The 144,179-nt window shown below is 34.2% G+C and overlaps 3 protein-coding genes across 4 annotated transcripts; all 3 read right to left on the bottom strand.

The window, feature by feature from the left end:
- Positions 1 to 547: 547 nt before the first annotated feature.
- Ufc1 (Ubiquitin-fold modifier conjugating enzyme 1) lies at positions 548 to 14,605 on the bottom strand. 2 transcript variants are annotated; one of them, XM_088235311.1, is made up of 5 exons: positions 14,437 to 14,605; positions 9,793 to 9,924; positions 4,405 to 4,572; positions 1,124 to 1,228; positions 548 to 622 (listed from the first exon to the last, which is right to left on the bottom strand). In XM_088235311.1, exons 1-4 carry the CDS (start codon positions 14,557 to 14,559, stop codon positions 1,142 to 1,144), a joined length of 510 nt encoding a protein of 169 aa, XP_088091437.1. In that variant the 5' UTR covers positions 14,560 to 14,605; the 3' UTR covers positions 548 to 622; positions 1,124 to 1,141. The 2 variants fall into 2 exon arrangements, with proteins under 2 accessions (XP_088091437.1, XP_088091438.1); XM_088235312.1 differs by lacking the exons at positions 548 to 622; positions 1,124 to 1,228; positions 4,405 to 4,572 and adding an exon at positions 6,728 to 6,812 and having other exon boundaries at positions 14,437 to 14,601.
- Positions 14,606 to 22,016: 7,411 nt separating this feature from the next.
- On the bottom strand, positions 22,017 to 30,748 carry LOC148275708 (uncharacterized). Its single transcript, XM_088235310.1, has 3 exons — positions 30,434 to 30,748; positions 27,058 to 27,185; positions 22,017 to 26,030 (listed from the first exon to the last, which is right to left on the bottom strand). Exon 3 carries the CDS (start codon positions 25,432 to 25,434, stop codon positions 23,284 to 23,286), a length of 2,151 nt encoding a protein of 716 aa, XP_088091436.1. The 5' UTR covers positions 25,435 to 26,030; positions 27,058 to 27,185; positions 30,434 to 30,748; the 3' UTR covers positions 22,017 to 23,283.
- An 11,306-nt stretch (positions 30,749 to 42,054) lies between these two features.
- LOC148275707 (fatty acyl-CoA reductase wat-like) lies at positions 42,055 to 138,935 on the bottom strand. Its single transcript, XM_088235309.1, has 14 exons — positions 138,624 to 138,935; positions 88,047 to 88,331; positions 85,704 to 85,834; positions 81,732 to 81,854; positions 80,246 to 80,371; positions 79,003 to 79,151; positions 76,176 to 76,285; positions 57,472 to 57,549; positions 52,824 to 52,947; positions 50,932 to 51,054; positions 47,910 to 48,029; positions 47,596 to 47,725; positions 46,728 to 46,852; positions 42,055 to 43,045 (listed from the first exon to the last, which is right to left on the bottom strand). The coding sequence occupies exons 2-14, from the start codon at positions 88,321 to 88,323 to the stop codon at positions 42,946 to 42,948; spliced, it is 1,716 nt and encodes a 571-aa protein (XP_088091435.1). The 5' UTR covers positions 88,324 to 88,331; positions 138,624 to 138,935; the 3' UTR covers positions 42,055 to 42,945.
- Between the last annotated feature and the right edge of the window lie 5,244 nt (positions 138,936 to 144,179).

Below are 144,179 nucleotides of genomic sequence, written 5' to 3'. Positions count from 1 at the left end.
TGAAAATGGGTAAAAAAATATTGTCAATTTTCACTTCAATTTTTCTGGAAGTATATGTACACTATAGTGTTGCAAATCATTTTTAAAAAATGTGATTCCTATTTTTTCCATACATCAGTTTTACACTTTTTTCTTGCTCCCTCGAAAAACGTAAAAAGGGGGTTTTACTGCATGTGTAAAAGCCCTCTGGGCGTCAATAAATAAATAAGTAATGTGTATTAGTGATTTAGCTGTCTTTGTTTATTATAGTTTTCATGTACTATATACTACATGTTGTACCTTTAAATGTTCTATTGTGCACTTTTTTGAGATGTTTTTTAAAATACTCCCAAACACAATGATAAATAAATAAATTAACTGCCTCAACGGTTCGGATACTAAAGATTTATAATTAGTAACAATGAAGAGTATACGGCAACAGCGGGCATACAGATTCAGAACTCATTTAGGAGAAAAAAAGGCATACATATCTCAAAAATTAAATGAGCCGTTTTTTCCTTTCAAATAAAAAAAAATTAATTGTCATTTGAAAAGTTAAAAAAAATACTTTTCAAATGATAAAAAATCGTCTTTTCCATCACTTGTTTCAATTTATGCTTTCAAACTAAACAGCTAATACATTATTTAAATTTATTTCAACAGAGAGGGAAAAAGTTTTCGAGAAGAAACTTGGAAGTCTAGGCATTTACAGGGCTTATGACCTGTCGTTGGCTGGTTTAAGTGGCCACTTTACACACTGTGTAACATTCACCATTCTGCCCATGTTTGAACATCCACATTTCCTCAACTCTTCCATCTGTTGACTGTTGTGAAGTGAAAGAGCTGAAACCTTTATCACGTGGGTGAGATTCATCCGGCTGAACCAAATCACCTACTAGGCAACGCCTGGAAACAATTTTCCAATTTTTATACTTCTTCTTTTACCAGGTAGTGATTCCGTAAAGTGGCCACTTAAACCAGCCAACGACAGGTCATAAGCCCTGTAAATGCCTAGACTTCCAAATTTCTTCTCGAAAACTTTTTCCCTCTCTGTTGAAATAAATTTAAATATGAACAACTCCCTAGGGAGGAAATCCAGCCAGTCTGCAAGCATTTGGACATAATCAAACACAGCTAATACATTGTTCGATATATAATATATTTATTTGCTAGCATCAGATTTCTCTTGATAGCTGATGACTCCTTTCTCCAGCATACTGGGAACTTCTACAGCCAGCCATGGTCCCAACTAAAAAAAAAATAATTACAATTTAAGTCGATTCTTAACGAAAATATGAAATTTATTATTCATAGATGGGTTTTTATCATGTTTTATTGAAAAATGACATTTTTACATTTAAGTTTGCAAGTGAAAATTCTTGATGGAAGTTCATTGTAATTTATTATATAAATAAAACACGAGTGATACTTTAATCCACAAATTTGGAATATCCTATATTTTTTATTTATTTTTTTATTTAAATTTTATTGATAAACCCTTACGGGTTACATACATTTAACAAAATGTTTTCACTTTTGAAATTTACATTCTACTGTTAATGATAATATTTTTAACATCTTTTGTAAAGGTTGTCTGAGTCTTTTGTTTAGTTTTGTCTGGTAGTTTATTGTATAATTTCAGTCCATGGTTTATAAGTCTCGATTGTCCTTTTCTCGTTTTAAAAGATTGTATATGATATTTCTCTGAAATTCTCGTATTGTGTTCATGTTTACTACAGTTTTTTTCAAGTTTTAATTCTTCGTCTACAATTACATCAGTGGCTAATTTATGAATAAATATTTAAGATTCTAGTTTAAAAAGTTCAGTTACGTTTAATTGTTTAGTTTGTTCAAAAAGTTCTTTAGTTGCTGTTAGATAGGGAAGGTCATATACTAACTTTAATATTTTATTTTGCTGTCTTTGTAGTCTGTTTATGTCATTTTGATATCCTGTTCCCCATAGTAGTTGCATATAACATATTTTAGTTTTAACATATGCTTCATACATTAAAATTTTTTCCTTTATTGGAACAAAGTTTTTGATTTTAAAAAATAGACTCGATAAAGTTGCCACTTTGCTAATTAAATTGTTGATATGAATTGTCCATGTCAATTGTCTGTCTATAGTTAGTCCTAAGTATTTAACATGTTCAATTTCAGTTGATTGATAATGATCCTTAAGATAAAAATAACTTTATTGAATTTACTTACATGTAACTTTGAATTATCTATCCTTACCTCTGTTCTGTATAAATACATTTAACTTTTCAATAAAGATACCAGTCTCGAAGATGTCGCGAAAGCGATGAAACCGGTCACTGGATATTCCAAATTTGTGGATTAAAGTATCACTCGTGTTTTATTTATATAATAAATTTTACAAAACTTGGTTTGGGGAAACTTTACACTATATTGATTGTAACAAATACCATAACAATATCATCTAAATGATGGACCTAAGTCCTTTTCACAAAATGGTGTTTAAAACAAAATAAGATAACATGTTACAACAGAGATGAAGAACATTTAAGAGAAGGTAATATAGAAGTCTAGGCATCTACAGGGCTTATGACCTTATGAACATTTAAGAATAATAATATAGATGTTCTAATATAGGCAGGAATATAGATGTTCAAATATAGGCAGAATGGTGAATGTTACACAGTGTGTAGAGTGGCCACTTAAACCAGCCATTGACGGGTCATAAGCCCTGTAGATGCCTAGACTTCCATATTATTATTCTTAAATGTTCTTCATCTCTGTTGTAATATGTTAACATAAACAGCTCCCCGGGGAGTTGAATCCAGTCCTTGTCTGCAAAAATTTGGACAGACTCAAAATATTGTTGATAAATTACCTGGTCCACGAAGAAGTATAGAAATTGAAAAAATAATATTTTCAGGCGTTGCCTAGTATGTAGGCGAAATAATTCGATTAGATGAATCTCACCCGCATGAATAAAGGTTTCAGCTCTTTAACTTCACAAACATCAACAGATGAAAGAATTGAAGGAATATAGATGTTCAAATATAGGCAGAATGGTGAATGTTGCACAGTGTGTAAAGTGGCCACTTAAACCAGCCATTGACAGGTCATAAGCCCTGTAGATGCCTAGACTTCCATATTTTTATTCTTAAATGTTCTTCATCTCTGTTGTAATATCTTAATTTATACTTATTCATATATGCATCTACTACCTGCATCTAATAAATTATTGTTGGTTGTGAATTTTACAAAGAAATTTAAATGTTCATGGAAGCAGAGAGAGAGAGAGGAAAGTAGAGTTGGAGCTATACAATGTCTTCTCCCTTTTATGTACATTTTATTTAATATTCATATTTTTACTTTTTTAGAATTCAATTATTTTTCCCCTCTCCTCCTGCATTCATAATAAATTAGTGTGAAATCTGAAATTGGTCTTACTTTTTTATTGTTCTTTTGTACCTTGTGTTATATGAAGACTGTATGATTTCCTTAATAAATAAATAAATTATATTTTTCGCGATCTGGCAATATTACGCGGCGACTTTACGCATGCGCGCGGCGAAAGTGGGGGGATATTTGGCCACAGTTTGATGTTTTCAAATATGATTCTATGCTCCTTCTGGACTGTTCTTAATTCTAACTTACTAACTAACTAACCATCACGCCATTTCCCCGGAGGGGTAGGCAGAGAGGATAGAACGCCACACCACTCTGTCCTGGCACACTTCCTTTGCTTCCTTCACATTCATACATCTTCTCATGCACGCACGTCGATTATTCCGACTTTTCACATGACCACTTTCAAGAATTTGTTGTACTCGATCATGCCATGTCTTTCTCGGCCTTCCTCGACTTCTACAACCAGACACATTCGCATCATAAATCTTTTTAGCCGTTCTTTCATCATTCATTCGCTCCACATGACCGGACCATCGCAAAAGACCTTTCTTAATTTTGTCGATAATGCTTAACTCAGCCTTGCATTCTGCTCTAATTTCGACATTAGGGCACCTATCATACATTGTTTTTCCGCACATTCGCCTGAGGGATCTCATTTTAACAGCATTCAGTCTACTTTCGTCCCTTTTTTTCCAACTCCATGCTTCGCTTCCATACATTAGGGTTGGTACCAGAACTCCATTATGAACTGCTAATTTAGCCTCTTGCGATAGACACTTATTTGCTACGACAGACTTTAAGGCACCATTAACTCTGTTACCGGCACTAACCCTCCTTTCAATATCCTCGTCCATATTTCCATCTCTAGTAAACATACTACCCAGATATACAAATTCTTCGACCTGTTTCAAACTATCTCCATTTACTACAATCTTCTTCTTAATTCTATGGCTTCAAATATAAAATTTGTATAAGTTTACATTAGTTCAGGATTCAAGATTCTATTTCCCATACGAAACTATGTTCTCGGCTTGTACTTACTCCCAAAGCCATCGCGTGTGCTATTCCGAATTTAGGGACATTTCTAGCCCATAATGGTTTAAAGTGATCGGTTAAGCAGATTTTTCCCCCGCGGTACATCTTGGCTGTTTTTCCATCCAGACTGGGGAGAGCGATTTCAGGAGCAGTAGTGGGGTACGTGACCGGTATCTAGAAATAAAAAAACACTTTGTTACAGTGCGGATATATTCCTTGGTACCTACGCTCTACACTGCGCACACAGATGCGTTTCTACTATCATCTGAACAACTGTGGGTGGCTTCAGCCAGACGACAGAATTTGATCCAGGATACGGCTCTACCTAATGTAGGGAGTACCGCTTTACCCACCGTTAAACTACTGGGAGTTTTACTCAATTCTGATCTATCTCTTGACGCTCAAATTAATAGAACGATAAGTTCATGCTTCTACCAGCTGAGACAAATTAAATGCATCCGCAAAAATTTGCCGGTTGATGCCGCCCGTCAATTAATAAATGCGTTTGTAGTGTCTAGAGTCGATTATTGTAATGGTATCTATGCAGGTCTACCAATGAACAAAATGACTCGCCTACAATCTGTATTGAATGCCGCAGCGAGACTTATTTTCGGAATCTCTAAGTTCAGTCATATCACTCCACTACTTCGGGAACTACACTGGCTACGTTTTCCACAGAGGGTCGAATACAAACTCTGTTGGCTTATGTATAAGTCACTGCACAACTCGGCTCCGGAATATCTAAGGGAACTATGCATTCCAGATGAACTAGCTGACAGGCGTCTCACGCTTAGATCAGCTACGTCTACGGCGAGAGGAAAAGTTATTATACCGCACTAAATTTGGTGAACGCGCATTTGCGGTCGCAGGCCCTATGGCATGGAATGCTCTCCCAGCAGAGGTGCGAGGCTGTGAAAGTGAAGTGATGTTTCGGAAAAAACTTAAAACCCAATTGTTCTCTAGATCATTTGAATAAATCCGTAGCACGTGACAACAAAATAAATTATTTTAATAAAATTACAAATTTAAAAGCTTCAATTAAATTAACTTAACAATAGAATCACCATGTAAAGCGCCCTTGAGGTATTTTATTACGAAAATGGCGCTATATAAGTTATCCATAATAATAATAATAATAATAATCTCCCAGGGAACAGCCAAATGTGAACCAAGTGTTTTTACAGTTATTTACTAGGAAAAAGACAATAGATCCCGTTTACTGCACACCAAAATAAAACAGGGACAAGTTTGAGTTTGAGTATCGTCTATTGTCTTGTTAACCTTAATAATAAGTTAAGGAATGCTATCTTTGTTTACTTTTTTATATTTAACTTTTTGTGCTGTTACATGTTCGCTTAATTGCCATACTTACTAGTTCTTTGCTCAATGTATTATTATTGCGTTTTATACAATTATTTTTTATTATTAACTTTTTAAAATCATTCTTATTGTTGAAATTCCATTTGTCGATGCGTTTTGAAGCTGCAAGACTTTTTGTGATGTTAGCTATCATATTATTTTTATCATATTATGTAAATGTTATCAACTATCAAATATCTAAATTTAGTAAATGGGGTCTAGAATTTCAACCGTCCATGCGCTCAGTAGCTGCGAGACTTGTTGTTATCTAAATTCTAATTTTATAAATTTGCTTTTTATTTCGTTTTTAAAATATCACTTAAACTCTAAACTTCATTGTCAAATAAAAAATTTAAAAATAAAAATGTAAATAGGGGCTAGATTTCTTATTGTCCATGCGCTCTGTAGCTGCAAGACGTTCTGTTATCTAGCTCATATATATCATAATTGTAATATATCATAATTGTAGACGAGGAACTAGAATCCCAACCGTCCATGCGCTCTGTAGCTGCAAGACGTGCTGGGATATTTATTTATTGTACAGCGCCCTTGAGGTGATTTTCACAAAAATGGCGCTTTATAAATTATCCATACATTATTATTATTATTAGTCCTGGGACAAAACAATATTGTTGACAATACAATATTGTTTTGTCTCAGGACTCAACCATTGTCCACGTGTAAATAGCAATTTGTAGGACAACAAAATTGTTGCGAGACATCGCCATCGAGACAGACAGGCAGGCTATCTCCGGGGAACAATGATTACTTCCACGACTGAACACATACGGACAGGACCTTGTGACAATAATGATTTTATTGACGTGAATGTGTTACTCTCAATTTAACTGGCTCTGACCGTCACAATATATTGATAGTCACATCACAGATGCAATCGCTGGTTTCCAGATTGAGAAAGTTGCGTCATGTATTCTGTTCACTTAGGAACATCTTGGACATTGGCACTCACAGAACTGTGTTTTGCTCTTTTCCAGTCAGTGGCAACCTCTGGTATAGTGGGCTGGGGAGGTTGCGCTGCGTCTATCACGAACCCCCTAATGAACATACAAAAAATAATACTTAGAGTGATGCTGCGTTGCCCCCCCCCTTTCCCACCTGAGACATTGTTCCAATTCATGAAGGTACTGCACATTAGAGAACTTTTAAAAAAAGAGTCATTGACACATTATTGGTCATGCAGCTACAAGAGTAGATTCCAGCAGAATGCTCGTACGAGGTTTTCCTGTAATCTGAATTATTACGACGTTTGCTCAGAGGAATTTATCTTTTGTGGCCCCAAGAGTGTTCAATGTCCTGGATGAACAAATTAAGTTTTTCAAAATGAAAGCCATTTTCAGAAAGAGTGTCAAAGTCTGGTCAAGAGGAGGGAGATAGATAGCTATTTTGCAGTTCCTCAGTAAGTGGGCACTTGTAACCATAGAGATTGTGGCACGAATACAAGTCTAATGCGCACTTTAGACGGGAAGAAAACGGTACAGTTTCTTGTGCAGTTTGCAAACTGTACGGTATAAAGCGAAAACTGTATGAAATAATGAATGGCCGGCGCGACGTTTGGCTGACCTAAAAGTTTAGGCAGATATTGATATAATAATAATAATATTTGGCTGATTTATAAAGCGCCATTTTTGTAAAAAATCACCTCAAGGGCTTTACAATTGTATACCTAAACTTACATTCTAACTAAACTAAAGTGATATATTATATTTCCAGATTTACAATTGAGGGTATGACAGTTTGCGCCGCCACTGGACTTTTACTCAGAGAAATTTCTCTTTTGTGGTCCTAAGAATGTTTAATGTCCTGGATGAACTTTTCAGGAAAAGTATACAAATTTGGATTTTGTCTAAGGGAAGAGACCATTGCAGGAGACTGCTGCGAGATATTGCATAGATTTATATACTGTTAAGCGTGTTGCCCAGATGCTTATTGAAATATATGTATGTAGATGTAATAATATTTAATTTTTATTTTTGCTATTATTCAATAATGTACATGCTTCCAATTTCCATTATGTGGTATCCCAACTCAACACAAGGCCCTTGGCCTTATAGAGTTAGGGATGAGTTATTATTGTATGTTTTTGTAATATGTATGTATTTGTATGAATAAATAAATAAATAATATATTTAAGAAAACTTGATCTATGTAAATAGAAATATTGTTGATTTTAGATGAAACAGAGATTTCCACAGGTTCAACATGAGAAATAAAGATATGCTAGTTGTGCCCACTACTAGACTGCAAAAAATTAATATTTTTTGTGCCTCAAACTGCATACGATTCTACAACAAGGTACCTCTCGATATTCAGGCTTTGCCAACAAAAAAGTTTAAAGATTTACAGGCTATTTGGAAGAGTCGGAGAATATTTGCAGGACAAGACAAGACAAGACAGCTTGGCATTAATTTTCCATCTCTGTTGCAAAAAATTTAGATCAAAATAACTCCCTAGGGAGGAAATCCAGCCTGTCTACAAACATTTGTACACACTCAAAACATTGTTGTTATTACTTACAGCTTGTCCACCACATACCGCACACCGCATCGGAGGACACAAGGACCTTGGTCGTGCCCATGAAAAAATTGCTCGTTGCCGAACGAGAAAAGCTGCCCGAAGGGGCTCTCTGTAATCTGGTAGCAAGAAGGTCATCCAGGAGTCCGTAATATGCACTTGGATTGAGAAAAGAGGGGAGTGAATTCTTCACTGACTGGGATTAAATCGATTGGACATGATCAATTCGCCAAAATTATTACAAAACTTTTTAAAAGCCTCAAAATTCTTTATGGAAGCCACCAGATCTGTATATCCGACAGGACCTATAACAGGGCCACGGATAGAAGTGAGAAGCTCCATTTGGTAATCATAGAGAGGCGCAAAGGGACAAGACCACAGGATGTGCTCGGAAGATTGATTAGGATATCCGCAGCAGCACGAAGGGGAATCGACAATATTAAAAACAAATAATTCGTCATGTTATTAAAAAATAATGCTTCACAAAAATCGCACTTTTCCCTCTTTCCAATTGTTTCAAGAAGCTAAACTTTTAGACCTAAGACAAACATATTGTTTTCAATGTTTAAAATATTTATTTAAGAACCAAAATTTATTTACAAACAATTTAAATAGATCAAGTCGAAGAAGGAATGGTGTGTTAGAAATACCACATTGTAAAACGAGGCTCGCACAGAGACATGCATATTTTATTGGCCCAAATTTTTTTAATTCTTTTTTTACTGATAATATTTAATTGATTCCAAACTTTCAAAATTTTCCTACTATTAAAAAACACGCACTATCCTGGATTCAAACTAAAGATATGAACTCTCTTTTTCTATGATTTATTTTGTTGCCCTTTAATAATAAGGAATATTTTTGTGTTTTTTTTAAAAATATTTTTTATTTCCTTTTTTAACTAACTAACTAACTAACTAACCATCACGCCATTTCCCCAGAGGGGTAGGCAGAGAGGATAGAACGCCACACCACTCTGTCCTGGCACACTTCCTTGATACATCTTCTCATGCACTCACGTCGATTATTCCGACTTTTCACATGACCACTTTCAAGAATTTGTTGTACTCGATCATGCCATGTCTTTCTCGGCCTTCCTCGACTTCTACAACCAGACACATTCGCATCATAAATCTTTTTAGCCGTTCTTTCATCATTCATTCGCTCCACATGACCGAACCATCGCAAAAGACCTTTCTTAATTTTGTCGATAATGCTATAATTAATTACTATAAAAAAAAATGACAAATAATCTTTTACAGAATATTTTACATTTTCTTTCTCATGTTACACAAATATTATAACTGTCCATTATTTATTATAGGAGCAATAATTCATTAACATTTTCTTGTATACCCACGAACAGGCCATGCCTTTGTGGGGTTTTTTTGTTTACTATTTTTACTATTAATATGTATTTCATTGCTATGTAATTATGCTTTATTTTTTGAATACTCTGTTTTATCACTTACATTTATTGTAAAAAAAATAAAAAATACTTACATCAAATTCTACATCAAACTCATATTTGAGAAGGTCTTGAATGTACCAGCATTTTCCAAACCACTTGGTACCGGTTTTGTCAGACTCCAATCTGAACCAGTCGTTGTCGGCTTCTTTATTATTTTCGACATACTGAAATAATAACACCATAATTTTGTAACATTTTATGATAAATTCATTTGTTAACATTTTGTGTTGACTTTATGCATTCTAAATAAACTTATCAATGAAACTTCTTGGATTAGTTTAACTTTTTATTATTTTGACCAACGAGCGCTTTCGCTGTATTCATCTATAGGTAAGTAAACTTCCCTGTCAAAAATCAAGTATTGTGCTAACTTTATCTGTTCAAATGTGTATTTCCTACTCTGTTGTATTTCGCCAAGTGTCCTATTCCCACCTTTAAATAATAAAAGCTTAATCCCAATTTCGGTCCAAAAACTCCCAAAAATTAACTGTTTAGCAAACTAGTTGTAAATATTTATGTTTCTGTCCCCTATTAAAATACTTATTTAACCTGTCTCCAAAATATGTTAAGAATGGTATAAAAACTGTAAATGTTGTAAACAATTCACCAGTCTTGAAGATGCCTACTTAGGCAAAAGCGCTTGTTGGTCAAAATAATAAAATTAAACCAACAAGTTTTATTGATAAGTTTATTTATAATTTTATCATAATCATTAACTTTGGGGTTTTATCAAGAAATATCAACAAAAAACATCAATTTATGCATTCTGTCGATATTTATTTATTTATTTATTCACACTTTTTATCAAAATACAATTCCATATTCACTTTGCCCAGCTAACAAGGGTACATACCCCGTCCCAAGCTAGGCAATTACATTTTTATATATTATAATACTTAACAAATTAATATAGAGCACAGACAAACAAAATATAAACTTATTCGGATACACATTTTGATTCATATACATACAGACATACACATATATACACACATGTATATATAAATATACACATATATACACATATATACACATGTACATACACACACACGTAAAGACACCCATGCGCATACACATACATACATTCATAAAAACATAGACAATATAGTTTTGATATTTCAAATATTTGAAAATATAGGTGCAAAATGTTGATTTCAAATTTTATCCTATGTCCAGTGGTTAGGCCACATTTATTTGTTGTATTTATTTGCTGCATACTAGCCCTGGTTAAGATGTTGCGTTTCTTACTGTGGGTAGGTACCACATTTTGTCTCCGGCCCAACACGTTCAATATTCAAAATTACTCAAATGCATTTAACAAAAGAACAATTGTTAATATAACCGAACTGTCAGAATTCATGTGCTTAGATAATTTTCACTTCTCACCGCGATCGCGAACCAGTTACTTTATCCACTGTGTCGTGAAATAATTATAGTCAAGAACCATCTCAAGAGCCCTCCTTCATGACCCCGGGATCTGATCTGATCCTGACTGCCGCGAGACAAGTTACAAACAATAAGGTACCAGAACCCCAGTGCAAGGTGGGAATTGCATTCATTGTAGTCAGGGTTCGGTGGCAAAGCATAAAGATAACACATTCCGCGAATCAGACAATTACGAGCGTTTATTTGCCAACGGGCAAGTGGCGCGATCACCTAGAATAAAGATTACTCTTTTAAAGTAAAAAAAATAAAGTGCGTTGAAAGAATAAAAAAGCTTTAAATGCGATTATCCAGGAATTTGTTTTAATGACTTAATGCATTTTGTCATTAAAGCCTTGATATTAATTAATAAAAATTTTAATAAAATAAATGTTCAATTTTTTATACAGCTGAACATAGTTAGGCAGAAAGCAGGCAGCCATAGAAAAGTGAAACGGAGATAATACCACTTTTGTGAAAAGAGTGAAAAATCGAATCTACACAACAGTTGGATTGTTTTTTGCTTTGAGACGTGATAAATAATGCATACATTTGTGTTTATAATTCCTTTTGATACAAAAAAGAATTGAATTATTAAGCATTTATTTGTTTAAATTTATTGCAACAGAGAGGGAAAACATTATTGAGAAGGGAATATGGAAGTTTAGGCATTTATTTACAGGACTTACGACCTGTCATTGGTTGGTTTAAGTGGCCACTTTACACACTGTGTAACATTCACCGTCTGGCCCATGTTTAAACATCCACATTTCCTCAACCTTTTTTATGTGGGTGAGATTCATCCGGCTGAACCAAATCACCTACTAGGCAACGCCTGAAAACAATTTTCAAATCTTTATAATTCTTCTTTTAGCGGGTAGTTAATTCAACAATGTTTGAGTATGTCCAAATGCTTGCAGACAGGCTGGATTTTCTCCCTAGGGAGCATTAGGACATACTCAAACATTGTTGAATTAACTACCTGGTAAAAGAAGAATTATAAAGATTTGAAAATTGTTTTCAGGCTTTGCCTAGTAGGTGATTTGGTTCAGCGGAATGAATCTCACCTAAATAATAAAGGTTTCAGCTCCTTCATTTCACTAAAGTTGCAGACTGGCTGGATTTTCTCCCTAGGGAGCATTCGGACATACTCAAACATTGTTCAATTTATTTATTTATTTGACAATTGTAGTCTGCATTACTTTAAGGGATTTTTAACCCATCACGTAATGCAGACTGCAAATATAAGTTAGAAGATAGTGAACAGAAAGCAGATAGCTGCTAAACTGCCGATATGCACAGAAAAATAGATCCATATTATCCGCAGACGCCTTGTTCAGCAAGCGAATTGCCCTATTAATGGGGAAATTCTGACTAGCATTAGTGTGCGCACTTCTGGGTGTGTAAAACAGTGCATGTGATCTCGCTCTAGTATAATTATTATGAACATGCAAACTGATCTTTTTCGGTATATTTGGATTATATATACTTCCAGAAATCAGTTTGTAGAAATTATTCCAAAGAAAAATTTGACGACGAGATTCGAGGGTGTTGTAATCCAGCGTCCATGCTAGAAATAATGATAGATACAAGAATGATTTGAATACATCGGACTTTGTCCAATAATCCCCCCACTATGCCCCACTTTCGCCGCGCGCATTCGTGATGTCACCGCGTAGTGTTGCACGATGGGAAAAATATAATCATAACACAAATGTAAGGTAAAAAAAAGGAATCTGTAAATTTTCTAAAATTTTATTGTGCACGCGGAAATAATGATTGACACAACAGAGTAGATAAGTAAAGCGTCATTTAATAAGAGTAATTGAATTGATGAACTTTAAAATTACAATATAAAAAAAAAATATTTGACTTAAAACCTATTTGAATATGCCTCAGTGGTCTGGTCTCCATTCTATGTCAATCGCATAAATCACATTGAATCAGTCCAACATCGCTTGCTTCGAAAAATAGCGTGGATGCTTGGACTAGAGAGAGATAATTATTCTTATGCTGAAATAGAGTCAATGTTAAATATTTCTAGTCTACAAAAACGTAGAACTAATACTGACTACATATATATGTTCGGCATACTAAATGGTATAATCGATGTTCCATCATTACTGGGACAAGTAAAATTCAATATTCCGACTCGTAGATTGAGAAACAGTGAAGTACTGTTCATCGATCAGCATAGAACAAACTATGGCCTAAATTCTCCAATGACCCGCCTTTGTCGTATTGTTAACTCAAGACAGGATCTGGACTTTTTTGGTTTAAGTTTACAACGATTTAAACGAGCACTAAATAAATAGTCCAGATCTTGTCTCGATGTCCCTTATGTTTGTCAATGCTTCTTTCTTTTTTCTTTAAATGTTTTAAACTACTCTTTTATTGTAATATTTAAACCTTATAAATTGTATACATGGACTATGTCCGTTAATAAATAAATAAATAAATAAAACGGATATTTTTAAATCATGTCAAATAATATTTGATGTTTTAAAGATAATGTCGGTCAAATGTCCACCATAGAGTTGTTTAATCCGAGGTCCAATTTTCATTAGTTCTCTCATTAGATGAACAAAGTAGGGTAAAAAAATTCACTACCCTGGCAACACTAACGAAATGTCCATTTTGATTTCTTCGACAATCTGACAGATGGAAAAATAATTCAATTTTTAAGTAATGTATTTGCTACTTACACATTCATTTGCTAATCACACATGAAATGTGATCCCATTCTGTTTCTTTAAGATCCTAGCAGTATTTCTACACTTGAAAATAACACAACACGGCATGGTTGAATTCAAATCAGGAGTTGCGTACTGAGCGACGTCTACAAAGAAACTAATGGGTCAAAACGTAAACCTACTCATTTATGAGTAGTTTAGTCGCCTTCTGTTTGATGTGCGTATGCGGTTTCTGGACTATTCATAACTTTATGGTTCCTACATTTGTTTCATGGTGTTCAAAAAATTATATTTGATATTTCAATCACGGTACACCTTAGATATTTATCTCACTATCCGTACAGTATCTACAGTTCAATCATCAGTACTATTGTTTCTGTTAGAATGACGCGAAGTAAGGTTTCTAATATCAGACTCTTAAGCACAAACTAATTTTTAAAATAGATATTTACCGATATCGCCATACTTAAAACATAAATTACGGGTGCCTGAAAATTGTATGTCGGACATAATCAAAATAATGTTGGGAGTTTCAAAACGTTTATTTACACATGTTCTTACCTTGATAAGCGCTTGATATTCTTCCTTTAGTCTGTTGACCCACAGATCCTTGTCTCGGGGACCCGCCTTTGTTTTTAACAGCGGAATCCCGCTCAAAGATTTCCTGGTAGATTCATCAACCATATTGCGAATTGCACACACGATTTTCACAATATCAAATTGAATTTTGACATTTGAGCCTGACGTGTACTGCTAGTGTTGCCATTATTAAAAAAAATGTGGCAGCCAAAAAATATATTTAAAAGACCTACTGACTAATACTTTTGGGGTAAGATGTATTTTTTCAGTATCCGGGCGGCGAATTTGTAAAAGCCCAACGCGTTATTCATTTAGGTGGTTTGAAATCACTCGAAAATACGTTTCGTCTGTTTCGGAATCACTAGGGCGCTCGTTATTAATTCATCATCATCATAATTCCCTTTTCACACCTAATGGCGCATAGGGCACTGCATTGGTGCACCAATCGCTGCGTATCTTGATAATTTTTGCTACACGAATGCAAGATGATCAGTCTTACGCTTCAGGTGCCAGTAAAGGGACTATGAAATAATTTAGTGGGAAAACACATTTTTAAATAAATATTTCGTATCCCATGTCGGGAATCGAACCCGAGACCCCTTGGATGGTAGGCAAACGCGCTGACCATCACATCGCGAGGCCGACTATTATTAGTACTGTTCAATTTCGTAACGCACAAAATCGCTACTGAGTCGCGCCTGCTAACGTCACTCAAGATAAACATTTTGGCTTTTTGTAATATCTCGGCTACATGATAATATACTAAACAAGAAAGATAGATTATAAACTAATTACTTAACGCCCGTATTATGGCAATACATTTTGGCTTAACAACACTCAATCAATTTCTTTAGTCGAGTTACATCATACGAACTTACTTTTATTGTTGTTACTACCCAAAAAACCGACAATGACACAAGTGCAAAATCTTCTGTAATGACAGAATACTGCATCTTAAAATACAACATTTTGCCAGGAAAACCCCACAAATATGCTTTTTTGGCATTATAGCGCTGCTATTGCCATGCGGAACATGGTATAGTACGCGCGCATATAAAATGTTTGAGTTACAGCATATTAAAGATGAACATTAATATATTACAACAGAGATGAAGAACATTTAAGAGAAGGTAAAATAGAAATCTAGGCATCTACAGGGCTTATGACTTGTCAATGGCTGGTTTAAGTGGCCACTTTACACACTGTGTGACATTCACCATTCTGCCCATATTTGAACATCTATATTCCTTCAATTGTTTCATTTGTTGATGTTTGTGAAGTTAAAGAGCTGAAACCTTTATTTATGCGGGTGAGATTCATCTAATTTAATTATTTCACCTACATACTAGGCAACGCATGAAAAATTTATTTTTTCAATTTCTGCAAGGAATATGACGCACCTTTTTACGCTGCTTCACATTTACTGAACACAAATTACTGTAGTTCCAGAACCTAAGTTTAATGGAACACAAGACAGGTGCTTAGCGCTGCATCTAATGTAGACATTATTTTTTATTCAATAAATTATCGGGTAGATTCTTCTTCTCTGTCGTTCCTCAGTTCTGAGGGTTGTGATCATTGGTACTCTCTCCAGCCATTCCATTGACGAAGCATCTCCACTCTTCACGGCTCTGCGCCCTGTCACCCGTGAGGTTGATTTCACCTGGTCGATTCATCGAGCTGCAGCTCTGCCTCTGCTTCTTCGTCCTGGCACACTGCCCGTGATTATTATTTTCTCCAGATTTTCTGGGACACGTCGAGCTATGTGACCGAAGAACTGCAGCATACGTTGGCGTCATATGGCCGACAGGCGAACTTTTATGTTGAGTTCTTCCAGTATAGAGACATTTGTTCTTCTGGCTGTCCATGGTATTCTCAGCATTCGACGCCAACACCACATCTCGAAGGCATCTATTACCTCCCGCTCACGTGCTTTAATTGTCCACGTTTCTGCGCCATACAAGAATATTGGGAACACAAGCATACGCACTATGAACATTTTAGTTTTTTTCGAGATGCCCCGATCTTGCCAAATTTTTGTCGGTCGAGTGACATTTTTTGCTATTAGGATGCGTCTTTTAATTTCTGAAGTGCATGCACCGCCCGCAGAGATGGATGAGCTTAAATAAACAAAATCTTGCATTTTTTCAAGGTCTCGGAGTCTAGTTGATGGTTGTGGCATATTGACTCAGTCAACAATCATAAGCTTTGTTTTAGTTGTTTATTTCCAACCCAAATTTGCGACTTTCTGCGCTACCCGAGCCAGTATATCTGCCATTTCCAGCTCATCTTCAGCAAGTAACGTGGTATCATCTTCGAGTACTACAAGTGGACCGGACCATCTTCTAGGAATTAAACAAACAACATGTGTTTGCACTTGTGCAACAGTGACTAGTGACTACCCAAAATTTTACGAAATTTACGAAAGCTACCCTTCGGATATTTTTATGTGTTTTGTTATCCATAGTGTTGAAGTGCTTTATCTGTTTAGTTTTTTATTGTTTACTTTTTAACACGAACACTTTATAAATTTACTATTATGCTCAATGTTTGTTTTTGTAAATTTATTGATAATTTTAAGTGGCCAGAATGTCACTCGTCCATGCATTTTGTAGCTGCATTTGACGATTAGTAATCTAGCTTCAATATATAAATGTTATCAAATATCCAAATTTAGTAAACGAGGTCTAGAATTCCAACCGTCCATGCGCTCAGTAGCTGCAAGGCTTGTAATCTAACTTCTATTTTTATCAATTGTTTTTTAATATTTTTTTAAATATCACAAAATCTCTAAACTTTGTCAAATAAAAAATTTAAATAGGGGCTAGATTTCTTACTATCTATGCGCTCTGTAGCTGCAAGTCGTGCTGTAATCTAGCTCCTGTATATCATAATTGGAGACGAGGAACAAGAATCCCAACCATCCTTGCGCTCTGTAGCTGCAAGACGTGGTGGGATATTTATTTATTGTACAGCGCCCTTGAGGTGATTTTCACAAAAACGGCACTATATAAATTATCCAAATATAAAAATACATAAAATATTAATAAAAACACAATTTTGTTCTTAGACACATATATTTGATTTCAAAATACAAATTGCACATGACTAAACGTAATAAGGTCACCTAAAACATTAATAAACTAAATATCAACAAATGTATCTATAATATTTAACCTAATATATATATTTATGTATATCGAAGTAAGAAAATTTCATTATGTCAATATTGTGTAAAAATTATTTTCAGATGATTGTTAGCTTTTTTCTTATAGGATCCACTCATCTCATGACTATCTCACTTTTTAAATATTTCACTAGCATACACTTTTGATGGTGTTTTGGCAAGTCCCTAATCCAAAAAACATTATTTTTAGAAATTTGTAAGTCTGGAGGCCGAGGAAAAATCAGATTGGTCTTTGGAGATTATATGTATACAACGTAATTCATTAATGTCTATTTAACAAATTACATCAGTAACATTTTCCATCTGATACATGAAAAAATATCTAGAAGGTTTTTAATGAGACAAGGAGGCTAAAATATGAGTGGAATCTATTAGAAAATGTGTCCACGTACGTGTTAATTACAATTAAACTATAAATTAACATATTACAACAGAGATGAAGAACATTTAAGAGCAGGTAATACAGAAGTCTAGGCGTCTACAGGGCTTATGACCTGTCAATAGCTGGTTTAAGTGGCCACGTTACACACTGTGCAACATTTGCCATTCTGCCCATATCTATATTCCTTCAATTCTTTCATCTGTTGACGTTTGTGAAGTTAAAGAGCTTAAACCAGCCATTGACAGGTCATAAGCCCTGTAGATGCCTAGACTTCTGTATTACCTTCTCTTAAATGTTCTTCATCTCTGTTGTAATATGTTAATATAAACAGCTCCCCAGGGAGTTGAATCCAGTTCTTGTCTAGAAAAATTTGGACAAACTCAAAATTATGTTGAACTATAAATGCTTTTATATAATTTATTTAATACATACAGAATGAAAAATATTATTTGTACGCAGAGAAATTCATTGACGTAGGAAAAATTAAAACATTTTTCTTTTAATATTCCAATTTTCAAATCTTTATATTGACGGTAAAAAGGCTGAGTGACTAAGGCGCTATTATGGCCAAAATTTAAACCAAATATGTATTTTTAGAAGTACTGTCATTAATCAGTTTTCATTACTTTACGGCAATTCCCTAACATTTATATAAAAAAACACCATTTGCATGGAGAAAACTTCATGTCGTAAAATTTACGACAAGCGCCCGCTCAAGGAAAACTAATCAGCGCGCCAGCTGAAAGGTTAACGTTATCAATTATACCTGTCTCAGATTTGCACTATCGCCTGATTTCAATTTCATCATTCGTAGCCCTGTCAAACATTGATTTCCCACACATTCGTCTAAGAGATCACATTTCAATCGCATTCACTCTGCTTTTATCCTTCCTCTGCCAGGTACACGTTTCACTTCCATACACGAGTGTTGGGACTAAAACACCATTGTGCACAGCCATAGCTTCGATTGCTATATTTTTATTAGCGATTACTGTGCTTATAGTCCTTAAAATATAGCTTGATAGAATGACATTTGTCAGCAAAAGTGACAACATAACTTTGTAGTAACGTCTTAGGAGTTATTTATATCGACACACGAAAAATCATTCGTATCTGGTGTGTTAATTTATTTTTTTAATACAATGCTTGACACATACATCAGCATAAATGTATAAAATCAGCTTTAAAACTAAAATAAACCTAATTATTAACGACGTTCTTACAAGGTTACATCATTTTGCAAAAACGTTAGAAATGGGACAAATTGATCGAATAAAAAAATAATTCATTTGATATTGTTCGTGAAAAAAGTATAAATGTCTTATTTTGGTGAATAAATTGTCTTAAACACACTATAATAGGCTTGTTTTTGCATTTTTATATCAATTTTCGGAAACAGAGCTTCATGTTACCATGAAAAAACTGATAAAATCGATTTGATCGGTACACGATCAGTGATCATTAATTTCCATCACTATTGACATTAGTTTGGCAGCTGTCATTTTAATCGGGCTAAATTTTAAGGACTATAGTGCGCTGTTCATTTTTCTACCAGCATTCATTCTCCTTTCAACATCATTTTCTACTCTTCCATGCCTTGAAAACATGCTTCCCAGATACACAAATTCTTCTAATTGTAAAATATACACACATATTTATATCAAATGATAGGTAACAATTGTATATACAATTATATATTATAATTATTATGTTAACCGACAGCTAGAATCATATTTGTACTTGTGTAGATTAAGATTAAGCTATACACCGATCATTCAATTCATTAGTAAGACATCTCCAAATAAGGAGTTTAGAGATAATGAGAAATTAACTATTCAAATGGTCACCTAAATCTAATATTTTTGATTTATGAACGAGTTCATTATATTTTTTTCAATTGATATCACTGATCGACAATATTAAACTTTTTGAATGTTACAAGAACTAAACAAGACGATTCTTATAGAAATTTTCCCGCTGAATCCGAACCTGCTTTCCAAATTACCGTATGTAAGGTTTTAGACTAAAACGCATTAGAAATGTCAGAAAAAATATTTTTAAATTTGTAATTTTGAATTCCTACAAGAACGGTCATTCCATTGGCCACGCCCCTAATATTATTAAAATTATAGGTTTTTTATTGTATAAATAAAACACGAGTGATACTTGAATCCACAAATTTGGAATATCCAGTGACCGGTTTCATCGCTTTCGCGACATCTTCGAGACTGGTATCTTTATTAAAGAGTTAAATGTATTTGTACAGAACAGAGGTAAGGATAGATAATTCAAAGTTATATGTAAGTAAATTAAATAAAGTTATTTTTATCTTAAGGATCATTATCAACAAATTTTCTTTGGGTTAACTAATGAGTTGATATAATTACATAAAACTTTGAATTATCTATCCATACCTGTGTTTTGTATAAATACATTTAACTCTTTAATAAAGATACCAGTCTCGAAGATGTCGCGAAAGCGATGAAACCGGTCACTGGATATTCCAAATTTGTGGATTAAAGTATCACTCGTGTTTTATTTATATAATAAATTACAATGAACTTCCATCAAGAATTTTCACTTACAAACTTAAATATTATGGGTATAACAAAATCACAATATGGTGGCAAGCAGCGCCAGCGCCATCTAGCATACATACGTGTACTTGTTTATAATGAATAAGTGGTACTGTAACAAAACTCAAACAAGCGTTTTATTAAATATGTCACCATTCATTTTTATTTGTTCCTGACCATTCAAATTTGTTTCGAAAGTTGTCACGAATCTTGACGTCACAACTATGGGCCGAATGCAACACCAGATGAGAGTAGTGATGTAGGGAATACCACTAAAGAACACCCAAGGAGTTTGTCTACCTCGGGAGCAAAATAACGTGGGACGGTCGGTCTAAGGGCGAGGTCGACAGCCGCATACATCAAGCTAGACTTGCATTTAATAAAAGGTCAAAAATAATTGAATCAAATAATATAGACCTAAAACTAAGAATACTCCTAATCAAGACCTATGTATGGAGTATCTTGATGTATGGCTGCGAGACATGGTGCCTATCCAAAAGAAATAAACAGAGACTAGAGGCTTTTGAGATGTGGTCCTATAGAAGACTACTAGGAATTTCCTGGAGAGACCACATTACAAATGAGGAGGTTCTCCAAAGAATCGAAGGTGGAAGGCACCTGCTCAAGACCTTGTCCGAAAGGCGAGCGAGATGGATCGGCCATGTAATACGTCAAGAAGGCCTCCTGCGTGTCATAATGGAGGGGATGACCGAGGGGACAAATTCTAGGGGACGCCCACGCCGAGAGTACCTGGAGGACCTATTAGGGGACGTGCGCTGCTCATCATATGTTGACTTTAAAAGAGCCGCACAAGACAGGGAGGAATGGAGGAGAAGAATAAAAGTAATTGCTGCCAGCCAATCCCAGGATTCAGACCAGAGAAGAAAGAAGATTAAAAAATATATATTTTTCAAATTTATATACGAAAACATTTCTCCTCAACATCCATATTGATTTTGAAAATACAATAAATTATTATAAATCCATTTCATATATTTTTATCGGTATTTGTAGTATGTGATATTTCCCTATTTAGAAAATAACGCATTACTCAAAAGTGCGCGTAAAACCCCACAATTAATCATTATCGAGAAACCTCGAGTTAGCTCTCCTTGGTTCCACACAAAAAAATGTCTAAGAGATTAATCTCAAACATTGGTAGACTACGAATCGGCCACTATTGCACTAATAGCCACCTTTTCAAAATTAATATTGTAGGAAGTCCATGGTGTGAATGTGGTTTGGACCATGAGACTCCAGACCATATATTCTTTGGCTGTCCAATAAGGGACAAACATAATATGTACTCCTCCTTGAAAAAATATCCTTCCCCTATTAACATAGCATCACTCCTCTCCATCCTTGATCCTGAAATTATCCACCATATAGGAAGTTTCCTCTCAAAAAATATCATTAATTTTTTTTTTTTTTTTTTTTAAATGTTATTTTTATTCCTTTAAATAAATTTTACTCTTGGCAGAAATCATCCTTCTTAGGATGGATTGCCTTAATATAAAAAAAAAAAAAAAAAACGAGTTATCCGGTTATTCCCCAAAATCAAATATTTATCCAGACTAGTACACTATCAGGTGAATGATGCATAGTTAAAGGAGCATTGTTTTAAAGCGGCTACGAAAATGGGAAATTTGAAGAATTAAACGCAAGGAGCAAGATGCGCTGATTTGGGGCAAATTCTGGGGCATTTGAATTCGGCAGGCAAAATTGCATAAGAATCAGCGAGTCAGTGTTGTAACAAAATCTTTGCTGTTCAGTGAAATCAATTAACATTCTTAATGGCTACATGATTTAATTCATAAGCGATTTTTTAAGGGAGCTAGGAATTCTAGGCATATACAGTGCTTATGATCTGTTGTTGGATGTTTTAAGAAACACCACCTAGACTAGGCGTATTGGTTTACGTGATCATAGTAAAAAAAATAAAGATTAAATCGATTAAAGTATCTTTTGACAATATTTACAAATATTAAAATCAGATCTTTTACTGGCATTTCATTTTATCGTACTTAAAAAAGTCGTATGTTTAAAACAAGAATAGTGGATGAAAATTCGTAGGGTAGTGATTGGCGTGATCGAATTTGTCTACCACGCGTCAGCTGTCGGGTTTGATTCCTAGCATGTTTGACAGCAAATTTCGACACCTGAAGCGTAAGACGCGTAAAACTAATCGAGTTACACGGCGTTCGGTGGACTTGTGCCGTGCCCTGAGTACCGCCAGGAGAGGATCGGGGTATGGTGATTGTGGAAACATATAATTTCATATTATCCATCAAAAAAAAATAATCCAGCAATCTTACAAGGACAATAATGTACATAAATCCTAAAGAAAAACAACTAGTGTATATTATACAAGTTTAACGAGTAGTATACTGTATTTTTTGGACCACAAGACGCACTTTTACCTCGGGGTACGTCTTATGGTTCGATGCGTCTTATCGTCTAAAACGTTGTTTTTTCTAAAAATTAATAGATTAATTTTGGAGTGTCTCATCGTTTGTAAAATATGGTACTTAAATACGGTGCTTTTAAATTCTAAAATCTATTCAATTGCATTTTAAAAACCTTTATATTAAGAAGCTTATTTAGCTTGTTAAAATATTTAAAAATATACTATTTGTTTTACTCACGTAAAATTGCTAAGTTATTTGATTATTTGGTAGCAGTTCCTAGCATTGAGATTCTACAAACGGTGCTTCGAAAGTGTCGTAAGTCGCCGCGTCGTAATCGTCCATCGGCTCTTGCTTGACCGACGCGCTGTGCGTTTTGATGTGCCGTCGCATGTTCCGACGCGTGCGACACGAGTAGTGACAGATGTCGCATTTCAGCGGCTCTGTGTCGTGGTGCGCGACATGCTGCCTCAATATCGAATGCAAGCCGCAGCGGAAATTGCAATATTTACACTTGAGCGCCGTCGACGCGTGTCCCTGCTTGTGCAGGTTCAATTTCTGCGAAAGCCGGCATTTGAAAGGGCACAAATCGCACGCGTACGGTTTCTCTCCGGTGTGAATGTAGCGATGGTTCTTCAAATCCTTCTTGTGCCGCGTTGAAAAGTCGCACACGTCGCAGGCGAACGGTTTCTCGGCAAGATGCGTTCTCTTGTGGATTCGCAGCGTGTCCGGCGATCGCCCGGAGTAAGAACACATGTCGCAAGTGAACGGACGCTCGCCGGTGTGGATCAAAATGTGCCGCTTTAATTTGACAAGTAAATTGGACGCGTAATCGCATTCGCTGCATTTAAACTTAAACGTTCCTTCGTGCTTTCGCAAGTGGTCTTTCAATTTGCTCGGGAGCATGGTCGAGAAAGAGCACTGTTCGCAAGCGTATTTTTTATCTTTGATGTGGATATAGCTGTGTCTGCGTAGATTGCCGCTCGATTTCGCTTTGTAGTCGCAGATGTCACACGCGAATGGGCGCTCGTCCATATGCTGGAGCTTGTGGTTCTTGAGTCCGGACGCTGTTTTCGTCGCATGACCGCACTGGTCGCACGAGAAACGCTTGTCCGACACATGCGTGAAGGTGTGTTCGATTATTTCGGCCGCGCTTTCAGCTACAAACTCGCAATCTTCGCAGCTGAAAGGTCTCCCTTCGTCGTGCTGTTTCCTGTGTTCGTCCAGGTGCACTTGCGTGCGACACGGACAGCCGCATTCGGCGCACGCGAGTTTCTTCTCCATGCTGTGGTGGGTGAGATAGTGCGTCTTCAGCGAGTGTGACCTGCGACACTTGTACTCGCATATCTCGCACGCGTACGGATGTTCTCCCGTGTGCGTCATCGTATGCAGTCTCAAGTTGGCCTGTATCTTGCACGAGTAATCGCAGTAAGAGCAGACGTACGGCTTCACCTCTTTGTGCTTCATGTGGTGTTTGTCGAGTTTGGCCGAATCTTCAGATTTAAAATCGCAGTAGATACATTTGTAGATCATCTCTGCGTCGTGGGCATCCATGTGTGCTTTGAATTCCGCATTGTCCAGGGTCAAGAACTTGCACTTTTTGCACCGAAGTGTAGTCGAATCTTCATGCGTGATATTGTGTTTTCTTAGTAATTTCATTCTGCGGCAAGAATAATCGCACAGTTGGCATTTGAATGGTTTAATTTCTAAATGTATAATGGAGTGTTGTTTGAGCTGGTTGGAGTCTCGACAGCGATAAGGGCATTGTGGACAAGAAAACGGCTTTTCACCTGTATGCAGTAACATGTGATTTTTAAGCCGCGTTTGCCTGCTGCAGACGTAAGAACACACCGTACACGCAAAGGGCTTTTCGCCGGTATGAACAATCATGTGTTTTTTAAGTACCACCATCTCCCTGCAGGCGAAGGCGCAAATTTCGCACACAAAAGGCCTCTCTCCCGAGTGTTTTCTCTTGTGGATTTTGAGGCTCGCCATAGTGCGACACGTGTAGTCGCATTCGTTACACGCGATCGGCTTTTCCCCGGTGTGGATAAGCTCGTGCTTCTTGAGGTATTTCGCCTCCCTGCACGAGAAATCGCATCCTTCGAAATTGCACGAAAATGGCTTGTCACCCGTGTGTATGAGGCGATGCTGTCTCAGAGACGAAGCGCATCTGCTGGAGAAGTTGCAGACTTCGCAAGCGTGCGTCTTCCCCTCCATGTGGCCCTGCTTGTGTTTTTTCAACGAGCGCTCGGAGCTCAGGACGCACGTGCAAACTTCGCACACGAACGGCTTGCATTCCGCCTCGCTGTGCGTCAGCTTATGCGAGGTCAAGTAGCGTTGCGCCTTCGTCTTGAAGTCGCACTCGTCGCATTCGAAGGTTTTATCCGTCACGTGGATGATCTGATGCCGTTTGAGGAAGGACAGCATTTTGAATTTAAGATGGCACTGGTCGCATTCGTGTGGCTTCGAGTTCTTGTCTTTTTTGGGGCGTTTCGGTTTCTTCGCTGGGTAAGTGGCGTCTGATTCGTCGTCGGACTTGACGACTCTTTTTTTAGTTTTCGCGGCTTGCTGTTTAGATCGACTTCGATAGGAACGACGGGGAATCCCTGATAGCTCGCCCCGTCGTCTGTTTCTTTTTTTACAATACTCAGATCGATCGCGTCACCGGCGGAATCTTTTTCGTCTTTGACAAGAGAGAGATCAGCTTGAGTGTCAGATTTCTGACTGAGGTCGACGGCTTCTGAATCACTTTCTTCGGAAGAATCATCATCAGATTCGTCTTCAACTTCTTGTTTAATCGGCCTTTCGCAATTTTCATCTCGAGGCTTATTGTCTTCTCTAAACACTTCTGCAGAAGGGTATTTGTAGGGGTCTTCCACTTCTTGATCTTCCATCTCTTGAATATCTTTAGGTTCTTCTTTGATGACGGGCGGGGCAAACTGTTTTTCCTTTTCGCATGTTTCTTCTTCTTCGTCATCATAGAATTTTGGTTCCTTTTTTATGAATTCAACTGGCATTAAGTCCTGAAAACAGAAATACAGTTGAAATTTGGGGAAATTAAACATTCCTTTTGTTACACAAGCCGGTGGTGGCAGTGCTCTACTGAAATTATGTATTTACGGACGTATTGAGTCCATTTATCAATGATAAATACATGTCTTCAATAAAAAATACAACTAAAGAAAATTAAAGCTGGGACAAAAATTTTATAATAATTAATACCTCAAGACAAGATCTGGTCTATCTTAGTGATTGTTTAGATCTAAAACGACTTGCACCAAAAAAGTCCAGATCTTGTTTCAAGTTTACAATGCGACATCGGGACTGATCGAGGAACAGAACATTTTTATTTCGCAACTGGCAGATCAGAACATTGAATGCCACTTGTTCCAGTAACGATGGTACATCAATTAAGAATCGGGTTGTGGTCCCGTGGCTAGTGTCTCGGACTCGCGGATCAAAGGTCCGTGGTTCGAATCCCACTTTACCCCAACTTGATTCCCATTTTCTGATAGCGAGTTATTTACAACTCGTTGAAAATGGCCGTCAAAATGAAATATTTAGGTAAATCATAAGAACACAAATATTTCTTTTTATAAAAAAAAATAAGCCATTTAGTAAATTAATAATAATAATGATTGGATGATTTACATAGCGCCATTTTTGTGAAAAATCACCTCAAGGGCGCTTAACATGCGATCTACGGTTGAAATGCAACCTCTTAGACGAATGTGTGGGAAATCAATGCATGTATGACAGGGTTACGAATGATGAAATCAGGCGAGAGTGTAAATCTGAGTCAAGTATAATTGATAAGATTAAGAAAGTGTCTCTGAGATGGTTTGGTCACGTAGAACGAATGGACGACGGAAGAATGGTAAAACAAGTAGAGCTGATCACAATGTGTAGTCTCAATGGGTTCAAAAATGGACTGGATTTGTTTGGGAAAAGTCAAAGTGCGCCAACAGCTAACTTTTGTTTAAATAGATTTAAGCATATCTGCTTTAAGCTGCTTGCTTAAAATTATAATAATTTAATAATGACGCATACCTCATTTGAGTTTTGTGACGCTTTATCCTCATCTTCGTTTTCGTCATTCCCTGGATCCAAAATGTCTCCCATATTCAGGGTTGGAACCCAATCAACGTCATTAGCATCACTAAGATCACTTGGTTTGCCTAAATAATAAAATAACAGAATAACAGTAAAAATGTAGCAACTGTAAATTACAAAATACAATAAAATAATATCAAAATTACGAGATATTTGAAAATTTAAACAGACAAAATATGTCGTTGAATCTTTTTCTAAGTTTTTTTTTGGCTTTTTCACTTCTCAACTGGGGTGTTCTAGCCTAATCTCTTAATCTTAATGACTCCCGAGGGGGTGAAATTCAGTCTTTTGTCTACACAAACATTTGGAGGACATACTCAAATATTTTAATAAAACCAACTGGTCCAAGAAGAAGTTTAATAATTGGAAAATTGTTTTCAGGCGTTGCCTATATTAATAATAATAATTAATATGGATAACTTATATAGCGCCATTTTCGTAATATAATACCTCAAGGGCGCTTTACAAAGTGATTTTATAAAGATATAAATTTAATTTTAACTTTTTAATTTAAGAAAAATAATGTACTTTTTCATATTACTTTTCCACCACATGCTAAGAATTTATTCAAATGATTTAGAGAACAAGTGGGTTTTAAGTTTCTTCCGAAATATCACTTCACTCTCACAGTTTCGGATTTCTGCGGGGAGAGCATTCCATGCCGTAGGGCCGGCGACCGCAAATGCACGTTCGCCGAATTTAGTGCCTAGTATGTGAAATAATTCGATCAGATGAGTTTCTTCATAACGATAAAGGTTTCAGCTCTTTAACTTCACTAAAATCAACAAATGGAAGAATCAAAGAAATATGGATGTCCAAACATAGGCAAATTGGTGAATGTTCCACGGTGTGTAAAGTGGCCACTTAAATCAGCCAATGGCAGGTCATAAGCCCTGTGAATGCGGAATGGACCGCCTCTTTTGCCAACGTGTCCACCTTTTCGTTACCGGGAATACCACAATAGCTGGGGATTATTATTATTATTTTGTATAACTTATATAGCGCCATTTTCATAATATAATACCCCAAGGGCGCTTTACATAGTGACTAGATAAATAAATTTAATTGAAGCTTTTAACTTTGTAATTTAATTGAAACAAATAAATTTTTTTATCACATGCTATGGATTTATTCAAATGATTTAGAGAACAAGTGGGTTTTAAGTTTTTTCCGAAACATCACTTCACTTTCACAGCCTCGCACCTCTGCTGGGAGAGGATAAGAATGTCATTGAATTGAATCAATTAACAGAATATTAAAAAAAAAAAATTACAATATACTTACGAGGTAAAACAGAGTATTGAAAAAAAATAAAGGATAATTACATAGCAATGACATACATATTAACAGTAAAAATAGTAAACAAAAAATCCCACAAGGCACGGCCTGTTCGTGGGTATACAAGAAATGTTTATGAATTTTTGCTCCCATAATAAATAGACAGTTATAGTCTTTTTGTGTAATATAAGAAAGAGAAAAGAAAATATTCTGTAAAATATTATAAGGTACTTTTTTATTTGATAGTAATTGAAAAGGATATAAAAGAAACATTAAAATTTTCCTTATTATTTTAAAGGGCAACAAAATATATCATAGAAAAAAGAACATTTAAGAGAAGGTAATATGGAAGTCTAGGCATCTACAGGGCTTATGACCTGTCAATGGCTGGTTTAAGTGGCCACTTTACACACTATATAACATTCACCATTCTCCCTATATTTGAACATCTATATTCCTTCAATTCTATCATCTGTTGATGTTTGTGAAACCTTTATTTATGCGGGTGAGATTCATCTAATTAAATTATTTCACCTACATACTAGGCAACGCCTGAAAATATTATTTTTTCAATTTCTATACTTCTTCATGGACCAGGTAATTTATCAACAATATTTTGAGTTTGTCCAAATTTTTGTAGACAAGGACTGGATTCAACTCCCTGGGGAGCTGTTTATATTAACATATAACAAATAATTCAAGTAGATGAATCTCACCCGCATAGATAAAGGTTTCAGCTCTTTAACTTCACAAACATCAACATATGATAGAATTGAAGGAATATAGATGTTCAAATATAGGCAGAATGGTGAATGTTACACAGTGTGTAAAGTGGCCACTTAAACCAGCCATTGACAGGTCATAAGCCCTGTAGATGCCTAGACTTCCATATATTACCTTCTCTTAAATGTTCTTCATCTCTGTTGTAATATGTTAATATAAACAGCTCCCCAGGGAGTTGAATCCAGTCCTTGTCTACAAAAATTTGGACAAACTCAAAATATTGTTGATAGAAAAAAGAGTTTAATATCTTTGGTTTGAATCCAGGATAGTGCGTGTTTTTTAAAAGAAGGAAATTTTTGAAAGTTTGGGATCAATGAAATATTATCAGTAAAAAAAGAATTAAAAATTTTTGGGACTATAAAATATTTTTTTTAAATTTAATTTTTTATTTATTTATTTTTCCATACACATATTATTTACATAGAAATATAATTACAAAAATATATTTTAGAAAAATATATCTTAAAATTAAGCTATAACATGAATTGGAAAAAATGCCCACAAAGACTACAGCGTCTGAGCGTGGGCCATTCCTTTTTTTAAGTATTAAAAAGTTTATAGTACATATATATTGTATGACATGACCATGAAAAGAAAAATAAAAGAAAAACCAAATTAACTTGTGCTGAAATTACAAAAATATGATTTATTTGCAGTGTGCATTTATTTTAATTTTTTAAAGAATATGTCTATCTGTTTCTTCCATGCTAATCCAAGACCTCAAACCTACTTTAAAATGTACCAGTGATTTAATGTTCTGTAGTTCCTTAGTTAGAAGATTGAAGGAACCTGGACCAACATGTAAGGAGTGCCTCTGTGCGAACTTAGTTCTGCATCCTGGAACTCTCCGTGCATGTCTCTGTGCTAGCCTCGTTTTACAATGCGGTATTTCTAACACACGATTCCTTCTTTGACTTGATCTATTTGAATTACTTGTAAATACATTTTGGTTGTTAAATATAAATTTTAAACATTGAAAACAATATATTTGTCTTATATCTAAAAGTTTAGCTTCTTCGGACAGTTGGAAAGAGGGAATAGTCCGATTTTTGTGAGGCATATTATGAGCCCCCCCCGAGAGTCTTTTATTCCTCAACCCAAGAGCATTGAAGAGTCGAGAGAGAATAGTAGATTTGTGTATAAACATTTTCTTCAATGTCAATTGCAAGAAAATATATCAGGTTTAGCGCACTTTACACGCCAGAAAAATGCGACACCGGTCATAAATCCGATTAATTTATGTAATACGCACCGTTCACGAAGTGTTTCGAGCAAATTATTTCATTGCTGATGTCCTCCTGTGATATGTTTTTGAGATTGAGTACGGAGATCCATTTATTTCTTCGCCGTAACGCGATCGGCAGATCGCTGTCACAGTCGTTCAACGCGGTGGGAAACGGGAAAAACGAATATCGGTTGTGCACCCGTTCACTGTCGCAACCCAACACGACACAATAATTCGACATTGTGTGCGATTTTTAGGGGCTTATTATCAAAATCGCGGCGAACACAAAAACATAGCCATGACAGCTCGCCCAGAATCGGTACCTGAATTTTGACAGGTATCAAAGAGTTTGGATTGGTCGTTTTTTATGCCATGGCGACCGCAGCTAAAAACTGTCCAAAAGAAATTAGTTGTCAAAAATACGCACGCTAAAATAACTCTTATAACAACAAAATAGTATGAAAAATAAAAATTAATTGCATACAGTTTTCTAAGACACAATTTTTTAATTTACATTTTTTTAAATTTTCGGTAAGTATTAATAAAAAAAATTCATTAACGGTTAGTCACTTTTATTGTCTCTTGTATTTTATATTGAATTTTTATTGTAAAGTATATATTTAGTAAACATAGGTAATTTGTTCTATCTAGCGGCTACATATCTGATGAAATTTCGATTCATTGGAATAGTTTTATAACGTCAATATTTATTGTGGAAAAAATTTAATTACCAATTCATAGATGTCATGCATTAACTAAATTAAATAACTTTTTTTTCTCTTTGGTGATATTTTTTCGTGGAATCATAAGTACCTATTCCAAGTGTTGTAAAACTGTGTACAATAAATGTCGATATCAGTACATTATGTAAGGCTCAGAGAAGTATTATCGACAAAATCAAGAATGGATTTTTGCTTTGGTTTGAACATGCAGCGCAAACGGGCATTGAAAGAACGACTAAAAAGATTTGCAATGCGAATGTTGGATGCAGAAATCGAAGAAGACCGCGGAAGGCATGGCATTACGAATGCACCGTGGCACCGTGGTATGGCTTTCTATTCTCTCTGCCTACCCTTTTTAATAACGTTTTAAAAATATTTGATTTGCATTATTTTTACCTTGCTTAACAAGGTTTACATTGACTTAAAACGGATGGAAACCACTTAAGTGGTTTATACAAATTTATAAACAAATAAGCGTAAAATGTTATACCACAAAGTGGAAAATGTTTTTGATAACAATAAAGTTATTTATTTGTTTTAATAAACAAGGTTAATACCTTTCCCCCATTAAGCATCCAAAAACTACACATGATCTGAAAGGGGGACCAAACGACCCCAGCGCCTTCTTGTATATGGCATCAGGAGAATAAAACGTTGGAAGTGTTTATTTATTTATTTAGTATTTCACAGTTTTAAAATGTACAGAGATTATTTGTTTCAGGTCCCGACTAGCTAGGAAATTCCTGTGTTTAGGAAGGACCTTATTTTTTTCATGTGTTTTTTTATATTTTTGATTTCATTAAATGATGCTTACTAAATTCAAAGAATAATAATAACATTAGAAAAAATCAATATAAATATAAATTAGAAAACATGCAAGTAATAATAATAAAAATTGAATCATAAAAATAAATTAGAAAATATGTCATTAATAGTAAATAAATGAGACACAATTATTATAAATTATAAAACATACCGATAATAATAAAAATTGAACCACAAATACACATTATAAAATATAAAATTAGTAATTAAGAAATTAAACAAAAATATAAATTGGAAAACATACCGATAATAAAAAAATTGAAGCTTAAATACAAATTTGAAAATATATCGTTGGTAATTAAAAATTGAAGAACAAAAATAAATCACAGAATATACCATTTATATTTTTTTTTTTAAATTAGATACGGTTAAAATACTAGTATTAAAAAGAAAAAAAAAACATATGTAAATGAATAAACATAGAAAGTGAAACAATAAGAGATTTTTTTCAATTAAATTAAAATTAAAATTATGACCGTGAAATAATTTATTCATGTTTTCGCGTACACATTTTTTTCTAATTCGTGTATTTTATTCATTTTTGCCGAATGCTGATGTACATAATGTAAAATTGACCCTGGCATTATTTACGCCTTTTTTTGTTTTAAAATAAAAAAAACAAAAAAAAAACTTTTTCAAAATTTAAAAACAAAAACAGAAAAATGCTTTTTTCGATTAATTTCACAATTACAAAAAATATATGGCAAATAGCTTCAATAATGCTTGAGTTTTCGAATTAAAATCGGTCTTTGGGGAATTCGAATCCCCCCCTTTGGTCCGGCTAGGTTAAAAAAACAGTGTTATCTTAAATTTACATCAACAAAAACTTAATTGAATTGACGTGTTTATAACATTGTTATACAATAAATAGACATGCCATATTTAGTAAAATATTTGAAAAAGGAGTGACACGAAAACGTACCTACCCATTGTTAGGCTTACCATAATCATGGAGTTTCAAACCGGGACAGAAGTGAGAGATTGAACAGAATAGGAAAAAAAATGCAGATTTCTTTTCTAAAATTATTTTATTAAGTACACTAAAAAAAACAGGTTACAAAAACTGTTATACAGAAAATGTAATGATTTATTGTAAGTACCATTTTTTTTCTCTGGATCGTAGCTTTTTCAGAAGTTTGCCAACTCCACTAACCAACCAGCTGAGGATGAGGCGTGACGTGCGCTGGAACCTGGCTGGTGAAGCTGGCGGTCGTGAGACGCTGTGTGTATGGAGCTGGCGGTCAATATGAACGCTGGCACAGCTCGCTTGATGAAATAAAAAAGCACTTCAAACAAACAAACCATCACGCCGCTTCCCCGTAGGGATAAGCAGAGATGATAGAACGCCATATCACTCTATCTTTGCATACATATCTCGCTTCCTCTACATTCATACATGCATCTTCTCATGCACGCACACCGATTGTTCCTATATATTTATCTTCAAGTATTTGATGGACTTGATCGTGCCATGTCTTTCTCGGTCTTCCTCGTTTTCTGTATCCATCAACATTCGCCTCGTAAATCCTTTTACCCGTTCTTTCGCTGTCCGTTCGCTCTACATGTCCAAACCAACGCAAAACCCCTTTCTTGATTCTGTCGATAATGCATGTTTCAGCCTGACACAGTTCACGGATCTCGACATTTGTGCACCTATCATACATCATTTTACCACACATTCGCCTGAAGGATCGCATTTCGACAGCATTTAACCTACTTTCATTATTAGTGTTCCTATTCCACACTTCGCTTCCATACATTAGAGTTGGCACTAGAACTCACACACAGTCTTTAAAGACCTTAAGGTCGGCACTAGGACTCCATTGTGAACTGCTAATTTTGCCTCTTGCGACAAATATTTATTTGCCAAGTGCTCCGTTCACTCTGTTTCCGGCACTCACCCTCCTTTCAATATCATTCTCAGTCATTCCATTCCTAGTAAACATACTTCTCAGATACACAAATTCCTCTACATCTTTCTGTACCATTCACAGTGTTCTCACATTTAGTCATACTTTCATATCTTTCAAAAACCATCCCATTCATCGGCAAATCGCTTTCCTTGCATACATAATTTTTTTTTATATACGAAGAATTGCTGATCGTCTTTGCTGCTAGTAAGAAACATTGCATCATCAGCATATGTACAACAGGTAATTGATAGTTAAATCAATCTTTCTCTTTAAGCCTTTTCGTTCTTTCATACAGTTATCGATATATACTTTGAAAAGCAATGGTGACATAACACATCCCTATTTGACTCCTTTAGAAATGTCAAACCATGATGTGTATCATCCATTTTCCCTAAAGCTAGGGCCTGTATCTTATCTTAACGGTGACCGTATCTTAACGGCCGTAGTGAACGGCGATGCGATGGACAGCCGTCGTAAAGCTAGGGTTTCCTAGGACAGCGGTGCCCGTATTTTAACGGCCGTAGTGAACGGTGATGCGGTGGATAACCGTCGTAACGGTGACTAGAGTGTGGTTTAATAGGAAAACGGTGTTATCAACACCATTTAACACCGTTTCACTAGGAAACCACTCTCTAGTCAACGTTACGACGGCTGTCTACCGCATTACCGTTCACTACGGCCGTTAAAATACGGGCACCGCTGTCCTAGGAAACCCTAGCTTAACGGTGACTAGGGAGTGGTTTACTTGGAAAACGGTGTTGATAACATCGTTAAAAAATAAAACCACTCTCTAGTCACCGTTACGACGGCTGTCCACTGCATCACTGTTCATTACGGCCGTTAAGATACGGGCACCGCTGTCCTAGGAAACCCTAGCTTTAACGGCCGTAGTGAACGGTGATGCGGTGGACAGCCGTCGTAACGGTGCCTAGAAAATGGTTTCCTAGGAAAACGGTGTTGATAAAGCCGTTAAAAAATAAAACTACCCTCTAGTCACCGTTACGACGGCTGTCCACCGCATTACCGTTCACTACGGCCGTTAAGATACGGGCACCGCTGTCCTAGGAAACCCTAGCTTAACACATGCTGTGCTGTCCTTATACAGATAAGCAATAGCTCGTGTCATATTTGCGATTAACTTCATATTCCGATAACACCAGTTATAGTGTCTATCTATATATTATTACTGTAGAGATGATTTATTGCGTCTGTCCTGTACAGGCTTTTTTGCTCGCTTTTTTAAAAGTATATGTACAAGTAAAAGTATATGTAAAGTTTCGTAAGTGAGTTGATTTGAGATCGCAATGGTTCAAATATTAGATACAATTTTGGTTTAACGTTTCACAGGTCGGCCGCTAGATGGCAATATTGGTGTCATTATGAAAAAATTATATACCAACAGACAGGAAAAAAAAAATTGCTTTCTAAGAAAACTTTTCCTGTTCGAAAAATAATAAATTATCCATGTAGTTGTAAGGGCATTGGTAATAAAAAAACAATATTTATTCATAGTTCCATTATATTTTTATTTAAGCTTATAATTATTTATTTTATATACAATATAACTTTATTAAGTAATGTATGATACACTTCTAATAGAAAAATAGAAAAATAAATTATTTTATTGTACACCTATTTTTATTTTATTTATTTATTCATACAAAGACACATTTCAGTAAAAAAAACGTATCCCTAACTCCATCAGGCCAAGAGCCTTGTGTTGAGCTAGGATACAACAAATTGTAAAATGAAAGCATACATATTATTCAAGAATATCAAAATAAAAATTACAAAAATCACATAAACATTGATTTTGATCAGTATCTGGACAATACGATTGATGGTATGTACATAAATCTATGCAACGTCTTGCAGCAGTCTCCTGCAATGCTCTCTTCCCTTTGACAAAATTCAAACTTGTACATTAGAGTGGGCCAATGATGTATGAAGTTTTTTTATTTTTTTAGACACCAAAGTGAAAGGGGTCTAAAAAGTTGCATTTTGAATCACATAGAGCGTAAAAATTATTTAACAAAATATTTCATACTTCTTTTGGCCCTCAACCGAGGTTTGAAGTTTATCAGTGTCTGAACATTTTGTAATTTATCTATATAGATAAAATTATTTTTTGTTATTAAAGATATAACTTAATCTCATTACAAATTCGAACACGTTTTACAACTACCGAAATGCAAAAAGTTTACACTCAGTGGAACTGATTCCGTTGAGCGCCATTGACGAAAACAATGGCTCATTAAATCAACGCTACCCATTTATTACAAAACAAAGTGCTACTAGCGCCCTTAGATGTTTGTTTAATAAGGTTTAATGCACATTTTAAAATTTAATAGGACTCATTTTCTTACTTAAATACGAAAGATACATTTCTCTGAGTGAAAGTCGTACGTGTTTTAGGTATTAAATGATTTGTTAACGCCCAAAGAGCTTTTCCATATAGCACCTTTAAGACGAAAACGACTTAAATGAGTTAAGATCATTAAACGACTTCAATGAACATCATCCATCTTTCTGCATTAACTCCTAAAAGACTGTGGTAAATAATCCAACACTAAACACTAGTAAAATACGGAATATTCTAAAGTTCAGACATTTGAAAAAATTTGGAAAACATGGAGACTATTGTTTAACAACTCCTTTTCCATAATTTATGGGAATAAACATATAATTTAACCCTGTTGTAGCAAAATAAATTGAAAATCACAAATACACCGCTCATGTTACGCGCGTGCGTCCCCCATCATTGTCATTAACCGACTGAAGACTAAATCTGTTTTAGATGACACCCACCGCAGAACAGCGTCTCAGTCTTCCTAGTTATGACTTCTATCTTCGTGCTTTGTCTTGTATAAGGTATCTGTGTTGCTGAATTAGCGGACATTCATGCTTCGCGTGGCAAGGTTAAATATTTTTTTTATTTACATATAGCATAGTGATACAAATTTTACTTTCCAAATCGGGTGTGAAAACGTCCATTTGAAGATTACAAAAAATACGAGTTCATCACTTTAAAAAATAAGAGAGATATATCAAATCTTGTGTCCCATGTCGACTAGTGTGACATCACAGCCACACAGGAGTTTAAAAAAACGCAACATTCGGGTGGGAATAGGACAGAACCATTACATCGGTCTCTTTATTACTCAGAGGATTTAGATGCCGTGTCAGTACGGAAGCGAGGCAATTATAGTCCTTAAAATGTAACATGATTAGAATGACAGTTGTCAGAAAAAGTGACGACATAACTTTATAGTAACATCAAAGGAGTTATTTATATTGACACACGAAAAATCATTTGTATCTGGCGTGTTAATTTATTTTTGTAATACAATGCTTGAAACATAAATCAACATTAATATTTAAAATCAGCTTTAAAACTAAAAGAAAACTAAAATGAACCTAATTATTAACGACGTTCTTACAAGGTTACATCATTTTGCAAAAACGTTAAAGATGGGACAAATAGATCCATGTAAATTGATCGAATAAAAAAATCATTCATTTAATGTTGTTCATGAAAAAAGTATAAATGTCTCATTTTTTGGTGAATAATTGTGTTAAACGCACTATAATAGGCTTGTTTTTGCGTTTTTTATATCAATTTTCGGAAACAGAGTTTCATGATTGCATGAAATAACTGTTAAAATCGATTTGATCGGTGATCAGTAATTTCCCTTCGCCAATGAAATTAGTTTGACAGCTGTCATTCTAATCAAGCTATATTTTAAGGACTATAGTGTTGTGTTTACATTGCTGTGTGAAGGACGCAACGTAGACAAACATATAGTGCCGACAGCCTGTTGAGTCGATTTTATTCCGATAGAAATGGCATGTTTACTTTATTTAAAAAAATATCAAAACGACCATTTTAACTTACCTAATCTTAGTGACTTATTTAAGTTAATGTCATTTTATTTTTTGAATTATCGATAATCTTAGTGACTTTTTTACGTTTATGTTGTTTCGTGAATAAATAAAAATATGTATTTGGTGACTTGATCTGACCTATAAAAATTGTGTTTTTATCTTATTTATCAAAGTGCTTATGTTTGTTTTTTTTTTCAATCTAATAATGACTCATTAAATAAATATCTAGTTTAAACTTTAAAAAAAATATTTTTATTACGCTTTTTTTTCATAGATTCATAGCGGAAAGCCTTTGATATAATTTTTATCTCAAAATTTGGTGCTTACTAATGAAAAAATACGAAGGTGTCATAATATACATTCTTCTAACAATATTTTGAGTTTGTCCAAATTTTTGTAGACAAGGACTGAATTCAACTCCCTGGGGAGCTGTTTATATTAACATATTACAACAGAGATAAAGAACATTTAAGAGAAGGTAATTTAGAAGTCTAGGCATCTACAAGGCTTATGACCTGTCAATGGGTGGTTTAAGTGGCCACTTTACACACTGTGTAACATTCACCATTCTGCCTATATTTGAACATCTATATTCCTTCAATTCTTTCATCTGTTGATGTTTGTGAAGTTAAAGAGCTGAAACCTTTATTTATGCGGGTGAGATTAATCTTATTGAATTATTTCGCCTTTCTTCGCAACGCCTGAAAATGTTATTTCCTAGTATGTAGGTGAAATAATTCAATTAGATGAATCTCACCCGCATAAATAAAGGTTTCAGCTCTTCAACTTCACAAACATCAACAGATGAAAGAATTGAAGGAATATAGGTGTTCAAATATAGGCAGAATGGTGAATGTTACACAGTGTGTAAAGTGGCCACTTAAACTAGCCATTGACAGGTCATAAGCCCTGTAGATGCCTAGACTTCTAAATTACCTTCTCTTAAATGTTCTTCATCTCTGTTGTAATATGTTAATACATTCTTCTTTTGCTATTTCACAAAAAGTTGTTTTTTTTTAGTTGAGTCGTTTTCGTCCAAAAGGTGCGATATACAGAGGTTGAAAAGAATTTTTTGTTATAAAAACACAAATTTAAATGAAAAAAAACATATTTAAATAAAAATAAATAAAAATACTAGAAACACAATTATTATTCATAAAAATGTTAGAATAATTGGATCTTGAAGTGTGATAAAGTTGTAGCAAATACATTTATTTTTTGGTCATTGTATTTGTTCCCTAGAGAGTGAATTCTCGGGAACAGAGAATTAATGCGCAAATTTGACTCAGATATTTTTATTTTATTTTTATTTTATTAGGGAAATCAACAGTTCTACATACATATTTTTAGTAAACAAACAGGTATAGTGTATAAACTCAGAACTAATAACAGATTTCCACATAGTATACAAAGTTAGTAAAGAATATATATATTACATATCAAATAAATACAAACAATTTATACATATAAAAATGTTATTTTCAAGTACTCAATAATCAAAGATTTTTAAAATATTAATTTTAAGAACATTAAGTTACTGTAAATTGGGCGGGATAAGGACAAAAATGCTTGAAGAGAGGATAAGGAGGGGGGGGGGAGATGTACATATTTATTATTATAATGTCTACTAAGTTACATAATACATTTTTAGTGTAAATTTTAAATCTGACAGAGTGATGTTTGTATAATCTATATTTTTAAATTTTGTATTGTACATTGAAAAAGTCCTACGAAAAAAAGCATTTTTAACATACGATGTTTTACTTGTTGGTACATGAAACAGGTGGTACCGTCTACAAATCCTGGCTGGCACATGTATTGTTATTAAACCAAGCAGCCCATATATTGATATATCTAAAATAAATATGATATGATGCCTATAAGGCACATTAAAATGGATACATTTGACCAAATCAGCAACATCTAAAAGATTATTTAAAACTTTATACAAAAAAAACAGATCAGGTATTATTCTTTTATTACTAATTTTAAGTACAGAGAAGATTACAGTTTAAATTTTCTCGCAGTAAATGCAATTAAAAATTTATGAACTGTACAATTTTATGCTGATTTTTTTCAATTTTATAACAATAGGTAGCATAGAGAGGTGACCAAATTGAAGAATTGTATTCATACTGACTCCTATCAAATTAACAGTACAAATTTTTGATTGATAATATTCATAAACTTTTCCATTTCTTTAAGTCGATACGTCACATCTTATCCCTAATTAAAGTCAAACATCTATATTATATTTTATTTAACTCAATTATAACTTATGGCATAATAGGATGGGGAGGCATTAATAAATCAATATTAAAACCTCTCGAATCTGGTCAAAAATCGATTGTTAAAATTATTTTTAAAAAGCCCTTCAGATACCCCAGCGTCAACTTGTTTGAAGAATTCGAGATTTTAGATCTAAGGCAATTATATATCTCTAGAATAATAATGCATGTGAGAGCAAATTATTCTACAAAATCCAAAAAGGAACGCTCCCACACTACCAGGAGTCAAACTAGAGGATGGGTCATGGGGTTTATCGCAAACTCTGAATTCGGGCGAGGAAATTTCAGGTTTTTGGGCCCTAAAATATTCAATATGTTACCCAAACATTGCAAAACCATTTATCCGGAATTAACTAAATAAATTTGTAAAAATCAGAAAATTTACTCAAAAACATTCTAAAATAAATGGTATAATTTAATATTGTTTATCTGTATAATAAATTAACTAGTAGGTATTCATTAGTCATGTACTTTATGTATAAAAATGTCTGCCTTAAAGCAGGTTGTAACTAGTTAGGCAGACTAGACATAATCCAGAGAAATCTATTACCCAAGTGTGTATGTAGTGGATATAATATAGAAAGTATATTTTTTGGTTAATAAACCATGATTATTATTATTATTTCAAATCTTTTGCTGGCCTTAGTACAAATTTGAATTTTGTGGAAGGGACGCTTGTCCGAGACATTAAGGGTTGTCTCCATTTTCAAATTTAATACTTTGTATCCTGGAGCCGTGTAAACACGTGTAAACACGTGTTTTCACGTGGTTTACCAGCTGCCTAAAAAGTGCATTTTATTGACATCTATGGTCTTTAAAATATAGCTTGATTAAAATGACAGCTGTCAAACTAAATTCATTAGTGATGGGAAATTACTGATCACTGATCAAATCAACTTTATTAGTTATTTCATGATATCATGAAACTCTGTTTCCGAAAATTGATATAAAAAACGCAAAAACAAGCCTATTATAGTGCGTTTAACACAATGATTCACCAAAAAATAAGACATTTATATTTTTTTCATGAACAGCATCAAAAGAACTATTTTTTTATTCGATCAATTTACATTGATCAATTTGTCCCATCTCTAACGTTTTTTCAAAATGATGTAACCTTGCAAGAGCGTCGTTAATAATTAGGTTTATTTCAGTTTTAAAGCTGATTTTATATATTAATATTGATTAATGTGTCAAGCATTGTATTAAAAAAATAAATTAAAACGCCAGATACGAATGATTTTTCGTGTGTATACATAACTCCTTTGACGTTACTACAAAGTTATGTCGTCACTTTTTCGAACAAATGTCATTCTAATCAAGCTATATTTTAAGGACTATAGTGACTTTTATTAGTACCTTTTCGCTGCTGGTAAACCACGTGAAAACACGGGACCGAGACACAACGCGTGATTGTTATAATCACGTGTTTACACGGCTCCGGGATACAAAGCACAAAAAAAGGAGTGAGGCCCTGTATATGTGCGAACTTTGCAATGTGGCTCTTCATAAAGGCCAATGTTGGCAAAACTATCATTCAAAAATGACTCATTTTTTTTTTTTTAAATAAATATGTGAAGTTTGAATTAATTTTACCCAGTGTTTTCATAATTATGACGCTTTTAAGAAACCCTTCACAAAGCATGAAATTTCACAAAAATGGGCCGGGCACAGGGTAAATTCTATGTGTATTCGGCCGGTGCTCAAAGTGTGAATTAGGATTTTTACAATGTTTACCATAAGGAATGTTCTCCTAAAGTTTCACAGTCTGGGCCAGAACCACTGCGTATATCAGAGAAAACCTCAGAGTAATAATGCGCCAAGCTATAGAGGAGCCCAAACGTAGGAAACCATTCTTTGACTATTAAGTTAGCTACAGTTCGCAGCAAAACAATGGGCCGTAATCGCCGTGGGAGAATTGCCAAATGAATATTAATTTGCATTGTACATACTTTTGAATATGTACCCGTGCATTTATTATTGCAGGGTTTTTCCAATTTATTTTTTAAAAATTCTTTTATAAAACTGAAAATCTATGTGTGTTTATTTTTTTATTTATTTATTAATTTTATTCACAATATACTTATGTTACATTTATTGAGACACAAATCCCAACTCCATGGAATCAAAGTCCTGTGTTGAGTTTGTTTGTTTGTCCGTCACATTTTCAAAATGGCGAGTCGTAGCGGCCTGAAATTTGGACACGTCATTTTAGATGCGATTTCAAGGTTAACGTTGATTTTTTTGAAGAAAACTTGAGTCATCCTCTACTCGATAAAAACTCTAACTTTATATGTATGCCTAGTGCGGTTTCGACATATTGCCCGTAATCAACTGTCATTATCATCAGTAAACATACTTTAATTCTCAAATTTATCTACCAAATTGAGAAAAAATAGTATCTGAAGTAAATATGTTGATCTAAGGAAAGTTTTTAAGCAACGTAATACACGTGTCGGGACAATAAATGCCAAAAATCAATGTAAATCATTGGAAAATATTCGAAATCAATTACCTGTGAAAACTGTCTCTTTTAACACCTTTGACGCGCTTACTGCTGCAACCAAACATACTGCAATTCACCATAGTCGATTTTTATTTATTATAACGTAAATATACAAGTTATTTACAAAAAAAAGCCAAGCACAGCGACAAAAGCATCCGATCGAACCGTTATGTGTATGTTGTCAAAAAAAAAACAAAGTGGCCACCAATTTATTGCTAAGCAAAAAACCAACATCGCTTGCGTTCTATGAAACATAGTGATAGGGCTTCTCTATAAGTTCACGCATTATTACTCTGAAGAGTAAACAAATGTTTGATTAATTAAAATATACATAAATAAAGTATTGACTATTTAACACATAAGTTAATAAATACGTTTGAGAGATTATGGGGTACTATGATTAAGTTGGCTTGAAGAATAGCCTATAAAGCATTGTCCACATCGCATATGAGAGGGAGAGCATTCCTGTTCCTTTGAGAAGTATGTGGATCATGTACAACCTATAAAAAATGTTAAAATTATTCAGAATAGGAGAATACATAAAGGACAATATTGGTATCTGGTGTACATATTTGCTTTACAAGTATGAATTAGTAAATAATAAGTATAGAACCACATGATCCTCGACACAAAGACAACTTCAACAAATGAGGGTACCTGCGAGTGTTAGATGTAAACTTGGAAATCTCCATTGAAGGAGTTACTGAGATATTTGCGAAAATCTTTGAAGAAAGATTTGTGAGATTTCTGGTTATGCTTCACCAATTCAATGGAGAATGCTTAGTTAGCGGTGTCAAGTTGTGTAATTGAAATCTGTTTTTGCAAGATTTAGAGACGGTATTGAATTACGCTATTATGAGGTTTCTAAGTTTGCTTCTAATACCCTCAAATATAAACTGAATTCAACAACAATGTTTGATTATGTCCAAATGCTTGCAGACTGGCTGGATTTCTTCCCTAGGGAGTTGTTCGTATTTAAATTCATTTCAACAGAGAGGGAAAAAAATTTGAGAAGGGAAGGTTCACATAATCAAACATTGTTGAAAGTAAAAGAAGGTAAAAGAAGAAGTATAAAAATTGAAAAATTGTTTTCAGGCGTTGCCTAGTAGGTGATTTGGTTCAGCCGGATGAATCTCACCCACGTGATAAAGGTTTCAGCTCTTTAACTTCACAAAAGTCAACAGATGGAAGAGTTGAGGAAATGTGGATGTTCAAACATGGGCAGAATGGTGAATGTTACACAGTGTGTAAAGTGGCCACTTAAACCAGCCAATGACAGGTCATAAGCCCTGTAAATGCCTAGACTTCCATATTCCCTTCTCAAAAATTTTTCCCTCTCTGTTGAAATGAATTTGAATTCAACAATATTTTTAGTATGTCCAAATGTTTGCGGACAGGCTAGATTTCCTAGGGAGTAATTTAGATCTAAATTTGTTGCAACAGAGAGGAAATCCAGCCTGTCTGCAAACATTTGGGCACACGAAAAACATTTTTGAATGAATTAAATGGTTAAAGAAGACGTATAAAAATCGATAAATTGTTTTCAGCCATTGCCTAGTAGGTGAGTCGGTTCAGCCGGATGAATCTCACCCACAAGAAAAAGGTTTCTGCTCTGTTACAAAAGTCAACAGATGGAAGAAAGGAAATGTGGATGTTTAAACATAGGCAGAATGGTGAATGTTACACAGTGTGTAAAGTGGCCACTTAAACCAGCCAACGACAGGTCATAAGCACTGTAAATGCCTAGATTTTCATATTTCCTACTCAAAAATGTGCACCCTCTTTGTTGCATTGAATTCAGATCTAAATCATTCCATAAGGAGGAAATCCAGCCTGTCTGCAAACATTTTTACAATTTAATTTTTTTTTTTTAATTATTTTTTTTTGTTTTCTTACAATAAACATAATATTAAAACAGAAAATTACAAAAATAAATCATAATTACATATCAACGAAATACATATTAATAGAAAAATAGTAAACAAAAAATCCCACAAAGGTATGGCCTGTTCGTGGGTATACAAGAAAATGCTAATGAATTTTGGCTCCTATAATAAATAATGGACAGTTATAATATTTTTGTAAAACATAAGAAAGAAAAAATAAAATATTCCGTAAAAGATAATATGGTATTTTGACATATGGTATTTGGACACACGAAAAACATTACTTAATGGTTAAACAAGAAATATGAAGATTTAAAAACTGTTTTCAGGCGTTGCCTAGTAGTTGATTTGGTTCAGCCGGATGAATCTCATCCACGCGATAAGGGTCTCAGCTCTTTTACTTCACAAAAATCGAGGACGACTGAGAAAAGCATGGCATGACCAAATCCCACAAATACTTCGAAGTGGAAATATGGTATGTCTCGGAATAATCGGCGCGTGTGAATGAAAAGGCTATAAATGCAGAGAAAGCGAGGTCTGTATACAAAGACAGAGTGATACATAGCCTAAATAGTTAAACATATATTTGCCTTCTCTGAAGGGGAAACGGCGTGATGGTTTGTTTTTTGTTTGACAGTCAAAGATAATTCTGTAAATAGCTTTTTATTGAAATCGGGGCCCCGGTAATGCCCAACACATAGAATTAAGAATAGTCCAGAAGGAGCATAGAACCATATTTGAATACATCGGACTATGTCTAATAATTCCCCCACTCTGGAACGATCGCTATTTGAGTGAGACAACCGGAAGTGTAACTAAAATGTTTTTCCCTACAATTTTTCATGCCTATGATTTCAGAAAAATGCAAGATGCTGGCTACGAGCTCACCCAGATGCTTACGGGTCATGGTGGCTTCATGAGCTACCTGCATCGCTTCAAGCTCTCAGAGATCGACAGCTGCTCATGCAACGATGAAACTCCTCAAGATGTCCCTCACCTGTTGATGCATTGCCCCTTTTTCAGCTTTCAAAGACAATAGCTGGAGGCGCGATGCAGAGGCCTGGGTGAAGATCTATGCGACATCCCATCGGTGATAGGTAATAAAGAACTCACACGAGAGGTAGTATCATACATGATAAATATAGCGCAGGAAATTGGTAAAATAAGCCAAAGTAGTGAACAAAATGCCGAACACTCCTCTAGTGGAACGGAAGGCCTGTTGACTGCTGCCAACAGGCCGGCTTCTCCTGAAGAGTTTTAAGTGGTTTCCTCTCCACGTGAGCAAATGCTGAGAAGTTCCTGATTAGCCCACATTAATATATTCCTCCTGATCCCAATAGTTTAGATAAATTTTAAGATATTTAATTGCAGAAAAATCCACTTTTTTAAATATAAACCTTGTATATCATAAGCAAGGTAAATAATAAAGCAACTCCCATATAAAAAAAATATCAAAAAATAAATAATTCCCCCACTTGGACACACTTTCGCCGCGCGCATATGTTAAGTCGCCGGGCAATGTTGCTTGATGGGAAAAAAATCATAACACAAATGTATGGTAAAATAGAAGTAATCTGTTAATTTCTCTAAAATGTTATTGTGCACGCGGAAACATTGATTGACACAACAGAGTAGATAAGTAAAGGGTCCTTTAATAAGAGTAATAGAATAATTGAACTTTGAACTTAAAATATATTAATTTTATTTGACATAAAACGGATATTTTTAAATCATGTTAAATAATATTTGATGTTTTAAAGATAATGTCGTTCAAATGTATCCCACGGCGTTGTTTAATCCAAAATCTAACTTTCTTTAGTTCTTTTATTAGATGGGCAAAGTAGGGTAAAACAAATTTCTACCCTGGCAACACTAACAAAATTTCCATTTTGTTTCTTCGACAATCTGACAGATGGAAAAATAATTCAATTTTTAAGTAATGCATTTGTTATATACACATTCATTTGCAAATTACAGATGAAATGTGATTGCATCCTGTTTCTTTAAGATCCTAGCAGTATTTCTACACTTTAAAAGGACACAACAAAACATAGTTGAATTCAAATCAGGAGCTGCGTACTGAGAAACGTCTACAAAGAAACTAATGGGGCAAAACGTAAACCTACTAATTTATGAGTAGTTGAGTCGCCTTCTGTTTGATGTGCGTATGCGGTTTCTGGACTATTCTGAATTCCATGGCCCAATATTATCTCATAGGACTCACACGTGTCCAATAATTGTTGATAATATTATAAATGATAAAGATACCCAGATATGTAAATAATTTATTCCTTACCGTCTCCACTTTTGTACAGCCTGTTCCTGTGTGGCTTGCTCTTTGAAGAGATATGTCCGCATTCCTTTAATGTAATGTGTAAAATAATGCACCCAATCCACGTCTCGCATACTGAACGGGAATATCTACAAATCAAACAATTAAAGCCATTATTTTCCAAAATTAATACACCGATTTAATCAAGTTTGAATCCGTCTCAATCCCGGAACAATTTTTTTTCGTCAGCAGTGTGGTTTCAGACTGAAATCATTTAACCAAACATACTTGTCCATATCGTATGGGTATAATCAATTTAAGAGATTAATGAGACTTGATAGAGACATACAAGATCCTAAATAGTTATTGTGGCTGCCCCCTGTCAGTGATTTATCAACTTAACCCAAGCACCCATTTGTGTTCCCTACACTGGAAGCTCTATCCTCCCCGATTCCACCTCAGCTCAGAAACAAACTACCTCTTCAGTAGAATCGTTTCAGGCTGGAAAACTTGCTTTACATGGTTGTACATTCGACCTAAAGTCCTTAAAATATATCTTAATTAGAATGTGTCATGGAAAATTACTGATCACTGATCAAATCGATTTTATCAGTTATTTCATGCAATCATGAAACTCTGTTTCCGAAAATTGATATAAAAAACGCAAAAACAAGCCTATTATAGTGTGTTTAACACAATTATTCACCAAAAAATGAGACATTTATACTTTTTTCATGAACAACATCAAATGAATTATTTTTTTATTCAATCAATTTGTCCCATCTCTAACGTTTTTGCAAAATGATGGAACCTTGTAAGAACGTCGTTAATAATTAGGTTCATTTTAGTTTTAAAGCTGATTTTATATATTTTATTTAGAAGAAAGATTTACCACTTTATCCCGATTGTCAAGCTTAGTCCAAAGGTTCTGTGTGTTGCCATTTGAGAAATTCCAGTCGTGGGTACAGAAATAGGATATTACTTCAGAAAACTTCTGAATCTTTTGGTACATCTTTGTCAATCTGGAAACATTTTGATTTTATTTTTAACAGGAAAATCACCAGAAGGTATATTACGAAATATGTATGAAAAGCAATACATATTGAATGCTAACATAAATTATTATTACGTCATTTTATAATATGTACGCCTATAATTTTAGTTTGTTATGTGCGTGTTATTTTAAATAAATGAATTGATTGATACCTTGGTCGTTTTCCAACACACATGGCCAATCCATCAATGATATAGGCGGGAATCATTTGAAACACAACTGCATACATTTTGTTCACAAATGCATATTTGTTGAGCGTCAAACAATAATACCTGAAAATATAAATTAGTTTTTAAATTCATCAAACAGTACCTGTCGTTTAATCACAAATAAATATTGACGTGCTTAAAAACATGCGAAGAATTTAAACGATTACAATGAACAATAATGAACATGCTTAAGTTATCGCAGTCATAAGTCAACGCGTGTGTAATCTCTAAGTCAACGCTCGTGTCGGTTTGTTTTTTGTTTTTCTCGTAAAAAAATACAGTTCACTGGCGAAAAATCGGCGTTTACTATAAAAAATATTATAATATATTGCGTTTGCAAAATAGTAAGGCGTATCTTATACAAAAAAAGTGTAAAATTAAATTACAATTAGTATGGCGACTGCTTTTCTTGACATTTGGCTTGCCGACCGCCGACTAAATGCAATAAATAGCGTGATAAATAATATATAAACAAATAAAAATGTCTGTTTTGGAATATTTTCCATATTTACACCAGTGAAATTCAAATATGTGATTGCGCAGCAGGATTATACGTCGCGAAACGTAAATATTTCTACATTTAATATTAGGTGTTCACGGATGTTCCATTGTGGTCGCAAATACGATAAACAACCAAGGTGAGAAATTGTAATCATGTCGCTTATTAGCACGTCGATAGTTATTTGTGATTATAGCCCAGATTAACTCTTAAAAGACTGGCAAATAATTCCTTTGCGACCGGTGATGTAACATTGTGTTACCACAAACAAAACACGGAATATTCTAAAGTTCAGACATTCGAAAAAAAAACACGGAGACATAATATAAAATAATTATTTGTCCATGATTTACAAAAATAAACGCACAATCTACTCCTGTTTTAGCAAAATAAATAAAAAAAATCATAAATACGCCGGTCATCTTATATGCGTGCATCCATCATCACTGACAATACCCGACTGAATCTTTTCCAGACAAACACCGGCTACAGAACAGCGTCTCTGTCTTCCTTGTTACAAACAAACGAACCATCACGCCGTTTCCCCGTTAGGGTAGGCAGAGAGGATAGAACGCCACATAACTCTATCTTTGCATACAGATCTCGCTTCCTCTGCATTCATGCATCTATGTTTCTACATCCATCAACATTCGCATGGTAAATATTTTTAGCCGTTCTTTGGCTGTCCATTCGCTCTACTTGTCCAAACCGACGCAGAGCTCCTTTCTTGATTTTGTCGATAATGCTTATGCCTTACTTAATGCACGGATCTCAATATTTGTGCATCTATCGTACATGGTTTTATCACACAGAGATCGCATTTCGACAGCATTCAGCCTGCTTTCATCCCTGTTTTTCCAAGTCCACACTTCGCTCCCATACATCAGGGTCGAGACCAGGACTCCATTGTGAACTGCTAATTTTGTTATGAGTTCTGAATAATGAACACTGAACTTTCTCATTGGCTTAGTCCCTAAATATATCTCTTCTTCTTCTTGTGGTCCCATCAGGTCTTCCACACATCTTTTCCACACATCTCATTATGATCCAGACTTTTATGTTGGGCAGCCAGGATGGTTTTCTTCTGTCAGGTTAACATTGTCCCTCAATATTGCCCATTAGTATAAGTTGGAGGACTTTATACTTGCCTCCATGCAGGATGTGACCCGAATAGGAGATTTTAAGGACAATCAATTTCTAGTCACAAAGTTGTTTTACCAGCAGGACATTACAGAATTTAAAATATACACGTTCGCCCATATGTTTCGCCTCACGGATTATGCTATCTGGTACAATCCCCTTTAACAGACTCACCTGAATAACATAAATTTTACCCAGATGAGACTAAAAGGTGAGACCCCAGACACGCACTCTGTAAGATACAATCGATTCAATGAGCGAGGTATATATGAACGTAGTTATGCAGAAAGCAGCCAATCCACAATTTCAATGAGATATTGGTGTCATCGGGTGCAGTAAGATCAATTATATGTTTTGCTAAAAACTGCCAGACCGCTTTCATACAAAAAACTGTATTAATCACATTCGGAAAAAGGTGTCGATCACAAAAACGATATTTCTCAATTTGCAGAAAACACCCACAAAACTAGAAAAATCTTATGGTACTTAAAAAACCTTTTAAACTGGTCAAATACACAATAAGATTCTTGTTTGTAATATTTAAAAAACACTTATATATTCATTGTTAATCGTTTGTTATAGTCAAAAACATTCCAACTATTGTGTAGATTTTATAATTCACTCTTTTCACAAAATGGCTATTATCTCAGTTTCACTATATGGCTGGCTGCTTTCTGTATAACTACGTTCATATGTATCTAAACGTTTTGCAAGGTAGTATGCTTTTGAGTTCAGAAATTACTTTAAGCCGCTAGTACCTCAATCTGTCTCAGATTCCATTAATCGCACCGCAGCTAAATTAAGAATCAATAATTTATCCCAAATATTTATGATTATTTACAACATCTATAATAGCACAATTACATTTATCTGATTCTATATTGATTTGAATTTAAATGAAGGTGAACATTTGTATGAGCTTGTATTTCAAATGCACATTTAGTAATATACAGTAATTTTAACAATGGTCTGTTGTAATTAGCTCTCCTCAGGACCTCTACATTGAAGACCAAATCTATCCACGGAATGCAAAGCATTCTTCTGTGGAGCCACATCTTAAATGCCTCCAACAGGTTCATAGTGTGTTTTCAAAGTCCAGGTTTCTGAGCCACACAACAGAACAGATCTAACAACACGTCACCATTTTCTGCCTAAGTTTTAAATTCAATTTACCATTGTAGAATATTGTTCTCTTGAATGTGCTCTCGGCTATTTTGATCCTGCATTTCACCTCCGCATCTGAGTCTACAGACTTTGAAATAATACTGTCGAGGTTCAATATAAAAATGAAATGCAATAAATAAATGAATTAAGAAATGATTTTACCAGACAGCCGTAGACAGCGGGTATTGAAATCCATATTTCATATTTAGATGACAAAATGATGCCCAGGTCAAAGGATTCTCCACATTTGATACATAGTTGTATATCATCATATTTTCCTCTTTCCTGAAAAAAAAAACACAGACAAATTACAAACTAAAATTAGGATTACATCTTCCGTTATATTGATGGTTTTTCTTGACATTTCTTGATAAAACCCCACAGTTAATAATTTAGATAAAATTATTAATAAAACTTCTTAACGAGCGCTTTCGTCTAGCGCATCTTCATGTCTGGTTTTACAACATTTTGAACTTTTAAAATATTTGTTACAAGGTTTATATATTAGATAAAGATTAGTACAGAGGTAGATAGAAAAAGTACGGAAGTTAATTAAACTGTCTTGGCATGAACCGATTGTTCTTTGCAAATCTGCTGAGTTAGACTATGGTGTTCCCCAAGGAAGTACATTGGGACCGCTTCTGTTCTTAGTATATATTGACGGACTTTGTAGGAGAAGGAGGATCTCTTGGACAAATAATATCTTTCGCTGATGATACAGTATGAATATATAGTGCTCCAAATTGGACAGAAGTTCATGACAAAGCTAACAAAGATATGGATGAGGGTAAACAATTGGTTCAACGACAATTTGCTTACTGTCAATGCTGGCAAAACAAAGTTTATCTGTTTCAGCCCATCTTCGGCGGGACAACCAAACTCCGGAGAAGAATGAAAAATTGCATCATTGGATAAATAATATAAGATGTAAGAATGTACAATATTGGGAAACGCCACTAGTGTAAAATATTTGGGTTTAAAAATAGATAAATTCATGAAATGAAACCTACAAACTGAAGATATTTCTAATTAAATAAAACGTTTAATTCATTTTTTCATACTTATAAAAATTATACTAAGGATGAAAGAACTAAAGCAATTGTCAACAATACTTTGAGTTTGTCCAAATTTTTGTAGACAAGTGTATTTTATAAACATATTCCAACAGAGACGAAGAACATTTAAGAGAAGGGAATATGGAAGTCTAGTCATCTACAGGGCTTATGACCTGTCAATGACTGGTTTAAGTGGCCACTTTACACACTGTGTAACATTCACCATTCTACCCATATTCAACCATCTTTATACCTTCAATTCTTTCATCTGTTGATGTTTGTGAAGTTGAAGAGCTGAAACCTTGATTTATGCGGGCGAGATTCATCTAATTGAATTATTACACCTACATACTAGGCAACGCCTGAAAATGTTATTTCTTCAATTTCTATACTTCTTCATGGACCAGGTGGATTTATCAACAATATTTTGAGTTTGTCCAAAGTTTTGTAGACAAGGACTGGATTCAACTCCCTGGGGAGCAAATATGGGCAGAATGGTGAATGTTACACAGTGTGTAAAGTGGCCAATTAAACCAGCCATTGACAGGTCATAAGCCCTGTAAATGCCTAGACTTCCATATTCCCTTATTTAAGGTATTCTCCATCCCTGTTGTAATTTGGTTATTAAACATAATAGTAAATTTGTAAAATGTTTATGCCAAAAAGTGATTATGATATATAGGAGCTAGATGATTATGATATATGCAGCTACAGAGCGCATGGACAGTAAGAAATCTAGCTCCTAATAACATTTAAAAAAAAATAATAATTATGATTTGACAGTGAAACAGTTTAAAGTTTAACTGATATTTAAAAAAACAGGTTGATATGCGATTTCTTAGACGAATGTGTGGGAAATCAATGTATGACAGGATTACGAAAAACAGAAGTTAGATTACAACAACTCTTTCAATTAATCTATTGTATAAATAATTCAATGAAAATTACTGTAATAAATATGTAAAAAAATCTCATAAAATAAGTCAAATTAAAAATTACCTTTTGTCAGCCATGTTTGCGATGTCCCATGCCGAGGCAATGAGGGCGTTGACGCAGTAGTCCGCAGGGACTACATTTGCTTCCAGCTTATCATCGCAGTGAAGCGTTCGTAAGAGACCAGTGGCTAAAACAAAAGAAAAAAATGATATTTTGAGGTTATCAAAAAAATTGTTTACAAGGACTGGATTTAACCCCCTGGGGAATTATTAAGATCAACATATTACAACAGAGATGCGGATCATTTTAGAGAAGAGAAGAGAGTTCGAAAATTAAGACATTTAAAGTAGAGATGCCACGAATACTCGGCTACTATTCGGTATTCGGCATATTCGACTCTTTATTGCTCACTAGTTCGACCCCATCTAGAATACGCTTCTCCTATTCGGTCTCCATTCTACAGGACTCATATTGACCATATCGAGTCTGTCCAACACCGTTTTCTAAGAAAAGTGGCATGGTTGCTCGGATTACAAAGGGGTCATTATTCCCATTTTGAAATAGAGCAATCTCTTAATCTGTCTGCATTGGAGAGACGTAGAACTGTGATGGACCTTATATGCATTTTCAAAATACTTAACGCTATAAGTGATGTCCCATCTCTGTTGCGATCAATTTATTTTCCTGTTCCCAACCGTGTCACCAGAACTCGAAATCTGCTATTTGTAAAATCTTCTAAGAGCTTTGGTTTTTATGCCCTAATGTCCAGAATGTGTAGATTAGTCAATTCATCACACGACTTGGAATTTTTTGGGATAGATCTTCCGGCTTTTCGTAGATCTCTTCGCGACTAAACAGTGTGGGATGAAGTTGGATTGGCATGGTTTAGCTCAAAGTTTTAGGTCTTTCGTTTTTTTGAATACATTGTATACAATTATTGTTTTGCCCTTGTTTGTCTTTGCTAAATAGTTTTATGTTATTTTTGTTCAGTTTCTTGCATTTATGTTTCTTCATGTAACTGTTGTAATAGGCTTAGGCCGTATATATAATAAATAAATAAATATTCGGCACCTTTTTTAACATTCGATATTCGGACGAATACTGCGTACTTTTCGACCGAATAGACAAGTTTGACCATCTACATTTTCTCAATCGTTCCATCTATTGACCTTTGTGAAATCAAATAACTTAAACTTTTATTAATGTGGGTGAGATTCATCTGGCTGAATTTTTTTACCTACTAGGCAAATGCCTGAAAACACTGAACATGGGCAGAATGGTGAATGTTACACAGTGTGCAAATTGGCCACTTAAACCAGCCAATGACAGGTCATAAGCATTGTAAACGCCTAGACTTCCATATTCAATCCTCAAAAATATTTTCCTTTCCTGTTGCAACACATTTCATCATCATCATTCCCTTTCCGCACCTAATGGCGCATAGGGAACTGCATTGGCACACCAATCGTAGTGTTTCTTGATCATTTTTGTAACTTGAAGGTAAGGTGATCAGTCTTACGCTTCCGGTTCCAGTCCAAGGACTATGAAATATTCTAGTGTAAAAACACCCCTTTAAATCAATATTTCATGTAAACCATGTCGAGACCTCTTGCATGGTAGGCAAACGCACTGAGCAATCGCTTAAATTTTTTAATTCAAGTCAAAAGTGATAATATTTTTAATCTAATTGCTTTAAACATGAAAACACCATTAGCTCATGCTCGCAGCACGGGCGAAAGAATCACCTCTGAAAACAGTCGGGGAGCTACTAACTTAACTGGCATCTGGGAAAGAACCAGAAACATTTCTGTTCACGCGTGTGACGCGTGAAATTGTCTCTCTCGCTCCCGAATATACCTGTATTATCGAGAGTAAGACGTAAAGAGTGTGTGAGACAAATATATATTAGGTTATTCTTTTACTACGTACTCCGGGAAATTCGGCACATAGGTAAACTTTCTATTGTATTGGTGATTTATCTACAGTTTTTGGTAAAATGCTTTTTCTGTTCCCGATAAGCATTGATTTTTTAATAAAATATATTTTAACCGATACTCAGATGTATAACGGAGGAATGTCGAAAATCTTATATTTATGGAAATAAGTTATTACATGAAATATTTATTTATTTGACATTTTATATAATTATACAACATATATATACAAATAAGGGCGGGCATATTGCCTTAAGGCAATTTCTTCCTACCTACCCAAACCGTTCAGTTTGAGAAAATTATAAATACATGGACATAATGAATCTTACAATTTTATACAAAAATTAAAAGCAAAGATTAACAAAAATAAAAATATATATAAAAAAATTAACACTATACTATGAAGAGAGGAGAGGGGATGGAAAGGAAAGAAGAAGGATAAAGGAACAACTTAAATATTTAGATAGTGACATTTCAATCTTGACTTAAATGTAAATAAATAAGGGTCTCTAACATTAGTGGGTAGATTATTCCACAATCGAGCGGCTACTACTGTGAAAGAGGAGGTGAGAAAATTAGAGCGATGACAGGGTATAAAAAGGGTTCTCTCGTTACTAGAACGAAGAGATAGTGCGTGTTGTGAAAGAGGTTGGATGAGCTCTCTCAGATAAACAGGCGAAGTGAATGTTTCTTCTATGCCTGCTACTGAGCCAGTGTAGTTGCGTGCAATACTTGGTTATGTGGTCAAAAAATACACCGGGAAGGGAGATTTAAACGGCAATATTGAATAGGAAAATATCATATACTACGAATACCGATAGAAATATATGAAATAGATTTAGAATAATTAATTGTATTTTCAATATCAATATGGATATTGTGGAGAAATATTTTTATATATTCAAATTAACGAAAAAAAAAATTTTTAATACGTCAATAGAAAAACGCGAGAAATTTGGTCTTGATGGTTGAGACGTCTCGATTCGTGATAATGTTCTTAACAAACTTGAATGGTCAGAAACAAATATTTGGTATTTGAAAGGGAAAGTGAGGTTCATCATCATCATCGTTCCCTTTCCGCACCTAATGGTGCAAAGGGCACTGCATTGGTACATCAATCGCAGCGTATCTTGATCATTTCGGTTACATGAAGGTAGGATGATCAGTCTTACGCTTCAGGTACCAGTCCAGGGACTATGAAATATTCTAGAGTGAAAACACCCCTTTAAATAAATATTTCACATCAACCATGCCGGGAATCGAACTCGAGACCTCTTGCATGGCAGGCTAACGCGCTGACCATTACACCACGAGGCCGACAAAAGTGAGTGAGAATTAAAATTTGATTAATACATTTTTTTTGCAACACTTTATTTATTGGTATCTATAATGTATGATGTATGCCTAGAGAGAGAATTAGTGATGAACGAAAGTAAGTCAAAAGTGATGGTTTTTGAAAGAGGAAGTGAGGTTACTGACTGCAAAATAAATGTAAACAACGAATGTATTAAACAAGTAGAAAGTTTGTGTATTTGGGAAGCGTATTTTCAAGAGATGCAGGAGTAGTAAATGTTGAAAGGAGAGTAAATGTGGGCAACAAAATAAACAGCGCACTTAGCACAGTAATTTCTAATAAAAATATGTCAATCGAAGCTAAACTGGCAGTGCACAACAGAGTTTTAGTTCCAACACTTATGTATGGAAGTGAAACACGAAACTGGCAGATGAAGGATGAAAGCCGAGTGAACGCGGTGGAAATGCGAATGTGTGGGAAATCAATGTATGACAGGGTTACGAATGATGAAATCAGGCGAGACTGTAAATCTGAGTCAGGTGTAATTGATAAGATTGAGAAAGGGTCTCTGAGATGGTTCGGTTATGTAAGAAAGAATAGTAAAATAAGTATATATGGCGAAGATGAACAGCAACGTGAGACGAGGACGACCAAGGAAGACGTGGCATGATCAGATAAACCAAAATCTTAAGTCTGGTCATGTCAAAAGCAGACAGAACCGAAGGGCATGTATGACAAAATGTTTTGAATAATGTTTTTGATGAAATTTTTACTGGACACGGAGCCATGAGAAGTTACGTATATAGGTTTAAATGAAGGAATGATGACTATTGTCCATGCGATGATATTTCTTCACGAGTATCGAACGTCTGTTATTTCAGTGCCCATTTTTCAGTTTACAACGCCATAATCTTGAAGCAGAATGCAGGAAAGATGGAATATCCTTAACAGATATCCACACTGTAGTTAAAAGAAGTTATCACGCGCCATTGTTCTTGAACTTTGCAACAATGGCGATTGGACTCATAAAGGCAATAAACCAAAATCAGTGAACGAACATCCCATTTCTAAGACAAATAAAAACGATTTTTCCGAGTACCTTGGCCTTGTACATGACATGTAAGGCTACGTAATACCGGGGTCAAAATATGTATATAAAAAAATGACTAGATGTATAAATGTGGAAGAAGCTAGGAATGTATGCCAGGATAGACGTGTGTGGCGGTCCATTCTCTCTGCTTACTCCTACGGGGGATGGTAGTAAAAAAAAAATAAACATGAATCATGACGTATTAGGGGCGTGGCCAATAAAAGGACCGTTTTTGGGGAATTCTAAATTACAAATTGAAAAATATTTTTTTGCTACTCTAAGGAATGTAGTTATATTGTTGGTGACAACAATATACCTACATTTCTTACAACTACTAACAAGCAAAATTTTGCGTGCAAAGGAGAACGATGATGATATTTTGAATATTCTTACCGGCGCCAGCGATAACTCCAGTAGGTCCATAAAGGTTGTCAATCCATCCTATAACTGGCTCTTTGAATGTTGAAGTTACTGAAATAAAAAAAGACAACAAATTAATTAAGTAGATAAATATTTTCATTTCATTTTATTTTGCATTACAATATTACAATGTCTTTGTGGCAACACTATAGACGTCACACGTGACGTCGCGCGCCAGGTCCGAGCGACGGACACCGAGAGAAGCGTTTTGGCTGTGTTCGGTGACACACATTCTTTAGACAAAAACTTGATTTAATTTTAATCGTTACGATTTCATTCTTTTTCTTGACTGCTTTATATTACGTTTTACAAATTAGATTCCTTGAGTTATTAGTATGTTATAGTATTTTCATTCTCTATTATATTAAGTTTAGTTAAGTTTATATATTGTATCTTTTGTATTAATAAAAGATAATAAAATTGTAAGTACAATATTTTACTCTATCTGTGCATTAGACATACCATGTTAGTCTGAAGATCTATCCAAAACGAGCGTGAAGTAAAAATCGTTCTCACGAGACGATTTTTACGGAACGATATCAACGCGGATAAATATTTAGCAATTTATATGGAACCTACTAGGCAGTCGACTCAACTCCGCGTTTAGTAGGTAACAAACAATACCATATATATATTTAGATTGTGATTGGACTCAAAATAAAATTTGGACACCTAGTCAAACCTTAAGTAATAAACAAAATATATATATATATATATATATTGCTAATTGCTTTATATATCTATGCTATTTACATAAATTATTAAATAATAAAGTACACTCTTTTAACCTACTCTCCAAAATAAATCTTAATGTTCTCTTTCGCGTGACAAGAAATAAGTATTTGTTCCATCTTCCAAACTGTAGCGCTAACTATGCGCAACACTCTTTCCTCTATCGTTCCTGCTCTAACTATAATGCTTTTTTTCATCCATAGATATATTTTACAAGCCCCTTAATTTATTTAAAAATAAATTAAGACTCCTTATTTCTAGCTGCGATACGATCTCACTTACTATTTAATGATGCTCACACTTACACACACATGAACACTTACTCCACTACAAATACACATAAACACACATCTACACTTACTCTCATACAAATACACAAAAACACACCCTTTTATTGTAACGCAATTTAATAATACGTATGATTCTTATTTAGAAACTTTGCTGGTCTGTCTTTAAACTGTATTTTTTTTAAATGTTACTATATCACTGTCGACTATTTGTTTCTTTTAAATAAATAAATATATAAAATATTTCAAAAACAAAACATTGTTAAAAAATCCAGACGCTTTCCGATGACACTCTATCTACCTATTTGGATGTTTGTTTTTAACAAAAGTCATCGCCATCGAGAGTGCGGCTAGGATAGGGATGCCATCCGTCCCAATGTATCGGGACTGCCACCGTTATTGAGTCCTCTGTCCTGACGTCCCGATGAAATCTATAATGCCCGATTTAAACTCCAAATGTTTGCAGACTGGCTGGATTTTCTCGCTGGGGAGTTATTTATATCTAAATTTGTTGCAACAGAGACGGACATTTCTGAGACGGGATATGAAAGTCTAGGCATTTACAGGGCTTATGGCCAGTCATTAGCTGGTTTACACAATGTGTAACATTTATATTGAATTCAAAAATGTTTTCCCTCTCTGTAGCTACAAATTTAGATATAAATAACTCCCGAGGTAGGAAATCCAGCTAGTCTACAAACATTTAGACATACTCAAAACATTGTTGACTAACCAGTAAAAGAAGAAGTATAAAAATTGTGAAAACTGTTTTCAGGCGTTGCCTAGTAGGTGAATTAATTCATCCGGATGAATCTCACTCGCAAGGTAAAGGCTTCAGATCTCTTACTTCACAAAAGTCAACAAATGGAATAATTCAGGAAATGTGGATGTTGAAACATAGGCGGAATGGTGAATTTCTCACAATGTGTAAATTGGCCACTTAAACCAGCACAGGTCAAAAGCCGTGTAAATGCCTATACTTCCATATTCCCTTCTCAAAAATGTTTTCCCACTCTGTTGCAAAAAAAAAAATGTTTATCGCAGGAGTCAAAGCTATCAGTCCACAATAAAGTTCTAGTGCCAACTCTAATGTGTGGGAGCGAAGTATGGAATTGGAAAAATAATGATGAAAGTAGGTTGAATGCTGTCGAAATGCGATCCCTTAGGCGAATTCGTGGTAAAACGAAATATGATAGGTGCACAGATGTCGAGATCCGTGAACTGTGTAAAGCTGAGACATGCATTATCCACGGAAACAAGAAAGGGGTGCTGCGTCGGTTTGGACATGTAGAGCGAGTGGACAGTGAAAAGATGGCTAGAAGGATCTTCGATGCGAATGTTGATGGATGCAGAAAACGTGGAAGACTGGCTGCGATGCGCTCCCACTTACTATTTACTTGCTATTTAATGATGCTCACGCTAACACACACCTGAACACTTACTCCCACACAAACACACCTCTACACTGACTCACATACAAATACACATAAACACACCCTTTTGTTGTACTACAATTTAATATGTATGATTTTTATTTAGAAACTTCGCTGGTCTGTCTTTAAACCGTATCTTTTTTATGTTATTATATCATTGTCGACTATTTGTTTCTGTAAAAAAAAAAATAAGACATGGCACGACCAAGTCCATCAAATACTTGAAGATGGGCATGTCAAGAGTAGGAAAATTCAGCGTGCGGGCATGAGAAGATGTATGAATGTAGAGGAAACGAGATATGTGTGCAAAGAAGCAAAAAAATTCAAATCTGATTTCCTTCCATGCTTTTTACTTTTATTTGCTTTTTATATATATTGATAATTTTTATGTTTTTTTTTCATTATTTATGTATTTTTGTTTCATTTAATTTAGTACGTACTATTATTTGGCATATGATTTATTGCTCCTATTTCTTACTATAGTATTAAGTGAGTTTCTAGAAAACATATCTCAATTATAATATCAATTATGCTTTTATATATATATTCTTTTTCTGATTTAAATGATACTCTTATTTTGTTTTTTTAAAATACTTCTATATTTTACTATTATTTTGTTGATTTTAATGATACCATTATTTTGTATATTTGATTATGTGTGAATCTTAATTTGTATAATTTATATTTTAAAACTTATTTCTGATTATCTTTTTTGCATTGTATTCTTTGGAATTTTATTATTTATTACATTTACCTTATTTTTCTAGATTGTTATTCTATGTCATAATAGTTTGATCTATTTAATTTTACTATGTATTTTTATTGTTATTTATTGTGGCTTGACACGGGCATACCCTAAAAAGCCTTAATAAGTTCATAAATATTTAATTTTGTTATTTTGAATGAATAAATAAATAAAAATAAAAAAAGATAAAGTTAAATGGCGTTTTTTCTCTCTGCCTACCCCCTCTGGAAAACGGAGTGGTTTGTTTGAAACTAATTTAGATCTAAATCTCCCTACGGAGGAAATCCAGCTAGTCTGCCAACATTTCGACATACTCAAAACATTGTTAACCTTTCCCTTACTGTCCTTAAAACACCCTCGAGTTACAGTGCTGTTTAGTCACTACACATTAATAAAATAAGAGATTTTAAAAGGGAAAAATGAAATATTTATAGAGAATGGCTTAAATTAACCATAATTTAATTCAAAGATGATAATATTTCAAATCTAACTGCTGAAAACAAGAAAAAACCATTGGGTATCGCTAACGACTCGGGCGAAACGTGCACCCGCGCCGACTTCCCGAGAGCTACTGAGTAGCTGTATAGTACTGGACTACGTGACTGACTGAGAGTATACTTTTGATGATATTTGTAATTTATCCATGATTTTCGATAAAATGCTTTTTTGTGCCTTATAAGTACTTATTATTTAAAAACTAATTATTTCAGTCGATACGTAAATGTGTAATGGAGGAATACTGAAAATCTAAACCCAATATTTTTTATATTTACAAAGATATTATAGTTTTAAGACGCAATGTGTACTATAGTTCTTCAAATGTAACATGATTAGAATGACAGTTGTCAGAAAAAGTGACGACATAACTTTGTAGTAACGTCAAAGGAGTTATTACTCACGAAAAATCATTTGTATCTGGCGTGTTAATTTATTTATTTAATACAATGCTTGAAACATAAATCAACCTTAATATTTAAAAACAGCTTTAAAACTAAAAGAAAACGAAAATAAACCTAATTATTAACGACGTTCTTACAAGGTTACATCATTTTGCAAAAACGTTAGAGATGGACAAATTGATCGAATAAAAAAATAATTCATTTGATGTTGTTCATGAAAAAAGTATAAATGTTTATTTTTGGTGAATAATTGTGTTTAACACACTATAATAGGCTTGTTTTTGGGTTTTTAATATCAATTTTCGGCAACAGAGTTTCACGATTGCATGAAATAACTGATAAAATCGATTGGATTAGTGATCAGTAATTTCTCATCAATAATGAGAAATTAGTTTGACAGCTGTCATTCCAATCAAGCTATATTTTAAGGACTTTAGTAACACATCGCCGGGGAGGGGGGGTTAAATAAATTAACATTGATAATACTAAAAAATATGACGCGATTGCTGACGTGACCGCTAACGGACATTTTGAAACCTCTTTGAAATGTAATAACCTTGCACGATGCAACTTCAGAATGTGTTGTATAAGCCTCTTCAGAAATACTTTATACAATAATAGAACAAATATTTATGACTCCCATAGAAATACTACAATATCAAGTGTCCATTCAAAACTTGTTACCGCCAGGGTAGCTTTTATTTATAATAAATACCATTGAATTATGAATAATCTTAAAAGACGAAAACATTCAGAGAATTGTCTGCTTAATTCCAAAGACATGTTCCCGGCAGGTTTATGAGGAAATTCAGTAGTTGTTTAACTTTATTTTTTTGTTAACTCTTGTCTGGCTGTGATGTCACACTAGTCTACATACGATACAAGACTTACTACTACTTTAGGATTTTCGTCTTCTCCAAGCGGATATATCTAATATATCTGAACGGGGAAGGCGAAACAAACTTAGGTTAAATGTTTCCAAGTGTTCGGTGACGTCCTTCACTAGGGCCCAAAAAACTCTTTTTTTTCGCTACAAAATGAATGAACAGAATCTGATACGAACATCGAATGTTAAGGATCTGTAGCTCTATCACAAATAACTATCGACGTGCTTAAAAACATGCTAAGCATTTGAGCTATCACAATGAACAATAATGAACGTGCCTAAGTTATCGCAGTCATAAGTCGACGCGTGTGTAATCTCTAAGTCAACGCTCGTGTCGGTTTGTTTTTTTTTCCCTCGTAAATAAATACAGTTCATTGGCAAAAAATCGGCGTTTGCAAAATAGTAAGGAGTATCTAATACAAAAAAGTAAAAATTAAATTACAATGAGGAAGTTCAAGGTTTTAAAAAAAAAAAATATTTGTTAATAGACTGTTAAACTAAGTCAAAATTTAAAAAAATAATAATTATATATCGTATTATCGGCGCTACGATTTTTCAAACTTTTGTATTTCTGAAATAACTCCGCATGTAACGTCAGAGGTTCATTTCCGCTTATTCTCATTCAGTTCTTCCCATTGGTCCAGAAGCGACAAGCAGACCGGAAATCTTCCATAGCTCTCAGATCATAGGTTGATTCACATGAACCAGTGACGTCATTCAAAGTAGTGCGTTTTTATCAAAATATTTTTTATTATTTTTTCCGTAAATTTTCAAGAAACTTTGCCGTAGAATTTAATGCTCTAATTTTTACCCCGCGTAAGAAAACATTTTTTGTATCCAATTTCCCGTAGGGCTGAAGTTCCTCATTACAATGGCGACTGCTTGTCTTGACATTTGTCGTGCCAACCGCCGGCTAAATACAATAAATAGCATGATAAATAATAAACAAATAAATAAAAACAGTAGTTTTAAAATATTTTCCATATTTACACCGGTGAAATTCAAATATGTGATTGAGCAGCAGGATTATACGTCGCGAAACGTAAATATTTTGACATTTTGTATTAGGTGTTCACGTATGTTTCATTGTGATTGCGAATACGATAAACCACCATGGTGAAAAATTGTAATCACGTCGCTTATTAGCACGTCGATGGTTATTTGTGATAGAGCTTACTGGGCGTTAGATTTGTGAGCACCCTGACATTTCATGAACACATAGAGACAATCAGTGGTAATGCATTGAAGATGTTAGGATTCGTTCTGCGTACTGCCAGGGTTTTCGAAAATACTCGCGTACAGAGAACTCTTTACAACTCCTTGGTGCGAAGTAGACTCGAGAGTGGCTCGATGATTTGGGGGCCACATGAACTGAAGTACTCTCTTATGATAGAGAAAATCCAAAAAGAGATATCTCTACACGAGAGAGTGCGGGTATTATCCTCGGCTCTGCCCGACCGAGTTTCTCCAGGGTATGCTCGGCTACAACAGATTAGAGGCTAGTAGGAATGTGTATGGTCGATAATTCTAAGATTACGAGGAACATTGATTGAAATGTTCTTGATAATTACCTAGGACAGCGTCAGCATACATTGTTTCATATTCCGATATACAGGAGCACCCTGCCGATGATAATGCCTGTTGGAAGGGCTACATCTATGCTGAACAACATCGCTCTGTAGCTCAATCATAAACTACTATCGACGTGCTTAAAAACATGCTAAGCATTTGAACGATCACAATGAACAATAATGAACTTGCTTAAGTTATCGCAGTCATAAGTCGACGCGTGTGTAATCTCTAAGTCAACGCTCGTGTCGGTTTGTTTTTTGTTTCCCTCGTAAATAAATACAGTTCACTAGCGAAAAATCGGCGTTTACTATAAAAAAATACAATATATTGGATTTGCAAAATATTAAGGAGTATCTTATACTAAAAAGTAATAATTAAATTACAATTACTAAGGCGACTGCTTTTAATGACATTTTTTTAATAACGTCCAATACCTAATTATAATTACCTATACGTAAACTCGTCAGTTTGGAGACTTGGAATAATTGCGTCAGTGAATCCACTATCATCGTTCTTCTTTCCGCACCCAGTGATGCATAGGGCACTGCATTTGTAAACCAATTGGAATGGAATTATTGACGTAATCTTTCCATAATCTAAAGTTTATATTTGAAGCACTAACTTTGTGGTTTTTCATTTTAATAAAATAAATAAAACAACTTTGTTTTTAACCGCTAATTTTTATTTTTCACCGACCGGTTTCAAAGCAAACAAGCTTCTTCATCAAGGTTTACGTAACTAATGAATTACATAGGAACATTGTTAAAAAATCACAAAGACAAAGTCCATAAATATAATAAATCTGGAATATATCAATTAAGTTGTAATTATTGCGATTCAATCTACATTGGAAAAACTAAGAGAAACTTCAATATTCACGTAAAAGAACACTTAAGATGCTTAAGTAATAATATTTTTTCTGAATTCGCAAATCATATGATAGAAAAAAATCATAACTTCAATAAAGACACTGGATTAAAAGTGCTTCATGTTGAAAATAAAATATTAAAATTAGACAACTTGGAAATCTTAGAAATTAAAAAAGCGATTCATAATAAGAAAACAATAATTAATTAAGCAATTGTTGCTATTGGAGACTCACAAATAGACGCGCAGCAAAAACTGCAATCGGATTTTAATCAAGTTTTAAGATGGTCACATGATTATAGCCTAACAATAACTATAAAAAAACGAAAGCGTTACACATTACGTCCCCATATAATAGACCAAAAGAAGATTTGTTAATATATGCACACACTCACGAATGCTTGCATATCAATCTGCAAGACTGCAAATGCACAAAAATAGATCACGTATCAAAATATAAGTATTTAGGTATTATTATAGATTCCACTTTTAATTGGGAAGAACAGATAAAAACAGTTTGCAATAAGCTAAGAGTTTGCCTACTTAACATGTACCATTTAAAACCATACATACCATACCCAGTGCTGAGACTAGTTTACTTGGGGCTAGTTGACCCAATTATTCAATATGGATTAAGAATATGGGGACTAAGTTTTAAATCTTATACGGATAGTCTTGAACTTACAGGTATAAATTTTAAAAATTATCTTACCTGTAAAAATAAAGAATGAGGCAAAAGACAACAATAAAATATTATTTGATTTTGTTAACGTTTTGCCAATTAACAAACAGTGTCAATATAAGATAGTGACAAATCACTTCCTCGATTGCAATTTTAAATCCAAAATAAACCACCAGATCATGACCCGACAAGTATCGGCACAGCAGCTGATGATACCACGACAGAAAAACTACTATGGTGACAGAACAATGGGTAGTGTAGTACCAAAACTGTACAATTTAATACCAGCTGAAAATCGTGAAGAAAAAAACCTAATTTCATTTTTAAAAAAAGTCAAAAAATTATTAAACAGCAAGTGAAACTTAAGTGTATAAACATATTTTATTATTTAATTATTATTAAACTATGTACTTACTTATAAATTAAAAAAAAAAAAATGTAATGTAACCCGCAGACAAGCTTCGGCTTTGCGGGAACAAAAATACAATTTTGTATGTTACTTATTTGTTAAAATGAATAAAACTTAATAAAAAAATAAAAAAATAACCAAATAAACAATATTTCTTTTAGTCCTCTCCTGTCTTACTTCGAAAATAATGATATCAAATTATCACCCGTGTAAGGAAAAAACAACTTGATTTATTGTGTCCACGTGTAGTATTTAGTGAACACGATAAAAATAAAAAAGGAATCAATTTATTAGTTACGTAAACCTTGACAAAGAAGCTTGTTTGCTTTGAAACCGGTCGGTGAAAAATAAAAATTAGTGGTTAAAAACAAAGTTGTTTTATTTATGAAAAAAGAAATATTTGCGTTCTTATGATTTACACAAATATTTAATTTTAACGGGCCATTTTCAACGAGTTGTAAATAACTCACTATTAGAAAATGGGAGAAAAAGTTGAGGTAGAGTAGGATTCGAACCAGAGACCTTCGGTCTGTGAGTCCGAGACACTAGCCACAGGACCACAACCCAATTCATTTGATATTAGGTGTTCTCGGATGTTGCATTGTGATCGCGAAAACGATAAACAACCATGGGGAGAAATTGTTATCACGTCAATAGTTATTTGTGACTTAGCTACAGGAGACCCAATTTTTGTGGAGAATTACAGCACAGATTTTTGTGTTCAAAATCACTATTAGAAATAGGAAGTTCGAGAGGACCGCATATTTGACGACACAAACAAATTGTTTTGAGTGATCGTTGACAGATCAAACATCAATTTTGCATAATTCGAAGAAAATTATGTGTCAAAATTGACAAGTCGAGTGTGCACTGTTGTATTTGCACTAAAATATTATATTTCTCAGGGTAAAGATCGCCATATTTACTCTTGCGCAGATCAAATTTGACACGTGAAGTATCTACAAACAAGTAATACACACATAATATCATCACCGCTCAAGAAAAAGTCACGAATCCTAAAAACAATAAATTATTTTGAAACTATTAACTGTTTATATTTTTAACAATGTTTGAGTATGTCCAAATGCTTGCAGACTGGCTGAACTTCCTCCCTAGGGAGTTAATTTTTTTTACAATGCTTAAAACATAAATCTACATAATATATAAAATCAGATTTAAAACAAAAAGAAACCTTAAATAAACCTAATTATTAGCGACGTTCTTACAAGGTTACATCATTTTGCAAAAACGTTAGAGATGGGACAAATTGATCGAATAAAAAAATAATTAATTTGATGTTGTTCATGAAAAAAGTATAAATGTCTCATTTTTAGGTAAATAATTGTGTTAAACACACTATAATAGGCTTGTTTTTGCGTTATTATATCAATTTTCGGAAACAGAGTTTATAATTGCATGAAATAACTGATAAAATCGATTTATCAGTCATCAATAATTTTCCATCACTAATGAAATTAGTTTGACAGCTGTCATTCTAATCAAGCTTTATTTTAAGGACTATAGTATACGAGATTTAGATATTATACTTCACACTAAACTCTTTTCTATTATTCATGAATATGAAATATTATTATTATTATATTATCATAATATTATCATTATATTTAATAACGTGTTATCAATAAATCCTTAAAACTCCTTGGATTTATTAAAAGAAGCACAACTGACTTCAAAACTATCAATACCCTCAAAACTCTATTCTGTTCCCTAGTTCACCCGCACCTAGAGTATTCCTCTGTTATCTGGTCTCCATATCATGATGTTCACATCAAGAATATTGAATCAGTTCAACATCGATTTCTAAGAAAGATAGGCTGGAGGATAGGCTTATCCGGAGACCGTAAGAATGACTAGACAGGTGCCACCGTTTTGTAGCAACAATTCACGGACAGTGTATACTTGTAATGCCGTATTAAATAGACTTCATGAACTCGGCAATAGTTTTTCCCACGTATCTGATATATTTAGTGTAGGGTAGAAAGAAGGTGAATGGTAATTATATTTATTTATTCGTGCATTTTATAATATATACAGTTTTTTGTTCACTTCACCCAGCTGTATGAAACAGTACTTATGATTTTCTTGTTGTATTACTGTAGAATGTTTTATTATATAAACTTTCCACTGAATATGCTGTATAATTTTTAGGTTAATTTTTAAAATATAAATCTCGTTTAATTTTTAGATTTATTTTTTTTATAAATCTTGGGTATGAGGAAATTTATGTTTTTTTAAATAAATAAAAATATTAAGCCAAATATGTTAGTATTATAAAAGTTTGTAAAAGGCAGATTTGCCGTTTATGTTAATAAAATAAAATAAAATAATGAGTTTGAAACTAGCTTAAATATATCTTCTCTTCAAGACCGTCGAAATAAATCCGACCTTCTAATCCTATTTATAATTCTCAATTCACTCTTTGATGCGTCTGAACTACTGAGCTCGATAAAATGAAATATCCCAACTAGAAACCTCAGACAAAACTTACTCTTTCATACCGATAACCATAGAACTAACTATGGTTTTCATTCCCCTATGCTCAGAATTCTTAGTTCTGCCAACAAACATACCAGTCTTGATTTCTTTGATAACAAGTTGTCTTCTTTCAAACGATCACTGAATCAAATTCAATTATAAACACCTCTCTCCCGCTTCCACTCCCACCAAGTCGACTAAATTATTATTATTATGGATAACTTATACAGCGCCATTTTCGTAATATAATACCTCAAGGGCGGTATACCATTGTGTCTTTCTAGTTTCCTTTATTTTATTTATTTATTTAACTTTTTGTACATAATGTTATTTGTACATTGGCGGGCTTATTGCCAAATGGCAATTTCTTCCAACCAACCAATAAAATAAAAAATATATTTTTTTAATTCAAGTTACAGAACATATTCAATAGAAAAAAAAGATTAAAAAGCCAAAGATCTATAAAAATATAAATAAACGTATTTGTTTATGAACTACCTTAAATCAAAACCATTAATCAATGGGAAAAAGGAAAAAAGGAGCAAAAAAAAACGTAGGAGAGATCAAGGAAGAGAAAGGAGATGTTTCTTCAGACGTGATTTAAACAGATATAATGTAGTAACATCTTTGGTGGTGGATGGGAGATGATTCCACAGTCGAGCCGCATGGACACAATATGAGTTAGAGAAGAAAGAGGAATTGTGGATGGGTATTAAGAGAGTGCCTTGGGAATTAGAACGAAGAGGTAAACCATGAACTCATAAGCGTTGAAATTTTTCACGCAGGTATATAGGAGCGTTAGGACTATGAAGTACATTGAACAGAAGTGAGAGGGAGCGATGGTCTCTCCGCTGTCTAATTTTGAGCCATTTCAGTTGCCTACGATAATCAGAAATGTGGTCATATTTCCTAAGACCAAAAATGTACCTTATGCATGTATTCTGAAGTCATTCAAGTTTATCGAGTTGCTCACAGCTTAAATCCGTCATGGAAACATCAGCGTAATCTAGAATGGGTAGTAGTAATGCTTGTACAAGGGTGCATTTAGTATTAATGGGTAAGAATTTTTGCAACCTTCTGAGTGAGTGTAGACTGAAAAATATTTTGCGGCTTAATTCATCAGTATGAGTATTTTTAGTATAATATTTTTTTATGCATAAATATGTTCTTAAAAATGCCTATTGGCCGTATATATAAATAAACAAATCCAAATATATTTTGCACAATAAGTTTTTCTGGGTTATTATGCCGTGTGTCGTTCGTACTCTCTACCGACGTTTCGGATCGCGTTACAGCGTCCATCATCAGGGTTGATGTTATTTGTGTATAAATATGTGTTACGTTAGGTACTTAGAATTTTTACCGTGTCGTAGTCGTTTTTGTGTGATGTTATGTATTTGGGACTTGTACCGTGTCGTAGTCGTTTAGATTAATGTGTACCATTATGTACTTAGGATCTATACCGTATCACAAATCTGTGTTATATTGCAATCTTTATGCGATTTCTTTATGACTGGGTACCAGGATGTTTTTAATCGCATCCCATCATCTCTGTTTATGTTGTCGGGATGTTTGTAAATCTCAATTGCTTCTTTTACTAGTCGTGTTTGGTGGTTCTTTGGCCTCCCTAAGATTATCGGCTCAAAGGAAAACTTATGCCCCGTTTCTATGTGGTGCTCGGCCAAGGCCGATTTTTCGGGGTAGCCGAGCCTGCATGCACTCATGTGCTCCTTTACTCTCTTTGTTATATTTCTGGTAGTCTGCCCGATGTAGAGAGTACGAACGACACACGGCATAATAACCCAGAAAAACTTATTGTGCATCTTAACGGCCGTGAAAATCTAAGAAGTATATATATTTTTTTTAAATGTGCCCGTCCTTATGCATATGTATGTGTAAGTATATAAAATGTGTGAATACATATTTTCAGATACACATCCGCTTAAAATTTCAGATACCCGAAATCAGTTCTTTTAAATAACCGAGACTTTTTAAAAAATAAATCGAATGTTGAGTTATTTTTCTGTTGTGAAAATGAATGATTCTTTAAGCGGCAACAATAATAGAATCTTTACTAGAAACTCCTTGACTGGGTAATAACAAAGGCCTCGACTTTGAACATGAATATTTTCGCTCTAAACAAATATCCGAAGTATAGTGTCTTACGTTTGTATAATATGGAACATTATAACATATTATATTGTGTACAATCCTTTTGTATGCGCACTTGAGACTAAATACGCCGAGCAAGTCAAGAGTCAAGATGCGTACATTCAAATAATCCCACACTGGCCTATGCAAATGTATCTTCCAAATCCACACGACACATTAAAATTAGGAAGAACATCACATCAAAATTAGTTGTATTATTATTGTAATATTATTCTTTTTTAAATGTAATTAGGGGCTAGATTTCTTACTGTCCATGCGCTCTGTAGCTGCAAGACGTACTGTAATCTAGCTCCTATATATCATAATCACTTTTTGGCATAAACATTTTACAAATTTACTATTATGTTTAATAACCAAATTACAACAGGGATGGAGAATACCTTAAATAAGGGAATATGGAAGTCTAGGCATTTACAGGGCTTATGACCTGTCATTGACTGGTTTAAGTGGCCACTTTACGCACTGTGTAACATTCACCATTTTGCCTATGTTTGAACATCCATATTTCTTCAATTCTTCCATCTGTTGATTTTAGTGAAGTTAAAGAGCTGAAACCTTTATTGTTGTAAAGAGATTCATCTGACTGTATTATTTTACATACTAGGCAACGCCTGAAAACAATTTGTCAATGTTTAAACTTCTTCTTGGACCAGTTGGTTTCATAACAATATTTGAGTTTGTCCAAATGTTCGCAGACAAAAGATTGGATTTCACCCCCTCGGGAGTCATTAAGACTCAAAATATATATATTTTTTTACTTCATGTATATTTTCCCCGTGAATTAGTTTATTGCATTCTTTAATTTTTTAATTGCTCTTATTGCTATTGCTATTACCATGAATTTATTATTTGAATCATTAAATTTTTATTTATTTATTTCCAACCAATATATTTGATTTAAATCTATTTGCATCTTAATGCAAGCATCATCAACATTGTTTTCGGACATATAGAGAAGAGTTTTTGGTCTATAGGACTCGTCGATGTATTAATACGTCAATGTTTGTTATTTATTTACTTATTTAACTATTTATTTTAATTTTATTTATTTTACAGAAACAAACCGCCGACAATGATATAATAACATTAAAAAAATACGGTTGAAGGACAGACCAGCGAAGTTTCTAAATAAAAATCATATATATTAAATTGTGATACAACAAAAAGGTGTGTTTATGTGTATTTGTATGAGAGTAAGTGTATAGGTGTGTGTAAGTGTGAGCATCATTAAATAGCAAGTGGGATCGTATTTCAGTCAGAAAGAATCAGTCTTAATTTATTTTTAAATAAATTAAGAAGCGTTTTATATCAATAGATGAAAAAAAAGCAATATAGTTAGAGCAAGAACGATAGAGGAAAGAGTGCTGTGCATAGTTAGCGCTACAGACTGGTAGATGGAATAAATACTTATTTCTTGTCACGGGAATGGGGACATTAATAATAATTTTGGACAGTTGGTTAAAAGAGTCGACTTAATTATTTAATAATTTATATAAATAGCATAATTCAGATGTAGTGCGTCTATTTTCAAGGGTAAAAAATCCATTTTGCGCAGCAGATTGGCTGTAAGCGCAAAACGTTAAATTGTTTTTATAATCTAGGTATTTAAAAAAATTTCGTTGAACATTTTCAATCCTTTCAATGTTTGTTATATATTGTGGCCTCTACACAACGGATGCAAACTCCAAGTTACTGCGCACAAAAGTGTTGTATAAAGTTTTCAATGTGCTTGGTTTTTTAAAGGGTTTAGAAGACCAATATTTGGTAAGCTTTTTCAACGATAAAACTTATGTTATTTTATTTCATTTTATTTTATTTATTTATATATACGCCCAATGGGCATTTTTATGGACACATTTATACATAGAAAATTATTATAAAAAAATTAGAAAGACTCAATGGTTTATAGTAGACTTGATGGGAGTGGAAGCGGAAGAGAGTTGTTTTAATTGAATTTGATTCAGTGATCGTTTGAAAGAAGACAACTTGTTGTTAAAAAAAATCAAGACTGGTATGTTTGTTGGCAGACCTAAGAATTCTGGGTATAGGGGAATGAAAACCATATTTAGTTCTATGGTTATCGGTATGAAAGAGTAAGTTTTGTCTGAGGTTTCTAGTTGGGATATTGAATTTTATCGAGCTCAGTAGTTCAGGCGCATCAAAGAGTGAGTTGAGAATTTTAAATAGGACTAGAAGGTCGGATTTATTTCAACGGTCTTGAAGAGAAGATATATTTAAGGTAGTTTCTAACTCATTATACGTATATAGGTCTCTGGATAAGCCCAACCTCCAGCCTATCTTTCTCAAAAATCGATGTTGAACTGATTCAATATTCTTGATGTGAACATCATGATATGGAGACCAGATAACAGAGGAATACTCTAGGTGCGGTCGAACTAGGGAACAGAAGGCTTTGAAGATATTGATATTTTTGAAGTCAGCTGTGCTTCTGTTAATAAATCCAAGAAGTTTTAAGGATTTATTGATACCGTGTTCAATATGAATTGTAAAAGAAAGTTTAGTGTCAAGTATAATACCCAAATCTCGTATACTAGACACAGAAGATAATATTTTATCGTTCAGTGAGTAGTCGTATATGATTGGATTTTCCAGACGAAATCTCATAACCTTGCACTTACTTAAGTTGAGATGTAGATTATTGGATGAGCACCAAGTGCCTAAAGACAATGAGTCAGTTATTTATTTATTCACACTCTTTATCAAAATACAATTCCATATTCACTTTGCCCAGCTAACAAGGGTCCATACCCCGTTCCAAGCTAGGCATTTTAATATATTATAATACTTAACAAATTAATATAGAGCACAGACAAACAAAATATAAACTTATTCGGATACACATTTTGATTCATATACATACAGACATACACATATATACACACATGTATATATAAATATACACATATATACACATGTACATACACACACACGTACATACACCCATGCGCATACACAATACATACATTCATAAAAACATAGACAATTTATTTATGCGAAACTTCATGGTTGTCATCTATAAATATATATTTTTTAAATTATTCCTTATTTTTTATATTTTATTTTTGACATCCAGTAAGGTTCTCCAATCCGTGGCATGCATCAACTTTTCTGACTCCCTACGACCAATGTCATGAAAGAGCGAGGTCAACACCTTCCGTAACTTGACAACACTCCCGTCTTTCCACGATTCTGGCAAAAGGTTATGGACCTTTTTGCCTACGTTATAGTGTTGTCTCGATGCCAGAACAGTATTGACCCCTTCACTTAGTATCAGATCCCTATTAGAGTATCTTGTATTATGGTTGTGGTTGACGCTCGGGTGAATGTCTCTATTGATGTGTGTAACCACTACCGTTCTCAATATATACTGTTGAATAATATTCAGTACTCTGAATTCTTTGAAGTTATGGTTGGATATTTCACTTCTCGTCCAGTCGAGTTGGAATTAAATTATTATTAGTTGGCCTTTTGCTGTTCTGGTAAGTGCGATTGTCGTCCATGAAATGAATATATTTTTGAACAATAACAAATTGCCGGCAACACTCAAATAAAAAAATACAGAACAATATATATCTGACTCTTCAATGTAACAAAATCATTATTATGTTTAGACATAAAAACATCAACACATACTTTATTTTATTCATCTTTTGTGCAGTTCATAAGATTAAGTGCTGTAAAACGGAAAACTTCAATGCAAATTAAAAAGAGATAATTTATAATGAAAATAGTTTGACCTTTATTCCAAAGATGTCATTCCATTGTTGTTAAAGATTATATATGTTTTACAAGTATGAGTTTAACTACTACTACTACTACTACTACCATCACGCCATTTCCCCGTAGGGGTAGGCAGAGAGAATGGACCGCCACACACGTCTATCCTGGCATACACTCCTAGCCTCTTCCACATTCATACATCTTGTCATACATGCCCTTCGGTTCTGTCTGCTTTTGACATGACCAGACTTAAGATTTTGGTTTATCTGATCATGCCACGTCTTCCTTGGTCGTCCTCGTCTAACGTTGCCGTTCATTTTTGCCATATATACTTGTTTTACCATTCTCTCGTCGTCCATTCGTAAGTTTAATGCAACAATATTTTGAGTTTGTCCAAATTCTTGTAGACAAGGACTGGATTCAACTCCCTGGGGAGCTGTTTATATTAACATAGAAGTTCTATATTACTTTCTCTTAAATGTTCTTCATCTCTGTTGTAATATGTTAATATAAACAGCTCCCCAATTGAATTAAATTATTGTTTTTATCCAAAGTATGTTTGATTATTTTATTAAATGAGCATTAAAAAAAAAACAATACTTGAAAAGGGCTAAATCGTACGATTTTCTTATTTTTTTATCAGACTACAGCCTTAAAAGTGTCCAAGATAGGTTTTTGTTTGAAGAGGTACTTCATTCCAAAGTCTGGCACCTTGAAGTTTAGCCCTACGGGAAATTGGATACAAAAAATGTATTCTTACGCGCGGTAAAAATTAGATCATTTAATTATGCGGCAAAGTTTCTTGAAAATGTATGAAAAAATAATTAAAGTGATTTTAATAAAAACGAACTACTTTGAACGACGTCACTGTTTTTCAACCAATGATAAGAGAACTGCGATATGTTTCTGTTTTACGGTTAGTCAACCGACCAATCAGCAGAACTCACCAAGCAGAAGTGGAAAATAACTTAACACGTCATACGCAAAATAACAACCATCATCAACATTATTCCCTTTCTGCACCAAATGGTGCATAGGGCACTGCATTGTTACACCAATCGCAGCGTATATTAATATTTTTTGTAACATGAAGGTAAGATGATCAGACTTACGCTTCAGGTACCAGTCCAGAGACTATAAAACATACTGGTGTGAAAAAACCCTTTTAAATAAATATTTCATCTCCACCATGTCGTGGATCGAACCCGAGACCTCTAGCATGGTAGGCAAACGCGCTGACTATTACACCACGAGCTGACAATTCGATTCTTAAGACGAGAAATTGAAACACATACTTATCAATTAAAAAAACAGTAATAATTAAAAAAAAAAACATTATTTAAAGAAATAAATGAAATATTATTTTAAAGAAGGAAATCATAAAATAAATAAAAAAAACTCCGTTTAAAGATAATCATAGAGAGAGGATAGAACGCCACATCACTCTATCTTGGCATACATATTTCGCTTCCTCTACATTCATACATCTTCTCATGTACGCGCGCCGATTATTCCGACTTTTGACATGTCCATCTTCAAGTATTAGTTGGGTTTGGTCATACCATGTCTTTCTCGGTCTTCCTCTTTTTCTGCATCCATCCACATTCGCACTGTAAATATTCTTAGCCGTTCTTACGCTGTCCATTCGCTCTACAGGTCCAAACCAGCGCAGAGCTCCAATCTTGATTTTGTCGATGGTGCTTATCCATCTACGAAGCCGACCAAAATAACGAACTGAGTGAACAATATGACTTACCAATCGCAGGACGAAACATTCCAACAGGGAGTCCTTTACAATTGTCCATGAGGTAATTTTCTGCTAGAGCCTTTGTGAATGTATATGTATTTGGCCATGTTCCCAGGATCCTAAGAAAACAGTAACACAAATCAATTAGACTTTCCCTAATCATCATTTTTGTGAATCCGAGCGAATGGAAAAATACAGTTATGTGTGTGAAATTGAACCGGAGCCATGGATGAGTATTTTACACTCGTTTGCTACTCTGGAGAGAATCCTGTAAAAGAAAATTGAATGGAGATGAATCCATTTCGTAGTGAAGTGGTTTGCCTTAACCCATGTTGCCGACGTAACGCCACATATAATAACTTGGCGGCCTTTCCTGGGGCCTTTCGATATAATTTTAGCATAGGGACTTCAGTATGTGTAAGCGAGGTACACTCCCCAATAAAGACCAGTATTTGTCGCTTTCGGGGTGGTCATCGCCATGCTGAAGCACGTATAGACCAGGGGCTCAATCACAAATGACTATCGACGTGCTAAAAAACGTGCTAAGTATTTGAGCGATCACAACGAACAATTATGAACACGCTGAAGTTATCGCGGTCGCGTTGCAAAACGCCAAACGCCTTCAACAAATGTTTAGTTTAATAGCTTTCTCAATTTGATTCAAAACAAATAAATACCATGATAAATTGTGAGCAAATAAATAAAACTAAATCATTTTACTTACAGTTTAGGAATATTCTCCATATTTTCACCGGTAAAATTCAAATATGTGATTGATTATGTGTTGCGAAACGTAAATATTTTGAATTTTGAAATTTTATATTAGGTGTTGCCTAGCATCAAGTTGAAGTATGACAAATATTGAAAAAATATAATAGTCCCGATCGATAACTTTCACGGATGTTTCATTGTGACGGCGCATACGATAAACAACCACGGTGAAAAATTGTTATCACGCCGCTAATTAGCACGTCGATAGTCATTTGTGATTGTGCTGCAGGAATCATTTAATAGAATATTATTGACTGCCTACCATGTTATTTAATGTATCATAAAAATAAACTTGTTCATTATTCTGTTTGAATGTTGATCGCCGCGCGGTCGGCGGGGAACTGCGACCCCGCAAGGGATCTCTGGGCAGCGATACCTCTCCCGGAGCTTATAGTTCGTCGGCCGCGGCCTGCCTACGCCCGGACACCCTGCGTTGACATCAGCCCCTATAGTATACAGTTCTTGTGACGCGATTGCTTCGGAAGCCAGTGATCCGCGTCTGTAACAGCCCACCATGTTTAAGGTATTAGGTTTGAATCCAGGGCCTTAATTATGAATGCCGTCTTCATCTGTACATATCGCGACGGTATACTTAACTTCTGTACTATCTGTATCTACCTCGGTACGTTCTACCTACTTGTCATCTCGACATCATATGGTCGAAATCAATCGATAACCTCAAAGATTTAGTCCGCGTTACTTACTTTATTTACATTAAAAATAACTCTCATTTTTATTTTAAATAGGCTTCTGTGATAAAAAGTACCCACATTAAAGCAAATATAAACTCCAATAAATCCTCATTCAAGCAGAAAATGCTCGCTTGAACATGATTTTTATATGTCTTTTGACAATTACTAAGACGGTATGCTTAATTTTTGTCTGTATTTATCTACTGAGCGATTAAAACGTCGGCTCTCAATATGTACACTCAGAAAGATAGTAAAACATACGGAAAAAATATAATAACTCAATTATTTTTTTACTGTGGTAACATTTTACGGCTAGTGTGTGTTAATAGGGCAGCATCTAGCCAGTCTATCCACTGCATCTAGCCGCTCGTTTCCAAAACTGACTTCGACTTCAAAATTTATTTATTTCTCTCTCATATTTTTAATGGGCTTTTCATAAAATAAGTTTCAACCTTAGAACGATTAAAACTTTTAATAAAACGAAATTAACGGTTTTTAATCGGGTTCAAAATTTTTCTTTAAATTGACTTCTTTCCAACAAAAGCGTTCCAAATTTTTGGCTTAGTTTTTAGTTTAACAACAAACGTGTAACGGATGATTTCGGTTTGCACTTTCAATTCTCGACCTGAGTACCTACCACCCGTTGTGTTGCTATGGGCGACTCTATTTGCCAGTGGCATGTTATTATTCTAAGGTCTTATCTATTGTATTATCTACACGTAAACGGCCTATTTTGCTTTGCTAAACGCTGTATAAAACAAAATATGCAGCAGCGTTGGGAGGATCATTACCGCGCTTCTTCTACAGGTAAAATCACTAAACCCTGGCTGATGTAGCAAACTTCCGTCACCATCACCAAAGTACTTTCGAAACGACCCTAAATTTTTACCGGACACGGAGCTATGAGAAGTTACCTATATAGGTTTAAATTAAGGAATGATGACTATTGTCCATGCGATGATATTTCTTCACAGAGTATCGAACGTCTGTTATTTCAGTGCCCATTTTTCAGTTTACAACGCCATAATCTTGAAGCAGAATGCAGGAAATATCGAATATTCTACACATATATTCACGCTGTAGTTAAAAGTAGTTATCACGCGCCATTGTCCTTGGACTTTGCAACAATGGCGATTGGACTCATAAAGGTAATAAACCAAAATCAGTGATCGAACATCCCATTTCCAAGACAAACAATGACGAGTTTTTCCGAGTACCTTAGCCTTGTACATGGCACATGACACGTAAGGCTACTAAATACAGAAGCCCAAATATATATTTTTTTAAAATACCTCACAATACCTTCGATCAGAGTTCTGGTTATACTTAGACACACAACTGTATTTTTCATTCGCAATTTTTTTTCTTCTTACTTTGGGGTGTTTTCTTCAAGAGCTGCGTCGTCCATTTTAGCGATCAATTTGCTGACGTCATCTGCGCTGACGGGATACCGGTAGAAGCACTCGTCTATATCGCCTGGCCTGAAGCAGTTAGTGAAGGCTGTCGAAACGTGCACCAAGGACTACAAAAGGACGAATTTGTTTATTTACGTATTAACGCCCGCAGGGCTTGCACGTCGCACCTGAGCGTTAAGAGACAAGACGATTTGTAAATAACAGTATAATAACAGCCGAAGACAGGTCATAAGCCCTGTAAATGCCTAGACTTCCATATTCCCTTATTTAAGGTATTCTCCATCCCTGTTGTAATTTGTAATGATAGTTAAACTTGATTTGGCTAATGTTAAAAATGTCAATACAACTAATTTTGATGTGATGTTCTTCCTAATTTTAATGTGTCGCGTGGATTTGGAAGATACATTTGCATAGGCCAGTGTGGGATTATTTAAATGTACGCATCTTGTCTCTTGACTTGCTGGCGTATTTAGTCTCAAGTGCGCATACAAAAGGATTGTACACAATATAACATGTTATAATGTTCCATATTATACAAACGTAAGACACTATACTTTGGATATTTGTTTTGAGCGAAAATATCAATTCCATAATCCCATCTCCCAAATTTAAAGTTAATCTAAAGAAGTTTATTGAACTCGTGTAAAAACAACATTAAATTTTAATTAGTATGAATAGATTATTGTTTTATGTTTTTTCTTTATATATCCTATCCTTTTAATTTTTTTTTTATGTACCCCTATTTGAAATTATATAAACTCTTATTAATAAATAACTAAAGCAGTGTAAGTCACTCTCCAAGCACAAAAGTTTGTCTCTTTTTTTGGAGAGTTACAGTGATATCATTTACTAGATGTGTAAAAGAAGATATGTTTAGAATTTTACAAAAACATGTACTTTTTATGAAATTTATGAATAAAAAAAATGTTTTCCCTCGAGTTGCACCACCTTCCATCCCCAACAATACAGTCCACTCTAAATTTTGCTCCTTCTAGGACGAGGTATTCTTCACACCTCGTCCATTCCCGAACATCTATTATAAAATTGTGTATTGTGAGTATTGAATAAATAAATGACAGGTTACACGCCCTCTCACACCTAGATTTCCATATTCCTTTCTATACAATGTTTTTAATCTCTTTTGTGATATGCAAATAAAAAGATCAATATAAAAATTATAGCGGCACAATCTTATAATCACCTTTAAGTGTTTGATGTTTTTGCAGAGTTCCAGAATGCTTTTGACTCCTTCTACGTTGATGGAAAGAGCAAGTGACATTTTTTCATCAAATCTCACAGTGGCCGCGGCGTGGAAAACCACATCTACCTGGAAATGTCATACATAATGGTTAATATAATACAATCTAGGACCTAAATACCTAAATATCGAAATTATAAAAACAAGGGCACAATCATCTGAGCTTTTTACAAACATCAAACAAGCGCACAATCATCTAATCTTTTTACAAACGTCAAACAAGCGTACAATCGTCTAATCTTTTTACAAACGTCAAACAAGCGCACAATCGTCTAATCTTTTTACAAACGTCAAACAAGCGCACAGTCATCTTATATTTTTACAAACGTCAAACAAGCGCAAAATCGTCTAATCTTTTTACAAACGTCAAACAAGCGCACAATCAACAAATCTTTTTACAAACGTCAAGGAAGTGCACTTATTTATTTATACTTTAACATTGATTTGTATTCTTTTTTTAATACAGAATAATGTTCCCTCACTGGAGTGTCCCGTGTCGAGGGAAACATTTTACAAAATGTGAAACATGCCCAAGATTAGCTATTTAACAAAGTTAAGATAATAATAACAATAAAAAATTAAAATAATCATAAAAAATGGCGGCCTGCGTGGTGTAGTGATCAAGACGCTTGACTCACACACGGAAGGTTCCGGGTTCGATTCCCGATGAGAACACAAAAATTAAATGTGATTTTTCTCAAGCCTGGGTGTTCTGTGACGCAATTCACCACTGTTATTGGGCCTCCTGGCCTGTTGTGGTGCAAAAAAAAAAAAAAAACTTAACCAATTCATGTAGACCGATAGAACAAATTACATAAACAGTACACACATTTTACCTGTTTGGCTTGAACCACTCATCGATCCGTGTGCAACCCACCTCCACTATCCATTTCTTAATAGCAATTTTACATTGGGAGTTTTATATTATCATATCTTTTTATAAATTTTAAACAAACCCACTATCATGTTATCTTTAACAAACGTTAAATAAACGAACTCTCATCTAATCCGCGTACAAATGTCAAATAAATGCGCAATCATCAAATCTTTTTACAAACGTCGAGCAAGCCCTCAATCATCTTATCTTTTTAGCAAACGTCAAACATGGGCAATATCGTCTTATGTTTAAAAAAAAAAACCAACGCAATCTCATCTCACCTTTTTACAAACGTCAAATAAACGCAGAATCATCTAAACTTTTTACAAATACAAATGTTAAATAAAAACACAATCATCAAATCTTTTCACAAACTTCAAACTAGTGCACTGTTATCCAAATATGCGCGCTATCGTCTTATTTTTTTTACAAACATCAAACAAATCGTCATAAAAGTGCAGTCAGAGTCGCTAGTATGACAACCTTTATTACGTAGGAGATTTTATAATAATAATTTAGGTGTTATCAATAATGTAGTAATATTTATCCTACCTTATCAATTATCATTTGTTTGTCAGAAAGACTAAGTCCTAAGCCAGCAAGAGAGACGTCTCCTGGTATCACAGTCACCTTGTGTCGGAACTTCGGCATAATCTTGCGAAGGGCGTCAAACACCTGTGGACAAAATAAATAAATTATGGAATATACTAAAACTATTGGAAATAATAATATCTAACATAAAAATTATTTAAATGCTACGCTTTGTGGCGAACCAATTCGAAGACTTACATAAAGAAAGTCTAGATCCTGTCGATCGAGGAACAGCACATTATTTCGTGCCATCGGAACATTTAAGAATGGGAACAAAAATGAGTGGTATAACTATTAACTGTCTTCTGTATGCTGATGATGCCGTGCTTCTTGCTAGCAGCAAAGGAGACCCGCAATTCTTGGTAACAAAAGTCTACGATGTATGCAAGAAAAGCGATTTGCTTACGAATGTTGATAAATCAAAAGTGATGCTTTTTGAAAGGGATGAAAATATAACTAAATGTGAGATCAGTGTAAGCGGAGATATTCTGAATCAGGTAGAAGAATTTGTGTATCTGGGAAGTATGTTTACTAGGGATGGAAAGACCGAGGAAGATATTGAAAGAAGGGTGAGTGCCGGGAACAGAGTGAACGGTGCACTGAAATCTACTTTGGCCAACAAATGTTTAACGCAGGAGGCAATACTAGCAGTTCACAATAGAGTTCTAGAGCCAACTCTAATGTTTGGGAGCGAAGTATAGAATCGGAAAAATAATGATGAAAGTAGGGCAAATGCTGTCGAAATATGATCTCTCGGGCGAATGTGTGGTAAAACGATGTATGATAGGTGCACAAATGTCGAGATCCGTGTACTGTGTAAGGCTGAGACATGCATTATCGACAGGATCAAGAATGGGGTGCTGCGGTGGTTTGGACATGTGAAGCGAATGGACAACGAAATAACGGCTTAAAGGATCTGCAATGCGAATGTTGGATGCAGAAAACGAAGAAGACCGAGAAAGGCATGGCACGATCAAATACTTGAAGATTGACATTTAAAGACTAGGAATAATCGGCCTGCATGCATGAGAAGAAGTATGTATGAAAAGACAGAGTAATATGGCGTTTTATCCTCTGTGCCTACTCCAATTATTATCAAGTCAATTATTATCATCATCATCATCATTCCCTTTCCGTACCTTATGGTACACAGGGCACTGCATTGGTACACTAATCACAGCGTATCTTAATATTTTTTGTAACATTGGGGTAAGATGATCAGTCTTACGCTTCAGGGACTATGAAATATTCTAGTGTACAAACATCGTTTTGAATAAATATTTCATATCAACCATGTCGGGAATCGAGCCCGAGACCTCTTGCATGGTAGGCAAACGCGTTGACCATTACGCCACGAGGGCGATTATTATCAAGCTATTTAAAAAAACTAAACAAGAGTTTGGAGTCAATACCAGCCCAGGGACTATGAAATATTCAAGTGTACAAACATCCTTTTGAATAAATATTTCATATCAACCATGACGGGGATCGAGCCCGAGACCTCTTGCATGGTAGGCAAACGCGTTGACCATTACGCCACGAGGGCGATTATTATCAAGCTACTAAAAACCCAACAAGAGTTTGGAGTCAATACCAGCCCAGGGACTATGAAATATTCAAGTGTACAAACATCCTTTTGAATAAATATTTCATATCAACCATGTCAGGAATCGAGCCCGAGACCTCTTGCATGGTAGGCAAACGCGTTGACCATTACGCCACGAGGGCGATTATTATCAAGCTATTTAAAAAACTAAACAAGAATTTGGAGTCAATGTTTCCTCTATGTTCCTCAGATTTGAGATTTTAATTCTGGTCGTATTTCACATGGACACTGAAAAACATTCTGTACTAAAAGCCAGTTTCTGTACTTGTTATGGTTTTACCACTTATATAGGGCACATGTTGCATTTTATCAGCTGGGGGTAGATAATAACGTACCACCCAAGATGTTAGATTGGTACCTAGCTCTCAGATGCACATAGTATTTAAGCCATCTGCTAAAATAATGGGTCTCCCCTATGGGATGACACTTATCTTATCTTACCGTTATTTGTAATCCCAAAACCATGTATTTTAAATTCTGTTATCTACAGCTGTTTATAAGTCGTTAGTGTGTAGTAGTGTAGTCATGTTTTAGACAAGCAGTGGAAAAAAGAAGACTATTTATTTAATAGCATTGTTTTATACTTTATTCTTAACAATATATGTGACAAATAGTGAACAATGGAAACTTTCAAAAAATAGTGCGCCTGTAACCTTTAAATCATAAAATTTTATGTGAATCATTAAAACCGTTTAAGAATCCACCAGCTTTTGACGCGAAAGTACCTAAATTTTGCTATTTGGAACACTACACCCATAATTAATAAATTACAACAGTGCTATTAAAAGTGAACTGACATTTATTGATAAATACATAAAATTTCAAATATCTGCCTTCTAATAACATACAAAATGATAAATCAAACTTCTATAACTAACTTATACAAAAAAATATTCATTTAAAAATGTGAATTGAACAGGAATGTTGCGTCTCATAAAATGAAATAATACGGACCAAAATGGACGCCAAGTCGTTGGAACAATAGGCAATTGGCGGCCTCCGTGGTGTAGTGGTCAAGACGCTTGACTCACAGACGGAAGGTTCCGGGTTCGATTCCCGGTGAGAACACAAAAATTAAAATGTGATTTTTCTCAAGCCTGGGTGTTCTGTGATGTAATTCACCACTGTAATTGGGCCTCCTGGCCTGTTGTGGTGCAAAAATAAAAAATAAATAAATAAAAATAATCCCCCAGTCTACACACGTGCGTTTCCAGAAATTCTCCAGCAGCCTAGTGGACCACATGGTGACGATATCTACCTACTGTCTACAAAAGATTCTCTTCGGACATCTATCTCCCTTTGTTAACCATGGAGTTGATACAGTGCTTTATTTATTTAGTTTTTTATTGCTTAGTTCTTGGCATGAACACTTGACAAACTTACTACTTTGCTCTATTTTTTATAAATTTATTGATATCATTCTAACTTTGCTAGAATTCCACTCGTCCATGCGCTTTGTAGCTGCACGATGATTGGTTATCTAGCTTTCATATACCAACTTAAAAATACCTAAATTTTATAAATGGGGTCTAGAATTCCAATCGTCTATGCGCTTAGTAGCTGCAAGACGTGTTGTAATCTTACTCCTTTTTATTATTCATATTATTTTTATTTTTTTACTATCATTAATACACTAAATTTATTTGTCAATTTTTAAAATTTGTAAATGGGGGCTAAATTTCTAACTGTCTATGCGCTCTGTAGCTGCAAGGCGTCCTGTAATCTAGCTCCTATCTGTTATAATTTTTTATTGATCTTAATTGAAAACGAGGAACTAGAATCCCAACCGTCCATGCGCTCTGTAGCTGCAAGACGTACTGGGATATTTATTAATTGTACAGCGCCCTTGAGGTGATTTTCACAAAAATGGCGCTATATAAATTATCCAACTATATATATATATATATATAGCTGCTATTTTAAAAGGCAACTAACAGAATCCATTAGTAAAGTACCACATGCATCGCCAAATGGGGCATGTAGACATAAATAACCGTGAAGATAAAAATAACTATTTTTATCTTTACTTATCCCTTCCACAAGGACTCAAAATTGTTTATATAAGTTCCTACACAGTCCTTTGAGGAAGAATTAGAAATGTGATCTCTCGAGGTTACTACGTCCCTCTGACGTAATACTTGGTTTTAATATACACGGTAGCTTTCAAGTGTAATAGTAAAATGCTTTATGTAATGTCTTTCAAGTAAATAAATTAATATACAACATCTTTGTGTCTTCTCAATTGATCTGTTGGACTTCGAATATTGAATTTCTGTGTGCTACACTACATCGGCACATAACAGTAGGGAGAGAGATAACATACTCACCGGTTCATCAAATATTTCATCAGCTCTTGCATGCACATCTTTTCCTTTCTTGACTCGGACGAGAAGGAAAATACCCTCGATTTGAGGACAAGACTTCAGCAGCTTTTCCAGAAGAAGCTTCCCCAGAAATCCTGTTAAAAAAAAATGTTTTGCAATATTTTGAGTAAGTCCAACGGTTTTCAGACAAATTGTAGTGTTAAGTAAATAACAGCAGTTATCGATACTATTCCTGGCTTCCTAAATTTAAAAAAAATCTTCCTAAATCAAACTCACCTTCAATTATTTGAAGGTTCTTTTACTCGTTCTTACCGCACAGGTAAATAGAGAGGATGTAACGTAACAATGGTCAGAGGATTGAGAAAGTTGACCGCTTTAAATTTTTTGGGAGTTCACATAACTGAGGATGGAAGCATGCACAAAGAGCTCGCAACCCGCCTAGGAATTGCTGGAGCAACCTTTAACATGATGCGTGTTGTCTGCAACTCTAGTCTATACTCGGTCAACTCTTGTATAATGCCAGTACTCCTATATGGGTGCGAATCTTGGCACCTTACCAAAGCTCAAAACACCAAACTTCTGAGTTTTGAGAGTAAGTGCTTGAGGAGAATATTAGGTATAAGGTGGTTCGATTTTATAACTAACATTGAAGTCCGAGAACGGACGCAGCAGCCTCCCATAGGAAGCGTCTTGAGGATGCGGCGGTGGACCTGGCCTGGACACGTGCTACGCACGCCTCAGGATAACCTAAACCCAAGTTGCCCTTTCTTTAAACCTGCGGGCTCACGCCACGCCGTCCTGGAAGGCCGCCAATGACAATCTTTAGGCTTTATTCGGCGGAATCAAGAGACGCTGGATTGACGTGGGAAGAGGCAAAAATGCTGGCTGGCGATAGGGTCTCCTGGAGGCAACTGGTGATGTCCACATGCCACACTTAGGAGCGGATTTGGAAAAAAAGAAGAAGAAGTACTGAAACACCCGTCTATTCTGACATAAATTCCTGTTTTTTTCCAAATTCATGCGTTTTGTCATACATGCCCTTTGGATATGTCTGCTTTTGACATGACCAAACTTGAGAGCTAGCTTTATTTGAACATGCCACGTCTTTCTTGTTAATCCTCGTCCTACGTTGCCATTTATTTTCACCATACATATCTGTGTTACCATTCTTTGGTCATCTACATTTACCATCCTTTCTAGATTGTTAATATATATTTCTGTACCTCAGAGGTAGACGGATGCAAAACCAGAATACGATGAAATGACATTTCGATTTTCGTATGCAGTTTATGATCATGTTCATTGATTTTGAAAAAAACGTAAGTCTTATAATGAAAAACCCAGATACTGAAAATACAAATTGATGCTATAAACATAGAATTAAGAATAGTCCAGAAGGAGCGTAGAATCATATTTGAATACATCAGACTGTGTCCAAAAATGCCCCCTCTATGCCCCACTTTCGCCACGCGCATTCATGATGTCGCCGCATAATATTGCACGATGGGAAAAAATATGATCATAACACAAATATAAGGTAAAAAAAAAAGCAATTGGTTAATTTCTCTTAAATTTTATTGTGCACGCGGAAATATTGATTGACTCAACAGAGTAGATAAGTAAAGGGTCATTTGATAAGAGTTATTGAATGAATGAACATTGAACTTAAAATATAAAACAAATTTTATTTGACATAAAACTGATATTTTAATATCACGTTAAATGATATTTGATGTTTTAAAGATAATGTCGGTCAAATGTTCACCACAGAGTTGTTTAATCCGAGACCCAATTTTTATTAGTTCTCTCACTAGATGAGCAAAGTAGAGTAAACAAATTTACTACCCTGGCAACACTAACGAAACGTCCATTTAGATTTCTTTGACAATCTGACAGATGAAAAAATAATTCAATTTTTAAGTAATGTATTTGCTACTTGCACATACATTTGCTAATTACACATGAAATGTGATCTCATCCGGTTTCTTTAAGATCCTAGCAGTATTTTTACACTTTAAAAGGACACAACACGGCCTAGTTGAATTCAAATCAGGAGTTGCGTACTGAACGACGTCTGCAAAGAAACTAATGGGTCCAAACGTAAAACTACTCATTTATGAGTAGTTTAGTCACGTTCTGTTTGATGCTCGTATACGCTTTCTGGACTTTTCTTAATTCTATGGCTATAATTTATTATAAATCACATAGAGAAAGTAGATTCTTTAGACTTTTGTTGAACATTTGACGTTTGGATTTCTGCCTCTGAGGTACAGATTTTATATTGGGGATTCCATATTATATACGGGTATTACAAAGACATGTTTAACATACACAACATTGACTTACCAGTTCCTCCGGTGACAAAGATATTGGTTCCTTTGTAGAATTCTTGTAGGTCTGTTAATCTTGTCAAATTCTCCTCATTTTCGTTGGAGTAAGCCACGATTGGTTGTTGATTCTTGAGGTTGTTATTTTCGCTGCTGTTATTATTGTTATCACTGATAAAATCGTCCATTTTTGGTTTCTTCGTGACCACTATACTCCTGACGGCTTCTCCTTCGCTGGCCACCGAAGTTCTGGCCAGTGCGTCTGCCATGTTGTCGATCAGCGGAATGGACACCATTTTGAAATCTGCAACAAAAAACAACGTATTTAAATATTTTGGGATTGGACTCCATCATCATCATCATAAAACTCTAATCCGAGTACGATGGTGCATAGGGAACTGAATTGGAAAATAACGTGCATATGTGTAACAATAAGGTAAATGCCTAGACTTCCATATATTACCTTTTCCAAAATCATCAGATCAGTGAAAGACATTTTAAATTTATCTCCTGCTTGACTTTTAACTTTTAATTTGATTCTTAATTTTGTCTTTCAATTTTAACTTTTTAATTTTAATTCTTAATTTTAACTTTTAATTTAAACTTTCAACTTAATTTTAATTTAAACTTTTCATTTTAATAATTTGATTTCAACTCTTAATTTATACTTACCTACATCTACTACCTGCATCGAATAATTTATTGTTAGTTGTGATTTTTTTACAATTAAATTGAAATGTTCATGGAAGCAGAGAGAGAGGGAGGAAAGTAGAGTAGCTTTACAATGTCTTCTCCTTTATATGAACTTTTTATGTAATATTTTTATTTTTACTTTTTTAGAATTAAATTATTTTTCCCCTCTCCTCCTGCATTCATTAGTGTGAAATCTGTAATTGGTCTTACTTTTTAAAATTGTTCTTTTGTACCTTGTTTTTTTATATAAAGACTATATGATTTCATTAATAAATAAATAAATAAATAAAAATGTTCAATAAATAAAAATAAAGTATTCACAACAACTTCTATCATCACGCCACGAGAATGGACTGCCACACACGTCTATCCTGGTATATATATTTCAAGCTTCTTCCAAATTCATACATCTTGTCATGCATGCCCTTCGGTTCTGTCTGCTTTTAACATAATCAGACTTAAAATTTTGGTTTATCTGATCCTGCCACGTCTTTCTTGGTCGTCCTTGTCCCACGTTACCGTTTATTTTCACCATGTATACCTGTTTTCCCATTCTTTCGTCATCCATTCGTTCTACACAACCAAACCATTCAGAGACCCTTTTTTAATCTCATCGATTATACCTGACACAGATATACACTCTCGCCTGATTTCATCATTCGTAACCCTGTCATACATTGATTTCCCAAAAATTTGTCAGAGATCGCATTTCGACCGCGTTCACTCGGCTTTCATCCTTACTCTGCCAGTTCCATGTTTTACTTCCATACATAAGTGTTGGAACTAAAATTCCGCTGTGCACTGCCAGTTTAGCTTTGATTGATATATTTTTATTAGAAATTACTGTGCTTAGTGCGCCGTTCATTTTGTTGTCCGCATTCACTCTCATTCACTCTCCTTTCAACATCTTTTTCTATTCATCCATCTCTTAAAAACATGCTTCCCAGATACACAAACTTTCTACTTGTTTAATACATTCGTTGTTTACATTTATTATGCAGTCAGTAACCTCTCTTCCTCTTTCAAAAACCATAACTTTTAACTTACTTTCGTTCATCGCCAATTCTCTCTCTAGGCATACATCATACATTATAGATACCAATAAATAAAGTGTTGCAAAAAAAATGTATTGATCAAATTTTAATTCATTCAACGACTTATTTTTATCGATTTGTTGAACCACCAGAACTATCTTTTCGAAGACGTTCTTAATTTGATTCAAACGAACTGTCAGTGACGTCTCAAAATCCGTGGTCATCTCGCCCACGACATTAGTCTTCAAAGTGGTCAGGAACATTCGGACCAAAGTTGGATAATCGCTAGAACTTTCTCTTTTGCCGCCAAATATTTGAGAAAAATAACTGTTACGTTGTCAATTAAAATATAAGAGAGAAGTGCATAAATATACTAATATATTATGTCAAAAGCAACGAATTTTTTCTTGCACTTGGGAGCGTAATTATAATATATTATTCAATTCATTTATTTATCTATTCAATTAAATATAACATTTACACAACAAACATTTATTCAATACGTGCATATTATAAAAAAAGAAAAAAATACATGAGAGACTCATGTCAAAATAATTGGAGAATCCTGCTCCGAAAAACCCCTTCGGATACATGGAACAGATCCATATCCAGAGCCTTGTCTCAATTGTTCATATCATCTCTATGTAGATGATTTACAACTATATCTTCATTGCAGACCTGAAAACACCAGCGAAGCAATAGAATCGATGTCTGATAGACTAAATTTCGTGTCAACATGGATAAAAGAGTATGGTTTACTAATAAACCCATCTAAAACACAAATAATGTTTGCAGATAGTCAAATATTGCTTAGTAAGCTAGACGTATCTTCACTTAATCCTCTTAACGTCAATGGTACCAATATTCAATACAGGAAATCCGTAAAAAATCTAGGAGTACAAATGAATGAACATCTCTGCTGGCGAGCTCATACTAATGAATTAAGCCGCAAAATATTTTTCAGTCTACACTCACTTAGAAGGTAGCAAAAATTCTTACCCATTAATACTAAATGCACCCTTGTACAAGCATTACTACTACCCATTCTAGATTACGCTGATGTTTCCATGACTGATTTAAGCTGTGAGCAACTCGATGATCTTGAACGACTTATACGAACGACGAATATGGAAGAATAGGCATTTACAGGGCTTATGACCTGTCATCGGCTGGTTTAAGACGTTGCCTAGTATGTGAAACAATTCGACCAGATGGATCTCTTCACAACGATAAAGGTTTCAGCTTTTTAACCATACTAAAATCAACAGATGGAAGAATTAAAGAAATACGGATGTTTAAACATACCTAGGTGAAAAGGTAAATGTTACACAATTGTAATATGGCCACTTAAACCACCCAACGACAGGTCATAAGCCCTGTAAATGCCTGGACTTCCATATTGCCTCCTCAAAAATGTTTTTCCTCTCTGTTGCAACAAAGTTAGATCCAAATAACTCCCTCGGGAGGAAATCCAGCCTGTCTGCAAACATTTGGACGTACGCAAAATATTGATTATTTTTCGGTCGGCCACTATAAATAAAAAGTTTATTTAAAAAGAAAAATGTTTTTCGAATTTTACATTCTGAGATTTTATTCGACTCCGGAATTTATTTATTTAATTAATGTAAAGAAATTGCTTTTTTATTTATATATACGCCCAATGGGAATTTTTCTGGACACATTTATACATGGAAAATTATTGTAAAAAAATTAGAAAGACTCAAGGGTTTATAGTAGACTTTGTGGGAGTGGAAGCGGGAGAGAGGTGTTTATAATTGAATTTGATTCAGTGATCGTTTGAAAGAAGACAACTTGTTATCAAAGAAATCAAGACTGGTATGTTTGTTGGCAGACCTGAGAATTCTGGGCATAGGGGAATGAAAACCATAGTTAGTTCTACGGTTACCGGTATGAAAGAGTAAGTTTTGTCTGAAGTTTCTAGTTGGGATATTTAATTTAATTGAGCTCAAAATTAATAATAATATTTGCATAGTTATTTCATATGCTGTGTTATTTCCTAGAAGATTTGGTTTTTGGCGACACAGATTTGAATTACTTATGTCTAAGGTCAGTATGACGCATCTTGACAAGGTCGTGAAAACCATAAGAATGTGCGCCGACTATGTTAAATGGATTAAAAATTATATGAACGAGGTCAATTTGACACAATTTCAACTGAATTCTGATTTGCGTGACCCCTCAATCATAAAACAGGACTCATGAAGGTTTTTGCGAAACGCTTGATATAATTTAACATATTACAACAGAGATAAAGAACATTTTAGAGAAGGTAATATAGAAGTCTAGGCATCTACAGGGCTTATGACCTGTCAATGGCTGGTTTGAGTGGCCACTTTAAACACTGTGTAACATTCACCATTTTGCCCATATTTAAACATATATTTTCCTTTAATTCTTTCATCTGTTGATGTTTGTGAAGTTAAAGAGCTGAAACCTTTTTTTATGCGGGTGAGATTCGTATAATTGAATTATTTCACCTACATACTAGGCAACGCCTGAAAATGTTATTTTTTCAATTTCTATATATATAGTTGGATAATTTATATAGCGCCATTTTTGTGAAAATCACCTCAAGGGCGCTGTACAATTAATAAATATCCCAGTACGTCTTGCAGCTACAGAGCGCATGGATGGTTGGGATTCTAGTTCCTCGTTTTCAATTAAGATCAATAAAAAATTATACTGTTATGCTATCTGTATAGGAGCTAGATTACAGGACGTCTTGCAGCTACAGAGCGCATAGACAGTTAGAAATTTAGCCCCCATCTGTTGTAATATGTTAATATAAACAGCTCCCCAGGGAGTTAAATCCAGTCCTTGTCTACAAAAATTTGGAAAAACTCAAAATATTGTTAAAGTATGTTAGTTTTTAAATAAATTAATTGAATTGAATTGAATAAATGAATTGAATTAAATTTCATTTATGTATACCTTTATTATTTATATTATAAAACGCATAATAAAAGAATCTATGTGTTCAATTAGAAAATTGTTTTCAGGCGTTGCCTAGTATGTGAAATAATTCAGTCAAATGAATCTCTTTACAATAATAAAGGTTTCAGCTCTTTAACTTCACTAAAATCAACAGATAGAAGAATTGAAGAAATATGGATGTTCAAACATAGGCAAAATGGTGAATGTTACACAGTGTGTAAAGTGGCCACTTAAACCAGCCAATGACAGGTCATAAGCCCTGTAGATGCCTAGACTTCTACATTACCTTCTATAAAATGTTCTTTATCTCTGTTGTAATATGTTAATGTTAACAGCTCCCCAGGGAGTTGAATCCAGTCCTTGTCTACAAAAATTTGGACAAACTCAAAATATTGCTTGATATAATAATCAAAAGAACTCACAGTAACTCATTCAAAATAGAATATTAGGGAAATACCACGTTATATTTTTGCAATTTGTTGAGTGTCTTTTTTTACTACTACTACTACCATCACGCCATTTCCCCGTAGGGGTAAGCAAAGAGAATGGACCGCCACACTCGTCTATCCTGGCATAGATTCCTATATTCATACATCTTAACATACATGCCCATCGGTTCTATCTGCTTTCGACATGACCAAACATAAGATTTTGGTTTATCTGATCATGCCACGTCTTTCTCGGTCGCCCTCGTCTCACGTTACCGTTCACTTTCACCATATACACTTGTTTTACCATTCTTTCGTCGTCCATTCGTTCTACGTGACCAAACCATCTCAGAGACCCTTTCTTAATCTTATCAATTATACTTGTCTCAGATTTACACTCTCGCCTGATTTCATCATTCGTAACCCTGTCATACATTGATTTCCCACACATTCGTCTTAGAGACCGCATTTCAACCGCGTTCATTCGGCTTTCATCCTTCCTTTCCCAGTTCCATGTTTCGCTTCCATACATAAGTGTCGGGATTAAAACTCCGTTGTGCACTGCCAGTTTAGCTTCGATTGACATATTTTTATTAGCAATTACTGCGCTTAGTGCTCCGTTCATTTTGTTGCCCGCATTCACTTTCCTTTCAACATCTTTTTCTACTCTTCCATCTCTTGAAAACATGCTTCCCACATACACAAATTATCTTGACAAGTTATGTTGATTATGTCTTTTTTTTATTTATTAAAAAATTATTAAACCAAAAAGATGTTGACAGGAGAGTGAATGCGGGCAACAAAATAAACAGCCTACTAAGCGCAGTAATTGCTAATAAAAATGTGCCAATCGAAGCTTAACTGGCAGTGCACAACGGAGTTTTAGTCCCGACACTTATGTATGGAAGTGAAACATGGAACTGGCAGAGGAAGGATGAAAGCCGAGTGAACGCGGTTGAAATGCCATCTCTTGGGACGTGTGTGTGGAATATCTATGTATGACAGGGTTACGAATGATGAAATTAGGCGAGAGTGTAAATCTGAGTCAAGTATAATTGATAAGATTAAGAGGGGGTTTCTGAGATGGTTCGATCACGTAGAACGAGTGGACGACAAAAGAATGGTAAAACAAGTATATATGGCGAAAATGGACGGGAACGTGAGACGAGGGCAACCGAGGAAGACGTGGCATGATCAGATAAACCAAAATCTAAAGTCTGGTCATGTCAAAAGCAGGCAGAACCGAAGGGCATGTATGGCAAGATGTATGCATATAGAAATGTATGCCAGGATTGACGTGTGTGGTGGTCCATTCTCTCTGCCTACCCCTACAGAGAAATGGCGTGATGGTAGTAGTACTATTAAACTCAGCCAATTTACTTTATTACTTTTTTTATATACCGAAATATCAGCGCTATGATTCTTTAAAGTTTTGTATTTCTGGAATAATTTCACGTGTGACGTCAGAGGTTCTTCTCTGTCAGTTCTTCCGATTGGTTTGTTAACGGTAAGCAAACCGGATATCCTTCACAGCTTTCATATCATTAGCGTATTTAAACCAGTTACATCGTTTAAAGTAGTGCGTTTTTTTTAATTTTTTTTTTTTTTTTAGAAAAGTAAATATTTGCGTTCTTATTATTTACCCAAATATTTCGATTTTGGGGCCATTTTCAACGAGTTGTAAATAACTCACTATTAGAAAATGGAAATCAAGTTGGGGTAGAGTGGGGTTCGAACCTCGGACCTCTGATCCGTGAGTCCGCAACACTAGCCACGGGACCACAGCCCGATTTTCTTTAATTTTAGTTCATTTAATTTTCTAATTTTTACTGCGCGCAAGAAAACATTTTTTGTATCCGATTTCCCGCAGGGCTGAAATTCTCATTATGAAACATCGTGGTGTAAAAACAAACTATTTATTTGTTTGTCATTCACCATTCTGTCTATAGGTAGTTGCATTTGTTTTACGTCTGTCATTTTTCAATTCTATATATATGCGTGGTCTGCATATTACATTCCCATGCGTGCTGGCCCACTATAGAAAATGAAAGTATGGAGAAAACTAGCGACAAATGAAATGATATACTGTTATAGGTACTGAAATGTGCTGATAAAATTATTATTAAGGGGTCACAAGCACAAAGCGAAATATAAACATGTTTTTAGTAATTCATTTAGGAATGAGAAGTTTTAATGAAATTTAATACGAAAATCATATTCTTCTGAAGTTTCACGGTATGGCTCTGAAAATTATTACTCATCATTACCTTTCCGCACTTAATGGTGCAAAAGGCACTGCATTGGCACACCAATCGCAGCGTATCTTTATTATTTTTGTTCCATATTTATTTATATACTAGCAGACCCGACAGACGTTGTCCTGCCCGAACGTAGGCAAAAGACTTTTCATTGAGAAGTAGGTACCTAGGTACTTGTTTGTGATTAAATTTCAAAACTTAAAATTGTCAATGTTAATAAAAATATTGAATTTAAGTAAGTACTTGTTTATGGTTGAATTCCAAAACATGAAATAAATATTTTTTCAAATATGTCATTATTTTTGCAAACGTCAAACTCCGGTCTCCTCACCAACAAAGGGGTGTACTTTTGTAGGAATACGATTTTTAAAAATGTATCGAACTTAATATTATTTCAGTGTTACTAAAATGAATAAATGTGTTGAAATTATAAGGAATTTAAGGAAATAATCTGATTTAGATCCACAAAAAACAAATGCTGTTTGTAAACATTCTATAACAAACATTTTTATACGCAAAAAAACAACATCTTTCCATTTTTTACAAATGCACTCTCCTCGAATGCAACCCTGGTAGATCAATTAATAAAACATTTATGCTTCTTACTTCTTTCTTACATATTCGATTGAAGATTTTAATATCTACGATCACGCACAGCGCAAAGATCTATATTTATCTAAAAACCGCACGTAAATCGGTTAAACTGTTTAGGAGAAGTACCGTGACATCACACGTACAAAGGAATCATATATTTAAAGATACGGCCCAATGGGCATTTTTAAGAAAATAGAAAATTATTATAAAAAAAGTAGAAAGACTTAATGGTATATAGTATACTTGGTGGGAGTGGAAGCGGAAGAGAGGTGTTTATAATTGAATTTGATTCAGTGATCGTTTGAAAGAAGACAACTTGTTATCAAAGAAATCAAGACTGGTATGTTTGTTGGCAGACCCAAGAGTTCTGGGCATAGGGGAATGAAAACCATAGTTAGTTCTATGGTTATCGGTATGAAAGAGTAAGTTTTGTCTGAGGTTTCTGGTTGGGATATTTATTTTTATTGAGCTCAGTAGTTCAGGCGCATCAAAGAGTGAGTTGAGAATTTCGAATAGAACTAGAAGGTCGGATTTATTTCCCTGTAAATACCTAGACTTCCATATTCCCTTCTCAAAAACGTTTTTCCTCTCTGTTGAAATAAATTTAAATAAAAATAACTTTATTTAATTTACTTTCATATAATTTTTATTTATCTATCCTCACCTGTTTTGTATAAATACATTAAACTCCTTAATAAAGATACCAGGTCTCGAAGATGTCACGAAAGCGATGAAACCGGTCACTGGATATTCCAAATTTGTGGATCAAAGTATCACTCGTCTTTTTTTTTTTTTTTTTTTAAGGAAAAAGAAATATTTGCGTTCTTATGATTTACCCAAATATTTAATTTTGAGGGCCATTCTCAACGAGTTGTAAATAACTCACTATTAGAAAATGGAATCAAGTTGGGGTAGAGTGGGATTCGAACCACGGACCTTTGGTCTGTGAGTCCGAGACACTAGCCACGGGACCACAACCCGACTATTATTTTCATAATAAATAACTTTGTAATTACAACAATTATTTACAGAAAAATGTGCTTACGCAAGACTAAATAATAATTTTAAAAAACGCTTTTGTATAAAAATACTTGAACAATATTTACTTTGGAATATCACACAAAATTGTTAGGTTTGCGAAGCAATCTTTTTAAAGAATATACGCTGTTTTCCTTGAATTCAATGTAGGAAAAATTGTTTTTTTTTTTTTTAATATATAGGTAAACGTCGTTTTAGGCCGGTATTACGTTTTGAAAGACATCGGCGTAGAAAAATACTGGAGTAAAATTAACACAAATATAATGGAAGATATAAGATATAAGTTTAGGTTCGAACAAACACACTATCACGCCGTTTCCCCGTAAGGGTAGGCAGAGAGGATAGAACGCCACAACACTCTATCTTTGCATACAGATCTCGCTTCCTCTACATTCATACATCTTCTCATGCACGCGCGCCGATTATTCCGACTTTTGACATGTCCATCTTTAAGTATTTGTCGGATTGGGTCATGCCATATCTTTCTCGGTCTTCCTCTATTTCTGCATCCATCAACATTCGCATTGTAAATATTCTTAGCCGTTCTCTCGCTGTCCATTCGTCCTACATGTCCAAACCGGCGCAGAGCTCCTTTCTTGATTTTGTCGACAATGCTTGTCTCAGCCTAACATATTGTACGGATCTCAACATTTGCGCATCTATCGTACATAGTTTTACCACACATTCGCCTGAGAGATCACTCAGCCTACTTTCATTCAACACCCTTTAAAATAAATATTTTATATCAACCATGTCGGCAATCGAACCCGAGACCTCTTGCATGGTAGGCAAACGCGCTGACCATTACATCACGATGCCAACTATATTCGTCCCTTTAAACTATCAACTTAATCTAAACTTGTTGCAACAGAGAGGGAAAACGTTTTGACTAGGGAATATGGAATTCTAGGCATTTTAAGTTCGCCCGCATCTAGAGAATTTCTCTGTGATCTGGTCTCCACTTTATGATGCTCACATTGAGAATATTGAATCAGTTCAACATCGATTTTTGAGAAAGATAGGCTGGAGGATGGGCTTATCCGGAGACCAATATACGTATAATGAGTTAGAAATTAGCTTAAATATATCTTCTCTTCAAGACCGTCGAAATAAATCCGACCTTCTAGTCCTATTTAAAATTCTCAACTCACTCTTTGATGCGCCTGAACTACCGAGCTCAATAAAATTAAATATCCTAACTAAAATCCTCAGACAAAACTTACTCTTTCATACCGATAACCATAGAACTAACTATGGTTTCTATTCCCCTATGCCCAGAATTCTCAGGTCTGCCAACAAACATACCAGTCTTGATTTCTTTGATAACAAGTTGTCTTCTTTCAAACTATCACAGAATCAAATTCGATTGTACACACCTCTCTCCCGCTTCCACTCCCACCAAGTCTACTATATACCATTGAGTCTTTTTACTTTTTTAATAATAATTTTCTACGTATAAATATGTCCTTAAAATGCCCATTGGGCGTACGTATGAATAAATAAATAAATTTACAGGACTTATGACCTGTCATTGGCTGGTTTAAATATTACACACTGTAACATTAACCATTCTGCCTATTTTTACACAACTCAACTGTCCATCTGTTGACTTTTGTGAAGTAATACACAGTTTGCAAAGTGGCAAATTTAACCAATGAATGACAGGTCATAAGCCCCTTTAATTACTGTAATTATTCCCTTTTCTAAAACGTTTTCTATTTCTGTTGTAATTTTTCAAATTAAAAATTGTAAACTTTACTTATTTTTTCCTGTTTTTATAATAAGGCCTTAGTCTGTTTGTCATATAAAAACTGAAAACAAATCCCTAATTGTTTTATGATTGTACAAAAGTTTTAAAATCCAAGTAAACAAAATTAAATAGTTTTTAGATGACAAACATCCACTTAAAACATCATTAAAAATGACGAATTTGTCCCCGTAAATACAATAAATCATCTTTTATTGTTTTACTGATATAATATCTATTATCAATTAGTTTTCAAAAAAAACTTTGTTTACGCACAGCTTTTATAGTTTGTAACTAATTGATGTTTAAATATGTCCAAATGTTTGCAGACTGGCTGGATTATCTCCCTAAGGAGTTATTTAGATCTAAATTTGTAACAACAGAGAGGGAAACATTTTCGAGAAGAGATTATGGGAGTCTATTACAGGTTTATTTATTTATTTATTAACGGACATTGTACATGCATACAATTTATAGGGTTTAAATATATATAATATAAAAGAATAGTTTAAAATTGTTTTTTAAAACGAAGCATTGACAAACAATCATCGAGACAAGATTTGTACTATTTATTTAGTGCTCCATTTTAATCGCTGTAAACTTAAATAAAACAAGTCCAGATCTTGTCTTGAGTTAACAATACGACAAAGATGGGTCATTGGAGAATGAAGGCCATAGTTTGTTCTATGCTGATCGATGAACAGTACTTTATTGTTTCTCAACCTACGAGTCGGAATATTGAATTTTACTTGTCCCAGTAATGATGGAACATCGATTATACTATTTAGTATGCCGAACATAAATATGGAATCAATATTAGTTCTACGTTTTTGTAGACTAGAAATATTGAACATTGACTCTATATCAGCATAAGAATAATTACCTCTCTCTAGTCCAAGCGTCCACGCTACTTTTTGAAGCAAGCGATGTTGGACTGATTCAATGTGATTTATGCGATTGACATAGAATGGAGACCAGACCACGGAAGCATATTCTAGAAGAGGGCGAACAGTTTGATTGTATGGACATGAGTAAAATTAGAAAATATTCTGCTAATGAAGCCAAGTAATTTCAGTGATTTATTTACTGTTTTATCTGTATGTTCATTGTAGGTCAGTTAATAGTCCAAAACAACTCCTAAATCTCTGATGGACACAACGACATAAATTTTGGAGTTTTCTTTTAGGTACTCGAAGGAAATCGGTTGTTTTGTTTTAAGAAATGACATTATTTTGCAGTTTTTAATGTTTTGTTCTAATTTTTTGACTTTACACCATCAGTTTAAAGAGTTAATGTCTGATTGAAGAGGAAAACAGTCTTGTAAAGTTTGAATTATTTTAGAATTTTGTTGTCGTCCACCAAGAGCCAAAAGCGAGAGTTAGAGAATAATTTAGCAACATCATTAATAAACTAATTAAAAAGCAGGGGTGCCAAATGAGCACCCTGAGGTACACCTGATGTAATATCAACACTGGTTGACAAATAGTTATTTATCAGAACATTTTGTTTCCTACCAAGTAAGATACGATTTAATAAATGAGAGTAATGGATCTCTTATTTACAAGGCATGTAATTTATATATGAGAATTTAATGATCTACTTTGTCAAATGCCTTAGAAAAATCAATATAGAGAACGTCAATCTGCTGACCATCCTCAAGTGCTTATGCAATAACCTTGGTATAATCTACCAGGTTAGAGGCGGTTGATCTGATCAATAATATCTTCAAACATTTTAGGTATTCAAGATAATTTAAGTTTGTAAGTGAAAATTCTTGATGGAAGTTCATTGTAATTTATTATATAAATAAAACACGAGTGATACTTTAATCCACAAATTTGGAATATCCAGTGACCGGTTTCATCGCTTTCGCGACATCTTCGAGACTGGTATAACTTAATAAGCGATGAAACCGGTCACTGGATATTCCAAATTTGTGGATTAAAGTATCACTCGTGTTTTATTTATATAATGAATTCAAGATAATGTTGAAATAGGCCTATATTTGCTAACAGCTATTTGCTATGGAAAAAATATAATAACTAAATTATTTTTTTAAAATGGTAATTTTCTGACGCATATAATCTGTGTCTGACGCCTAGATACTCTTATTTGTTAATAGGACAGAACCTAGCGACATAATTTTCACATCTAGGCGTTCATTTTATTTAAGTGGCAGTTATGTCGGAATTTAATTCGACTTCAAAACTTACTTATTTCTCTCTCATATTTTTAATAGGCTTTTAAGAAAAAATGTACCAACCTCAAAACGATTAAAACTTTTAATAAATCTTAATTAAAGGAAAAATTGCTCTGTGGAACAAAATTTTTGTCACTTTTTATACGTAGATAAACGTATCGAGGGGTTCTAGACATCAAAACTTGATGGTGGGGGGGTATCGGCAGTGTATTTTTATAGTCGGTCGGGAGAATTTTATCTTCAACTATGACATCATACTGAAGCTATGTCATTTTAGAGCGTCGATATGTGTACCGTGACGTACGCTTCCCCTTGATTCATATCGATGTACCAAACCAAAACTTGAAGGTGGGGATTGGTAGTATAACTTAATAATCGCTAGAGGGAATTTATCTTCAACTATACCGTCAAGGTGAAGGTATGACGTCTTTATCTTCCCATCATAATCGAGGCCCTGGTCCCCATACTATGAAAATCACTAATATAAAAAAAGAAAACTCCAAAATAAATAAATTAAATGTCTATCATACATTATAATGAAGCGAGAGTACATTTAAAAATAAACTCTTTGGATAATAGACGACAGATTGCTGACTTTGTGTTTTTTTTTTAAGCTTTTAAATGGCATTATTGACTGCCCCAATTTACTAAGTTTAATTAATTTCCATGTACCTCTTAAACGCACCCGTACACCAAATTAATTTACTGCACTGATGTAAACACGAATGCATAAAAAATTCGTGCATTTATAGAATATGCAACTTATACAATAATATTATTGGAGCCAATGCGAGTGATATCTTCAACTTGAATAATAATAAATTCAAAAGGGAAATCAGCGACAGCATGCAGAAGGTAAGGTGGTCAGTCTTACGCTTCGGGTGCCAGTCCAGGGACTATGAAATATTTAAATTTATTTCAACAGAGAGGGAAAACATTTTTGAGAAGGGAATATGGAAGTCTAGGCATTTAGTTTTTAATTTTATTTTTTTGCACCACTACAGACCAGGAGGCCCAATTACAGTGGTGAATTACATCACAGAACACCCAGGCTTGAGAAAAATCACATTTTAATTTTTGTGTTCTCACCGGGAATGAATCGAACCCGGGACCTTCCGTGCGTGAGTCAAGCGTCTTTACCACTACACCACGGAGGCCGCCACAGCCGCCACATTTACAGGGCTTATGACCTGTCATTGACAGTTTTAAGTGGCCACTGTGTAACATTCACCATTCTGCCCATGTTTGAACATCCACATTTCCTCAACTCTTCCATTTGTTGACTTGTGAAGTGAAAGAGCTGAAAAGGGAATCCAGCCAGTCTGCAAGCATTTGGACATAATCAAACATTGTTGAATTAACTACCTGGTAAAAGAAGAAGCATAAAAACTGGAAAATTGTTTTCAGGCGTTGCCTAGTAGGTGATTTGGTTCAGCCGGATGAATCTCACCCACGTGATAAAGGTTTCAGCTCTTCTACTTCACAAAAGTCAACAGATGGAAGAGTTGAGGAAATGTGGATGTTCAAACATGGGCAGAATGATGAATGCTACACAGTGTGGTCATAAGCCCTGTAAATGCCTAGACTTCAATATTCCCTTCTCAAAAATGTTTTCCCTCTCTGTTGAAATAAATTTAAATATAAATTTCCTAGGGAGGAAATCCAGGTAGTCTGCAAGCATTTGAACATTTTTTAATATTTTTATTGTTTTTATAAACATAAACGGCAAATCTGCCTTTAACAAACATTAATAATATTAACATACATATATGGCTTAATATTTTGTTTTTTTATTTTTTTTAAAACTTGAATTTTCTTAAACCCAAGATTTATAAAAAAATAAATTAAATTAAACTAAAAATTATACAAGATTTATATTTAATAAATTAACCTAAATTTAAATAATAAAAAATTCTACAGTAAAACAACAAGAAAATCACAAGTACTGTTTCACACAGCTAGGCAAAGTGAACAAAAACTGGATATATATATATCATGAAATGCATGAATAAATAAATATAATTACTCGACATTGTTGGACTATGAAATATTCGAGTCTGAAAACACCCTTTTGAATAAATATATCATATCAACCATGTCGGGAATCGAACCCGAGACCTCTTGCATGGCAGGCGAACGCGCTGACCATTACACCACGGGGCCGACTCGACTTCCTTGTTGCATTTTTAATGTTATATTTTCAATTTTGACATTTTAAAGAGTTTCGAAACTAGACATTAGTGTTATGTTTAAGATGTATTTTTAACACACGATTTCTGGTCTCGCTAATCGGAAGAAGATCAATCAGGAATTATTGATTATTAGCTACGCCGGTACCAGTTTACGCCGACCGACATACGAGTGATGGTGAGCCGTCGAATCCGGTACTTCTTGCATAACACGTACCAGAGATTGGGTAATAGTTTTTGGAGTATTTGAAGACCTCCGTTACTTTATTCGGATATGATTTGTGTTATGTAAAATGGCTTCGGGCGTCAAAACAACTGTTACAATGGCATTACCTATTATGAATGTTTCCGCATCCGAATTGATGATAAATACAGTTCGTTGGGTGAAACGAAACCGGAATCCCAAAGCTTAATCACAAATAATATAGCGACGTGATAACATTGTTTATCGTATTCGCGATCGCAATGCAACATAACCGAGTATCGCACGCAACTACACTGGCTCAGTATCAGGCATAGAAAAAACAACATTCTATCACTTCTTCACAATATCTCAAATAATCCCACTTCGCCTGTTTATCTGAGAGAGCTCTTTCAACCTCTTTCACAACACGGACTATCTCTTCGTTCTGGTAACGAGAGAACCCCTTTAATACCCTGTCCCCGCTCTAATTTTCTTGCCTCCTCTTTCATTGTAGTAGCCGCTCGATTGTGTAATCATTTCTTAATTCTAATTTCTTTCCACTACTATTAAAGACGCCCCTTCTTTATTTACATTTAAGTCAAGATTGAAATGTCACTATCTTTATATTTAAATTGTTCCTTTATCCTTCTTCTTTCCTTTCCATCCTCTCTCCTCTCTTCATAGAATAGTGTTATTTTTTAATATATTTTTATTTGTTAATCTTTGTTTTTAATTTTTGTATAAAACCGTAAGATTCAATATGTCCATGTACTGGTAATTTTCTCAAACTGAACGGTTTGGGTAGGTAGAAAAAAATTGCCTTAAGGCAATATGCCCGCCCTTTGATTTATATTACTCTGTTGGCTTATGTATAAGTCAATGCACAACTCTGCTCCGGAATATCTAAGGGAACTATGCATTCCAGATGAACTTGCTGACAGGTGTCTAACGCTTAGATCAGCTACGTCTACGGCGAGAGGAAAAGTTATTAAACCTCTTCGCAAACAGCGCACTAAATTTAGTGAACGCGCATTTGCGGTCACAGGCCCTATGGCATGGAATGCTCTCCCAGCAGAGGTGCGAGACTGTGAAAGCGAAGTGATGTTTCGGAAAAAACTTAAAACCCACTTGTTCTCCAAATCATTTGAATAAATCCGTAGCATGTGACAACAAAATAAATTATTTTAGTTAAATTATAAATTTAAAAGAATCACTATGTAAAGCGCCCTTGAGGTATTTTGTTACGAAAATGGCGCTATATAAGTTATTAATAATAATATATATTATAAATATTATATATATATTATATATATATATAAGTGTTAAATAAATAAATAATAACATCCGCGTCAACACACCTAATATTAAATGTCATTATATTTACGTTCCCCTCTCCTCTCTTCATGGTATAGTGTTAATTTTTTATATTCGTAGTAAAGTGTTAATTTTTATATTGTTAATCTTTGTTTTCAATTTTTGTATAAAATTGTAAGATTCAATATGTCCATGTATTTGTAATTTTCTCAAACTGAACGGTTTGGGTAGGTAGAAAGAAATTGCCTTAAGGCAATATTAATGGCCCGCCCTTATATGTATACAAATTGAATAATATGTACCTATTTAAAGTGTTAAATAAATAAAATTGGATGCTGTTGTCAAAAGATTGTGAAAATTTAATTTAGTACCGACGAACTGGTTAGTTAGTGTTTATCATAAAAAAAACATTATTTATATCAAGAGATTATTATTTATGTTGAAAACGAATTTGAACTGAATTTATTGAATAAATTTACAATTTATTTAAAATAAATATAGAATATGTATTAAATAAACATGTCAGGTTGTTCTTAGAGTTTTGACACGGAACCTAACCTTATAGTGTTCAATAAATAAATAAATAAAATAAATATAATCCTGCTGCGCAATCACATATTTGAATTTCACCGGTTTAAATACGGAAAACGTTCCAAAATTCTATTTTTATTTATTTATTGGTTATTTATCGTGCTATTTATTGCATTTAGCCGGCGGCGGCGGTTGGCAAGCCAAATGTCAAGAAAAGCAGTCGCGTAATTTAATATTCACTTTTTTGTATTAGATACTCCTTACTATTTTGCGAACGCAATATATTGCATTATTTTTTACAGTAAACGCCGATTTTTCGCCAGTGAACTGTATTTATTTACGAGGAAAACAAAAAACAAACCGACATGAGCGTTGACTTAGAGATTACACACGCGTTGACTTACGATTGCGATAACTTAAGCTTGTTCGTTATTGTTCATTGTGATTCCTAAAATGCTTAGCATGTTTTGAAGCACGTCGATAGTTATTTGTGGTTAAGCTAAAGACTATCTCTTTGTGTTGTTTTGTTTATTCATTTATATATTGACTTTCAATAAGCGTGTAAATTATAATTTATAAATATATTACTTTGTTTTTAAATATGTTGGTCGGCCTAGTGATGAAATGCTTTTGGGTTTGATTCCCGACATGGTTGATATGAAATATTATTTAAAAAGGTGTTTTTACACTAGAATATTTCATTATCCCTGGACTGGTACCTGAAGCGTAAGGCTGATCACCTTATCTTCATGTCACAAGAATGATCAAGATACGCTGCGATTAGTGTACCAATGCAGTGCCCTATGCACCACTAGGTACGGAAAGGGAATGATGATGAAGAAATATGTTCTTACCATGTCTTTTACTACATTTTTTGCTTTGACTTTTACTACGTATTTTACTATGTTTTTACTATATTTTCACGTAAAAACAAACAAACCATCACGCCGTTTCTCCGCAGGGGTAGGCAGAGAGGATAGAACGCCATAACGCTCAGACATACAGACCTCGCTTCCTCTACATTCATACATCTTCTCATGCACGCACGCCGATTATTCCTACTTTAGACATGTCCATCTTCAAGTATTTGATGGACTTTACTACTTTCATCATCATTTTTCCAATTCCATGCTTCGCTACCATACATTAGAGTTGGTACTAGAACTCCGATGTGAACTGCTAGTTTAGCCTCCACCATTTGTTTGTTTGCCAAAGCAGATTTTTTTTTTAATAAAAGAAATATTTGCGTTCTTATGATTTACCCAAATATTTAATTTTGAGGGCCATTTTCAACTCGTTGTAAATTACTCACTATTAGAAAATGGGAATCAAGTTGGGGTAGAGTGGGATTCGAACCACAGACCTTTGGTCCGTGAGTCCGAGACAGTAGCCACAGGACCACAACCCGATTTTAGTGCACCGTTCACCCCGTTCCCGGCACTCACCCTCCTTTCAATATCTTTCTCGGCCTTTCCGTCCCCAGTACTACTTCCCAGGTACCAGTGTTTGTTTTCTCATATTATAAGTTTAAATATGGAGTTTTACAAAATTAACACCAAATCAATCAATAGTATATTAATTTATAAGATTTTTTTTCCCTATGCTATTTCATATTCGTCACAACTCCTCGAATACTCTGATGGTCAGTTCGCTCACCGCGCGCGTGGGATTTTTGTGGCCCGTGTGAAGACATGGGATGTTAGCATACTTTTTAGGCTAAAAACACAAAAACGAGACTTGCCTTTTAATTCGGAATTACCCAATTAAAATTCTTTCAGCTTTCACTCTCTCACAATAAAAACAACAAAAACCACAAAGTTTTAGCGCCTTGTGCCACAAACACAAATAATAGTTTTAATGGGAATTTATAATTGTGCTTGTCATCGTCAGCATGTGATAGCGCACCGGCAAACACACATAAACACACGATTCAGTTAAATTTTGAACTTTGTTTTTATTATCATTATTCATTCCATTCATTCCATGCATTTCATGCATTTCATGCATTTCATCCATTTCATCCATTTCATCCATTTCATCCATTTCATCCATTTCATCCATTTCATCCATTTCATCCATTTCATCCATTTCATCCATTTCATCCATTTCATCCATTTCATCCATTTCATCCATTTCATCCATTTCATCCATTTCATCCATTTCATCCATTTCATCCATTTCATCCATTTCATCCATTTCATCCATTTCATCCATTTCATCCATTTCATCCATTTCATCCATTTCATCCATTTCATCCATTTCATCCATTTCATCCATTTCATCCATTTCATCCATTTCATCCATTTCATCCATTTCATCCATTTCATCCATTTCATCCATTTCATCCATTTCATCCATTTCATCCATTTCATCCATTTCATCCATTTCATCCATTTCATCCATTTCATCCATTTCATCCATTTCATCCATTTCATCCATTTCATCCATTTCATCCATTTCATCCATTTCATCCATTTCATCCATTTCATCCATTTCATCCATTTCATCCATTTCATCCATTTCATCCATTTCATCCATTTCATCCATTTCATCCATTTCATCCATTTCATCCATTTCATCCATTTCATCCATTTCATCCATTTCATCCATTTCATCCATTTCATCCATTTCATCCATTTCATCCATTTCATCCATTTCATCCATTTCATCCATTTCATCCATTTCATCCATTTCATCCATTTCATCCATTTCATCCATTTCATCCATTTCATCCATTTCATCCATTTCATCCATTTCATCCATTTCATCCATTTCATCCATTTCATCCATTTCATCCATTTCATCCATTTCATCCGTTTCATTCGTTTCATTCGTTTTATTTGTTTTTTTTGCTTTATTTTATTTTATTTATTAGTTATTTAGTTCTACGATTAACATAGTCAAATATATAATTACAACACAATATTTACATCTATACTTATTCTAATATTATTTATCACTATTGTACACTAATATACCCTTAATATCCTAATTTATAATATTCACTGTTTCATATGTACATTTTAATATTTTTCACATATATACTTTTTACATTTAATTAAAAAAATATTTACATTTATTTCATTTTTTATGCTTTCTGGCATTTCCTCAAATAATTGTATTCCCTTCTCCATAAGGCAGTTCTGGGACATTGCTTTTGATTTCTCTTCCAGTCTTATATTTTTAGATCCTCTTGTTGCATAGTTTCTATGAAAGACTCATTATTTTTTAGTTTATATTGAAAATATCTCGGATCTATTGACCTTTAGACCTATTCAATTTAAATAGAACATCGTCCCGAATCTTGTCGTTACAATTTTCAAGGCTAAACATGTCGCGTTTTTGTCAAGACATATTTTTTATCAATTAACGGCGCTCTAAGCGCAGTAATTGCTAATAAAAATACGTCAATCGAAGCTAAACTGGCTGTGCACAATGGAGTTTTAGTCCTAACACTTATGTATGGAAGTGAAACATGGATCTGGCAGAGGAAAGATGAAAGCCGAGTGAACGCGGTTGATATGCGACCTCTTAGACGAATGTGTGGGAAATCGATGTATGACAGGGTTACGAATGATGAAATCAGGCGAGAGTGTAAATCTGAGTCAAGTATAATTGATAAGATTAAGAAAGGGTCTCTGAGTGTATGGACGACAAAATAAAAGTAAAACAAGTATATATGGTGAAAATGATCGGCAAGTGAGACGAGGACGACAAAGGAAGACCTGGCATTATCAGATAAACCAAAATCTTAAGTCTGGTCCTGTCAAAAGCGGGCAGAACCGAAGGGCATGTATGACAAGATGAATGAATGTGGAAGAAGATAGAAATATATGCCAGGATAGACGTGTGTGGCGGTCCATTCTCTCTGCCTACCCCTACGGAGAAATAACGTGATGGTAGTAATAATTTTTTTTAAAATGTATAAAAATGTCTGTAACACAAAAAAGTAGCCAGAAATTAAAATGCACGCAACGATCCATGGAAAGACAGATGCTCGATATATGTCCAAGAGACAGCAAGAAATAAAGAAATAAGGCGCCGAACCGGAGTCGTGGATATCATGGATCGTGCAGCGAAATTGAAATGGCAGTGGGCAGGGCACTTGGCGCGGCAAAATGATGGCAGGTGGACACCCAGAATAGTAAAGTGGATTCCGTGGGCAAACAAAGAAGCATTGGAAGGCCACAGGAAAGATGGGGCGACGACATTGCCTCTATTGCCGGTAAAACGTGGAAGGTGAAAGCGGGTGATAGGAAGGAATGGAGACGTTTGAAGAGGCCGCCATTCAGCAGTGGAGAGAATAAGGCTATCGAAGAAGAAGAAGTATAAAAACATTTTATTGCAGCATCTATTTTGATTTAGAAAATACTTATCATTTCATGCTTTTTTTAAATATTTTGGATCGTAAAACTATGTACCTATAAATAAAAAATGTTAGTATAACAAAAAAAAAACGGTTATAAAAAAATACATTATTTTATTTTTAGCTCAGTTTTAAGGAAAACTTTAGCATTATTTTGCACATAATGCACTTGTGAAAATGTATTTGAACTACGCGATTTTTATTGTGATCCAACGTACAATTTAAATGTCTATTTTTACGATTCCAAAGACAATTTATTTTACATAAACAGATATGAAAACAGATTGACCTTAATCAAAGTGCAAAATGATCTGAAATCAATGTCACTGGTAAAATGCTGAGTTTCTCTTAGAAAAATGGGTTAATTATTTTTAGTTCTACGAATTGAAATTATGCCTAACTGCATAAAAATCCTCTTCTTCTTTCATTGGTGGCCAAAGCGTCGACCGCGAGTCCATTCCTCGTCGCCCTCCACTTTCTTCTGCGAATCATTTGACAGGTGACCATTTGGTAGCATGTTTACGCATAGCTATTAATAGCCATGAACCAAATAATCATAAGCACGTTGGAAATATACATATGAAGCTATTGATGTTTATTTTCAATCAATACAAAGAACAATGAATAAACCACTTAAAGTAACATTTAATTTTAATAAATATACTAGAACCACAGATTTATATAAAATAACAAAAATGCTCAATCTAGAGGAATTAATCTACACAGAAAAAAATATATATTTAAGATGAAAAAGAATAATATAAAGACAAATATTAAATTTGATTTTAACTACAACATACATAAAATAAATACAAGAGCATCAAATAATTGAAAGAAAACTGAAAGATTTAAGAATGGGAGCAAAAATTAATGGTATAACTGTTAACTGTCTTCTGTATGCGGATGATGCCGTGCTTCTTGCTAGCAGCAAAGAAGACCTTCAATTCTTAGTAACAAAAGTCTACGATGTATGCAAGAAAAGCGATTTGCTTATGAATGTTGATAAATCGAAAGTGATGGTTTTTGAAAGGGATGCAAATATAACTAAATGTGAGATCAGCGTGAACAGAGATATTCTGAATCAGGTAGAAGAATTTGTGTACCTGGGAAGTATGTTTACTAGGGACGGAAAGGCCGATAAAGATATTGAACGGAGGGTGAGTGCCGGGAACAGGGTGAACGGTGCACTAAAATCTACTTTGGCAAACAAATGTTTATCGCAGGAGGCTAAACTAGCAGTTCACAACGGAGTTCTAGTTCCAACTCTAATGTATGGGAGCGAAGTATGGAATTGGAAAAACAATGATGAAAGTAGGTTGAATGCTGACGAAATGCGATCCCTCAGGCGAATGTGTGGTAAAACGATGTATGATAGGTGCACAAATGTCGAGATCCGTGAAGTGTGTAAGGCTGAGACACGCATTATTGACAGAATCGAGAAAGGGGTGCTGCGTTGGTTTGGACATGTAGAGCGAATGGACAGCGAAAGAACGGCTGAAAGGATCTACGATGCAAATGTTGATGGATGCAGAAAACGAGGAAGACCGAGAAATACATGGCACGATCAAGTCCATCAAATACTTGAAGATGGACATCTCAAAAGTAGGAATAATCGGCGTGCGTGCATAAGAAGATGTATGAATGTAGAGGAAGCCATGTCTGTATGTCAAGATAGAGTGTTATGGCGTTCTATCCTCTCTGCCTACCCCTACGGGGAAACGGCGTGATGGTTTGTTCAAACAGTTTTTTGTATACAGCGATAAATTTTTACAATTCAATTTCCAATGACCTAAAAAATACACAAAACATACGTACTTAAAAAACATCTAAATAAAATAATTCTTACCGCCCGTGTGACGAGTGATATGTGATGTTATTTTGTCGACTTTTTATTTAAACTATTGTGTTATTAACAATATTTTGAGTTTGTCCAAATTTTTGTCGTCAAGGACTGGATTCAACTCCCCGGGGAGCTGTTTATATTAACATACTACAACAGAGATGAAGAATATTTATAAGAAGGTAATATAGAAGTCTAGTAGATGCCTGTAGATGCCTAGACTTCTATATTAACTTCTCTTAAATGTTCTTCATCTCTGTTGTAGTATGTTGATATTGTGTTATTATATAAAATATCCCCTCATCCAGCACTTTTGCTGTTTAGGAATATTTCGTAAAAATTTTAAAGTTTAAAAAACTTATATTTTGTCAAATATAAATAAATAAATCTAAATCTTATATATATATATATAACAACAACAACAAACCATCACGCCGTTTCCCCGTAAGGGTAGGCAGAGAGGATAGAACGCCATAACACTCTATCTTTGCATACAGATCTCGCTTCCTCTACATTCATACATCTTCTCATGCACGCGCGCCGATTATTCCGACTTTTGACATGTCCATCTTTAAGAATTTGTCGGATTTGGTCATGCCATGTCTTTCTCGATCTTCCTCTATTTCTGCATCCATCAACATTCGCATTGTAAATATTCTTAGCCGTTTTCTCGCTGTCCATTCGTTCTACACGTCCAAACCAGCGCAGAGCTCCTTTCTTGATTTTGTCGATAATGCTTGTCTCAGCCTTACATAATGTACGGATCTCAACATTTGTGCATCTATCGTGCACAGTTTTATATATATATATAAAAGACTGGATTTCACTCCCTAAGAAATATCGGTGTTCAAACATATGCAAAATGGTAAATGTTACACAGTGTGTAAAGCGGCCACTTTATCCAGCCAACGACAGGTCATAAGCCTTGTAAATGCCTCTTGCATATTTCTTCTCGAAAATTTTCTCCATCCCTGTTGTAATTTGTATTTTGTTATTAACAGAGATGGCTCACGAATGAGGATGTTCAGTGGTTATTTATGTATTTTGCATTTGTTAATAGACTTGAACATTAAATAAAAATATGTATCGTATTATCAGCGCTATGATTTTTTAAGGTTTTGTACTTTTGAAATTACTCCGCGTGTGACGTCAGAGGTTCTTTTCCGCTTATTCTCGGTCAGTTCTGCCGATCGATCCGTTGACGGTAAGTATAGACGAAATCTTCCTCAACTCTATTATCATTGGTTGATTCAAATGAACTGGTGACTAAAATATTTTTTATTACATTTTCAAAAAACTTCACTGTACAAATTAATACAAAAATTTTTACCGCGCGCTAAAAAATATTTTTTATATCTACATATTTCCCGTAGGGCTGAAGTCACTGGACCGATCGATGTGTCTTTATGAAATATTTATTTAAAAGGGTGTCTTTACACCAGAATATTGCATAGTCCCTGGACTGGTACCTGAAGCGTAAGCCTGATCATCTTACCTTCATGCAACAAAAAATGATCAAGACGCTGCTTTTGGTGTACCAATGCAGTGCCCTATGCACCTTAGGTTCGTGAAGGGAATGATGATGATGATGATATATCTCAATGTCAATGTCATTACCAATCAGATTGCGTCTAACAGTGCCCTAAGATCGTTAAATTTTATGTTCGGATTACCTGTTCAATGTAGTCTGTTATTATTGTCCCTAATGTTATAGTCGACCCTGAAAGGCATGTTTTTCAAATGTCGTTCAGAGAGCCAAAATAGTTTTGTGTTATCAGTTAAGTTGTTAGATGGCCAAGATATGTTCTTATTTAAATTGTATTTATTTATTTATTTACACTTTTAAAAAAAATACTATTTATAAATAGCAGATTTTGAGTTCTGGTGACACGGTTGGGAACATGAAAAAAAATTATTGCAACAGAGATGGGACATCACTTAAAGTGTTAGTATTTTGAAAATGCATATAAGGTCCATCACAGTTCTACGTCTCTCCAATGAAGACAGATTAAGATATTGCTCTATTTCAAAATAGGAATAATTACCCCTTTGTAATCCGAGCAACCATGCCACTTTTCTTAGAAAACGGTGTTGGACAGACTCGATATGGTCAATATGAGTCCTGTAGAATGGAGACCAAATAGGAGAAGCGTATTCTAGATGGGGTCGAACTAGTGAGCAATAAAGAGTTTTGATGGTATTAATATTTTTGAAGTCCGCCGTCACTCTATTGATAAAACCGAGAAGTTTGAGAGATTTGTTTACAATATTATCAATGTGTTCACGATAGGAGAGTTTACTATCTAAAGTAATGCCAAGATCCTTTATTGACGAAACCATTGAAAGGGAAGTATTTTTTAGTTTGTAGGTGAATAGTGTAGGTTTTTTTCGTCGCGAGAAAGATATTATTTTACATTTGTCAATGTTAAGTTGAAGACAATTGATGTCGCACCACTCATTTAAACAATTAAAATCATGTTGAAAAAGAAGACAATCATTGGGAGATTCAATCAGTTTAAGTACCTTGTTGTCATCAGCAAAAAACCAGAATTTTGTGTTTCGAAAAACATTGATAATATCATTTATAAAAATATTAAATTTATGTTAAAATATGTTTGTTTAGTTAATATATAACGCTGAAGAGATCAACGTGAGTTGCCGAAACTAGTCGGTTGTGACCAATGAAATTTATCTGTGGTTGTGACAATAAAAAAGTGGTTCAAAAAACAAAGTTATTTTCAACGATGTTTGAGTATGTCCAAATGTTTGCAGACTGGCTGGATTTCCTCTCTAGGGAGTTATTCATATATAAATTTATTGCAACAGAAAGGGGAAACTGTAAACAAAAGGTTTCAGCTCCTTTATTTTACTAAAGTCAGCAAATGGAAGAGTTGAGGAAATGCGAATGTTCAAACATAGGCAAAATAGTGAAAGTTACACAGTGTGTAAAGAGGTCACTTAAACTAGCCAATGACAAATCTTAACCCCTGTAAATACCTGGACTTCCATATTTAGTTTTCAAAAATCTTTTCCTTCTCTGTTGCAACAAATTTAGAAATGAATACCTCCCTAAGGAGGAAATCTAGCCAGTCTGCAAACATTTGGTTAAAAATTATTGCATCAACTAACTGGTAAAAGAAGAGGTATAAAACTGAAAAATTGTTTTCAGGCGTTGCCTAGTAGGGGAATTGGTTCAGCCGGATGAATCTCACCCACGTGATAAAGGTTTCAGCTCTTTTACTTCACAAAAGTCGATAAGTGGAAGAATTAAGGAAATGCGGATGTTCAAACATAGGAAGATAGGTGAATGTTAAAGTGTGTAATGTGGCGACTTAAACCAGCCAATTACAGGTCATAAGTCCTGTTATATTTTATATGTTTTTTTATTTTTATTATTTTACATATTTATTACAGCAATATACAAGTAATTATTTATGCAACAAATTAATTCAGTAGTAAAAGTAAGCATACATATTTTTTATATTCGCTATTGGTTCATCTAAACTGCCTAACTAGGGATAGCTTCCCCGTTCTAAGGCAGTAAATTATGTATTTTATAATGATATTTAAAAGTATTTACAGTTTTATCATAATGTGTGCTTTTTTAGTCTTAAAGGTAAACAATGAATATTCAGAGAAAACATAAATAATACCAAAATCTCTATATCCTAAGTCCCAAGTCATTACTAGTAAAACAAGCAACCAGCTTACATCCTTCTACATCGGACAACAAATTCTCTGACTCCCTCCGACCAATATGGATTAAGAATGCAGTCAACACCTTCCTCAGCCTGGCAATCCCACCACATTTCCACGAAACTGGGATAAGGTTATATACCCTCGGGCCTATATAATATTGCTGCCTTTGAGCCAAAAAAGTATTGACTCCTCTCTGTAGAATCAGATCCTTATTGGAGTGTTGGAGTTAATGCCTAGACTTCTATATTTTCTTCTCAAAAATGGTCTCCCTCTCTGTTGCAACAAATTTAGACAAAGTTATTTCAATTTTACCTCAAAAATAAAAAGTTAGCCAGAAATCTTGACATAAATTTGCATTCAAACGGTATTTTAAAAACCGACCATGCCATATTATGTAAGAACAATAATTATAATCTGTTTTCTTACAAAATGCATCCATTATTCGTTAACACGAATTTATAACTTTAGTTTCAAGATATATAGCGGTGACGCTTACGTTTCATTAGTATTAATTTATTTATTCTGGATAACTTCTTAAGCGCCATTTTCGTGGAAATCACCTCAAAGGCGCGGTACAATAAACATCCCATCGCGTCTTGCACAGGCATATCAGCGTACATACATAGCGTACGGGCGATTGGGATTCAGTTTTCCGTTTCCAATCAGAAAGTCCAGAAGTTTTTTTGATATTTTTTTTATTTCTTAATAAACTATTAAACTAAGCCAATAAAAAAAAATATGCATCTTTATCAGCGCTATGATTTTTTAAAGTTTTGTATTTCTGAAATAACTCTGCGTGTGACATCAGAGGTTTATTCTCCGTCAATTCTGCCGATTGGTCTGTTCAAGCTAAGCAAACCGGATAAGTTTCACAGCTCTCTTATCGTTTATTATATAAATAAAACACGAGTGATACTTTAATCCGCAAATTTGAAATATCCAGTGACCGGTTTCGCTTTCGCGACATCTTCGAGACTGGTATCTTTATTAAAGAGTTAAATGTATTCATACAAAACAGAGGTAAGGATAGATAATTCAAAGTTATATGTAAGTAAATTAAATAAAGTTATTTTAATCTTATTTAAACGTTTCTCTTATCATTGGTTGAATCATTATTAAACTCTATTTTTTACACTTTAATCTCATTCACATCAAAATAGGATTCAGCGCCTTAACTTTACAAACATCAACAGATTGAAGAATTGAAGGAATATAGATGTTCAATCATAGGCAGAATGGTGAATTATAATATTTTGAGTTTGTCCAAATATTTGTAGACAAAAGCCTGGATTTCCCCCCCTAGTGAGTCATTAAGATTAACAAATTACAACAGGAATGGAGAATATGAAAATCTACTCGTTAACTAGGATTATGACCTGTCATTGGCTGTTTTAATTGGCCACTTTACACGCTGTGTAACATTCACCATTTTGCCAATGGTTGAACATCCAATTATTTTTCCATTCTTCCAACTGTTGATTTTAGGGAAGTTAAACAGCTGAAACCTTAATTGTTATGGAGAGATTCATCTTATCGATTTTTTTCGAAAAAATGCCACTTTAACCAGCCAATGACAGGTCGTAAGCCCTGTAGATGCCAAGACTTCTATATTCCTTCGTCTAAAATGTTCTCCGTCTCTGTTGTAGTATGCAAATAATTACAGCTCCCGGGGGGCTGAATCCAGTTCTTGTTTAAAAAAAATTAGACGAACTCAGAAAATCTTCAAATGTTAATATTATTTTTTAAATATGCATATAAAATGGGGGGGAACTTACAACAATCATAATCAAATCAAAAATAATGCTTCCCGAAAATCGCACTTTTCCCTCTTTCCAATTGTTCTAAGAAGCTAAACTTTTAGATCTAAGACAAATATATTATTTTCAATGTTTAAAATATATATTTAAGAACCAAAATTTATTTACAAGTAATTCAAATAGATCAAGTCAAAGAAGGAATCGTGTGTTAGAAATACCACATTGTAAAACGAGGCTCGCACAGAGACATGCATATTTTATAGGCCCAAAAATTTTTAATTCTTTTTTTACTGATAATATTTCATTGATTCCAGACTTTCAAAATTTTCCTTCTTTTAAAAAACACGCACTTTCCTGGATTCAAACTAAAGATGTGAACTCTTTTTTTCTGTGATTTATTTTGTTGCCCTTAAGGAATACTTTTGTGTTTTTTTATAAAAATATTTTTTATTTCCTTTTTTAATTACTATTTTTAAAAAAAATCCATATTATCTTTTACAGAATATTTTATTTTTTCTTTCTTATGTTATACTGTCCATTATTTATTACAGGAGCAAAAATTCACTAACATTTTCTTGTATACCCACGAACAGGCCATGCCTTTGTGGGATTTTTTGCTTGCTATTTTTCTATTAATATGTATTTCGTTGATATGTAATTATACTTTATTTTTTAATACTCTGCTTTATTATTAAAAAATAATTTTTAAAAAAATTTAAAAAAAGAACTATCAAAATAGTTGAACGTAACATCATTTCCATTATGACTCGGTTCAATGTCAAACCACAGGTTAATTGACCGTCAAGTTTGTGTCACTTTCTGCGGTTACAGTTAACTGTTTTTACGACCAAATTATGTAAATTTACCTCAATAAACCCGCGGATCAAATCCAACTATCAAGTCGAGTCGTCGCTGGCGTAATGGTAGTACGCCGCGGTCAAAGTCAAACAATCGCGGCGCGGAAGCTGGATCATTTTATTACTGACAGGTAAAGAATTTGGGTAGGTAGCAAGAAATTACCATTAGGCAACTTCAGATTAACAAAACTGTGACATGTCTTTGGCTCACTCAGAAACATCCTGGACGTTGGCACTCTCAAAAATGTCTTCTTCTCTTCGTGCCCTGTCAGGTATCCCCAACGTTGGCAATCACTCTGGCAAAAGTCTCCCTGTTCTGTGCTGCCCGGAGAATCTGCTCCACAGTCCTGAAGCCAGTCCAGTCTCGTATATTTCGCAGCCAGGACATCTGTCTTCTTCCAGCCCCTCTGCGACCCTCAATCTTGCCTTTCAAAATTAAATGAAGCGAGTGGTACTTTTCTCCACGCATTATAAGCCCCAGATACGAAATTTTACGAACTTTTATGGTGGTTAAGAGTTCCCGATTGGTTCACATTAGTAAATCTCTCCTGACAGTGGCGAATGGTGATTTTATTTACGGGTAAGCCATAAAAAATATCATATATTTTTACCTACATAGAAGGTACATAATAAAATGTAAGTAATATGTACTATAAAACGATATTTCATTGTGGTTCTTTGTAATACAACAATTCTTATCTATGAAATCAACTCAAACGAGGTAACTTCGTGATATATTACATTAAATTGATATATTATCCATTACTTTAATTCATAACTCATTAAAAAATAAATAAAAAATAGCACTATGAGTTCAGTCGATATAAGGTATTCAATTGAAATGTCAACTGGTCGAATTGTTCTAAAAATTAATAGTGCTAAAAACGGCCGCGTCGAGAGCCATATGTTCTGCAATATGAGGCATGAAAGTAATTATGTCAAAAGTACCATCTCAATTAAGAAATAATGTTTGAAATACTGTTTTCCGAGTCAAGAATCCTCAAATGATTTGTGTAATCTGCAAGTTTGACAAAGACGTTCCAAATATAGTGTACTTATTTGTATGAAAAAGTAAGCTGGAATAATCGGCTAGTTTCTTGGCCCACCGCGAGCGCTGGGCGCGCTTTACTAATATTAATCGGGTTGTGGTCCTGTGGCTAGTGTCTCGGACTCACAGACCAAAGGTCTGTGGTTCGAATCCCACTCTACCCCAACTTGATTCCATTTTCTAATAGTGAGTTATTTACAACTCGTTGAAAATGGCCCTCAAAATTAAATATTTGGGTAAATCATAAGAACGCAAATATTTAATTTAAAAAAAAAAAAAAAAAATATTTATATTAGGATAAAGTTACAGTAAAACATTATTATGGTTAGTCAAATATAATACACGCACATGTATCCTCTCCCTCATTCATTTACGCATACACACATTCACATGTACATGAATACAAACGTCACACAAATACAATTACTAAACTTCTTTTCTTATATATTATCTGTCATTATATTAACAGTGGATTTTTTTGATTGGCTTTAGCATTGTTAAGATTTTTCTACTTATTTTGTTTATGTAATAGCTGTAAAAATCCCAAATAAAATAAAATAAATAAAATAAAATAATGGTAAGCTGCGCATAATCGCTTCTATACACGGTTCGCCCCTGGCTGGCAGCCGATAGAAATGCATGGAGGCTCTTTGTGGACACCATATGCTCCAGCACGGTACGATGATGATGATGAAAATAAAGAAATGAATAAATCACCTTGTTAACGGGTCTGGTTCAAATATTGGCATAATGTTATGTAATTTTCACTTACGCCTTGTGTAACGTAATGGCGAGGCGGGCGGGTTCGTCGCTTAACCAATCGTTTAAATACATACTGCGTTGGTAATCTGTCGCTTCTTCTTGAAGTCCATTTGCCGAAGCGGAACTAAACTTATCGGTATGTAATTTTGCATGAATGCTTAAAAATATTGTGGTGAAGTGGTCAGCGCGTTTGCCAGCAATTAAAAAAGTCTCGGGTTCGATTTCCGACATGGCCGACATGAAATATTGATTTAAATAGGTGTTTTTAAACTAGAGTATTTCATAGTCCCTGGACTGGCACCTGAAGCGTAGGACTGATCATCTTACCTTAATGTAACAAAAATAATCAAGATACGCTGCAATTGGCGCACTAAAGCAGGGCCCTAAGCACCATTAGGTGCGGAAAGTCAATAATGATGATAAACATTAACGAAAATTACAAATATCTACAAATAAAAAGTTTAAATGGAAGATATTTTTTCATTTTTTTTTTCATTTTATATTCTTTATTTGGATAGCCAACAATTATATATATATTAAATATAAAACAAAACAAATAACAGATAAGCCAATTACAGGTTTTCACAAGTAGCATCACAGTAAGTACAAAAATATTCTCGAACATAAAATGAACAGTAATCTAATGTAAATCAAAAAGAAAATAAAAAATACTAAAAATTATTTCGAAAGAAAACGCCGCACGTCAATATGATTATTCGCAAATAAATCAATCAAATGTTTAAATGTTTAATCATTGACATTTATATTTGTGACTTTGTTTATAAATAAATAATTAGAAGAAAATAAATAATAACTAGGGTAGACTGGGTACGGTTGTTCCAAAGTACTGTTGTTCCAGGGTTATGTTGTTCTAGGGTACGGTTGTTCCAGGGTACGGTTGTTCCAGGGTACGGTTGTTCTAGGTTACGGTTGTTCCAGGGTACGGCTATTCCAGGGTACGGTTGTTCTAGGGTACGGTTGTTCCAGAGCACTGTTGTTCCAGGGTACGGTTGTTCTAGGTTACTGTTGTTTCAGTGTACGGTTGTTCCAGGGTACGGTTGTTCCAGGGTATTAAAATTAGACAGCGGAGAGACTATCACTCCCTCTCACTTCCGTTCAATGTACTTCATAGTCCTAACGCTCCTATATACCTGTGTGAAAAATTTCAACGCTTATCAGTTCATGGTTTACCTCTTCGTTCTCATTCTCAAGGCACTCTCTTAATACCCATACACAATTCCTTTTTCTTCTCTAACTCATATAGTGTCCATGCGGCTCGACTGTGGAATCATCTCCCATCCACCATCAAAGATGTTACTACATTATCTCTGTTTAAATCACGTCTGAAGAAACATCTCCTTTCTCTTCCTTAATCTCTCCTCCTTTCCTTTTTCCTCTTTCCGCTTTTTTCCTTTTTCCCATTGAGTAATAGTTTTGATTTAAGGTAATTTATAAACAAATACGTTTATTTCTATTTTTATATATTTTTCACTTTTTAATATATTTTTTTTTCTATTGAATATGTTCTGTAACTTGAATTATAAAAATAAAACTAGTTATTATAAAATACCAATAATGGTTGGTTGGAAGAAATTGCCATTTGGCAATAAGCCCGCCAATGTACAAATAACATTATGTACAAAAAGTTAAATAAATAAATATTGTTGTTCCAGGGTAATGTTGTTCTAAGGTACTGTTGTTCCAGGGTACTGTTGCTGCAGGGTACGGTTGTTCCAGGGTACGGTTGCTCCAGGGTACGGTTGTTATAAGGTACGGTTGTTCCAGAGTACGGTTGTGACAGTCGTCGTATTAGTGAAACTATAAGGAATAGCGGGAAGGGTGAAAGGGTAGTGAAGAACGGCGTGCCCGTCTGAACGTTTCCGCAATATTGCGTCAGCCATCGCGCGGCACTAACGTCTGCAGAGGCCTACATTACTTTTTGCAGTAAAAAGTAAGTATTTTTATTCGATTAATTTTAATAATGTGTATAGATAGAGTAGTGAGTGTTTTTCCTTGTTTTAAGTTTAACATCAGGGAACTCGGGGAATCTTCATGTGTTCAAGTTTCACTCAACAAAGTTCGGCAGTAGATCTTTGGAAATATTGGCCATTACAAATATAATAAACAGAAAAAAAAATCCAGAAGTGTCGCAATCAAAAAATATTTGTTAAATCTTTTTGATAGTGATAGTTTTTAATGTATTTTATATAGATGGTGTTTTATGTTTCTTATACAATAATGTTTTCTTTCTGTTTCGGATGTTTAAACACTCTGTATCCCAGAGTCGTGTAAACACGTGACTATATAACCACGCGTTGTGTCCCGGACCCCTGTTTTCACGTGGTTTACCAGCTGTCTAAAAAAGTGCATTTTATTGACATCTATTTATTTAACTTTTTGTACATAATGTTATTTGTACATTGGCGGGCTTATTGCCAAATGGCAATTTCTTCCAACCAACCAATAAAATAAAAGTTTTATTTTTATAATTCAAGTTACAGAACATATTCAATAGAAAAAAACAAAGTTAAAAATATATAAAAATAGAAATAAACGTATTTGTTTATACATTACCTTAAATCAAAACTATTACTCAATGGGGAAAAGGAAAAAAGCGGAAAGAGGAAAAAGGAAAGGAGGAGAGATTAAGGAAGAGAAAGGAGATGTTTCTTCAGACGTGATTTAAACAGAGATAATGTAGCAACATCTTTGATGGTGGATGGGAGATGATTCCACAGTCGAGCCGCATGGACACTATATGAGTTAGAGAAGAAAGAGGAATTGTGTATGGGTATTAAGAGAGTGCCTTGAGAATGAGAACGAAGAGATAACCATGAACTGATAAGCGTTGAAATTTTTCACACAGGTATATAGGAGCGTTAGGACTATAAAGTACATTGAACAGAAGAGAGAGGGAGTGATAGTCTCCCCGCTGTCTAATTTTGAGCCATTTCAGTTGCCTACGATAATCAGAAATGTGGTCATATTTCCCAAGACCAAAAATGTACCTTATGCATGTATTCTGAAGTCGTTCAAGTTTATCGAGTTGCTCACAGCTTAAATCAGTCATGCAAACATCAGCGTAATCTAGAATGGGTGGTAGTAATGCTTGTACAAGGGTGCATTTAGTATTAATGGGTAAGAATTTTTGCAACCTTCTGAGTGAGTGTAGACTGAAAAATATTTTGCGGCTTAATTCATTAGTATGAGTATTTTTAGTATAATATTTTTTTATGCATAAATATGTTCTTAAAAATGCCTATTGGGCGTATATATAAATAAACAAATCTATATTTTTTTTTTTCAAATGTGCCCGTCCGTCATGGAAATCAGTCATGGAAACATCAGCGTAATCTAGAACATCTAGTGACTTTTATTAGTATTTTTTCGCGTCTGGTAAACTACACGATAACACAGGACCGGGACACAACGTGTGGTTATTATAATCACGTGTTTACACGGATCCGGGATACAAAGCACGAAAAAGAAGTGAAACCGTGTTGTATTGTGCGAACATTGCAATGTGGCTCTTCATAAAGGCCAATTTTGGCAAAACTATAATTTAAAAATGACTTATTAAATTGTTTCAAAGAAATGTGAGAGGTTTTAATTGATTTAACTCAGCATTTCCATAATTATGACACTTTTAAGAAACCCTTCAGAAAGTGTGAAATTTCACAAAAATGGGCCGGGCACAGGGTAAATTTTTGTGTATTCGGCCGGTGCTCAAAGTGTTAAAATATATATATTTTTTTTAATTTAAAAAAAATTTAAATCTTAAAGTAGGGCACACATATCATACATATTGTTATGTGTGTTCTAATACAATAATTACAAATATATTTAATTTATAAATTGTTTATCACATATGTCTTGACCATTATTTTACATTTTGATATGTTTTTTTCTTCATAAATGTTTTTTTCCATTTCGTAATACTTTTTAATTGCTTTAAATAAAATGGAATTTTGTGACTTTGCCTTTTTCCTAAATGGAGGTCTAATTTTGTTCTTTTCTCTAGTATTGTGATCGTGTTCATGCTGGTGACGATCAATTTTTTTCCAAAATTATAATTACAATTATGTATGGTCAAAAAAAATGATTTTCTTTTGTACGGTCCCAAATGAGTTTGTTTAATAACTCCTGGGAGTATAATATGTACTTTTTGTGTTATATGTTTTATTAATAATAAAATAAAATAAAATAACATTAATAGTTAAAAAGTAGTTATTACTTTTAACATAAAGTATTTTGTTTTGTCGTGGCGGTTGATTTTTGCGAAGGAGTGCGTTGGGCACTTTTCCTGGCTGAATTTGGTTAATAAAGGACGAAATATAATAAATTCGTAATGAAAAAAAAAATTGCATGCTTGGATGAGTGAATCCGAAGAAAGACATTTATACCCGTATGCAGAGACAAAACTTAAGGTGAGGAAAGTACATTCTAATTTCAAATGCAGAAAATAACCCGAAGGTAAAGACAATATAATGTACTTTCCTCGCCTTAAGGTTTGTCTCTCTTTAACATATAATTCATAAAAAATAAAGAAGAAAACACCATTATGAATTCAGTAGATATTGGGTATTCAATTGAAATGTCAACTAACCGAATTGTTCTAGTAATTAATAGTGCTAAAAACGACCGCGTGGAGCGCTTTATGTCCTGCAATATGACGCATGAACGTAATTATGGTCTTATGTCAAAAGTACCATCTCAAAGAAAAATACTCCTTAAGAAACAATGCTTGAAATACTGTTTTCCAAATCAAGAATCTACAATAATTTGTGTAATCTGCAAGTTTAATCTAGGAGAAAAAACCCGCACTGGGGTTAATACATTCAAAATATAATATACTTATTTGTATGAAAAAATAAGCTGGAATAATCGGCTTGTTTCTTGGCTCGCCGCAGGCGCTGGGCGCGTTTTATTAAAATGTATATGACAGAGTGATGTTTGTGTAATCTATATCATTAAATTTTGTATTGTACACTGAAAAAGTCCTACGAAAAAAACAGGTGGTACCGTCTACAAATCCTGGCTGGCACATGTCTTGTCATTAATTAAGTAGTTATGTACAGTCTACTATTCCTGTCATAATTTTGTAAAGCTGTAGTTGGTCCGCACACACTCGGCGGTATTGTAGAGAAAATGTATGAAAAAATAATCTGGAATAATCGGCTAGTTTCTTGGCTCACCGCAGGCGCTGGGCGCGCTTTATTAAAATTAATATTTATATTAGGATAAAAATACAAACGGTAGAAATGTTTTAAAATGAATGTTAATTATTTATTTGTTTTTCTGTAAATAATGTTACAATATAACATTATTATGGTTTGTCAAAGTAAGCTGCGCATAATCGCTTCTATACACGGTTCGCCCCTGCCATGGAGTTGAGACTTATGTCTCAAACAATGTACAGTAAACTAATGTATGTGAATCAATAAAAAAAATAAGTTGATAAATGCTAAAACGCGTCATAACTCAAAATATGACGTTTGCTAATAACTGCCTTTTTGCTCATGAAGGCAGTATTTTCCAAACATACACATAAAACATTATTATGGTTAGTCAAATATAATGATAAGCTGCGCATAATCGCTTCTATACACGGTTCGCCCCTGCCATGGAGTTGAGACTTATGCCTCAAACAATGTACAGTAAACTAATGTATGTGAATAAATAAATAAAATAAGTTGATAAATGCTAAAACGCGTCATAACTCAAAATATGACGTTTGCTAATAACTGCCTTTTTGCTCATGAAGGCAGTATTTTCAAGCCGCTCTTTGCCGCATATCCTCACTCTTGAATGAAATTCAAGGTTGTCCATTGCAACACTACTGAGAAATATAATCACTTAATGAAATAATATTCTAGGTTAAGTTAACACCCTCGATCGCATGTATATTTTGATATTTGTCCGGATTGCAACATTCAATGTCACTATCCTCGTACGCTGCGGTTTTTGCCAATTGTTTTAGGTCAATGTCTTCCGAGAATTTAGCTGAACATTTGACACTCGGATCAATGAAAGCATCCACCCCTTTCCCGAAACTGTTCATAAAGACTTGAGTCTTTCTTCAGTTTCGCATATCAATATCAATTTAAATTTTTTTAAACTAATTATGCGAAAATTTAATATTTCTTTACAATCAAACCGCGATAAAAACAAAACAAATATACTTTAAAAACTTTCATTGTACCCCTCACTGCAGTATTGTCAGTTTGTGATCAATCAAATACACATGGTCACCACAATCACCCTTTTGTAATTTCCCAGTATGACAGTGGAGGAATACAGTGTTAGTTCCAAATTGAGACCGCGGCCGCACGCTCCAGATCCCGCCTCGGAAAGGAAGAAGAACGTGGTAATACAAACAAATCAATCAAACTACACGAAACCCAAATATATAAAGGAAACATTAGAATAATTTGCCCTATACAACATGCACTCAATCAACAGAAGAAAAACAATACGTATCTATACCAAATCACAGAGGAACATCAAATTATCAAGACACTACCGGCAAAATCCTAACTCAGATCCTAACATGATCCCTATCGAACTCAGGCGAAATTACTTCCTAATACCAACAGTAGAAACAATCCTTTGCAAAGACCTTAATCGTCCTAACAATCTCACAGATCTTAAAGCAGACGAAACGGGTCCTAGAGCATGGTCGGCGCGTGGTTCTCTTGAGTCGGATCAAGAAGAAGTCCCAACGATTTCAAGACTAAACCTTTGAAGCTGCGAGAAATCTATTGCCAGCAATGTCTAAACTATATTTTTTGCGCCATTTAAAAATCACTAAGATAGACCTTGTCTTGAGGTAGTATTTTTTTTTGTCCAGCCTTAATTTTGTTTAGTTGTATTTTATTTTATTAGTGCCTGTATTTATTATATTTAAGGTCCTTTTTACAAAATAGTGTACAAAACAAAACAAAAAAATAAAATAAATAATATTTCCGACACGCGCGGTCAGCAGGTCGACATTGTAAATATAGAACTGCCTCAAAAACTAAAATAAAATATTTATTTTTCGTACTAAATACGCTATAACGCTTATTTAGCACGTAAAAGCGCGCCATACCGCGCTATAATTGCGTTCGGAATACCAGCCCTGGTCCTGCTGGATAACGGCTGGGCTTTTTTAACAATAAGAAAAATTACTATCTAAATTTATCGCTACAGAGAGGGAAAACATTGTTGAGAAGGGAATATGGAAGTCTAGGCATTTACAGGGCTAATGACCTGTCATTGGCTAGTTTAAGTGGCCATTTTACACACTGTGTGACATTCACTATTCTGCCTATGTTCGAACATCCACGTTTCCTCAACTCTTCCATCTGTTGACTTTTGTGAAGTAAAAGAGCTGAAACCGTTATCATGCAGGTGAGATTCATCCGGCTGAATTAAATCACCTACTAGGCAACACCTGAAAACAATTTTCCGATTTTTATACTTCTTCTTTTGCCAGGTAGTTAATTCAACAATGCTTGAGTATGTCCAAATGCTTGCAGACTGGCTGGATTTCCTCCCTAGGGAGTTATTTTTTAAAATATTTTTTTATTTTTTATTTAAATCTTAAAGTAGGGCACACATATCATACATATTGTTATGTGTGTTCTAATAATAACATTAAAAATATATTTAATTCATAAATTGTTTATCACATATGTCTTGACCATTATTTTAAATTTTGATATGTTTTTTTCTTCATAAATATTTTTTTCCATTTCGTAATACTTTTTAATTGCTTTAAATAAAATGGAATTTTGTGACTTTGCCTTTTTCCTAAATGGAAGTCTAATTTTGTTCTTTTCTCTAGTATTGTGATCGTGTTCATGCTGGTTCCGATCAATTTTTTTCCAAAATTCTGTTTTTTTATTAGAGTTTATAATTTTATGAACAAATATCATTGTATTGTAAAATATTCTTTGTTTATATGTTAATAATTTCATTTCATTTACCATCGACTTTACCCTCGTATATCTGTTTTTTTTCAAAATGATTCTAAAGGCTTTATTTTGTAATACAGTTAGTTTATCTATGTTTTCTTTGTTTGATAAAAATTCATATTTAAATTTATTGCAACAGAGAGCCGGATGAATCTCACCCGCATGATAGAGGTTTCAGCTCATTTACTTCACAAAAGTTGAGGAAATGTGGATGTTCAAACATGGGCAGAATAGTGAATGTCACACAGTGTATAAAATGGCCACTTAAACCAGCCAATGACAGGTCGAAAGCCCTGTAAATGTCTAGACTTCCATATTCTCTTCTCAACAATGTTTTTTCTCTCTGTTGCAATAAATTTAAATGTGAATAACTCTCTAGGGAGGAAATCCAGCCAGTCTGCAAGCATTTGGACATACTCAAACATTGTAAAATTTATTATCTTTTAAATACGTATTCTGTCATCCGCCATTATATATTTCTGTGATTTATATCCTAAAGGTTGAGTTTATTATTAATATGAGTATGCTATGTTCTGCAAAGTTGAGACTTTGAATGTAATTACAAATATGTATTATTTGTTTACCATCGCGCCAGTTTTATATGGGACGAGCTAAAACCGTCGGCGGCGCGGCAATCCAAAAAAAATACAGTAAAACCTCTATCTATCGTTCCTCGAATAATCGTTTTCCCGAATGTGTTCTTCCTACTCCGAAATAATTTCATATAAAACATACAAAAATTGATCGCATCGACCGTTTCTCTATCCACCATTTTTCGTTTTACGATGCGTATTTGACATATTTGAATATTTAGTGTATGTTCTAATGCGCAGAACGTTCGAAAAAAAAGATATTTATTTATTTTGTTCATTAACGCCCAAAAGGCATTTACAAAAAATACTTTTAAAATGCTTCTACGGATAATGTGAATAATTTTTTTCGTATACATATAAGCAGTTAAGCAGCTTTTTGCTTTCTATTAATTGATTTTTATTAACTTATGTCTACAGTTTGCAATACCTGATGTGTGGGGAACAACCCATAAGTAATGCAGGCTACAATTGTCAAATAAATGAATATAAAAAAAATTACAAAGTTAAGGAATAATTAACATACTACAACAGAGATGAAGAACTTTTAAGACAAGGTAATATAGAAGTCTAGGCATCTACAGGGCTTATGACCGGTCAATGGCTGGTTTAAGTGGCCACTTTACACACTGTGTAACATTCACCATTCTGCCTTTATTTGAACATCTATATTCCTTCAATTCTTTCATCTGTTGATGTTTGTGAAGTTAAAGAGCTGAAACCTTTATTTATGCGGGTGAGATTCGTGTGATTGAATTATTTCACCTACATACAAGGCAACGCCTGAAAATATTATTTTTTCAATTTCTATACTTCTTCATGGACCAGGTAATTTATCAACAATATTTTGAGTTTGTCCAAATTTTTACAGACAAGGACTGGATTCAACTCAGTCCGCACACACTCTGCGGTATTGTAGAGAAATGATTCCATGGAAGGTGGAGGCAGTGAGAGTAGATACATAAGAAATACCGGTTTTGTGTTTAAGGTACTTTATAAATTTGTTTTGAATATTTTCTATTCTACTTATATAAATGGCATACTGGGGATTCCATATCTGAGATGCGTATTCCAAATGGCTTCTGACAAATGTATAATATAATGAAATTAGGGCCTTTGGATTATTAAAGCGTTTACTCATTATTAGTGTTTATTCTTTTATTGTTTTATTTAACTAACTAACTAACTAACTAACTAACTAACCATCACGCCATTTCCCCGGAGGGGTAGGCAGAGAGGATATAACGCCACACCACTCTGTCCTGGCACACTTCCTTTGCTTCCTTCACATTCATACATCTTCTCATGCACGCACGTCGATTATTCCGACTTTTCACATGACCACTTTCAAGAATTTGTTGTACTTGATCATGCCATGTCTTTCTCGGCCTTCCTCGACTTCTACAACCAGACACATTCGCATCATAAATCTTTTTAGCCGTTCTTTCATCATTCATTCGCTCCACATGACCGAACCATCGCAAAAGACCTTTCTTAATTTTGTCGATAATGCTTAACTCAGCCTTACATTCTGCTCTAATTTCGACATTAGGGCACCTATCATACATTGTTTTTCCGCACATTCGCCTGAGGGATCGCATTTCAACAGCATTCAGCCTACTTTCGTCCCTTTTTTTCCAACTCCATGCTTCGCTTCCATACATTAGGGTTGGTACCAGAACTCCATTATGAACTGCTAATTTAGCCTCTTGCGATAGACACTTATTTGCTACGACAGACTTTAAGGCACCATTAACTCTGTTACCGGCACTAACCCTCCTTTCAATATCCTTGTCCATATTTCCATCTCTAGTAAACATACTACCCAGATGTACAAATTTCTCGACCTGTTTCAAACTATCTCCATTTACTACAATCTTACATTCAGTCATAGTTACATTTCTTTCAAAGACCATGACGTTCGACTTTTGCACATTCATTAGCAAATCACTCTCCTTGCACACTTCGTAAACCTTTGTAACCAAGGATTGCAGTTCCTCTTCGCTGTCAGCTAGGAGGACTGCGTCATCGGCGTACAGAAGGCAACTGACAGTTAGATTACTCATTTTCGCTCCCACATCCATACTTTTCAATTCTTTCATACATTTATCCATGTATATGTTGAATAACCACGGTGACATTACACATCCCTGTTTGACTCCTTTAGGGATGTCAAACCAGGAAGTTAATGACCCATTTACCCTTACACACGCTACACTATCTTTGTACAAAGAAGCAATAGCGCGGACAAGGTTGTCACTCACTCCATACTCCGATAGAACCATCCATAATTTTTTCCTATCAACTCGATCAAATGCTTTTTGCAAATCAACAAAAGCGCAAAAAAGCTTCTGGTTTTTCGTCAAGAACTTTTCTGTCATATTGTTTTATTTAAAACCTATAAATTGTATACATGGACAGTGTCCATTAATAAATAAATAAATCTGTTGCCTCTTGTGAAGTAAAAGAGCCGAAACCTTTATCGATGCGGGTCAGAACGGTGACTGTTTCACTCTTCCGACCCATATCAATCGTTCCTTAATGCTGACCGCAGGTGGCGGCGCGTCATAGGTCGTACCCACGGACAATGTAAACGTGTTAACTCATCTTGCAAGTAAGGATGTTTCCCGGGAATTGGCTATTTGACTTGCCACACAGAGATAAAATAAATAGTTATGTTATTTATTTGGCGAGTAATGTCTATAAAAAAGTATCGTATTGGACATTGGTCCAGGCGGGTGAAGAATATAGTAAGTTCTGTGTGTGAAATGGCACCAGGGCCTCAATTATGATGGGAGGATAAAAACGTCATTTATTTATTTTATTTATTTATTATCATTAGATTACATACACAAAATTATAATTTATGCAAAGATACTTTGACTGTCTAACTAGGGTTATTTACCCCGTTCTAAGACAGCCAAAAAAATATAAACAACAGTAATCAATATATAGAAACAGTTATAAAGATACAGGACAAAGTGAAAAACAAAGTAAAAAATGGAGTAAAAACATGGTAAAAAAATGTAGTAAAAACACAGTAAAAATGTAGTAAAAACATAGTAAAATTGTAGTAAAAACATAGTAAAAATGTAGTAAAAACATAGTAAAAATGTAGTAAAAAAACGTAAAAAATCAAATATAGGCAGAGTGGTGAATGTTACACAGTGTGTAAAGTGGCCACTTAACCAGCCATTGACAGGTCATAAGCCCTGTAGATACCAAGACTTCTAAATTACCTTATCTCAAATATTCTTCATCTCTGTTGTAATATGTTGATTTTTCAGTTTTCAGTTTATATTGGTTTCAGTTTTTGAGTTGATAATTTATGTACATTGTAATTGGCAGTGGTGCGAATGTAGATACATTTAAATAAATAAATAAATAACAAACGCACAATATTAGTATTTTAAGATCTTTTTATATTTTTTTTATGTGAAATGTGTTTCTAACATATTTGTCTACGTGACTATTTGTTGATGTAAAAAAATCAACATGATTAAATAATATTTGTGAATAAGAAATATTATAAATATGTATTCATGGGTGGAATTAGCAGAATAATGTTATGGGACTTTATGGCGATTTCAAGTTTGGACGTCATATAATTTTGATACATATGGCAGTTATGGCGACGCGTCACACGGAATGACGCGTGTTCATTATTTACAGCAGTAGTTTCTAATTTTCAAGTTTCTCAGCCTGAATGAAAAATAAGTTTCTGCGACGCCAACCGTTTATTTTTTAAATAAACAAATATAGATATAAAGATGGGCGTTTTTTTTTTTTTTAAATATTATTTAAATCTTAAAGTAGGGCACACATATCATACATATTGTTATGTGTGTTCTAATAATAACATTGCAAATATATTTAATTTATAAATTGTTTATCACATATGTCTTGACCATTATTTTAAATTTTGATATGTTTTTTTCTTCATAAATATTTTTTTCCATTTCGTAATACTTTTTAATTGCTTTAAATAAAATTGAGTTTTGTGACTTGGAAGAGTTGAGGAAACGTGGATGTTCGAACATAGGCAGAATAGTGAATGTCACACAGTGTAAAATGGCCACTTAAACTAGCCAATGACAGGTCATAAGCCCTGTAAATGCCTAGACTCCCATATTCCCTTCTCAAAAATGTTTTCCTTCTGTGAGAATCCAGACAGTCTGCAAGCAATTGGACATACTCAAAACAGTTAAATAATGAACATGCTTAAGTTATCGCGGTCATAAGCCAACGCGTGTGTAATCTCTAAGTCAACGGTCGTGCCGGTTAGTTTTTTGTTTTCCTCGTAAATAAATACAGTTCACTGGCGAAAAATCGGCGTTTACTATAAAAAATAATACAATATATTGCATTTGCAAAATGGTAATGAGTATCTAATACAAAAGTGAAAATTAAATTACAATTACTATGGCGACTGCTCTTCTAGACATTTGGCTTGCCAACCGCCGCGCCGGCTTAATGCAATAAATAGCGTAATTAATAATAAACAAATAAATAAAAAAATCAGTTTTGAAATATTTTCCATATTTACAACGGTGAAATTCAAATATGTGTTTGCGCAGCAGGATTATACGTCGCGAAAAGTAAATATTTTGACATTCAATATTAGGTGTTCACGGATGTTGCATTGTGATCGCGAATACGATCAACAACCATGGTGCGAAATCGTTATCACGTCGCTTATTAGCACGTCGAAAGTTATTTGTGGTTGAGCTACAGAGGTTAAAAATACCTTGGAATTTATATCCAATGTGAATCCCTGAATTACAAAAAAAATAGCAGCCGTTTGTGATAAACAAAACTTGTCGGTTGTCGGCTGGCAAATATAGCGTCTTTTGCGGGGTTAACACATTTTTGTAATGTAATATTGCCAGATCGCGAAGAATATAACCATAACACAAATGTTAGGTAAAAAAAACGATTTGTTAATTTTTCTAAAATTTTATTGCGCACGCGGAAACATTGATTGACACAACAGCAGCGGCCTCCGTGGTGTAGTGGTCAAGACGCTTGACTCACGCACGGAAGGTTCCGGGTTTGATTCCCGGTGAGAACACAAAAATGAAAATGTGATTTTTCTCAAGCCCGGGTGATCTGTGATGTAATTCACCACTGTAATTAGGCCTCCTGGCCTGTTGTGGTGCAAAAAAAAAATATATATATTTTTTATTTATTTATTCATTCAAAATTACAAAATTAAATATTTATGAACATATTAAGTCTTTTTAGGGCATGCCCGTGTCAAGCCACAATAAATAACAATAAAAATACATAGTAAAATTAATTAGATCAAATTATAATGACATAGAATCACAATCTAGAAAAAAAGGTAAATGTAATAAATAATCAAATTCCAAAGAATACAATGCAAAAAAGATATTCAGAAATAATTTTTAAAATATAAATTATACAAATTAAGAATCACACATAATCAAATATACAAAATAGTCGTATCATTAAAATCAACAAAATAATAGTAAAATATAGTAGTATTAAAAAAAAAAAAACACAAAATAAGAGCATGATTTAAATCAAAAGAAAAATAATATATATATAAATATATAAGCATAATTGAAATGATAATTGAGTTATGTTTTCTAGAAATTCACTCAATTATAGTAAGAAATATAAGGAATAGTAGCAATAAATCATATGCCAAATAACAGTACGTACTAAATTAAATTATTATGTAAAATATGTAAAAAAAACAGAGTAGATAAGTAAAGGGTCGTTTAATAAGAGTAATTGAATTAATGAACTTTGAACTTAAATATAAAAAAAAAATATTTTACATAAAACGGATATTTTTATATAATGTTAAATAATATTTTATGTTTTAGAGATAATGTTTTCAGTACTTACTTTACTAAGTATGTTTTTTCTATTTACAAGGTATTTAAGTACGTTTTATAAAATAATTGTTTTTTGAAATACACATTTTTTTTCAGTACTTACTTTACTAAGTATGTTTTTTCTATTTACAAGGTATTTTAGTACGTTTTATAAAATGTATATGTTTTTTGCTACACATACGAGTACATATTTTTTTACTTTGTCTTTTACTATGTTTCTGACTATATTTTTATTTTTACTACGATTTTTACTGGGTTTTCAAATACGTTTTCTACTACTTTTTTTACGATGTTCTTTTTACTATGTATTTTACTACGGCTCTCACTGTATTTTTACTATGTCTATTTCCTTAATTAATGTTTCTATGTTTTTTTATGTAATGATTACTGTTTTTTTAATATATTTTTTGATTTGCTTAGAACGCGGTAAATAACCATAGTATAAATCAGGGGCGAACCGTGTATAGAAGCGATTATGCGCAGCTTGCCATTATATTTGACTAACCATAATAATGTTTTACTGTAACTTTATTTACAGAAAAAGAAAGAAATAATTACTATTTTTTTAAATCATTTCCACCGTTTGTATTTTTGTCCTAATATAAATATTAATATTAACAAAGCGCGCCCAGCGCTTGGGGTGAGTCAAGAAACAAACCGATTATTTCAGCTTATTTTTTCATACAAATAAGTATATTATATTTTGAATGTCTTAACCCGAGTGCGGGTTTTTTCTCTTAGATTAAACTTGCAGATTACACAAATTATTTGAAGATTCTTGATTTGGAAAATAGTATTTCAAACATTTTTTCTTGGGGCCTTTGTTTCTTTGAGATGGTACTTTTGACATAAGACAATAATTACTTTCATGCGTGATATTGCAGGACATATGGCACTCGACGCGGTCGTTTTTAGCACTATCAATTTCTAGAACAATTCAGCCAGTTGATATTTCAATAGAATACCCAATATCTACTGAATTCATCGTGATATTTTTTAATGAGTTATGAATTAAAGTAATTGATAATATATCTATATTTATTTATTTATTTAAATCTTAAAATAGGGCACACATATCATACATATTGTTATGTGTGTTCTAATAATAACATTGCAAATGTATTTAATTTATAAATTGTTTATCTCATATGTCTTGACCATTATTTTAAATTTTGATATGTTTTTTTCATTATAAATATTTTTTTCCATTTCGTAATACTTTTTAATTGCTTTAAATAAAATTGAATTTTGTGACTTTGCCTTTTTCCTAAATGGAAGTCTAATTTTGTTCTTTTCTCTAGTATTGTGATCGTGTTCATGCTGGTTCCGATCAATTTTTTTCCAAAATTCTGTTTTTTTATTAGAGTTTATAATTTTATGAACAAATATCATTGTATTGTAAAATATTCTTTGTTTATATGTTAATAATTTCATTTCATTTACCATCGACTTTACCCTCGTATATCTGTTTTTTTTCAAAATGATTCTAAAGGCTTTATTTTGTAATACAGTTATAATATAATATATCACGAAGTTACGTCGTTTGAATTGATTTCATGGACGAGAGTTGTTGTATCACACAAAACCACAGAAAAATATAAATTTATAGTATATATTAATTACATTATATTATGTAGCTTCTATGTAGGTATAAATATGTGATTTTTTTATAGCTTACCTGTAAATAAAATCACCATTCGCCACTGGTATAAATGAAAGTAGGTTAAATGCTGTCGAAATGCGATCCTTCGGGCGAATGTGTGACAAAACGATGTATGATAGTTGCACAAATGTCGAGATCCGTGAACTGTGTAAGGCTGAGATATGCATTATCGACAGAATCAAGAATGGGGTTCTGCGTTGCTTTGGACATGTAGAGCGAATGGACAACGAAAGAGCGGCTAAAAGGATCTACGATGCGAATGTTGATGGATGCAGAAAACGAGGAAGGCCGAGCAAGAAATGGCACGAGCAAGTCCATCAAATACTTGAAGATGGACATGTCAAGAGTAGGAATAATCCACCCCTTTCCCGAAACTGTTCATAAAGACTTGAGTCTTTCTTCAGTTTCGCATATCAATATCAATGTTTTTTTTTTAAACTAATTAAGCGAAAATTTGATATTTCTTTACAATCAAACCGCGAAAATAACAAAACAAATAAACTTTAAAAACTTTCATTGTACCCCTCACTGCAGTTTTGTCAGTTTGTGATCAATCAAATACACATGGTCAGCACAATCACCTTTTTCTAATTTCCCAGTATGACAGTGGAGGAATACAGTGTTAGTTCCAAATAGAGACATAATAATAATAATAGATAATACTGCTTATCAATAGTTTTCATTTTTGTTTATGTTATTGGTAAGGCTGTAAGAAATTACCAGTGGCAATAAGTTCGCCATTTAATCATTCGTACCTTATTTATTTTTTTGTATTTATCCACACTGTATACTAATGAAATGGTTAGTTTTTTATTATTATTTATTCTAATATTTCATGTTCTTGAACGGGCACCCGAAGCATAAGGCTGATCACCTTACATGCACACAACCGATGATCCATAAACGCTATATTTAGTGTACAATTTTTAATTTAAAAAAAATATTCTTGCTTCGAAAAGTAGCTTGGATGCTTGTACAAGAGAGAGGTAATTATTCTTATGCTGATATAGAGTCAATGTCAAATATTTCTAGTCTACAAAAACGTACAATTAATATTGACTCCATATATATGTTCGGCATACTAAATGGTATAATCGATGTGCCATCATTACTGGGACAAGTAAAATTCAATATTCCGACCTGTTGGTTGAGAAACAATGAAGTACTGTTCATCGATCAGCATAGAACAAACTATGGCCATAATTCTCCAATGACCCGTCTTTGTCGTATTGTTAACTCAAGACAAGATCTGGACTTTTTTGGTTTGAGTTTACAACGATTTTTTTTCCTTTTGTTTGTCAATAGTTTGTGAATTTTGTGAGGTGAGTCGTGATGCCATTTAAAAGCAGAACTCCATAGCTGTCAAAATACGCCAAACATTGAAAAAATGGTACTGAAAATCTGTCAACAATTAACAACGCTGTAATTGATTAGTTCACAAGGATCTGTGAAGTTTCAAAGTGGTTAATTAAAAAAAAATAATTCATACACTTTGGAGAAATTACGCTCTTAATTTTTACCGCACGAAAGAAATATTTTTTTACTTAATGCTTTTAAATATTTGTATACAAACATTAACCGACTTTTACATGTCTACCGGTTTCGAGACGTACCCGCCTCTCCGTCAGGACACCAATTAAACTAACGTGCAAAACTCACTATAAACGAACACGGCATGCATTTGTATATAAATAACCCTAACATGCGCTGATTACGTTATGAAAATATTTAATGTTGTGGGAGAAAAAGTTGAAAAAAGAGGGGGAGGTGATGAAGGGGGGGCTTGAATTTAATAGTAAATATTTCACATTAGTAAAGCTTTAAAAAATAATGTTCCTTTGATCAATAATAAAACAACCTTTCAATATACCAACCATCTTTGTCGTATTGTTAACTCAAGACAAGATCTGGACTTTTTTGGTTTAAGTTTACAAGGATTTAAATAGTCCATATCTTGTCTTGATGCCCCTTGTTTATTTATTTATTAAAGAAAACAATAGCCATTACAACAAAAAATAAATATTTACAAATAAACCAAAATTATGGGCTAATTATAGTTTTCTATACATTACTAAATATAATGTAAAAAAAGAAGAAAAATAGCGTACATTCAAATAGCGCTTCCGCATCATTCCACGCGTAAAAAATAAATAAAATATTACAATAATAATGAAATAATAAAAAAAAAAATTTTTTTTACTAGGACTTAAAAATCCTATGTTTACATTAATTTTATTTATTTTTATTTGGGAAAAAAACAACAGTTTTGACATACATACAATACAGAAAATAGGAATACATATGAACGAAAATTGTGAAAACAGTAAAAAAAAAATTCCACAGTGGTGTAAAATTAAGTACATTATCGGTATCAAAATAAATGCAATTAATTGTTAGGCACTTAGAAGTTGAAAATAAAATAAAAATACATATACTTATTTACAGTTATAAAAATAAAGTTAATAAAAACAAGATAAATTTAAATTTAAAGAATAAGAAAAGAAAAAACTTGTATTAAAATAATGTAAAAGGTACAAAAATATATTAATAAACATACGAGTACATACATAATTACTGACATCGTAAAACTAAACGGGTGAACTGTCTATTTTTTATATTTCTATATTTATGTTTGTCAATGCTTCTTTTTTTTATTTTTTATGTTTTAAACTATTATTTTTTTATTTTATTTATTTATTTATTTAATTTACATACGCCCAAGGGGCATTTACAAAATATATACAGGTAAGTACAAACATAGTAAGTAAAAATTTAAAAGAATAAAAAACGCTTTTTTGTATACATGTAGAAACAGTAAAAAGCATACTGCCATACAAAATAAAAAGTGAAACTTTACATAGTAAAAAAAGAAAAAAAAATGGTTATAAGAAAAGTCATTTAATTATTATTGTAATATTTAAAGCCTATAAATTGTATACATGGATAATGTCCATTAACAAATAATAAAAAATATTTTGATTCAATTAAAAGGAAATATTAAAAACAAACGAAAAATTCACTTACATTTGATGTCAGTAAAAAATCAACCAACCACTTTTTTTACGCGTCAAAAATGCTTTTTAATTTATTTTTTAAACTGGAACTTAAAAAAACTCGCGATTTTTCACTTTTAAAAATTGATTCGCTTTTGTTTTCTTTTGAGATGTCTGAAATGTTTGTAAATCGAACGCACGCGCCGATTGGTGCAAGTGGCACGCGGAGTAACTGTCTTTTGAATATTTGGAGAAAGCGCGCGGACGCGAGTGCACGGCGCGGCGTACAGAGAATAATGAATTGTTCCGAAGCGAATTCTAGTATAGTAAAGTCGATAGTGACAATGGCAGTGGATCGGGAGTTCGCTTATATATACGAGAATCGGATAAGCCGGGCGCCTAGGAAAAACGGGCTGAATCAGAAATCGAAAAAAACGTTTTTTTTACCGCGCGGTTTCCAGCAGCTAAATCACATTGGACTCTAAAAGTTAATATTATAAACCGCCGTGAAGAATTTGAAATGTGGATCCACCGTAGAATATTAAGAATATCTTGGACCGATATGATAACCAACAATGAAGTATTACGTTGATTGGTAGTATTAATTGCTTGATAAGTTAGAACGATTGCAGAATATTTGTATTCGTTATATCTTTAATCTTCGCAAATTTGACCACACAACCGAGTATCGCACGCAACTACACTGGCTCAGTATCAGGCATAGAAGAAACATTCACATTATATCACTTCTTCACAATATTTTAAATAATCCCACTTCGCCTGTTTATCTGAGAGAGCTCTTCCAACCTCTTTCACAGCACGGACTATCTCTTCGTTCTAGTAACGAAAGAAACCTTTTAATACCCTGTCATCACTCTATTTTTTTCCTCCTCTTTCACAGTAGTTGCCGCTCGATTGTGGAATAATCTACCCACTAACGTTAGAGATGCCCTTTCTTTATTTACATTTAAGTCAAGATTGAAATGCCACTATCTAAATATTTAAATTGTTCCTTTATCCGTCTTCTTTCCTCCCCATCCCCTCTCCTCTCTTCATAGTATAGTGTTATTTTTTAAAAATATAATTATTTTTGTTAATCTTTGCTTTTAATTTTTGTACAAAATTGTAAGATTCAATATGTCCATGTATTTATAATTTTCTCAAACTGAACGGTTTGGGTAGGTAGGAAGAAATTGCCTTAAGGCAATATGCCCGCCCTTATATGTATATTTATTGTATATGTATATTTTTTTGTATATGTATATTTATTGTATATGTATATTTATTGTATAAGTATATTTATTGTATATGTATATTTATTGTATAAGTATATTTATTGTAGATGTATATTTATTGTATATGTATATTTATTGTATATGTATATTTATTGTATATGTATATTTATTGCATATGTATATTTATTGTATATGTATATAAAGTGTCAAATAAATAAATAAATATGTAGAGCCAATACTAATAGAGAACTATTCACCACTGTTAAGCTCCGTAAGATTTCATATTTTGGCCATGTGTCGAAAGGTGATAAATATGCCATACTTCAGCTTGTCACGAAGGGGAAGATCGAGGGACGTAGAGGGGTCGGAAGAGAACAGCTTTCCTGGCTTCGAAACATCCGAGCATGGACCAGGATTAGAACTGTGGAGGAGCTGTTTCGCACTGCTCAGAATAGGGAAGCTTATTCCCAAGTGATCGTCAACGTCGGGGGGACCTGACATGACACATGAAGAAGAAGAAGAAATCACATTAAGGGGAGACCCTTAAGCCCACCATCCACCCGCAGCTGTTACAGAGCCCTGGGGGACTCTCTGTCAGCTGCGCATAGAGGAAAGTTATTTTAAATATTCCCAAGGAATACAAACTCTATGCAGATTACGGAGGGGGGAGGAGGACCTATGGACAGAGGCCAACACGTCGTCCCCACCCCTCAGGATCCCCTCAATGCCTCTGTTTTTTTTATTCAAAAAATATGTAAACAAACAATTTACATAAATAAACGTATCCAAATATACAAAAACAATTTCTTAAAACTATAGTAGCATATCAAACACAACTTACACAAAATCAAAAGTAAAAACACGAATATTTACAGTAGCTATCACAAATCACAAATAACCATCGACGTGTTTAACCTTTCCCTTACTAAGCATCGAAAATTACACATGATCCGAACGGGGGGATCAAACCCCAGAGCCTACTTGTATATGGCATATTATCCATGGCTTTATTCTACTGAGTTCCTCCAGGGTATTTTAATTATTATTTTTTTATTTGTTTATTTTTCCATACACATATTATTTACATATACAGGTTTCTCTTTAAACCCTGTCACATCCGAAATCACAATGGTCAGTATGGGCAAGAAGACATATTAGCATATCTTAAAAAATATTTAGAACAAAGAATTTTAAAAAATATATATATTTAAAAAAAACAAATGGTTTCTTACTTCTGCAGGGGAGAAGTGAGGGGAGCGCGGCGCAGTGTCAGACACCCCCCTTCCCCTACCTCGTTTTACCCCTGCAGAAGTAAGCAACGATTTGTTTTTTTTACATTTTATTTTTCAAATTTTTATTCGTTATAACAAAATATTTCAATGCGCCAATATGCCTTCTTGCTCATACTGAGCATCGGGTTACAGAACACCCTGTAAAAACATACAAAAATACACATTAGAAAAATACATCTTTAAATTAAGCCATGAATTGGACAGTAATTACTTAGTTACAGCAGTTTGAAGACTAGAAGGAGTGTGTATTTAACAACGCACTTATTTCGATTGTTGCGCGGTATTATTATGTTCCGGATAATTACCTTAGACAGCGTCAACATAGACTGTTTCACATTCCAATATACAGGACCAACCTGCCAATGGTTATGCCTGTTGGAAGGGCTATCTCTTTGTTGAAAAATATTACTTTGCATATTAACATTTTTCACGTCTCTGAGGGAGTTTTTCGTTACAAGATTCTCTTACTTTTTAAACATATTATTATCTGGATATTATCTATACTTATGTGTTTTTTTTATAAATACCTTATTATTTTAATTATTTCTTTATGTATGAATTAAGATATTCCATTTTGTCATGTACATATATATGAATAAATAAAATTGAATTGAATAAAATCAGGAAAATAAAATGTTGGATGTGTTTATGACCGTGCAATAATTTATTCATGTTTTCGCGGACACATATTTTATTCATTCGTGTATTTTATTCATTTTTGTTAGTTTGCCGAATGCTTATGAACATAAAGTGAAATCGACCAAATCGGTCTATGGAGGATTCGAATCCCCCCCTTCTGTCCGGCTAGGTTATAAACATCTTGGCATTTGAGCGATCACAATGCACAATAATAATGCTTAAGTTATCGCAGTCATAAGTCGACGCGTGTGTAATCTCTAAGTCAACGCTCGTGTCGGTTTGTATTTTGTTTTCCTCGTAAATAAATACAGTTTACTGATAAAAAAATGGCGTTTATTATAAAAAAATACAATATATTGCATTTGCAAAATAGTAAGGAGTATCTAATACAATAATGCAATAGGTCAAATCTTTGGGAATGAGTGGGCGGCAGATGACCCCACCTACTCCCTATTTTCGTATGTTCAACATTCTTCCGAACACCCTGTATCTTGTGTATAAATGTAGGTACAAATGAATAAACATTTTTTGTAGATTACCTATAAAATAAATCACCGCTTGCCACTGTAGTACACTCACCCAAGCCATGCCAAAAAAGGTTCGAGAAGCGTTTGGAACGTGGTGTAATGCTACAGGATATCTCCCTGGTGGACAGAGTCCGAAATGATGACGTCCCCTGACTGATGAAAAAAGGTAGAGAGGACACATGAAGAAAAATGTGTTCAGTAGAACACCATTTAGAATAGAAAACTCGAGTACTTCGGGCATGTGAAGTGATGATAAAAATAAAACTTATCACAAGTCATTCTACGGGGAAAGAATTAAAAGAAGCAGAGGAGGAAGAAGGCGCATCTTTTGGCTGGACTTACAAGATGGCGCCACTGCAACAGCCCTCTTTTAAGGACACTCAGACCGAACTTTTTAAACGTTCAATTTTAGGATTACTGATTTTTGCCTAAAGATCTTCAATTTCTTATTTTCCATATCCACTTCTAAATGGAGCACGTGGACATCAGCAGTTGCCTCCAGGAGACCCTATCGCCAGCCAGCACTCTCGCCTCCTCCCACGTCAATTTAGCGCCCCTCAGTTCCGCCGAAAGAGCTCGCTACTTTACGGATCTGTAGCTCAATCACAAAAGACTATCGACGTGCTAATAAGCGACGTGATAAAAAATTCTCACCGTGGTTGTTTATCGTATACTGTACACAATGGAACATCTATAAACACTTATATTAAATGTCAAAATATTTACGTTTCGCGACGTATAATCCTGCTGCGCAATCACGTATTTGAATTTCACCGGTGTAAATATGGAAAATATTCCAAAACTGCTATTTTCATTTATTTATTAATAAACATATTCCAACAGAGATAAAGACCATTTCAGAGAAGGTAATATAAAAGCATCTACAGGGCTTATGACCTGTCATTGGCTGGTTTAAGTCGCCACTTTACACACTGTGTAACATTCACCATTCTGCCCATATTTGAACATCTTTATTCCTTCAATTCTTTCATTTGTTGATGTTTGTGAAGTTAAAGAGCTGAAACCTTTATTTATGCGGGTGAGATTCGTGTAGTTGAATTATTTCACCTACATACTGGGCGACGCCTGAAAATTGTATTTTTTTCAATTTCTATCATGGACCAGGTGAAGTTATCAACAACATTTTGAGTTTGTCCAAATTTTTGTAGACAAGGATTGGATTCAACTCCCTGGGGAGATGATAATATTAACATATTACAACAGAGATGAGAACATTTCAGAGAAGGTAACATACAAGTTTAGGCATCTACAGGGCTTATGACCTGTCATTGACTGGTTTAAGGGGCCCAGAGCGAATGGACAGCGAAAGGAGGGCTAAAAGGATCTACGATGCGAATGTTGATGGATGTGGAAAACGAGGAAGACCGAGAAAAAAATGGCACGATCGAGTCCATCAAATACTTGAAGATAGACATGTCAAAAGTAGGAATAATCGGCGTGCGTGCATGAGAATATATAAATATAGCTGGTAAATTTATATAGCGCCATTTTTGTGAAAATCACCTCAAGGGCGCTGTACAATTAATAAATATCCCAGTACGTCTTGCAGCTACAGAGCGCATGGACGGTTGGGATTCTAGTTCCTCGTTTTCAATTAAGATCAATAAAAAATTGTAACAGATAGGAGCTAGATTACAGGACGTCTTGCAGCTACAGAGCGCATAGACAGTTAGAAATTTAGCCCCCATTTACACATTTTAAAAACTTGACAAATAAATTTATTGTATAAATGATATTTAAAAAAAAAATACGAATAATTAAAAGGAGTAAGATTACAACACGTCTTGCAGCTACTAAGCGTATAGACGATTGAAATTCTAGACCCCATTAAAAAAAATTAGGTATTTTAAAGTTGATATATGAAAGCTAGATA

The sequence above is a fragment of the Micrasema longulum genome, unplaced genomic scaffold (genome assembly GCF_059751315.1).
Source record: "Micrasema longulum isolate JH-2025_06_02 unplaced genomic scaffold, ASM5975131v1 h1tg001358l, whole genome shotgun sequence".
In the NCBI taxonomy this organism is placed as follows: Eukaryota; Metazoa; Arthropoda; class Insecta; order Trichoptera; family Brachycentridae; genus Micrasema; species Micrasema longulum.
This window is presented reverse-complemented; position numbering and strand designations above follow the sequence as displayed.

Coding starts and splice junctions, on each gene's coding strand:
- Ufc1 (XM_088235311.1), bottom strand. CDS start 14,559: ATGGTTGATGAATCTACCAGGAAATCTTTGAGCGGGATTCCGCTGTTA. Junction 9,925..14,436: donor AATATCAAGCGCTTATCAAG/GTAAGAACATGT, acceptor TTATTATTTCAG/TATGTCGAAAATAATAAAGA. Junction 4,573..9,792: donor AGTTTGATGTAGAATTTGAT/GTAAGTATTTTT, acceptor TTTTATTTCTAG/ATACCGGTCACGTACCCCAC.
- LOC148275708 (XM_088235310.1), bottom strand. CDS start 25,434: ATGCTGTCCTTCCTCAAACGGCATCAGATCATCCACGTGACGGATAAA.
- LOC148275707 (XM_088235309.1), bottom strand. CDS start 88,323: ATGGTGTCCATTCCGCTGATCGACAACATGGCAGACGCACTGGCCAGA. Junction 52,948..57,471: donor TGGAGTTATCGCTGGCGCCG/GTAAGAATATTC, acceptor CTTTTGTTTTAG/CCACTGGTCTCTTACGAACG. Junction 51,055..52,823: donor GCAAACATGGCTGACAAAAG/GTAATTTTTAAT, acceptor TTTTTTTTTCAG/GAAAGAGGAAAATATGATGA.